This window comes from Cavia porcellus, unplaced genomic scaffold, assembly GCF_034190915.1.
Source record: "Cavia porcellus strain 051 isolate PalLab524CR breed Dunkin Hartley unplaced genomic scaffold, mCavPor4.1 scaffold_29, whole genome shotgun sequence".
NCBI classification, from domain to species: Eukaryota; Metazoa; Chordata; class Mammalia; order Rodentia; family Caviidae; genus Cavia; species Cavia porcellus.
In genome coordinates this window covers 26,793,123-26,906,220 of record NW_026947512.1, presented here as the reverse complement: position 1 = coordinate 26,906,220, position 113,098 = coordinate 26,793,123, and the positions used below count along the sequence as shown (strand labels likewise).

Below are 113,098 nucleotides of genomic sequence, written 5' to 3'. Positions count from 1 at the left end.
TCTTATACCTTATGTTGTACAAACTTGTATATCAAGTACCAATAAGTATGTTAAATAAAAAATTGTTATAAAGTATGACAAAAAAAAAAAAAACTATTCAATCAATCCAAAAAAGGTGAGGAAAGAAAAAAAAACCAGATGAATATAAAATAAAGACAAGACCAGATTTAAACTCAACCACATTGGTAATCACAACACCTATAAAAAGTTTAAATACCTCCATTAAAAGGGGACTAGGTTAAAAAAATAAAGGCCCAATAATATACTTTCTTCGAGAAGCCCGTATCATACTTATGGTTTGTGTCTAGTTTTCCCCCAAAAGCCTCATGCAGTTCACAGGGTGTTTTCAGAGCTGGCCAAATCCAGTATGTGTGTGACTGATTTATAGTGAAATGCTAGGATTAAGGGTTCTGGGATTAAAGGTGGGTGATTTCTGAATCAGTTCATTGCCTGGATTGGCATAGCCCTAACCCTGGGCGACTGGATACAATATAAAGGACAGAAGAGGTTTGTCTTACTCTCTCCTGTTGTTTTAGCTGTCTTCGGTCACCATGAATGGTTGCCTCTCTACCATGTGCCACGCTGCCTTGGAGCTAGCTGATTATTGAATGAAACCTCTACAAATTGTGAGCTTATAAACCTTTTCCCCTTTAATGTTGAGGGTTGGGTGTTTCAGTTCAGCAGTCAGAGAAAGGTAACTTAAGACACACATCAAAACACAGATAGGGATAAAAGTAAAATAGCATGTTAGAGTGGGCCAGATATGGCTTCCTAAAGAAACTGCACATTCTAATCTTCAGAATCTTTGACTGTTTACCTTATTTGGAAAATGAGGTTTTGAAAATGTAATTAAATCAAAGATCTTGACATGAATCATGCTGGATTACCAGGATGTTCCCCTTAATTCAATGAAAAATATTCTAAGAGTGTGTCAGAAGATTCAATAAAGCAATGAAGAAGGGAATGTGATCAAAAACTGGACTAATATGGCCAGGAGCCAAGGAATACCCAGATCACTTGCAGCTTAAAAAGGTCAGGAACCAACTCTCTTTAAGGCCTTAGGGAGTGTAACACTGCCAATATCTTCATGTCAGACCAGTGAGCTGCAAAACTGTGAAAGAATAACTTTCTGTTACTGTCAGCCAGTGAGTTGTGAAAATTTGCTATAGAAGCTCCAAAATATTAATATACATGCTAGTCCTAATCAAAAGAAAAATGGAACAACCCAAAAATGTGAATGCACTTAATGCCAATAATCTACACGCTTGAAAATGGTTAAAATGTGAGGTACATTTTATCACAATTAAAATATCAGCAAGATGCTATGTTAACATCTTGTAGCATTTCAGTACAAATGAAGAAGGTCACCTGATAATTATAGTGGTAAATCAATCAAGACAACACAGTGACCTTGAAGATCTACAGAACTAAAAGGAAATGTCCATATTTTAATCTCCAGAACCTTTGAAAGTTACCTTGTTGAAAAAGTGAGGTTTTGCAGATGTAATTAAAGATCTTGAAATGAGATCATGCTGGATTACCAGAACATTTACCTTAATTCAAAGAACAATGTTCTAAGAGTGAGGCAAAAATTGAAGAGACAAGAAGGAGGTAATGTGATCAAAGAGACTGAATTGGGAAAAAAGAACCCAATACATATATGGTCAATAGATATTCTGAGAAATGTACACATGAAATTCAATGGAGAAAGAATAGTCTTTTTAAATAAATGCTTCTGGAACCCAGGCAATCTATATGCAAAACAAAAAACAAAAAACAGAAAAATAGTACTTTGATCCATACTTTATTCTGTATACAAAAATTAACTTAAATGGATCAACAAACTGTACAGCAAACTAAAATGACACAACTTTAATAGAGAAATAGAAAATATTTATAGTCTTTAGTTCTCACCTAAATACTTCTTGGGCAACTACTAGTTTATACTCATGTTTGAATTATACTTTTACTTTCAGTTATACTTTGAGATTATACTTTTATAGTGGTCAGTTAAATCCTTTGAATTCATTAAAGTAAACAGATGCTTATTTATACTAAAATTCCACTGACTAAAGACTAAGAAGCAATGAGTCAACAACAACAACAACAACAAAAATAGTGTTTGGAAAACAGCAGTACTAAGAACTCTTAAAAAAAAAAATCTCCAGACGCTTTCTATATACTCTTTAACATTAAACAATGAAGAATTTAATATACAGTTTAGTTATGGTATGTATATTTCTATTTTTAATACAAAGCCAAACTTCAAAAGCCATACACAGAAAGCAACATATTCATGATTAGCTTTAGGGTTCCTTCATACTAATACATGTACTAATAGGGAATGCCAACTGTATCCATCAGCATTTGAATAGCTTGCAGGGGATTGATGATTTCTCCTATAGTATCTCTTCTCAAAACCCAGTCTGGTTTAAGTCTGTTAAAAAACAAACAAACAAAATAATTGGCATTATTGAAACTCTTTCCTTAGAAGGGAACTCAATGTTCCAAAAACAATGTGGCTACTCTTGAACACACTTCCCTTACAAACCTCTCAGAGGTGGGAAACTTCCTATTAGTACCTACTTGAAGTTGCATAACCATGCAACTTCTTTAAGCTTCTTTAAGCTGATGCTACCTACTTCTAGCACCACCTTTTTGGTCACTGATGAAACTCTCGAAGTCTTACTCTGTGAAATTGGCTCTTGGTCCTCTCTCAACTCTTGTCATCATTTTTGGTAACCTTAAAAAGCCAAAAGCCTGGTCATTTTTGCCATGTTCATATGTTCTTCCGCAACCTATCCTTTCTCACATGGTTGTATACTAGACTTTGTCCTCTTCAGAAAGTGTATCACCACTTAAGTCTCAACTAACACTTCCATCTTCCAACCGCCAATTCTGATTCATCTGTGTCATCTGCTTTGATACAGTCACTAACCAAACTCCTCCAGCCCACTCAGATCCCTAATTTATTTGACTTCAACACATATCCATCATTCATCACAGTGTTGTTCTCATTTCTCCCCCTAAATGGCTTAGGTCAGGCAGTATATTTCATTTGCAAATGCCATCAACTGTTTCTCTCTCTTATTTAACTCATCTGGAAAATTATACTTGGGCTGTAAAATTAATAAAAATAGCTATTTTCTTCATTAATGTACAGATAAATAATTTTAAAGAAATTACAGACCTAAAAATTGACATCTGAAACTGCCTGGTATACTCCATGCCTCTGCAAGATGACTATTGTAATCTTTTCCTTTTTAAACACCTCTCTCTTACCTTCTAAGTTGCATCTCTGCTGAGTTTATAGTTCATTTGTATTTTCCTTGAATTTATGACACAGATTTCTCATGTTTGTGCAAGATGAAACTTACAATTCACGTAAGACACAATGAAGCTGGAGGAGCCAGGAATTATTGTACTGGAGAAGATCCAGAGGCAGTATGGCCCTGTTAATTATAGTACTTTGATTTTGAACTTCTGGTCTCCACAACTAAGACAGTAACTTTCTGTTATTTAAAGTTACCAAGTCTGGTGGAAATATGTCATCACAGTTCACATCAATTAATATAAAAAACTACAATCATTATGGGAGGCCTAGAGGTTATTTTGGCCAAAACAGGCTCTTAACACCTAAACGTCTAGTTTGTTCTTAGTGAGGAAAAAACAAATACTACAACAAAATTATAACAAGCATTTGTTCTTAACTGTTTAATGCAAGAAATCTGTTGAATAATTAAAATACCCAAAAACACTAATTAAAATACTAAATAACCAAAGCAACAATAGTATTATTTTCTGAGGTTGCTTCCTTTAGATTTTACTTAATAGTCTTTAAGATGTTGTTTCTCCATTGTCAAAAACAGTATCTTATGGTTAGTACTTATTAAATGAATCAACGGTGACACAAAATTATAGAGTGCATTTAATTGCTTACCTTGAAACCATTCTGGTCCTTACAGGTGTTTCTGCAACACAGGGAATGCCTGTAAAAGGGTTCTTCTTTCCTTTACAGAATATTCTCTCAGTATTGACTTTATGTTTACGTGCTGTAAGTTTATATAGACTATCAATGCGGTCAACAACTTTGGACTTACTTCGTACATCCTAAAAACAAAACAAATATTTAATAAGAAATAGTAAGAATTAAATTTCTGTCTTTCTTCAAGTAGCAAAATCAATCACTTTAAACTTCCTTCACAGTAAGTTTTTGAGTTTTTAACGATTACTACACAGTAAGTTTTTGAGTTTTTACCAATGCAGAGGAATTTAATGGGTAGATTCGTCTAAATTATGAACTAATTTGCAAGGCAATTACAAAGACAAGTATTCAAAAGTGGTGCACAACTCCATAATGAATACAGAAATGAAATATTATATACTCAAGTATACCTATCTAGTACCCAGAGTCTAAGTCTTACGAATTTTACCTCTTCAAAATTTCCAAAGTTACCCACTTACCTCTCATTGACATCACTTTAACAAAACAGAATCTCTTGCCTGGTCCACTACATATCTCGCTTGCTTGCTTCTTAATAGTTTCCCTATATCCAAACGTGCTCTCCCAAATTCATTCTCCAATCCACGGCCAGAAAAATGTTAAAACTTAAATTGGAAAATATCATTCTCTTCCTCAAAATTCTTTACAGGTTTCCCACTGTTACCAAATATGGTTGACTGTGACATCTAGAGAAAATAACTGAGCAATCTTGCCACATGCCAGAGAACCACACAGCTAGTTTCTTACTTTATTAGGATAATTTGTTATTCTCTCTAGAAATGGGAAATGGTTACTGTAAATAAATGGCTATAAATAAATTCAGTTTTGAGAATTCAGTTTCTTTAGTGTCAGAAAGAAACAAATGTACACACATTTTACATATATATGCCTGTGTATACATCGTATATACATGTTTAATTGATTTTATCAACACTAGGAGGAGATTTAAATACAAACAAAATCTTATTTTAGTGTGATAATTAATGCAAAAGTCATAGAACTACAAACCTCAAGCAAAGGAAACCAATAAATACTCACAGAGGCTCGATTTGTTGTCTTCAACAAAACAGCCAACAAACAGCAAGTCTTTGTGAAAATGCTGCCCCCCTTGCCTGTAACTCTGTCCCCAGGCTTTTCTCTGTACATCTGTAACAGCTCCAGCAGCGCGTCTACACAGTTGTCTACTTCATAAATCGCAGAAGTAGTTTTCTCGTACTTGAAAAGAACAGAACAAAATTAAGTTAAAATAAACACATCCATTTAGAAACAACCCAACCAGGAATAAAGTTTATAGCCAAATGTTTGGAGCACTTGCAACAAGTACAAAGGCTTCGGGAAATTCCTCTCATTTCTGAATCTATTTTAGATGCATATTCACATCATAATCGTTTACATTCCTACCTGCCTCTAACATTCCACATAAAAGGAATTAAATCTAAAATCTCCACAAAAGAACATCTTGAAGTAAATAAAAGCAAACTTTTAGAGATCATTTTAATAAAAATCTTTCAGGAAAAAACTACAATAGATAACCATAGGGTATGATAATGATCTAATTAGTTATCCTATAATTCTTGAGAATAAGATGAACTTGCTTTAAAATAAAACATTTGATATAAATATATATTTTTTTGGGGGGGGTCTTTTTCCTTTTTATTGGTACTGGGGATTGAACTCACGACTGCCCACTTGCAAGGCAGGCACTTATGCTGTTGAGCTAAATCCCCAGCCTGGGATATATTTTTAACACCTCATTCATCTAACTATACCATTAGATTATATAGAATCATATCACATGGTAACAAATACTTAAATAGTTAAAAATAATAGAATACCTATCATTTTTATCGTATGTCTTTGCAGCAAGCATTTTTCGTATATTAAGTAAGTCATTTTCGCAAAAACATTTTGAGATGGGACTGTAAATTTACTAATTTTCTAGCTTATGAAAGTAACCTGTAACAATCTGCAGAGCTGGAATTGAAATCCAGCTAGTTTGGCATCAGACTTTGTTCTTAACCACTATCCCATACAAAAATATTAGATAAAATATCAAAGTTGTGCCAGGGGTTTAGCTCAGTGGCATAAGCGCCAACCTGGCAAGCGTGAGGTTCTGAGTTCAATCCCAGGTACCAAAAAAAAAAAAAAAAAAAAAAAAAAATCAAAGTTGTGGTTTAGGAGGTGAATAAGGAAGAAAAATCCTTCATCTTAATACTTTTGATTGCATGCAACTTCTATAATTAATATTATTCCTTCTATAATAGAGGAGTAATACAAACTACTTTAGATGATTATTAGGATTAAATAATGCATAAAAAACACTGTATATAGTAAGCACTTATTAAATGGCAGTTATTGCTAAAACATAAATGCGGAAGAAATAAAACCTTACACAAATTAGCACTACAACATTAAAATATTTCAAAAGTATAAATAAAAAATTACCTTAGCTACATTAAGCAAGACTTGTACAGCATATCTGATGACTTCCATACAAGGAACACTACGATTACAACTCCGGATCAAAACAAATATTTTAGAAATTGCTCCACTCTCTGCCATATTCTCACAGCAAAGTGGAGACAATCGAGTGACTACCTCTGAAGGAGAAAAAAAATAGTAATTAAATTCACAGCAACTGAGTGAAGCTTTAGCTCATACTGTATTATTGCAATATTCTTTAAATATTCAAGGCTAAATGCATTCCCAGTCTTAAACAAATACTATAGGAACAAACTAACCCAAGTGCTTTAAGGCCTCCAGAATGGCAGAAAGGTGCTTATATGTCAAAAGATCGTGAAGTGCAAGTGCAGTTCTTTTGTACAGCTTGTTTTCTTCTTGAATCTCCTTATTAACAAGCTGAAGACTTAGTCGGATAGCTTTAATTTTCGTACAATCATTTTTCTTTCTCCAAAAGTAACCTCTCCATAATGCCTTAATAAATAAACAGAGAAATTTAAGATTATATCCACTAATATTCTGAACTTACATTTAAATCTCTACCATATAAATATTTTTAGTATGATATGATCAGATGTTTCAAGTAATGCTTTAAGTTTCAATCTTAAACTAAAATCGCAGAATTTTCACCTACCTGAATTTTAGTGATTCTGTTATTAAATTTTTCTTGTCTTTTGTGAAGAAGAAAACGGCGCACTGCTTTCTGTATTACTGAAGCAGCCCTATTTTGCTGGTTCAGACGTTCTTGCATTTCATGCTTAGTTTTTACAATGTTACGACATTTCTCAATGAACTTCTTTTGTTGTAATTTTGCTCGAAACCACCTCTGTTTAAAATAGGATTTAGTTTTCATTTTTACTTCAGATTTTGTAAAAAAAAAAAAAATACATTTACATATAAAAATGAAAGAAATAAAATAGGACATCAAAATATTTTTTAACCCTCCCCAGTGGTGGTACCTGTTTCCTGCTTCATTTATTTCTTGCTCTTGGAAGGTATAAATCCTTCAGTCCATATAGGATGTGCGCATGTGTGATGTGTGCTTAAATTCTATATACCATGCCCTTTATTTTCTAATTTATATACATTCTGTTAAATTGTGTATCACTGTGGAGTTTGTTTTTTTCCTTCAATAGTTTTGATTTTTTAATATTTTATATTAATGTATATAAATAAGATTCTTCTCTAGAATAAAACTCCTATAAATCATCACATACTTTGCTCAGAAGAAACTAGGAAAAATATATTAAAAACACTTTAAAAACATAAAATATACAGATAGTCTGAATAACTAGTATGAAAAAAATTTAGAATTGCTAGCAATCAAATAAATAAAATAAAAATGGGATCTCATTTCTCATTTTGCAGTATGCCAAAAATCAGAATCCTTTATGATGAGAAACAGGTACCTTCAGACTTAACAGGAGTTTCAATGAGTACAATTACATCAGAGAATAATCACACATTTATTTGTGTGACTTAAGTATCAACCTATTTCTGACCCTCAAATCACCCGAGTAGCTTTGAAAGTCTAAATATATGACCTTAATAAAGTATCCAGAAAGTGTTTACTGTATGCCAAAAGAATTTTAGCAGGAAATTTATATCTTAATGTTTACTGCAGAGAAACTAACCTGAATACAGATGACCGAATTAATCTGCTTCTTAGCATTCTTCATAGCCACGTAAAGTTTATACGTTCTTTGAATTCTAAGAGCAGACAGGTGGTAATAGGCTGCTGCAGTAAAGTGAACAATTCGAATTTTGGCTCTCTTTTCTAAAATCTAAAGGAGAAAAAATACAATATTATTAATACAATATTAATCATCAAGTATCTGATTCTTAAGACAATCAATATTTATTTTTATATAACTCCAATATCAAGTTCTATAAACTAATAAAAAACTTAATTATTGCCATTTTAATTCAATGTGATCATAATCTTGTATTATACAATATTTCTAATAGCACAAACTATAGTTTAGGATAGAAGCAAAATTATATTTTGGGCACAATACTAAAATACAGCATTTAATGTAACTAGACTACTCAATACCTGCTAGTTAAATCTTTGTAATGCACATATAATAAGAGAAAAATATTAACATTAAACTCAAAAAAGTTACAGTTTTCCAAGCTGAATTGTTAATGATGATAACATTACTTCAGACAAAATTGTATGAATTAATTTCTTCAGTATTTGATAGTGAAACACAACTCCAGTATAAAACTGTTCTAGATACACATTAGAAAGTGACCTCCTTTCTTTCGCCTCCTAATTTATATAGAACATTACTCTTCTTTCCTTTCAAATTTATATTAACTTGTCTATTCCAGTATTTGGCATATTGGAACCCCAAATGTGATGAGTTTCCCAAACAAAATTCTGAGAAGCTAAAGATGTGGAAGTATCACAAGAAAGCAATTACAACACCACAAAAATGTTGGTTGAAGGAAACAAAAGGCTACATGAATGAAAACGAACCTCCTCCACATCCAGAGTCTGCACCATATTCCTTTCACTCTTTCGATAAGAATTACTACACAGGGAAGTTTATTTTATATCCTAGGCAGTGACCACTTGTAGAAAATAGTGTAGGGTCACATACCAAAAACCTGTGTCGACCAGTGTTCTCCTTAAATAGCTCTGCAGCTGCTGAATGAATTAAAATTAATGATTGTATTTGATCTGAAATTATTCTCCAAAATCCAAAATTTCTTAACATTATTTAATATCAAAACACTTTCATTTCATAGGACTGAGATATTCTATTTAAAAATATATACTATTTTTTTCTTAATAGCCAGCCACATACCAGTATTTGTTCAGTAACTGCAGACTTTTAAAATTTAAAATACTTTATCCATTTCCTACTCACCCTGGATTTTGCATGTCTCTCTGTGATTAAAAAAATATTATCTCTGCCAAAGAGACACCTGAGCCCCTAAAACATTCCTAGATCAAACACACAGCTTGATGTTTCTAAAAGAAAAATTTTGTAAGAAACATTAATAGACATGAATATTATTTTCAACCTGTTACAGCAACATTAGGGAACCTATGGCATGTATGCTGCAGCCAGGTGTTATCACTGAAAGCTCTAAATGGTTAGCTGTCACTATATTAGTGCTTCTTGAATTTCTCAATGTAAAATGAAATAGTATAACTACAATGCGCAGGTTGACAATGTAATTAGGCTAAGGATCACAAGTTTGAGCCTACTCTGGGAAATGTAATGACTTAGTAAGATCCTGTCTCAAAATATAAACAAACAAACAAATAAATATTTTAAAGAAGGGCAGAAGGTTTAGCTCAGTGTGAAGGTCATATGTTTAATACCCACTACTGCAACAAAAGAATAAAAGGGACATAGGTCTGTCTCTCCCCGCCCCCAATACAAGCCAGGTCAGTAAAGGCCTGGTGTTTCTGTCCCTCTTGACTTCTTGATGCTTTCTACTGTGAGAAGCAAAAAGACTTACACTGTTATACGTTGTTTAGGCTACATTTATTAATAAACCCCTACTGACTAGCAGAGTGATCTAAGGCAAATCACTTACTTCTTTAAACAATTTTCTCACTTTAAAAAATGAGTCTGAAAATAGTATCTACTCTATGAGGTTAACTAAATTAAATTAGTATGTATATAAGAGCTTATCTGATCCCTAGAACACATTGTATCACCAGCAAGAGTAGTAATAATTGTGATTATGCACCAGTACAGCCACAGTGAATATTATATGAACATTAGAATATTGTATATATTTTAATTTTGATTTATGTAATAAAATATCATTAGGCATTATGGCTATTCTAAAATTTGGATATTAAAATTTTAAATAGGTCATCAATTGTGGCTTCAAAGAGTATGTTATGAAGTATTTGACTTATACTGGATAAAATATGCTACTTTATAATTTTCTCCATATAGATTGCTAATTTTCACTGATGTCACTTCAAATTGGGGTTTAATATTTCATAAACACATAAAACTTCATAAATACACACAGATATAACACAAAAATCTTACCAAATAGTATTTTTATAGATAAATGCAGTTTTAATTCACTGTTATTCGTGTAACATAAATGTAACAATAAGTTTTAAAAACATTTCCTTTGTGTTCTACTTCTTAAAGTAGATCTATATAAGTGAACTGGTTTTTATTTAAACCTACTTTCATCATTAAAAAGTGCTCATGAGCTATTCTTGCTGAAAGTATAGCTCTCCATTTTCTCTGAATGAAAACTGCTGATGCTCTCATCTTCAAAAACCTAAAAAATAATATTGGGAAGCAAATTTAAATTACTTTAACCTATTCAATAAATTCTTATTCCCCCTCCCTTAAGTACTGAAGAGAATGTAAACATAGGGAAGCAATGACAGATTAAAATAAAGTGAAAAAAATGTAACATACTTAAATTCTAGCACATAGACACACACTGACACAAAGGGAAAAATTTTGCAATGGCAATATTTCATTAAGAATTTGGATCTTCTAAAATTCTAATATGATGAAGGGTAACCAGATCAAAACTGTGATTATTCAAAACTAGACAAAAACCTAAATGAATGAGATGGCAAAATTAACAGAAAAAAATAAAGTCTCAGTGAATCTCCACACAGAAGTGGTCGAGAAGGCTTGGGAGATCACAAGTAGCATTAAGGGAAAATGGTCAGCTATCTTTGATCTGTTCTTGAAATTCTTGAAAAAGAAAGATATTTGTTAGTCTTATTGCCACATTTCTCTGAAAACAAGGCTGAGTATCAATGAGAAAAATTCATCATTGTGCACAAGAAAATAAGACACTGGCTCTTAGCACTAATGTATCCATCGGTTAAACGCTGGTTCTTCCTATGGCCTTATCTAGGAGCTCTTTAACTGGTGAACTTTGTAACAATGACTTTAAAGCAATCATTGATGCAATAATTCATCAATTCTAGTCGTAACAAAAAATTCCTACAATGTGAAGTTTTGTTTTATTTTTTAAGTGTGGAAATAGCTTGTATAAATGTATATAAAAAAGATGAACAGGAACAGGAAAACATAATTTGAATAGGGAGGATGGTAATTTGGGTATTTATCATTAAAGAATATACAGAAAAATAAAAAATAAAAAACAAAGGAAGAAACAATTGCTAGCAGGTAAATTAACAAAGAAAATTGACCAGCAAACTAAGAAAACCAAGACTTTAACTGGATTATTTTATTCACTCTCCACCCAATGCCCTTAGTTTCATCATTATCAATCTGAATTAGTTACTGTTACTAAATTACATTATCAAGGATTTGCTCTATGTTTAAAAAAAAGCAAGATAGTCCAAGAGATGTAGTTTTTTTCATTATTTGAGAAAACATCAACAAAGTATATAAATCAAGCACAGCAAATAGTGAAAAATAAACAAGCTGGGTTTTTTATAAAAGGACCTGGCTACTATGCACGCATAAGCGCTTACGTTCTCACACTCTACCATACAGCCACATTACCGTGTTCTCTCCAGTTTGGTATAGAAGTAGCCTTGAATAATTTTAACAGCTTTTAATACAGCTAGATATTGTTTGCGTGCTCTCCAACATCTATACCAGGCTTGAATCTTGCAGGCAGCTTTCACTTTACATAAATATTTCTTAGCTTTGTATTTTCTCCACGCACCCTATTAAACACAATAATATACATATGATTGCCTATTCTTTGCAAATTTGAAATAATTAAAGATGGTTAACACGAGATTAAGGAAGACAAAAATCAATTGCAAAAATAAAATCGTGTCCTGAGTATCATACTCAGGCACATATCCCTCTGAGAACAGTGGTATTAGTACAATGAACTCCTATTAAGTGCTTCATTGCTTACACACACTGTGATTGGCAGCTAGGCCAGTGTACTGCAAGAATAACCAATATTTTCATGTTGTAAGGTATGTATAATATGTGAAAAACCAGACTTGCATTTACTGTTATCACCTTAATTCATTTGGAAGAACAGAAAGAAATGAATACATCTGTTTTCTTCACAAAAACCTTTCTATTTCTTGTATGATTTAGGTTTTGTGTCCAGCCTAGAGGAACAACTTGAGGACTGTCAAATTTTCTAATTTTGGCAAACCTGGATCTGAATAAAAGTTTAGGTGACAGCTGCAAATTATTAAACTAAGCAATGAAAGCTACTAACTTTACAATAACCTAAGTAAACCCCAGAGAAATTAAGTGACTTGGTATCATACAAGTAACTGAAAGAGCTAATTTATTTAATATTTATAAATATCTTGTGATTATCAAGATCTCTAGTGTTATTCCAAATTACTTTGGGATGAAAAGTTGTTTTCCTGTAAGTAAACCTGAATACCAGTCCATATATAAATGTATTCAGTCATGTACAGTATATTTTAAAAATTCTCTAACTTTATTGCATATAATCACCTAGGGACCATTCAAAAATTCTACTGTCTGAATTATCTCCATACCAGTTAAATCCGAATGTCTACAAGCAGCAGCTGATTATTTCTAAGCTTAACGGCAACCAAGCAAAATACCAACATATCACACCCTACAGTCAAAGTGCAGATTACTATAGGCAGAACTTAATGGCTAATTTTAAAGATTCCAGGTGATTATTATGTGACCTAAAATTACTAATATAGACTAAAAACTACATGCATAGAATGTAAGTTAATAATTCAATTCCAAAAGAGAGAAAACAATACTTTTGATAAATTATTATTTTGGCTTTTCTGACATTTCTATTGAATATAATCCTAATACATTTAATTAACACCTTTTAATTATGAATTTTCTTGGTAATATTTAAAACTTGAGCATTCCTTTCTTGCTCAATCCTTGATTTCTTGACACCATAATCTAGTTTTCCTCTTTCCTTGTTAAGCCCATGTGTTAGCATCTCCTTTCAATGTCTTTGAATGTACATTCTCCAACTCAAACCCCAGGCCCTGCCTTTTCTCATCCCATACATTTTCCTGAGATGGTCCCTTTACAGTGATGCCTAGGCTGCTGAACACTTGCAAGCTCAAACTTTCCACTACTCAGATAGCAATCTTTGAGAAAATCTGCTCAGGGAGAAAGTTAAACCAAAAATTCGACTTGAAAAAACCTACATGGGTCAGGAATGTGTCATGCACACCTAACCTTGGACAAAAATGGATGAAGTTTTAGTCTAACCACTGCTCAAACAGTATACTGTGCTTGTGTTAGTGCTAAAACATTTACGGTCATGTGCTTCTTTTGTGCTTTATTACCATAAAACATTACAATGATAACTCCAAAGAAAATTAGTGATACCAGCAATAAAACTAAAAGGAAAACTGGGAAGTATGATAGATTTAAAGAAAAAAAATCATTGCAAAATTAAATTCCTATAAAAAATGAATTTATAAATGTATTTTTTTCTTCTAAAAACCAATTATTTGGCTTTCCATTATTTTTATGGGAAAAACGTTCACTTGTCAAACTTTTCAGTGTTCAAACAAATTTGGAACAGAATTCACCAACAAATATGTCGCTGCAGTTCAACAATGTAAGTGATCAGTGTATCCCAATAATGTACAAATCAAATTCTACAAACTACTATTCTTTTGAACTCTAGATAAACCCAGTTGACTGCCTTAGTAGACATCTCACCTAGGTATTTGCAAGGCACTGCAGACTTCATGTACTCCAAACTGAACTCATCAAGAATTTCAAAACCTGGTCTTGCCTTTGTGCCCTATGTCAGTGAATTCACCATCTGCTTGCTTCTTGTTCATGCCCTGCATGATGTTCATTCTATTGTAATCAAACTAATAATTACAGGGCTGAGGCTATAGCTCAGTGGCACAGCGCCTGCCTGGCAAGCACAAGATCTCCAGCTCAATTCCCCGTACCCAACAAACAAACAAAAACTAGCAATTAGAGACCTCATTTTACTAACCTATACTGAACACTTTCACCCCACCTTCTGCCCATCACCTCCCAATGAGTTTCCACGCTTCTACTCTTGCTCCCTCCCTTTCCAGTCCGTCTTTCACATTTCATTCAGAACGAAAATGTGACTCTGATGTGACTGACCATCTCCTGATTAAGCTTCTCTTTAATTTTTTTTGTCTTTTTTTTTTTCATTTTTATCGGTACCGGGGATACCGATAACCGCCTGCTTGCAAGGCAGGTGCTTATGCCGCTGAGCTAAATCCCCAGCCCCCTCTCTTTAATTTCTTAGTCTAAAAGAGAAACATTAAACTTTTACATTTTACAAACTAGTTACAATCTTACTCTAATGATCAATAATCTTAAATCACTTGTTACTATTCTCTAGTTTATTTTTCCTACTTTATAGATTTAAATTAAATTTATAAATACCTGAATTTTTATGGTGCTACTTTTAACTTTTTGAAACTTCCGTTTCTGTATAAACCCTTTCATTACAGCTTGAATAATAATAGCACTACTTTTGATTTGTAAATAAAGTTGTCTTTGATGTTTTGCAGACAGTAAAGCTCGGTAGTGATTTTGTAAAACCACTGCTGCCTTCCTGTATTGTAAAAACCGTTTTCTGGTTTGCCATGTCCTGAAGAAATGCTGTAAAGTGACAGCAGCTCTTCTCTGCCGAATAAATCTTCTTCGAAACACAGCCATCTGAAGGAAAGACTGAATTTGCAGGGCAGCACATTTCTGTGTGTTCAGTTTTCTCATGGTCATCTTATGAAAAGCTTTCTGACCTATCAGTGCAGCCTGACTCTCAGAACAGAACTCTCCGTCCTGTGAACAAGCAAACAGAGAAGTGTCACACCGCTGTTGACTCATAATATGCCCATAATGAACAACTTCATTCTGAGTTTAGTTTTGTAACGAGCAAATCAGATTAACAATGGTTGCCAACTTTACCTCAGCTATGTTTTGAATTTTGTTTAGAAACTAACTTTCATGCCTAAAGACAATTTAAATAGTTCAAATAAATTTCTGAGCTGAAAACATTTTTTAACTCTGACATTTGATGAATAATAATTTTGTAAAATAAGTAAGCTTTCTTTGCTTGATAAACAATTTGCCTTCTTGCATTTGACAAAATGACTGAACTAGTGTGGTATCCACATGCATCTATTGGATATTACTTCTTACCTGAAAGCCTCTGTGAGAAGTCTGTATACGAATATCTGCTTGGGTACTGGTGGCAGTTAACATTCTATATCTTCTTTGAACAGAAATTACAGTAGCTCTAAGGTGGAGGTAGTGTTTCCTTGTTTTAAAGCCTTTAAAATGCTTCTGAATAATAATGGCAGCCTCATTCTGTTTCTGAACTTGTTTCCTTGAGTTTATTTCCTGAAAAGTTGCCTGAACACAAATTTCTTCTTCCTTACAGGCTTTGTGTTGAAGTGTTTCTTGTTTCTTTTTATTTGCTCTGTATTTTTCTTGTATTACTTTCATAGCCCACTGAAGCTTTCTGTAGAAACAATACCGCCTATACCTTCTATATGCTCTTTGTATTATGACAGCAGCTCTGCGTTTTTCTCTTAAAATCTGTCTTGCTTTCATCCCTTTATAGGCAGCTTGAATGACCACAGCAGAATGCCATTGCCTGATCAAATTTTCTCTTTGCAGTTTTGTTGCTCTATATTTTCGATAATGTCGCTGAATTTGAATTGCAGCATGTTTCCAAGTCCTAAATGTAACATAGTTTCTGTGCATTCTGAATACTGCCTGGATCAAAGTAGCAGCCCTTCGCATTTCTTGTATCCTCTTTCTTACCATCCATCCTCTATAGGATGCCTGGATTTTAATAACTGCCTTCCGTAACTGAAGATACTGTTGTAAGTGATGTTTTGCACGATATTTTCTTTGAATCCAAATAACTGTTTTCTTAAGAGAGAGGAATTTTTTTCTCACCAATAGAGCTCTAAATTGTTTCTGAATAAGGATAGCAGCTAAATGCTTAGCTTTTAAATGTCTCCTAGCTTTCATTCCCCTAAAAGCAGACTGGATGCATATCACAGAATGCCTCAACTTGGTATACCTTTGAAGCTGTACATTTCTTTCCTTCACTGCTCTGTATCTTTGCTGTATTGTTTTTGTCACTTTCTTTAGTTTATTGAAATACGTTTGCTGCCTGTATCTTCTATAGTATGACTGAATGAGTGTTGCTGAGATTTGCATCTTTCTTAGAGCCTGTCTAACTCTTGCTCCTCTAAAACTTGCCTGAAGTGTACTAACAGCCTTCAAAATTGTCAGGTACTTTTCACGTTGAATTTTACCTTGATAATATGCTCTGTATCTTCTTTGAATTACAATAGCTGCTCTTCTCATTGCATGGTATCTTACTCTTGACTTATGCATTTTAAACATGGCTTTAATACTAGTGGCTGCCATGTGTAAGTGTTGAATATGTCTTCTTACTCTAATACCTCTATAAACAGCTTGGATTTTAATTGCTGCCTTCTTTAAATTAAGATATTGCTTATGTTGATGATTTGCATTTTTAATACTTCGATACCACCTCTGAATTACAATGGCTGAAGCCCTATAGGTTGCATATTTCTTTTGGGTTTTGTAAGCTCTATATTTAGACTGTATGGTGACTGCTGCTTTGTTGTGGTCCTTCATTCCTTTTCTTACTTTCATACCACGGTAGGCTGACTGTAAAGTTACTATAGCAGCTTTCTTTTTCAAATATAAATGACGTTCTTTTCTTCCAATGCTGTAAGCTCTATAATACATTTCAATGAGACGTATCGCATTCTTCATGATTTTCCATTTCTTTCGTTGCACATGCATTCTGTAGTATGACTGTATGATAACAGCACAGCTGTGCTGCTTTTGAATCTGTCTCCTCAGGGTTTTTCCTTTCCATGTGGACTGGAGCATCACTACTGCATTACGGAGTTTAATGTACTCCATACGTTGCTTTCTGCCTGCATTTAGTGCCCTTAGGTGTTGCTGAATGATGACTGTTGCTGTTTTTAACAATCTAAATTGTTTCTGGGCCTTGGTCATTCTAAAAACAGACTGAATTTTGATTGCAGCTTGATGCTCCTTTTGGACCTGCTTCCGGACTTTCCAGCCACGATAGGCAGACTGGAGGGAAAGCACAGCAGCCCTTGTCTTTAGAAAATCTCTTCTCATATCATAAACAAGCATGCATGCCCTGTACCATCTCTGAATCTTCACAGTAGACTGAAGCACAGATTGGTATTTTACCCTTTTACTGTAGCCTCTAAAAGCAGTCTGAATTGTAAGAGCAGCTATGGATTGTTGTTTGATTATTTGGCGTACTTTATAACCTCTGTAACCTGCTTGCAAGCAGGTAGCTGCTCTTTTGATTTGCAAGAAGTTGTTCCTTAGATTCACTTGTGCTTTGTATGCACGATAGTAACTCTGAATGACAACAATTGCTTTGTAGGTTTTCAGGTAGTGCTGCCGCAACTTTCTCATTCTGAAATAAGACTGCAGTGAAATAGCAGCTTTTCTTTGCAAGCTCATCTGCTTTCGGACCAGGTAGCCTCTACAAAAAGCCTGTAATGTGATGCAAGATTCACGCATCTGCATATATTCTTCTCTTTTCTGTGCAGTCATTTTTTGAGAACGATACCATTGCTGGATAAAGAGTGCTGCTTTTCTTACGTGTAAATATTGTCTACGTGCTTGTTTCATCTTGAAAATTGATTGAAATTTTATTGCAGAACTTTTTAGGCTCAGAAATTTCTTCCTGGAAATATAAGCACGATAGTATGATTGAATCTTTATAACAGATGTGAGGATATGAAGGAACATTTTCCTGGCCCGCATCCCTCTGTATGCAGACTGCAGAACAATGACAGCAGACCGTGTTTTCTTATAGGATGCTTGAACTTTCTTGGCTAAAATGTAAGCTCGGAAACGAGTCTGAATTACAATGGCCGCTTTTCTCATCTTCTTGTATTTCTGTAATTGTTGATGTTTTCTTATGTACGCTTGTAATTTTATAACACTGTTCTTAAGGTTTAAAAACCGAAATTTGTCCTGTCTCATTCTCCAGTATGACTGCAAAACACAAGCAGCCCTCATCTGTTTTTGTAAATTATGAGCTTTCATTCTCCTGAAAGCAGCCTGTAGTCGAATGGCTGCAGCTCTTTTCTGCAAATAGCTGGTCCGCTCAGTCCTTCCTTTCAGATAGGCCCTGTAGTACTTCTGGATTGTCAAGATAGACTTTATTTTTCTTTTGTATAATTTTTGGACTTGAAAGCACCGAAATCTTCTCTGAATGATAACAACACACGATCTAATATAAATGTATTTCTGCAGTTCCTTGTGCATTCTATACCATGATTGTATGACAATAGCAGACTTTTCTTTAGCTTGTTTTCTGAAGTGCCATTCTCTAAAAGCTCTCTGTAATACAACCACAGCTTTTATTTGCAGTTGCATTTTACGTCGCTTCCATCTTCTGAACCTAGCCTGGATTATAAGTACTGATGATTTTAGCATTTTATATCTTTCTTGATCCTGTTTTCTTCTTAAAGAAGCCCGCCAATGCCTCTGAATTGTAACTGTGGCCCAAAGACACCTTTTGTAAGCTGTAAGAGCAATTATCATTCTTATCCTTGACTGCAAGATGACTGAATAATATTTCAATTTCAGAAATCTTTTTCTAGCAGAATATCTTCTCCAATATCCCTGAAGAAAGGAAAAAAAAAAAAAATGATAAAGTAAAATAGACTCAGTTTTTTATACTTACCACTTTGGAAAATACCAACTTTTCTAACATTCTTTTTAAAAAATTTAAATTTTAATAGCTATTATATTTTTGCTAGACCCATAGCCTATTCAGAAACCTATTGCAACCCTTATTTACACTGCCTTTATATCACACTTGTAAGAAATATAAATAAATTTTGTACTATTAAAAGCAAAAGAAGCAAAAGAAAAATGCAGTAGCAATACTGGTTACCTACCGATTCTAAGTAATTTCCTATGAGTTTCTGAATCTTACCTGGTCTCTTATTTCACAGTTTTATAAACAGTTTATATAAGGCACCCTTTACCATCACATTATAGGCCTGATAAAATGAGCACATTTAAACCTCTGTATCCATGGGTTCTTCATTCATGGATTCAAACAACTGAAGATCAAAAATACTCCAAAATTCAAGACGAAAAGAAAAATGTGTACTAACCATCACAGGCTATTTCTTGTCATTTTTTCCCAAACAACAAAGTGCAACAACTATTTATGAAGTACATATTTACATTTTATAAGGCATTATAGATAATCGGGAAGATGTGGATGTGCGTAGGTGACATGCAAATACTACACTATTTATATAAAGAACTTAAGGATGCATAGGTTTGTTATGTTTGGGGGTACCAGAACTAATCTCAGATGGACAACAAGGGATACCTGTATAGGAGTTTAAGACACATGAGTTAAATCACTTCCACAGTTATCATTTTCATTAAGAATAAAATTACTTTGTCAGATTTAATATACATGGTTAAATGCAGAATAATGGAAATATTTGATAAGCAAAAATCTTTTATCTCTCAAAAAATGACTTATAATGTAACTGCTTAATTAATCTAAAGGTATGAAAACTCAACAAATGAGGTTGTCAAGTCTTAAGTTAATCCTAAATGATTCCAGGCTACTAGGGATCAAGCTCTAGATAATCTTGTAATAGCCTTGTCTGAAACACTCCAAACACAGCTAAGATTGGGGTAAGGGGTTGTTTCTTCCTTTTACATCTACAGTTTTTTCTTACATAAGTAAAGCAGCTGAGGACTGGTTAAAGCTAGCTCTCCTACAGCACTGCCATGGTGCATGCAGCTACCCTTGGCCCAGGCACACCTATCCAAGGGTGAGGAGGGATGGAGAGAACAGGTGCAGCCTGCCAATTCCTGTAAGTTTCACTACTTTCCATCTCTAGTATGCGAGGTTCCGCTCTTAGTCTTCAGCCTAAGAATGACGTGAGCATCATATTATATTTCTTACCATGAAGAAATGTGTAATAATATGTATCTAAATGCAATCAAGATTATTTGTGCAACAGGACTTGTAAAAATGTAAGCTCTTCATAAATATAAGGTATTATTAAGCTGCCATTATAGAAATAAGAAAGTAGACGAAAATAGTAGCCAGAGCTATAAAATCATTTTTTTCTAACTCCAAGTATTTGTTTATATAAAACCCTCAAACTAACAACTTTTAGAGTCAAAGAAGACTTTTTTTATACTTTCTTCTAAATTACTACTACTAACCTGCTACTGAAACATTAATTTTTGTTTAAATGGAAGATAAGTTCATTTTTTTCTAACAACTTTCCTTACTACAATAACAATTTTATCACCACTATGATATATTTATTTAAAATAAATAGCTTTTACATTGGAGTATAAGTGTATAGTTTTCTCATCTAAATGTTACAAATCTGCATTCCATATTCACTTATAGAAAGGCATGCTTATGTTATATGAGGTTTTCCATAGTTACACTGCATACAACAAAAATTGAAAAGAGGACTTAGATTTTAATCACAATATTATGGTATATTAGCAAATATAGTAAAAATTTTTGGACTATAACATCATTCGTATTAGCAGCAAAAAAATGAAATACTGTCTAGTTGAAAAATATATAGAATATCTGTAGGAATAAAAATTCAAAATGCTCATGAAAGAGCAGAGTTTAGAAGATCTAAATAAGTAGATACACCATGTTAATGTATATGAACTCTCAATATTATTAAGATGTCAATTCTTCCTATTTGATTTAATACAATCTGCCCTAATCCCATCTCATTATTTTAATATCAGCAAATTGATTCTCTTATTTAGAAGTGAAAGACCTAAAATAGTCAAAGTGATATTGATCAACAAAGTTAGAGGACTAAAATTATCCACTGCTAAGATTTATTATGAAAATATTGTAATCAGGCTAGGGATATAGCTTAGCAGCACAAGTGCCTGCTTGGCCAGCGCAAAGTTGTGAGTTCAATCCCCGGTACCCCCATGCAAAAAAAACCCAAATAAAAACAAAAAAACCCTACTGTAATCAACACAATGTAGAACTGGCAAAAGAACAACAAATAAATCAGTGGAATAAAGAGCCTAGATATGGATACCTGACAGAGGAACAAAGACAATTACTGAGAAAGTGCACCACTTTAACATACTGTGGTAAAACAAATCACCATATGCAAAAATAGTAAATCTAGAATCCATTTCTTTCCATTAACAGAAACTAAATGAATTGAGTAATAGATGTAAAATACAAAACTGTAAAAACTGCTGGAGGAGGCTGGGCATGGTAGCACATGCCTGGAAGCACAGTATTCTAGCAGGCTAAAGTAGAAGGATTGTTAGTTTGAGCTCAGTGGGGGCCAGGGATACAGCTCAATGGCATAAGCACCTCCCTGCCAAGCACAAGGTCCCGTGAGTTTGATTCCCAGTACAAATAAATAAATTAAATTAAATTAGGGTAAGTCTAGGAATGTAGCTTCTGAAAGGTAACAGTACAAACTCTAAATGCTTTTGGGTTTGGCAATGACTTCTTAGACACAATGCCAACAGAGTAGTATCTGTGAAAGAAAAATTAATCAGCTAGACATTATTAAAATTAAAAAGGCCTGCTCTGTAAAAGACACAGAAAAGCCTATATTACAAACATTAAAAGAATAAAAATAACCATAGACTGGAAAAAGTATTTTATAAAATGCATATCTAATAAAACAATTCTTAAATCTCAATACTAAAAACTCAAAGAATTTAAAAATGATCAAAAGATAAAAGTAGAGCAGACACCTTACATGGGATGAATAAGCATATGAAAAGATGTTTCATAACTTGCTCTCAGGAACTGCAAACTGAGAGGGCAACATGACCCACTGCACAGGCACTGGAACGTCTCCATCCCAAATCACTACAACATCAAGTGCTAGGAAGCAACTGAAGCTCTCCTGCATTGCAGGTAGGAATGTGAAATAGTCCAGCAATTTTCAAAGACAGTTTGGCAATTTCTAAAAGCAAAAAATAGTCTTACAACTCAACAATAACATTCCCAGATACAAAGTACCTAAAAGTTCACACAAAAATCTATACGGAAATGCTTACTCATGCTTTATATTAATAATATCCAGAAATTAAAAGCAATTGAGATGTCTTTTAATAGATGAATGAATAAAAACTGTAGCACATCAATACAATGAAATATTATTTAGTAATTTAAAAAATGAGTTATTGGGCTGGGAATTTAGCTCAGCAGCCCAAGTGCTTGCCTGGCAAGGACAAAGTTGTGAGTTCAATTCCTGGTGTCAAAAAAATAAAATGAGTTACTAAACCAGGAAAAGACACTACTTTACAAACATATTGCCAAATGAAAACAGCCAGTCTAAAAAGTTTATATACTGTCTGATCCTAACTATATAAAACATTTAGAAAAATCTACATTATAAAGTGAAAAAAGCAGTAGTTTCCAAAGGGCAGGGGAAGAGGTGAAAGAGAAAAGAATGAATAGGAAGAACAAAGGAGTTATAGGAGGTAAAACTATCCAGGAGGTTAACATAATGGTAGACACATTACATGTATTCACTTAACCCACTGAACAAGACTATACAAAAACATAAATCCTCATGTAAACTACACATTTTAGAATATTGACCTGTAATTTAGTTTAAAAATGTATTACTAAAATGAAAAAAAAAAAAAAAAAAAAACACCAAACCGGAGCCCCAGAAACCTGCGAGCCAAAGAAAAGAGGAAGACAACAGTACAAAACTTCTATGAAATATTGATATAAATCTTTCCAAATGTAATAAAGATCACACATTCAAAGAATTCAGTGAACCTTAAGGAAGATAAGTTCAAAGAAATCCATAGTGATATATAATGTAATCAAGCTGCTGAATATTAATAATAAAGAATCCTTAAAAAGTAAACATATTTTACCTATGAAAATAATCTGAATAACAAAGTTTCAAAGACCAGAGAGAACAGATAAAACATTTTTAATCTGCTAAAAAAAACCCCTGCAAACTACCAAAAAATTATCTTTCATGAATAAACATGAAAAAGTCATTTTTGAGGAAAAGAAAACTAAACGAATTTGTAATATCAGAAATAAAAGCAAATCAGCAGAAATGCAAAATACCTGTATAAATATACTAGAATATCATGTATTTGATTTTTAATGTCCATAAAAGTCATAAATAGCACAACTTCAATAAAAACATGATAGTAGAGGCTACGTAAAGGGACCAAGATAGTGGTAGGTTATTCACAATACACCTAGAGTTCTAAAATACTGATTCTAAGGGGGATAAAAAGCTGTACATACTATAACTCCTATAGCAACCACTAAAAATCATAAAGAATGAAAAAGAAAATGAACTGAAAATACTAAAATATGTTCAAATCACTGAAACAACAGAAAAGAAGAAAAAGAAAGATGAAGCACAGGTAAGACTCAGAAAACACACACACAAAACGTATCAACACCTGAGTTATGAATGGTCTAAGGCAATAATTAAAAGACATTTTCAGGGTTGGGGATGTAGTAGACTATCCGTTGACCATGTATGAAGCCCCGGGTTCAATACTAGTAGTACTGAGGGAAAAAATGCAAATAAAAAACTGTATGCTATCTACTAAAAACAGTTACAATAATATGAGCAGATAAAAAGTAAAAGGAGGATGGAGGAGCACAAGGATGACAGAGTGGGAACAGGAGAAAAAGAGCCTCTCTGAGAGTCACCATCCAGACGCTAGAATCCAGCAAAGTTAGGAGGACAAGAAGGACGGAAGTGGGTCCCCTGGACCCAGGAAGGATCTGAAGCATCCATTGAAGCCCACAAAAAGAGAAACTTGAGCAAAGAAGGAGGAGGTGGCTGGGGAGGCCTTCCCCCCGAGATGAGACTCACTGCACGGGAGGAGTGGCTCAAACCTGCCGACACGCGGCTGGCAACCCAAGAGGCCTCCACAGGGAGATGCAGCAATGGAGGGGAGCAGCAGGTATGAAGGACTGCACCGGCTGGTGCTGAGTGCTGAGTGCTGAGAGATAGTGCTCCCACACAAGAGGCTAACGACTCACAGCTTCTGCCAGCTCCATCTAGCGGCTCCAGCTGGGTTCAGACCCACAGAAGGTGCATGGACAGGTGCAAACCAAATGAGTCTGGTCTCAGCCAGAAAGTACAGGCTCGCTGAAATTATCTACTCCCCGCCTAAAAGGTACTGCTGGCTTCCTGGGATAGATGCACACAGATCGGGACTCTGTCTCCACAGGTTGAGTACCAGACAAACCTAGAAGAGGTCTTTCTCTTTTTCTTTTTCTCTAGTTTGCTTTTGTTGTGGTGGCGGGGGCTTTGTGTCTGTTTTTTATTGTTTGTTTTCAATTTTTTCTCTTTCACTGTTTCAGCTTCTTTTTCTGTTGAGTGCAAATGTGTTTAGCCTCTTTGAGGTTGTGGTTCTGTTCTGTCCTTTCCTCCACTCTTTTGCACCAGCTTCCCAAAGTTAGCATGACCCCCCTTTGTCCTCTAGCCTTACTTGTACTCTCTTTCTCTTCTTAAGCTTCTCTATTTTCTTCTTAAACCATTTTAAATTTTAACCCCTGAGGGAAAAATTGACATATTAAGGACTTGCATACTGCATATAATTTCCTGATGTGTTTTAGATTTTGTTATTTAACCACAAATCTAGCTCATACAGTTAAAAGTGACAAATTAATGCTTAGCTCACTTGGTCATTTTCTAGGTTGTGTTAGATGTTACTAGTATCATTGTAGCCAGAAGTGATACAAATACTCTAAATAGCTGTTCTTCCTAGTATTCTGTTACTGAGATTGACTAAGGTCACAGAAAATATTAAGGCATAGTGCCAAAGAACTAAGGACTGGGTCAAATAAGTACCAACTTCTCATCTCCAACGAATTGAAGAGGTAGGATCTTGCAACAGACTCAAAACCCAAAAACCAACTACAACTGGAAGATAGAGAAACAGTCATTATATAAAGATCCTAAATACTAGCAATAAAGCAACTTGCCATAGATAATTTACAAGCATTACCCCAGGAATTAAGCTGAAAAAAAAAAAAAAAAAAAAAAAGAAAGAAAGAAAGAAAGAAAGAAAGAAAAAGAAAATGAGAAGATACTTAAACAAAATACAACACCAGACATCCAGTTCACCCGCAAACCCGGGGTGGGAATGAGGTGGAATAATCTGAACGCCTCTCACCTAGCCTCTCTGAAGTAGCAACAACAACACAGTTGAATGAAGCTCTAGAAAAATCAAAACAGAAATAATCTCTCAAATAACTGCAGATATGGAATCCACAATAAAGATCATGCTTAGTGATGCTAGAGCAGATATAGACAAAAAATAGATAAGCTTAAGAAAATTACGGAAGTGATGAATGTTCAGCATAGAAAAGAAATGGAACCCATAATACATATTCAAGCAGATACCCAGGAGGACAAAAATCCCATTGAAAGTAATTGCAGCTGAATAAGCCAATGTGAGGACAGGATCTCAGATATAAAAGACAGGCTTGCAGTTAGCTATCATGAAAAGAAAGATGTCTCAAAAATAGCACAGTACCATGAGAAATCAACTCAGCAGTTACAAGATGAAGAAAAGAAAACTAACAAGATTAATTGGAGTCAATGAAAAAGCAGGAGATAGCACAAATAATATTAAAAAAACTGTTCATAGATGTCAAGACAGAAAACTTCCCTGATAGACAAAAAGAATTTCACATGCAAATAAGTGAGGCATATAGAATCCCAATTAGCCACAACCAAAAAATACCTGCAGCCAGTCAAGATTCCAGAAATTCAACACAAGACCAGAATCTTAAAAGGTGTTAGGGAAAAAGAAACAAATCACCTACAAAGGAAAGCCCATCAGAATCACAGCTGACTCTTTCAGCACAAACCTTCAAGTCAAGGAGAGTTTGGAGTTAAATATTTCAAGTTCTAAAGGAAAAGAACCTTCACAACCCAAATTGATGCACCTATAAAACTATATTTCAAAACTGATGGAGAAATAAGAAACTTTCATGACAAAGAGTTTTCAGGAAATCTATAACCACCAAACCAGCACTCCAAATTGTTTTGAAGGAAGTTCTAAAAAGAGGTAACAAGGACTACAACTCCATGAACTCAACAGAAGGAATCTACCACACAAGGTAAACAAACAGAGGTAGGGGAAAAAAAGGGGGGGGGGCAATAACAGGAAAATAACATGACAAGGATAAGTTGATATATATCAGAAATAACCATCAATGTTAATGGTCTCATTTCACCAACCAAAAGACACAAACTGGAGAATGGATCAAGAAACAAAATCCAATAATATGATGCACACAAGAAAAACACTTAATTCAAAAAGAAACCATAAAGTCAAAGGCTGAAAAAAGTACTCCATGCATCAGAAACCCAGAAAAAAGCAGGGGTAGCTATACTATTTGCAGACAAAGTGGATTTCAAGCTGAGACTGATTAAGAGAGAAAAAGAAGGTCACTACATCCTTGTAAAGGGAAAAATCCAAGAAGAATCTGTAACAATCATGAATAAATATGCAACAAATACCAGTGCACCCAACTATATAAAACAAATACTAATGGGCATGAATAATCAAACAAGCACTAATACAAATTGTTTCGGATGATCTCAATACCACACTGTCACAAAAAGACATTAATCAATTAGATGAAAAAATCAACAATGAAATATTAAAACTGAACAAAATTTTGAACAAATGGACTTGGTATATGCCTACAAAGTATTGTACTCCACAACATCAGAATATACATTCTTCTCAGCTGCACATAGAAAATTCTCCAAAATAAACTACATACTAGCTCAAAGGCAAAGGAATTGAAATTATCCCATGCATATTATCAGATAATAGTGCAATGAAATTGGAAATCAATGGCAAAACAAACCACAAGAACTTCATAAACACATGGAATTAAATAGCACCTTTCTGAACAACCAACTGGTCACAAAGGAAATAAAAGAAGGAATTAGACAGTTATTACAATTGAATGATAATGACAATACAACATAGCAGAACTTATGAAAGTAGTCTTTTTTTTTTTTTTTTTTAATTTAAGAGGAAAAAGAGAAAAACACAAAACAAACCAAAGCGGCGTAAGGGTACACGCAATACAGAACTACAAAACAAAACAAAACAAAACGAAACAAAAAACCATAACAGTAAGAAATTACCTGCTAGTAGATTACACACTATTTTCTTGAAAATAGTTCCTCAAATCACAGTATCAAAGAACACAAGGTGGACATTCAAACAGGGAGACTGCAAACAGCTGTGTTCAATGTTCCAAAAACATTGATAAAGTCAGCTATTTAACACCCCCAAACACACTTGCTGTTATATCCGTTAGAGCTCTTTTTCTTTTTTTTTTTTTTTCCCTCTCTTTTTTACAACAAAATTTACACATCTTGGATTTTAAAGTAGTCTTGAGAGGTCAATTTATAGTAAATAGGCATATCAGGAAAACAGAGCAAGTGCAAATAAACAACTTAATGGTGAAAGTTCATCGAAGGAGGAAATTATAAAGAGCAGAAATTAATACATTGAAGACAAAAAATACAAAGAACCAATGAATTTAGTTCTGTGAAAGATTAAAAATTGACAAACTTTGCTAACAGACTTAATTAATCTTATCAAAAAAGGAAAGACTCAAATCCATGCAATTAAGAATAAAAAGGGGTAAAATCATAATAGACCTTATAGAAATCCAGAAGATCATCTATATCTACTTTGAAAACTTGCATTCTATTAAGATGGAAAAATGCAAAAGAAATGGCCAGATTCTTAGATACATAAGAATTACCAAATCTGAGTCAAGAAGATATAAAAATCTTAAATAAACCAAAATCAATCAGGGAAATTGATATTGTAATTAAAAACTTACCAGCAAAGTCCAGACCCTGACAGATTCTCTGCTGAATTCTACATGAAATTTAGAGAAGACTTAAGACCACTACTTCTCAAACTTCTTAATAAAACTGAAAGGGAAGCAATACCCCCAAATTCATTGCTGGAAGCAAGCATTATCCTGTACCAAAACTGGAGAAGGGCTCAGCTAAGAAAGAGAATTATAGGCCAATCTCCCTAAGGAACATAGATGAAAAAATCCATAATAACATCCAGAATGCAGCAAATCATCAGACCATGACCAAGTAGGATTCATTCCAGAGATACACAGATGGTTCAACATATGTAAATCAATAAATGTAATACACCATATTAACAGAGCCAAGGACAAAAATCACATGATCATCTCAATAGACGCAGAAAAAGCTTTTGACAAATTTCAGCATTTATTCATGATAGAAACTCTACAGAAAATTGGAATAGATGGTCTTTACTTCAATCTGATAAAAGCCATCTATAACAAACCATCAACCAACATGATACTAAGTAAAACTGAAAGTTTTCTCTCTAAAATCAGGAATCATACAAGGATGTCTACTGTCTTCACTCTTACTCAACATAGCCCTGGAAACTTTAGCCAGAGCAATTAGAATGACAAAACAAATGAAGACAGGAAAAGAAGTCAAATTAGCATTATTTACAGGAGATACTATACATAGAAGACCTCCAAAAACTCCATTTAAATACTGCAAAATTTAATAAGCAAATTTAGTAGCATATCTGGATACAGAGTCAACACTCACAAATCGATAGCCTCTCTGTTCACAAATAACAAACTCATTGAGAGAAAACAGGGAAACAACATTTTTCACAATAGCATCCAAAAAAATGAAATAACTAAGAATCAAACTAAAGAAGGACGTAAAAGATCTCTACATTGAAAACTACAGTACTCTGAAGAAGGGGATTGAAGAGGATATCAGAAAAGGGAAAGATAACCCTTGATCTTGAATAGGAAGAACCAAAAAACCGGATCCAAAGATCAGCAGAACAGATTAAAAGATGCAGAAACAACTCCAGACATAATAAATCACCTTATCTTTAACAAAGGTGTCAAACACCCTTTAATAAGGGGTGCTAGAAAAACTGGCTGTGTACATGTTGAAGATTAACATTGGACCCATATATTTCACCATATACTAAACTAAATTCAAAATGGATTAAAGATCTGTTACAACAGAAACATTAAATCTGCTGGAAGATATAATATGTAAAAATATGGTGTAGGCAAAGACTTTATGCTTACTCAAGCACATTAACCAATCTCATAAATGTAATAATGACCAATGAAAGAATCTAGACAAATTTATCCAAAATTCCAAGAACAGGCAACAAAACTATACTATTTAAAGACGATGAATAGAAAAAAACACATAGTTAGCATAAATTAGCTAAGGGTGTTGTACCAGGAGAGTTAACTGATTGGGAAATGTCTTCAAAGAAGCTATCGTATACTGTTTCTTGGCCCAGGTGGTTTCAAAAAACATTTGGTTTTATATTCTGTGTGAAATTTTCTGTCTATCTGCAACATTTCATGATTTTAAAAATTTCAAAAAAAAAAAGACAATTTATTAAATCAGAATCTCCCATTTATCAATTTTGGTGGCCCAAACCAAAAACTTTCAAATTTGTAAAACAGATAAAATTTATGGTGTGAAGTTTCAATGTGATTTACCAGGGGTTAACTTAAATACGACACATCTCTGAGCTGGCAATGTAGCCTGTGGTAGAACACCTGTTGAATGCCTCAAATTTGATTTCCTGTACCACAAAAAATTAAAAAAATGAATAGCACACATCTCTAATGTTATTAAAATAGAATATTAATTTACAAAGATGTTAGGAACATGACTACTATATAAAGTAGATATAATGCATATTCTTTACTTCAAAGAAAAATAATGTAGGCATTCTACTGGCTAATTATAAGCACTATTTCTGTTACACACCATCAAAATGCACTAGAGAAGAAATGTACATTTGTCCTGAAAGAAAAGTTTCTGTTTCTCAGTGAATATAAAAAGGAGAGCTTGGTTAGGTCAGAGATATGGACCTACAAAGCAGAATGCTATAGTATGCCAGCCTGTCCTACGGAGATGAAGATTACAAGTCTCTAATATAAAACAAAGATCGCAAGAGGTATGGAATTAGAATATTTCTCTTTCAGAGCAAAGAAGGCATATGAGTCATGTTTCAGTCTTATGCTGAATACAGCATGGTTTTACAAGTAGCAAGATGTTAAGTATTTGTTAAATTAAGCACCAATAAACCCTTCGGATCAGCACATTCCACATCCTGAATTCAATAAACTACCCATGAAGATATGTAAAGAATAATGACTGTGTCTTGCCTGAACTGAACTTTAACAAACTTTCTGCTTATCATAATTCCACAAGCAAAACAATGTTACAACTGTTGACATTCACACTGCCTTAGGTATTATAAATAATACAGATGAAATGTGAGTTACACAGGAAGCTACAATAGGTTATATGCAAATGTACTACTTTACATAGGGATTGAACATCACACATCTGGGCATCCAAGAGGCAGATTTAGAAACTTGTCAGTTACCTAGGAGCAACTGTATTAAAGAATCCTAAAACATACCTATTAAAAAACTTATATTATGCCTTCTACCTTTAAAAATGTAGTTTTTAAACGTTTCAAGTTTAAAAATTAGTCCAGGATACTATACCTGAATAACTGATGCTGATTTATTTTGAATTTTTTCCAGTTTTTCCCTTCTTAACATTAACAATCTTCTCTGTGCTAAGACTCTTCGCCAACATTTCTGAATGATCAGTGCTGCATTAACCTTCTTCTTTAGTCTTCGTTTAGCCAGAAAACTGATTACAGATGATTGAATAATTCTTGCAGCTTTGTCTCTCTCCTTTAAACACAACAAAAAAGCACCTGTGAATTAAATACTTAATTATTAAGACTTTAAATTATTCTTTGTAAGATATTTATTAAGAATTAATCAAACTGATCGTGCAAATAAATCACCCCATCTTCCTCCCATATTTTGTGTTCACAGTTGGAAATCACTCCTTCTGGGCATGTTGAAAGGGCCGACAGGTGGGCTTGTAGATTTATTGGCATGGTAAAACAAAGATTCCTAATAGTCTACAAGAAAGGCCACAGATGTGTTTTACTTACCATAAATCACCAGGAAACAAGATAAAAAGGAATTTAAGTATAATAAGGTATATTTTTCAGATTTGGGTACAGTAAATTTATGCTTGACTTTTAGAAAAGGGATGGAATGTATAAAAATGATTTGCAGTATAAGATAGCATCATTTTATTAAAATGGAACAAAGCAATTCACAAAAGGGCAAAAATGAAATGCCACTTCCTTTATTATAATATACAGGATGGCTATTGAGACTCAAGAGAAGAAAGTACGGTCTGGGTTTTGCGAAGTGGTTCTGGACTCGACCAACCGCACCAGCCTTAAGAACACTAGAGATCAGTTTCCTTCATGTCTCTATTTCCATTCCTTCTAAAAATGAACCACCAACAATAATACATTTTATATCCAGCACCATTTCAAACAATTCATAAATTACACATCTGAACCTTGTAAGAGCTAATGAACAGATACTATGTTATGAACCCAAGAAAACTGAGGCAAAGAAGTCAAATGGCTTATAAGTCTACTGGCAATGCAGCCAGGATTTGAACCCGGTCATCTGATTTCAGAAACCATGCCCTTAATCACTTTGTTAATATTCTGTAATGCTAAATGTGTCACTTGATCTGAACTGGAAACTAGAATATGAGTTATTTCCTCTTGTGGGAAAGGACAACTTATAGAATATCTGACAACCTTGTATGCTGCTGTCTGGGACGATCTCCTATCAAGATTCTAATTATTAATAAATAACAATCAGCGGATGTTATCTGTGTGTAGTACCTACATAGTACAAGAACACCTATGAAAAAGATCAAACTGTTATTCTGAAACATGAAAAATGTAATCAATACACTGAAACAAATGCTAAAGAATGTTAAGGGACATAGAGTGGATCACTCCACTGAGCAGAAAAAGACTAGACAATTTTAAAACTAGACTTGCAGAATTAAGTATAGTAAATTGATTAAATCATCTAACATCATTGTTAGTATCCCTAAAAAAACCTATGGTCTTTAGGGCTACAGAGATTCAAGTTAAAATTATACCCTTATTAACAAAAGTAAATGAATGAATGAATGAATAAATAAATAAAATAACATTTTAAAACTGATATTTCAGAACTATATAGTATTTGGGTCGAGCCACTTGATTTTAAGTGGATAGTATACATATTAATTACAATAATGAAGTAAAAAATAAAACCTGAATAACAGCTGTATTATGATAATGTTTATAGCTTACTAGGACAGCATCTTTGGGCGCTTGTGGCTTATGCCTCAAATACAAAATGATATAACTGGATGTTAGTGTAATTGTGTAAGAAAGAGAACACGACTATGAGGAGATAGGAGAGAAGCAGTGGGCAGATTGGAGAGAAGGTTAATCATAGATACACAAGTTTCTTTTCATTTACCCTTTCAAAAAAACTGGAACTTTCTACTCTCCATATTAAAAGAATCAAAAAGGCTACCAGCCAAAGCCAAGAAACCTATACAGTAAACAGCTGACTAACACAAAGCTACCTGAGGCAGAAAATGAAGCAGAATATATACATTTTGATGAACATTGGATTCTATAATTTGAAAATTCACTAACACATAAAAAGGATCAATCAAATAACTTAAGGACTGATCAGAAGGACAGTTTTCCCTGAAAACTTTTGAAGATCAATTCTCATAGATGCTTCCAACAGTACATTATTCTTCAATTTGTGGGAAATGCTTCAGTTTGTGCAGAACTTGAGAAACAGGTAATACAAGACAGCAGAGAAGATGTTTTTTGAGTATAAGACTTTCTATTTCTCAAAAGTTGTGACGAGGACATGGAGTAGGCAAGAGCAAATCACTACAATTGGTGTTATTTCCAAGTCAAATATAGCATGAGAAAATACATGTTTGATCCTAAAATTTAGCTGTTTTAGACAACTATTAGGAATTTGACCATAAATGCACTGTAATTCAAAATTGAGCAATATTAGATAGAGTATATTTCTGAAATATATATGATAAAGTTTTATTAAACGATAGTTTTATTTGATTTTTTTCCAAATAAATAAATACATTATTAGTGAAGGGGATAAGGAGATGAAAGGATCAAAATAATTTGCTCATCTTGATCAAGAAAACCATTTACTATATTCTCAAAACTGGAATTTTTCACCAGGCATGGAGGCACATCCTGTAATCCTAGTACCCTAGGAGGGTGAGGTAGCAGAATTAGACAACTTAGCAAGATTCTGTCTCAAAATAAAAAATAAAAATAGGGATGCAGATGCACTCAGTTTGAAGGACCTGGTTTCAGTCCTTGTTATCACCACCTCCCCAAAATTATTTTTCTCAAAACCCGGAGTGGGGGATATTTTACACTATGCTATGCTATGCACATGTTATTTTATGCTATGTTATGCAAAGTTGGGTTCACGGAGACAATAAGTAACATTTTTATTTCTGCACACAGTACCTAAATATTATAAAAAATAAAACCATGGAAACCAAAGTACCATTTTTAAAACTAATAAAGAATAAGCTGGAAGATGGTTTCATGACAAACAAAATGCTCTTAATTATTGCAAATTCAAACAATTGATGCCCAGGTCCACATGGCGCAAGTGGAGGATAGGCCTCACAGAGCACAACAGAAAAAATTACTTCCAAATTCCTGCTCTCTGGATCCAGATACTCCTATGGAAAGAAAGGAAGGGCTGAGTCAAGCATCTCTAGTTTATTTTTCGCAAGTTACAAAGCAGGTAAGTTACTCCTTTTCCTCTGGAGCAGACAAGTGAAAGGGTAGAGCACAGGTTGTAAGATACATCAAGGAGGAAGCCGTAGCAAGTGAAGGGAAATATCCCTTCCCACCCCAAAATATATACAAACAATTTTAAATGTATCTCAATCAATTCATATATTTGTAAAAATGTAAAATACACATAAGGATTAATCAACCAATATCTTAAGAAATACAACTCGAGTTATAATGTTTTTGCTTTCCAGGATTACCTGAAGGTGTTTTAGATCTCTTTTTATTTTATACTTTCTCCATGTTGTCTGTATAAGTCGAGCAGCTCGTATTTCTTTACGAAGATCCAAAAGCCGTGCACAAAGAAATGACAAATACATAATAACCACCTAAAAGCAAACACGAAAGATGAAAACAGAGCAACAGAGAACATACAACTTGCTATCAGTCTGAGCTTTATTTAGAGTTATTACTTAAGGAACTTCTTTTACTTACCTTTTCATCTGGAATTGTATTTGACATATCTGAGTGATGAATCATAGCAGGTATCCCTCCAAGGTCTCTAACTGCAGACCTAACTAAATGAAAATTTTTCTTTTCATTTTCCAGAAGTTCTTTGTATAGTTCAGTATTATTTTCTATCATGCAAGTGAAAAAAAAAAAAAAGAGAGAGAGAGAGAAATTAGACTGCTATAATCCAAAAGCAGACATGAATGAGAATTAGAAAAGTTAATCAAGAAAAAAAGACTAACCATGATCAGGTGCTTTATGAGACATATCAAAATAACTATCATCAGATTCAGAGGAAGAATTTAATACCACTGAGCCGGTCTGTGTGCATTCCACAGTCTGAGTAGTGCGCTGACATATAGCATCAAAAGGCACGTAGCAAGGATGGTAGTGATGGATCAGGTAACACAACACACGGCCATCTGAGAAAGATACTGTAAAATTCTCCACCTGATTAGAAATACCAGAAAAATAATTCGTTGTATTTAAATACTAATAATGGTTTCGTAGTTCATTATTTCCTTTTAATAACTAAAAAGAATATTAATTGCTAATACCTAGTATGGTACCATATTCATTGCCAAATTATCAATCATCAAATATTATTCTTTTCAAAAGTGGATTCTGATAACATCATTCTGGGTTAGATAGTGTTTCTCAAGACTTTATATCTTTCTCAGAACCTCAGAATGTGACATTAGTTGGAAACAGGCATTACAAATAATAGTTACTTAGTAGGAGGTTACGCTGGTATAGAAAGGATTCTTAATCCAATCAAAGTGATGCTCTTATAAGACAGACACACAGACAGAAACAGAGAGAACACCACCTGATTGCAGAAGAAAAGACTGGAATAATGTGTTAATAAAGATTACTGACAACCATCAAAACTTAAGAGTATGGAGTGTCTCACCTAGAGTTTTAGTAAAGAGTATGGACAACACTAACTCCTTGATTTCAGATTTCTAACCTCTAGAACTGAGAAAATAAGTTGCTATTTTAAAGCCACTCAATTTATAATATTTTGTTATGGCATTCTTAAGAAGCTACAGTTAGAGTCAGTTCTCATATATCTACTGAATACTGAAGGAGGGACTACTGAACCACTGTTTATAGGGGAAAAACAGGGTTAAGTTCCTATGAGCTTCTGTCACTACATTTTTATCAGTCAATCAACATATAACTCCAATTTATGTTTACTTCTGACTCAATAATGTTAAAAGTCACAGCCAATAGCAGTGTATTCAATGCCTGCATAAATCTTACTTATTCATTGTGACTTTAGATTTCAGTTTTCTCTTAAGAATACCATACATTGAGCCAGAGATATAGCTCTGCCCCAACACCTGACTGGCCAGCACAAAGTCCTGATTTTGATTTCTAGTGTCAAAAAAAAAAAAAAAAAAAAAAAAAAAAAAAAAAAAAAAACAAAAGAAAGAAAGAAAGAAAGTAAAACAGACAGACAGAAAGAACATTATACATTGCTTCAGCACTGTATCTGAGGGACACTTTAAACTAGGATATCAACAACAAAAAATCACAAAAATGTAGAAAACACAGCACTAAATAGACCATGCAAAGGACATGTGCTCATAGTCTAAAAGCTAACCTGACAGGGTACAGTATCATCTTGTTGAATCTACCATGGAAAAAAGAGCCTTGGTATTGGCACATCAGCAAACGACCATCCATAAAGTCCCCAGGGTTGACTTTGGCATTAGAAATAAATTTTAACTGGATCTTACTTAGCTCTCTAGCACTTACATAAGACCCAGGTTATCCACAGATTTGACTACCTGTCTGCTAATAACTTTGAGGTTTAATATATTTAATTACATGTACTGTATATCATTCTTCATGTTTTATATATCATGACAAGCTATTTATTCATTTCTGTCTGGGCAATTTATTTTCCTATATTTGCACTTTAAAGTTTATCTCACACAGTAATACAGTAACAACCTAACAAGTTACTAGAGAAAAATGCAACTTAGATTTTACTTTCTGTTTGTATAGTCGTAGCCAAGTTCTTGGTTGTACCTTCTGCAGGATGGTTTCACTTCGCATTTATCTTTATTCTAAGATTTTGATTATCTTGTATCCTAGATATATTCAAACATTTTTATAAAAATGTTTTATCTGTAACTTTTTTCTTACTGATAAAATTACCACATGTGGTATAATTGGTGACAGATTATATAAAATATAACATGACAAAATGCTCATTTGAGAAAAAGTTTGTTCATATACATAAACTATTTCAAAACTGGAAGAAAAGTTCTTATACATAAGTTTGACTTTAAATAAAATTTATTTGTGCAAAGATAACTGGATTAAAACAAAAGCAAAAGAACTTACCTTTTTCTCATAGAAAGCACAAACAGAATTTACCCAATCCATCAATAACTTCACACTCTCACTGTAGTGATGTAAGGTACTACTATGCCCTTGGTCTTTCTTCTTATTTTTAACAGCATCAGAATGGCACGATGATGCAGACATTGTTTTCTTTATACTCTGTGTGTCTTTTAGAAAGTTAATTTCTTCCTTTAATTGATCTAAGTTAAGGGAAATCTCTACCTGCAACATACAAATAAATATTTTAACTTTTTCATATTTTTTTTAATCCACAGTAATCAAAGTAACTCTTCTACTTAGAGAAACTGTATAAATTTGGAATAAAATGTAACCTAGTCATGGATTTTAAAAATCTAAGAAGTATCCAAACTGTATATTTTAGCACCAAAGAACTTTTTTAAAAAAGGCAAATATAGCCAGGCATAGGGGTATGATGGTGAATATCTCTAACCCCTTGCTTAGGGAGGCTGAGGCAGGAGGATTGCTGACAGTTCAAGGCCAAGCCTGGACTAAGAAGTAAGTTTTAGGCCAGCCTGAACTACATAGTGAAACTCTGTCTCAAAAAGATAGAAAAAAAAAAAGCTGGCCATGGTGGTGCATGCCTGTAATCCCTACACTCAGGAGGCTGAGGCAGGAGGATCATTGCAAGTTCAAGACCAAACTACAAGGCCAGCCCAAATTACATAGTGAGAACCTGACAGGAAAAAAAAAAAAAGGAAATATAAACTATACAGAAATGGTAGAATGTTGTGGTTAAGAACATGGGATATAGGTCACACAAGCTCGCATTCAAATCTCAGGTCTAATTCTTATTAATAATGTACTTTAGAGTTAGTTTCTGTCTCTGTGAGACAGACTGAACTTCATGCAATGAAGAAAAAACTGGAATACATAAAGCAATTATCAACCCCTGGGACAGACTAAACTTCACAGATGGTTATCAGTGTTAGTATTAATAAATCAATATTCAAAATTCAGTGTGTAAAAAGTACACTGTCCCAAATGTACAATACCTGAAAAGCAAATGCTATTTTCCAAAGCAACCCAAGAGTTTTTTCTCTGTGCCTGTCCACAATGTCCTTAGATAGGATTGTATTTCCTAAAAGTGAAACAGCAGTCTATTAGTATAATGTATATACTTATCAATATTCGGTGAATTAAAATTTATCTTTCCTGTTTTTACCATGCTCATCACTTAATTGAATTCCTCGTGATTTAAGAATTTGAAGAACAATATCAACATTGTGCATCTTTTGAAGACGACTTATTGCAGGCATCCTGAGTTTCTTTGAGAGATTCCAGTTCTGTGTGAGAAGTTCCATGGTTCGCCTAAGAGTAAAATAGTTATCAGATAAAATTGCTATATAAAACATGCATTTTTTGCCAAAAAAAATCCTTTCATTTAAATAGTTATTATCTATACAAATCCCTTAAGTTTAAGCATGTGAAGGTCAAAGAGAACCCCCAAAATTCAGAATTGCACGGTTGCATAGTTAGCAAGTGCTTTCTCATTTAAGTCTGAAGGATGAAACCTAAGGAGACAAATTAGAGGAATGGGGCGGGAGTGCGCAGGATTGAAATGGATTAAGATATGCTAAATGCATGTACCAATTTCCCAAAATAAACCCAATCATGAGTAGTAAAATGCACTTGCACAATATAATTTTAAATATTAAAAATTATATTTGAGTACCTACTTAAAAAATACATGTATTCCAGAGTTTAAATTCAGATCTGTAATATCATCTAGATTAATATGTTTTACCCACTACAAAATAGTAAATGTTCCTACAGGAGAAGCAAGCCCCAAATGGTTACTGCATGTAACTGAAAGCTAGTAGAATTAGATAGGTATGATGGCTTGGACTTACAAAAGGAACAAAACTACATGTGAAATATTTTCAGCAAATAGTATTAACTACAAAAACTGTTCATGAGAGACACAGATATTGTAATTCTCAAGACTATTAGCTGGCAAGAAAATTCAGGAAAGAAAAGAATGCCCATGGAAACTTAGGGAGGAGAGATATATATGTTGATTTAGAAAAACTCAGTCTAGAAATATCTTCCTCAAAAATGTCAGAGAATGCTTCCATTCTGGCCAAGCGGCCCTCTGACCTCTGAGTGAACAACCTGAGACTGTGAACTGGTTTTAGGCAGGCCTGAAGATCAGCAAGGTTTTGATCAAACCAACACATATCTTCCCAAAACTTGTGTTTCTTTTTCTTGGCCATTTAACTATCTCTTAGCACAAGGTAACCCTTCAAGTACTTGAAGACATTCACGTGTAAGAGCGTGGTGTTCTACTTTTCTAAATATTGAGTTCTTTCAACTGGTCTTCATGAGAAATGGACATACGGCATTTAGTTTATACACTAGATATATCTAGTTAAAACAAAGAAATTAAGAAGTGTATTCAAAATCTTCCCTAATCAGTTAAGTTCCTAGCTAATGTGACTTTCAGAATGAAGAGAATCTGCAGTGTTCTTGCTATAACATAAGCAATTCAAAATCTGACAAAAAGATACCAGGTCAGATAGAGATCTGGAAGCTTTACTGTAGCAGAAATAATTTATAGCCGTTAACTCATATTTCAGAGTTTAACTGGCTGTTTTGAGGTTTAACAAATATACAGAGAAAAATATACCTTAGCTATAAAAAAGTACTTTCCTTTGACCCTAAAGATGTCTCCTTGGTAAGAACATAACATACCTTGGAGAGTTCCCTAGAAACAAGATTGTTTTTACTGCAGAAATCCTAACAAGGCCAACTACAGCTACATGGTAAAAACCATTCTTTCCAAAGCATAAACAGGTATTCATCATGAAACCCAAGTCAATTTTGAGGATTCCAATTTGTTACTAGGGAAATACTGTATCTGAAGTATACAGTATTCGTGGAGATACCACGAATTTATGACTCAATTCTAGTACATAAAAAACTTGGCCAGTTATTCTACCTCTTCATCTTATTGTTTTCATTTGTGAGACTAAATAGTCTCAAATGATAACTCATGAAACCACAATCAATGTAAGTGTTTTATATTTTAATTAGTTTCAAGCTCTTCCTAAATCGTGTTCTAAGATGTTAGATTCTAATCATGCTGGCAGAAAAGAAAAATTAGATAGCAAACAAAATTTTTGCATCTTAAACTGATAACATCATTTTTCTGAAAGAGCATTTTCAGTTTTGTTTAACCCTAAATTTATTCCATTATGTGAAAAAGTAAGAAAAATCAAAGTACAGAAAATAATCTATATCATTTCCACAAAACTTTCCACAAGTTACGGAAGTTATGGAAACTTTCCATAAAAGTTTCCACAAAACTTTTATGTATCTCACTAAGCAAAACAATTATATTTCTTATACTTACACAAGACGCACTCCACACTGCAAGTCTACAGCAAGATTTGTAACAGCAAAATCAAATTCATCAAATGGTGTCTGAACATGACTAACAGGTAATCCCAACAAGCTCAGGTGACGGGAAAGGTCACCTTCACCACTTAGAAAATCTCGTGAAAAAGCCAGAAGAATTTCTTTACTAGCCTATAAAGAAACAGGTTGCAGGTATTATATTTTATCAAAATCTGACCTACAATTAAAACTTCTCCAAATTGCAGATATGCAATTAACAGTTTTGTAAAAAGATTCCCAGTTTCACAGGTAATAATGTAAATTTCATACATTTCCAAGACTTTCTTTAAAAACTGCTCACAGGGGCTGGGGATTTAGCTCAGCGGCATAAGCGCCTGCCTTGCAAGCAGGCAGTCGTGAGTTCGATCCCTGGTACCGATAAAAAAACAAAAAACAAAAAAGACAAAAAAAAAAAAAAAAAAAAAAAAAAAAACTGCTCACAATATACTACCAAAACTGGCATCTAAATTAAGGGAAAAAAATTCTCTCCATCTAATTCCTTAGAACCATAGTTAAGTTCAATCTTAAGGGTGAAATGTAAGGGTGAGATGGATGATATGGTAATGAAGACTCAGCCAGTGAAATCAAGTATTTTACTAATAGGACTCACTAGATACACATTATTCCCTATTCAGAATATTCTTTGGAAAACTAATATTCTTTCTACAGAGAAAATATGCCATAAAAACCTTAAAAGTCTCAAGTGAAAGAGGAATTACAAAACATAAAATGAGAACTGTACCTTGAATTCAGCATCTTTACAGAAAAGACAAGGGTCATGATCAATAAGTTTGGACATCTTGGCATGATCAAGGAAACAAACCAACAACAATAACTTTTTCAGTGTAAACCTGGACAAGGCTTCTTCATGACCTTAAATAAAGTACAACAAAGTAACAAATTATCTACCAAAGGCAATTTGAACCTTCGGGTAATAATATGCTAGTAAAAATAGTAACATTCACAAATAAAACACAGTGCCTTTTCTGGTGACTTACATGTGAGAAGCATTAAATCCTCATAATAACTCTAGTGGACAGGTAGCATTCAATATGTCCAGTTCCTGAACCAGGAAACAGGCACAGCAACATCAACAGATTCAACAGATGTCACTCAACAAACATTTAATAAACACCAACTACCTGCAAGCACCATCCTAGGTGCTAGATACACAGTAGCAAACTATAACAAATGTAAATTCACAGGTCTTACAACCTACTGGAAGACTGAGTGAACAGAGACCACAAAGAAGTAAAAGTAATTATAAGCAGTGATGGAAGAAAATGGGAATGAAAGAAGGCAAAGGTAAACAGAGGCCTATTTAGATTAGTTTGTTTGAGAAACTAATATCACATACAAACAGGAAGAAGAACAAGAGGCCATTTATGTGTAGTGTGCAGAAAATGCATTGCAGGCAGAAATACCATCTCTGTATAGATGTGGAACACTGGGGTGCCGATATTCAGCTGCTATATCAGGATTCCAAAGTAAGCGATTCAGAATAAATACAGCCAACCCGGTGACATCACTATTGTCTTCCAAAGATATGAGCTCTCCGTAAACTGTCTGAAAAGAAAAACCACAGCTAAATTGATGCTATGTCAAACAAGCAAAGAGATGAGACACAAGAAAGGCAGACAACAATCTTCTAAGGCACTAACTCCATTCTTTTCCAAGATAGCACCGGAACGACATGACTATTTGGTAAATAAACTGTAAAAAAAATGCAGTATACATCTTTTTGTTGTACATGGTACATTTCACAATGAAAAAAAAACCTCGACTAAGATAAACTTCTAATCAGAAGACAAGCAATAATTATATTTGTTTTCCTTTATTCAAAGCCCTATCAAACATGTGTATGGTTTTCAAATTTACTTATTATTGTACCACTACGTAGATGCTAAAAAGAACAAGAGAAATCTATTCAAAATTTTATAATAGTTAAGAAGTAGAAAACCATTTGTAAACAATGGTGGTAAACCTATGGCACGCGTGCTGCAGTGGGCTGTTTGTATAACTGAAAGCTCTAGAAGACTATCATTGATCTAAGATCTATACATAATAATTTAGACATATTCATAATCAATGATAAACATCAAATTAGTTTACTATGACTTTTAAGGCAATTAGAAAATATTAAAAACATCAAATTATATTCTATAACCGTACATTGTCATAAGATAGAAATGAAAGCAGGAAGAAGTATTAATTCTCATCAAAACATAAGAAATTTATCTTTCTTTACATATGTTTCATCGCTGAACCTTCCTTAAAATTCTCAAAAGTCATCTCTATTTATAGACTCCTAAAGTATGCTTCTGAAACAAGAAATAACGCTTTACTGTTCACAACTACTGCCCCTCCACACCCTATAAAAAGATTTACAGCCCTACCACAACCATTGACTGTGTCTCTTGCAGACGGATAATACATCCCTGCCAAGTTTGGGCTTAACTAGATAATCTGTTCTGTACAGTGGAATCAGGTGCACCTATAACAAAAGGTACATCTAAGCAAAAGTCATAAATTGCTTTGCATGTTTCTACCTTTCCTACAAAATGTCCCAAATACCAGGGGCCTCTACTTCATTAGAGGTTCCATAATTATTCAACATGTAAAGCAGAGCCAACTGATATGTAATTTGTTGACTAATAAAAGGTAAAAAAGCTGAAATAAATTTTAGCAATGACACAACCCACAGTAACCTTATTTATTCTCTCTGATACTAAAGCTAATGATACAAAGAAGCTAGATTTTCAAAAAATTCCTTTCAGCCCCAAAGATTCTTCTATTAAACATTTGAAATAAAATACATTATGAAAGTAATCTAGAAAAATAATTATTAAAATCTTACTAGTAAAAGATCAAAAGGAAGCACAGAAGATGCCATTTTATAAAAGCATACTTTTAATAGCCAAGTACTATTACTAATTCAGCTAGTTTTAAATTTTGAGATATTACTGGGGCAACTAATAAATAATTCAAATCCAGATGACATTTTTATTACTAGTATCCCATCAAAATGGCTAGAAAGGTATGCTTTGCCATCAGTCTGGTGTAGGTTAAAAGCCTGACCAATCAACGACTGTCCTTTGGGAAGTCATTCACATCTAAGCTTTACTAATGAAGTGAAAACAATACATACCTCACTGATTTTCAAAGTGATTTACATTAAAAACTTTTAAAATGGCTTAATCTTTTTATTTATAAATGTTCAAAATTGAGCTTACTAGAGTTGTCATATCCAGCACAAAATTATGAGTATTTAAATAACTATATATGAACATGCAACAATATGGTAGTAACATGTAATGGTATGGCCTAATTACCTAATAAGCATTGATTAAATGATCTTGCATTTTATACTGAAAGATGAATCAAGTTAATCAAATGACTGTAGCTTTTATAAATGAAATTATTATTAAAGAGTCTATTCTATTAAAAGCATATCATTAAAAAAAAAAAAAACAACACCATAAATTGTTTTCAAAAATTGAAGCAGGTTTACCTCTAGGCCAATTCGAAGCCACAAAGGATTATATGATAGCAACCAATTCAACACTTTCTGGCGTTCTCCTGAAATGCAAGTCAGAAGAAAGTTAAAATCAGAGGTATAATTTAACAGACATAATAAATAAAACCTCATAGAAAGCTGGGCAGTGTAGCACATTTCTGTAATCCCAGCACACAGGTAGCTAAGGTAATAGAAAACTCATTTAATGCCAGACTGGGCTACATAGCAAGTTCAAGACCAGCTCTCAAAAAACAAAACAAACAAAAATATACCACAAAAACCAAACAACTTAATAGAGATAATATCAGTGAAAAAAATCACTTATAAGAAATAAGTTAATTTAAATGGCAAATATTTCTATCCTTAAATAGGCACAATCATCCTTATGGGGAATTTAGGCAGCAAAGCTAAAGTAGTTTGAAATATACACTCTTGATATAAGTACAAAGGAAGCAAAATCAGCATCTGGAAGGGATAACTGCACTTTCATGTATATTGCAATGTTATTCACAATACCCAAGCTATGGGGTTAATCTCGAGTGTCCTTCAACAGGGGAATGGATAAAGAAAATGTGCTGAGTATGCATGTGTGTGCGCGCGTGCAAACACACACACACAGGTAAATGTGTGAGGTGGCAGATATGTTAACTAGCCTCACTGTGGTCATCATTTCATAAGACAAACATATCACCATGGTGCACACGTCAAATATACACAATTTTTATTTGTCAATTATACTTCAATAAAGCAGGCTGAATGGGAAAGAAGCAAAAATTAGAGTTGACTAGGGAAGCTGAGACTGAAGAGGCCAGAATGGACAATTTAGACCCTGCCTTAAAATAAAAAAATTTAAAAGATAGGGCTGTAGCTCAGTGCTTTCTAGATTCAATACCCAGTAGTGGGCAAAGAAGGCAAGGAGAGAGAGAGGGAACCTCTAAAGTGTGTTTAGGGAATTAATCTCAATATTTCTGTAGTATCTTACCAACATCTTTCCAAAGGTGTCTATCTTTTCGTACAATTAACCGCTTAGCTTCAATTTCAATTTCAAGCTTTTTAATAGCTTTGACCATTTTTTCAGAAGTAAACAGATGGCATGCCGTGCGACGTAATCTATTCAACCTGCACCGAGCAGTATAAGCTCTGAGAGACATTTCATCTTTTGTAGGTGCTCTAGGAACACTTATTTTATGTTGATTCTCCACTCCCAAAAGCAAGGTAGCAGCATTTACTGCATACAAAAAAAAAGAGGAGAAATGTTTCTGATTAAATAATATCTCTGTATATTCCTAAATTCAGCAGTAAAACAAGAACAACAAAAAAACATTTTTTTTTTTTGCAGCGGGAAATAGAGGCAGAAGGGAGAGGCAAGATACGGAATGGAACTGAGATGGTTACCCACAGACACCACCTCCCCACAAGGAACAGAGTATTGTTTTATTGATACAAACGTGTATCAATAAAAAGTAAAACTTCAGAAGAAAAGAAGGTCCAACAGAATCCATTCCCACTCCCCCCAAATTCTTCCATCTCACTTTTAAGTCTCATAATAAGTGTCACCACTCACCATGTCTAGTCACTTATCAGCTCTGCCTGCAGCATGTACCCCAAGTCTAGCTACTTCCCACTGCATGCACTGTCACACCTCAAATATGAGCAACTCTGAGACTGAGAAAATGGATTCTTGCCGGGTGTGTTGGTGCACGCCTGTAATCTCAGCACTTGGGAGGGTAGGCAAGAGGACCACCACAAATTCAAAATTATCCTAGGCTACATGAGTTCAGTTTGGACTAGAAAGCAAGACTCTTGTCTCAAAAAAAAAACAGAAAACAAAATCAGAAAATTATTTCTAACTGGTTTCTGTCTCCAATCTCCTAATAAGTTTATCTAAGGAATTTGATCTTTTTTAAATAAAAATTTAATTTTGAAACGTAATTGGAACATTTATTAAACACATTTTCTTAAGAGAAAAAAACTTATTTCCTTTTGGAAATAAGGCCCTTTTGGGCTTTATTTCCTTTTGGAAGACCAAAAAAAGGATCTTTCCTTTCATTAAAAAAACCTACACTTCTCTGAGAAATGTAAACCACTGTCTTAATATTGCAACAATGGTTGGGTGTGGTGGCATGAGCCTGTAATCCCAGCACTTGGGTGGCTGAGGCAGGAGGATCACTGCAGAACTGGAGGGCAGCCTGAGCTACATGCTTTAAGTGAGGTCAAGGCCAGCCTGAACTACACAGGGAGGTGCAGTTAAAGAAACAAATAAAAACACACATGGATATTGCAACAATGGAGAAATCAGCATTTTGACAATAGCTTAACTGACAGTTTGACAATTCAAATGTTCATATTTACTCATTTAGACCTGAAACTGATGCCTACAATTTAAGAGCAGCACAAAGTCTCTTTTTCTTGCAAACAAAATCAAATGTGTGAAAGGTACCATGTTTCTACCTTGTCCCATACTCAACTCTTCTCACTCAGAATAAACTACGAAAAGTTTTAAAATTCCTTATATGAAATGATTTCAGATTCCTCATAATCCTGCAACTCCCTACATATCTCAAAATGGTTTAGCCATAAAAGCCGACTCCATTGGCTAAGACATAATGGAAAGCAGAAAGTAAATAGTGAATTTACAAAAAGTGAAATGCACATTTTAATATAGAAAATCTATGTAAGGAAAACTACACGCCATCAGCTGCAATATAATAGAGTAAGTATAATGAAACAATGACAAATGTCAAAAGTTTGATGTTTTATAAGAATGTTATTAAATTTAAACATTAATTTAATGCTTACCTTCAGAAACATTTGTGTTCACTGTGAAGTCATCAGGAGTTAGTATAAAATTTAGCCACCAAGTGAAACCCTGTTCCTGCTTCTCTTTCCAGCGTTCATCATAAAACATGTTTTTTGCAGCAAATGGCATTGGGTGTCTTGGAATATCTAAGAATTCAATGAGATGATTTTGTAAGACAATTTCCATTAAAGTATTATATAATGTATACGTAAAGCTTTTTTCTAACCCTAAAAACAAAAAATCATTAAAACAGTAAACAATATTTGCTTTTCACTACTCGGCTAAAAAGCAAACATTCTGGGTACTAGACATGATCAAAGCAACAGGAGAAAAGTAAATAGTATTTCCTGGAATGTTCCAAGTCACTGAGAGTCAATTTCAGTAAAGTCTGATAGAATATCTTAATTTAATTTGAATACAAATTTTAACAATTCTTCATCATCTTTATTTACATACAAAAATGAATTCATTTCCATTAGAAATCAAATTAATGTTTCAATCCACATCACTTTCTCAGATAGTTTAAATATAATGAATACATGCCTGTTTTTAATGGTTTGATGAAGGTCAAATTAGACTGTGCCACAGCAACAATGGATTTTGTCCTTTTGGTTGTTTTATAAGTAGGAGTTTTGAATCCTAATAAATCTAAAATAAATTAGAAGAGAATACCATTATAAATAAATGAAATTTCTAAAATAGGTAATTGATTTAAATATTAAAGTTTGGGTTCTCCACAATCATATTCATTTAACAACTGAAATTACTATGCTTGGAACTCAATGACCAATAAAACACCTGGAAGTTATAGTCCATACATAGTAATTAATTTTTGTCTTCAGAAGCTATAGTTCAGACCAGATTCAACCGCGACTTAATGTGTGCATATACTCTAGACCCTAAGGTACAGGAAAAATGCAGAATTAAAAAGATATGATACCCAGGCCTGGGTAGTTGTGTCTAGTATGGAAGAAACTTAAAAGGAGAGGAAAGTCCTTTTGGATGGGAAGACTGTACAACTGAACTAACTCAGTAAATGACATTAGGGATTGAAGGCATGACCTGTATATATACGTGAGAAATGATATAAGAAAAGGTAGGGAAGCGTTTAAGCATATTAATAACAATGGTAGCTAATATTTTAATAATTATGCTGGGTGCTATCAAATATTAAGTCTTTTACTCATACAATTATCAAAAAAAATCTATCAGAAGAGTGTTCTATCTACAGTTTATACAATTAGGATACTAGGGCTTAGAGCAAGTAAGCCACTTGTGACAAGGGGACACAGCTAGCAAGTACAGTGATTTAATCATAGGCAATACAGTTCCTCAGCCTATACTATTAATCACCTGAAGCACCTACTATGCCAGTGAAGAATTTTAATTCAGTTTTTTAATTCATTTACATTTTAGAAAATAGTATGGACAGTAAAATGTCAAGACTGAAGACCTAAATTAGATATGATGAAATAAATTAAAAGTCAGTAGATCAAATTAGAAAATTATTTTGGTTTTTTTGTCTTTTTCTTTTTTATCAGTACCAGGGATCGAACTCACAACTGCACACTTGCAAGGCAGGCGCTTATGACACAGAGCTAAATGCCCAGCCTTAGAAAATTATTTTAATAATGGAGGCAAAAAGTATGAAGACCAACTAACTAGAAAAGTGAAAGAATGAGAATAGGTTGATCCTGAGGTATATATATACACATACATATATATATGATATGTATATTCCACAACAGCATATACTACTACTAAATATGAACAATAAGCTATTTAGTGCAAACATCAGCAAACTACAGTGATATCCAGCACACTGTCTTTGCATCGTCTATGAGCAAAGTTTTTACATTTTTAAATTGTAGGAAAATATCAAAAGAATAAAAATTCTTGGACTGGTGGCTGCATGCCTATAATCCTAGCAATCTGGAGGACTAAGACAAGAGAACCACAATTTCTCAGTCAACCTGCAAAACTTGGTAAAGCCCTGTCTCAAAACATAAAACAGCTGGGATGTAGCTTAGCTTGTGTACCATGTGTGAGGTCCTAGATTCAATCCCCATACTACAAAAGGAAAAGAAAAATAATAATATCTGATGACAAAAATTATATGAAATTCAAATTTCATGATTCATAAACAGAAGTCTGTAGAACCCAGCCATTCGTTGATTCACGCATCATCAGTATCAGAGCAGCTGTGATAGAGATATGGCCTACACAGCATAAAATGGAATCTTAAATCTATTCCTATTATGAAAATAAGGAACATGATCAAAATCCATTTATAAATGCAACACAGTATTTATAAGGTTATAATCTTTTTATTTGAACATTTAAAACATAAACGTCATGGGAGCTAGACTCCAGAAGCTATTCCTTCTGCCTGCAATCATTTTATTCATAGGAAACCTTCCTTAGCACCTTCTCAGGCCACCTGAACATCGACACAAGGCCTCTCTTCTGTGCTTGCATGATGCACTGGGTTTAGGTTAATCAGCACAGAGAGCAACCTAAGGCTAGGAATTATATCTATTTTCCCTGAGTCCACAAAGTCTAGAACAATGCATACCCAGTAAGAAGCATTTGTAATAACAATAATAAATGTTTCCTTGTTTGTGTTCTAATTTGTCAGAAGAGAGTCTAGCACTACCTGGCTTTTACATAGGCTCATAAATCAGGTATCTAATGTGTACAATTCTCTCTAAATCAGGGGTTCACCAAGTAGCTGCCTCAAATAAATAGGTTTGCGTTAAAATTTCAATGGTTACTCATTACCTTATTCACTAATTCATTCATTCTAAATATCATTTTATTACATACCTTGTAGGAGACCAAAATACATACGTTCCTTATAATCAAAGAATTTGTTATCTGATCAAAATAGATGTACATGAAACAATAAAGAAATATCAGGCAGATACACATTCATATGAGCTATATTTATATTTCCTAAAGGAATGTATTTAGTGGGAAATTCATTAAGAAAAAAAAGTAGTAAAAGCTCATGATAGTACTTGAAATAAGCAAAGGACCTGAATTAATGCAAGGACAACAGACATGAATGTTTCTAAGATCCATAGTAGGGCATGAAGACTAGCATGGCTAGAACAATAAAAAGACATATGGCTAGATAAATATAGATCACATAATGGACCATGTTCAATGATAAAATAACAAGTTTGTAAATAGTCTAACACCACAGAGCCACTGAGCGGGGGAGTAATAACACCATACACTGGAAACCACCAGTTCCTCTGTGTGCACTGGCACATCAGAGCTTTGACACAGTGGATACCATCACTGGAATCTTTGGTCATGTCCCCAAATAAAAAGCTCTCACTTAGTTTTTTTCTTACTTAAATCCTCACAGTGTTGCAAGATATGTTAGAAAGAAAATTTCCTTTGTGGTTATGTAAATCTGTGTTTAAATTATAGCTGGAAGTACTTAACATTATATGTGACTTTGGGCACACTATTGTTTTTAACTGGAGAAGATAGTTGTTAGTGCTTGTATCTAGATGTCCCTCCAGAGCTTCATTTGCTCATAGCTGGAGCTTTTTGGAAGTGGCTAGAGTTAGGGTGTGTGAATAGGATTCAAAGTGTGGTAATTGGTTCAGTCCAAAAGTGTGTTCTGGGTGTGGGCATGAGAAGCCCCATCTTGGGCATGGGTGGAGCCAACCAAGAATCTGTAACCTGGATAGAATGTGAAGGGAGAGATGGAATACTTGCTGCCTTGTGCCTGCCAAACCATGAACTGTTTCTCCTTTGTCACGCAGCCCTGCCATGGAGCCAGCAGACTATGGACTGAAATTTCTACAAAGTGTGACTTAAAATAAACTTTCTCCTTTAACTTGTCTCAGCAACAAGAAGATAAATACGACAAGTCATTCTAGAGACAGTAAACACGAAGTTGCAAAGGACAGAGAATGCTGGAGCTCTCAAGGATCACAAGGAAGCTGAGTGAACAGAGGCAGAGAAAGAGAGAGAGAAAATTATGAGGTTGGATGCTATGCGGATGGTGAAATAGCTTTACATAGGCTTATAAACCACTGTAAGAATTGTGACTTTCAATGTCATAAGAACCCATCAGATGGTACAGAATGAAGAGTCCAAGACTCCAGAATTCTAAAAGTAACTATACAGAAAACAGACTATAGAGAAGGCAAGAATGAAAACGAGGTGACCTCTTTGCACACCTTGCAATAACACAGAGGCTCAGATGGTGCCCTGGAAAGTGGTGAGAATTGGTAAGACTCTGAAAACACAGTAAAATCTTGGATTGTAACTTCTGTGAGTGTTCTGCAAAATGAGCAAATATTTCTAATAAATGTGCTGTGTCTTCCACTTGAATAGTATGGGATACTAAACATGATCACAACTGAGCCAATGGTTCTTCTCCCTCTTATCTCTTTCTCTCTCTGACTGTGGATTGTGGGTGACCCCCTCTCATCAGCAACAGTTTATGGAGGAGATGTCATTGGCAGAGGAGAAGGAGAAAAAGGGAGAAAGACGGGTAAAATGTAGGAAACTGCAAAAAACCACCACTGGAATAAGGCCATTCCAGTGTGAGTGATGAATCTGTTTCACAACAATGCAATGTTGCACTTCTGTGGAATTCTCAAAAGGAGACAAAAGTGAGTATAATTTGAAAGGTTCCTTATTAACACTGCACTGCCAAAAAAAAAAGATTCCACTGAGCCAATAGACAGCACATGGTAATGCAGAGCTTTTAAAGATAAGTGCAGGTTGATTTATTTGTCTTTATGCCTTTTCTTTATTATTCTGTATTATGTTACAGTGTTATAATCATTTTTATGTGGGTATTTTTGGGATGTGAAACAATTCATCTGAGATTTCACTATTTGCAATGGGGAAATTTGCTTTGATATACAAGATTGGATTATAAGCATAGTTCTAGAATGACTCATGGTTACAAACCAAGATTTTACTACATTGTACAGAAAAAAATATTTGTTGGCACACTAGGTTCGGAATCAGGTATGTTTAAATGCATAGGGAAAAAACAATTAAGACAATTCCAAGGCTCTTGGTCTGCATAGTATCAAAGTATGACTTGCATGCTGATATTTGAGATGAAAATAGGATATTTTGGGATAAAGTTAGAAATATATGCCTTTGTAAGAATTAAGATCATTAGAAAGTCAAATAGGAGTATATGTTGGATAGAGGTCAATTCTGAAGAAATAAATTTGGAAGCAAGGTCTGTACATAGATAGTATTCTAAAGTAGAACACAGAATAAGGTCATTAAGAGAGTGAGTAAAAATACAAAAAATGTAAGTCAGTAACTAATTCTTCATGTAGTCCATGGTTTAGGGATAATAAGATACTTCCCCAAAGAAAACAGAAAAAACAACAGTGAAGAGAGAAGAGAACCAAGCAGGAATCTGGGGATGGCAAGATAGGTACAGCTTTAATACTAGGGAAGAAAAAAATGTTTTTGCAAAGTAACGCAGGATTCTAGGAACCTAGCTTTGTTCTTCACTAGTAACTGAGCAGAGGTCGACAGTGAAGAATGTCACCAGGAGCAGAGGCAATTCTTTGGATGACAGTGTGGGTACCAGGCATCTCAGAGGGCCTTCCAAGCAGGGCACAGCCTAAGATAAAGTGAAGTACTTCCTTTGGATGGAAAATTTAATAATGCACCAAAACTATCAGTAATTGAGATAAATAGTTGAAAATAGCATTTTTTAGATATCAAAATTAAACAAAATATGAAAAGCCTCAATACAGTATCACAACCATTTCTAAATTTAGCCCATTACATTTGCCCTAAAATAAGCAAGATGATAAATGACAAGTACAAATTACTAAGAGCTTATTAGGAGATTTACCAAGCCAAAAGAAACAAGATTTTCTAAACTCAAATAAACATCCCCTTTATATAGCATGTTTCACTGCTCTCACTAGAGAGGTTATACTTTTACTAAAGACGTTATAAATAAGACTCACCAGTTTTCTTCTTTGAGCTTAATTTCTCCCTGCTTTTAAAGTGTTTTGAGATGGGTGTTGTCATCTTTTTTGTTTTAAGAGTTGATGAGTTAGATTCTGAGGGAGAAAAATGAATTCTTTTGACTTTATGTACTTCTGTATGTTCTCTAACAACCTTCACATTCGCATCTTCCATGTTTCTGTCACTTTTTCTTTTACGAGCAAATAAAGATGTTGAAGAAGTTGTTTCACTTTTGTAACTCTGAGGTGTAGTTAATTCTGGATCTATAACTGGAAGATACTTATGAAAAGCTTCTTTTTCTTTTTGGTTATCGATTACTTTTTCACATTCCTCTACTGTACTGTTGAGACATCTTTTTGCTTTTGGTTTATTAACGACAGCCTGGCTTTCTCCAGTACAGACTTGTTTCCTTTTAGTAACAGTGGCAGAAAGTATTGGGCGTCTCTTAGGCTGTTTAACTGCAGAAAATTTAGGATGACTTTGTTTTGTAAAACTGTGGTAATGTGACTTCATTGCCTCAGGGTTTAGTTCTTCCAGAATAAATTGGGAGGTTTTTGAACCCTGACATTCAGGATCACATGGAAAAACTTCACTTTTTATCCAGTCTTGTGGAAACGGAGGAATCTGAGAGTTTTCATTTGATAATGGTGAATCTTTACATGTTTGCTGTGCTGTATATATATGTGGCATGTTATCTTTTACAAATTGACTTGGGGATAAAAAGGGTTTAACTGACTCTGACTCTAGATCATGATTTAATCCATAATTACCATTTACAAAAGAATCTGGACTTAAAATTGTTTGATAAATTTTATGTACAGTTTTGGATTCCAAATGAACAGTCTTCAAATTATCTTTAGTAATTGTATCTGATAACAGACAGGTCATTAACCCTACATCATTATTAGCTGCATGGGAGTTAGTTACAAAAGAATCTGGATTTATAAAATTTCCTTGGGTTCCTATAATGTTTAAAGGTGAAGAACAGTTTGGGGTAAGGATGAGATTGGTATTCACTTCGCTTTGGCCACTAGTATTTATAGAATGCTCTGTTATGATTTTCTCATCAAGATTAAAATCTTTTGAAACAATGGCACTTTCTACTTGTATTTGTTCTCTATTTCCAGATGCATGAAGAGATGAATAGGTAGTAGAACGACGTACAGAAAATGGCAAGCAAGTTTCAACATGGCATTCTTTGAAGACGGGGCTAATAGGTGATATGGGTATTTTACTTTCTTCAAGGGTTAAAGAACTGTTTTCTGTTGGAGCACTGCCTTCATTCATAGCCACATTTTCACAGGCTTGCAGTGGGCTCCTAACTCTGTCAACTTTTTGGGAAACACTAAATGTTTTATTAATATTTTGAGTATTTGAAATCTTCTTGTTACGAGTTGATGAGGCTGAAACTGTCTTCTTATTAATGGTATCCCAGAGACTCTTCTATAAGAATAAGCAAAATACATCAATGAATTTAAAGCTACTAAGTATTACTGTTAAATAAGAAATATTATATATGCTATTTCAAGCATGTCATCAAGATAAGTTTCACATATTTTTAAAGATTTTCTTAGAGAAAATCATAGAATAATAAAACAATTACCTTTTTCTTTTTCTGCTCTTCTGCATTTCCTAATAATATAGCTTGATGTTTCAGAACATTATTTACAAGAAATACCACAATCTCTCTTACTCGGCCTTCTTTCAGTGGTGTCCAGTTAACGGAAATGACAACTTTTTCTGTAGGCTATCATCAAAAGAATACATTTTAAATGATTATCAAAGTAGTAATTATATAATAACCAAAATACATTATATAGAATTTAGAATATAATAAAGGACCGATAACTCTACATCACTTAATGGCATTTAATAACTCAAGTATGCTTTATTTACCCTATTTGCTCTCTTCATTGTAAAGAAAAAAAATGCATCAGCAATAACTGGGCTCATAATAAAATTATAATAAAACATATTTGTATGAAAGCCATGAAACAGTCTCTCAATCATTTTGTTTCATTTTTTAAAACTTTAATTGTATATGCTTCCTTATTATGTATAGTAGTTCTATTCCAGATATAATGGCCCCACATTATAAAGATTTTATGCAAAAAAAAAAAAAAAAGATGATGAGCTGAATCTCACTTCTGGACAGATCTTACAGTCCACATCATAATACTGTTCTTTGCTAAATAACTATGTTCCAAGCAGATGTATCTCACACAATTCATTTCATGATCACATTCCTAGGAAGCAGGCACTACAATTATGTACATTTTTCTGATGAAGTCACCAATATCCAAAAGCATAGCCCAAGTCATGAAGCTAGTGTGTAATCAGAACCTAGGCAGTCTGATTCCTGAGTTCAGAGTCTGGCAGGTAAAATCTGCCCAATGCAAAACCTTGAAATGACAAAACAAACTGTGTTGTTTCTCCAGGAAAAGGACAAGTTTTTCTTCCAAATGAGAAATTATATAACATCATAAGCAGTTAGTTTTCAACAAGAACAATGAAATTTTTACTCTACAAAACCGAATTTATATTAAAAACAATAACAATGATGAACTTGACTTGTACATTACAACAAAAAGGAACAAGAAAAATACTATGTGAATAGAAATCTGTCTTTCATACAAAGCAAAACAGGCAATTAGCAATTCATAAATGGGAGCAGAAGGGACAGTTCCTGAGTGTAAATGAACCACTCAGGACACATAGCTCAAGGAGCTTCAGTCTCTTAAGAGCTCATGAGGTTCCATTTTTTCAGTCAATGGTTTGCATACTTTGCACACTTTTGGAACTTCTAGTGGATATCAACATAAAAGTAGTCAAAATAAGAACAAAATTACCTGCTTTTTGGTGACGATGATAGAAATGGGAACACTATTTTGGCTGTAAAAACCATAGGGAAGTTCTTAAAATGGTATCCAAAAAATTAAATTTGATACATTATTAAAACTACACGGACATCAAAGGGGAAAAAAAGAGGAAAACACAAAAAAACACCACAGATACACAATGGAAACTTGACAAAGTTTGTAAAAGGGTTCTTTTCCTGTAGACATTTAGCCAAAACAAAGTTCATTATTTCACCAGAAAAAGGAGTTAGTTTTAGAACATAAAAGTGTAGGGGGCAGTAATTTTTAAAAAGTTTTAATCAATGTTCTGACAATCTTTAAAAAGACTGTCAAAGTGTCATGTATTAGTAGAAGACAGTACAACTATTCTGCAACACTTTAAGTCTACTTTAAAAGTCTATCTGTTAATATAAAAGTTTAAAGTGTCATTTATTGATTTTGAACAGCAAAATCAGTTTGCACTACCTAAAGTCTATGAAAACGCCTGCCAAATGAAAAGTTGCTCTGAACGCCTGAAGTCTTCCAGTGCATGCTCGGAGGCGCGGGGTGAGCGCCCACCCTGGCATCTCATGCACCGGGAGAAGGCAGCGCGCGCGAGCCCGAGACCCGGCTGCGGTACCGACAGAAACGAAGCCGCCACGCTTTTCTAAGGACCTTGTTCAGGGGTGTCTTTAGCCAGCCTCGCCCCGCCGGCGGAGGGGGCGGCCCGCCCTTCCCGGACCCACCTGCACCACGCAGTGGCGCGGCCACACGCTGAAGCCCAGCTCGGCCGCCGGCAGGTGGGCAACCTCCACCTCGGCCACCTCCTCGTTAGGGTTTTGCAAGACCAGAGGCAGCGTCCGCGAGGTTCCCGGGCGAACATCTCCGAAGCAGAGAAAAGGAGACCTGCAGAAGTGGCTGAGAGATAGCACTGCCGGGGACTCGGGAGCCTCCGCGGGCTTCTTCCTCCCGGCCCGCGGCATCCGCTCGGCCGGGCTCAGCTCCCAGCAGCTCCGCCCGGCCGGCCGGGTCGCCATGGCAGTTTCGGCCCGGCCAGCCTCGTCCGCCGGCTCCAAGCCGGCTGCTTTCCAGAGCCTGGACTCCGACTTCACGCTGGCCGCTTCCCTAGAGGCCGCACGGGTGGTCGTAGGAGCGCCAGAAACCAAAATCAGAAACACTCGCGGGCTCTGCACTGGAGCAAAATTCGTACAGCCTTTCAGCCTTAGTTTAAACTTCCCGTATCCACCAATGGGCACCTTGGGGAACCGCCCCCGTTCTGAAAAGACCAATCAGTGAGCAGAAGCTCCTGGCCAATGAGAAGGCAGCGCCTTGTTTAAACGATTGAACAGCGACGTTTTCAAGATCGTCCGGCGGCTGCTTGCTCTCTTGAAGAGAGAAATCGCTGTGCGGTCCCGCGCTTGGTGATTCTCCAAGCTCCGTGACTCAGAATTGAAATTGCCTTTAAATTCTGTAAACAGGTTGGGATTAAGGGAAGACAGTAACCGCATTTCAACAATAAATGATGCCCAGGTAAAACTTAAGCAGGCTTAAAAAAAACTTACTTCTCTCTTCTGATCTGATAGACCCTGCCCAGAATTATATTACTCAGTTTAACTCTCGCATTTTCCTGGGACGAATATGAAGATGCTTATTTAATGACAAAAGCGCTGTACATTTATATGCTGTCTTTTACCTCAGGAAATAAAACTTAAATAAAACTTGTGATTCCCACAGATTCATAAAAGCTTTTTTAAAATAGATAATATCCTTAACATAGAACTTCTTGAGTTTTAAGGTTGTCTAATAATGATTATAGCTTACAAATTACTATACATCCGGGATCGTTTTAAACCTTTTACATATTTAACTCAACATGGGGCCATTGCTTGTACTTTACAGGTAAGAAATATAAGGCATATAGCTAACTAGGAAATGGCAAAGACAGGACATGTATCTAAATACTTTATCCCTGATCTTGATCTTTTCCACTGCAACATACTATCTCTAAAGACATCAGAAATTTTAAAAATATATATACACTCACAATTTTAAATATATATATACACCCACACATTTGACTACACAAAATGTATACAGAGAAAAGTCTGACTGAAAGAAAAAGATGAGAAAGATAAGTCAAAAATGACATCCAATATGACCTGTTTTTTGCTCCTTCAGGACTGATGCCAAATAACACTACTATATAGTTTTATGTTTGTATGATTACAATTTTGAAATACACTGGGCAGGAATTTAGCTCAGTGGTATAAGCACCTGCCTGGCATGGGTTCAATCCCTGGTACCAAAAAAAAAAAAAAACAACCCAATACACTTAATTTATATTTTTCTTCTTACTGTGAATGTTACTTACAAATTATGATTGCAGATAAACTTAGGTTAAGATATTCTTAATGTGTTAAAAGAACAATTTTTTCATGCTTGCTCTTATTCTTCATAGTTTTTTTTTTTCCTAAAGTAATAGTGTTAGCTTATGATTTTGAAAAATCAGAATAAACAGTACTGGATAATTTTTACTTCAGAAAGAAGTCACTTAGTGTCTAAATTACTTTCCTATGGCTGAGACACACTACCCAGCACCCACAAATCTTAGAAAGACTAACTTTGTTCACAATCTGTAGACGTTTCAGTTCATAGACTCCAAGGCAGGATGGCATGGCAGAGGGGCATGGTAAAGAAAGTTTGCTTCTTGCTCTTGAACAGCAAACAGGAAGCAAAGAGAGATCCTCAGCAACACAGACTTCCACTCACCAAAGCTGGTCTTGTTATAACCACTGCTGAATGCCCAGTATCACAGATTAACTCTGAATCTCCAGTACTGCACTGTCCCTCTGCATCACCCTGCAACCAGTGGCAGAATGGTTATATTGAACTGCTACTATAATGAAAAATGCAGTTTTGGGATAGGTGCTGATTTGCCTTCCCCCACACACAATGCTCCTGCTAAAACTACCTTCCATGAACTCACAGAATGCCCTGGTATTCCACACACTGTTGCTTTTGACCAGGGAACACATTTGACAGACAAAGAAGTAAGGCACGGGGCTCATGCTCATGGAATTTACTGGTTTTACATGTTCCTCTTCATCCAGAAGCAGTTGGACTGACAGAAAGATGGGATAGCTTTTTGAAGACTCAGTTATAGCATTAGCTAGATGGCAGTACCTTGCAGGCCCAGGGCAAGTTTCTCCAGAAGGCTGTATATGCATTGAATCATCATCCACTACATGGTACTCTGTTTCCCATAGCCAGAATTTATGAGTCTGGGAATCAAGGGGTGGAAGTGGAAATGTTGCCCCTAGTGACCCATTACTCAAATTTTTTGTCCCATGATCTTATGCTTTTGTTCTTCATGATTTTATACTTTGCCAGCTTGGTTGTCTTAGCTTCAGAGGGATTAAGACTTGTACCAGGAGGTACAGGAATGATTTCATTGAACTAGAAGCTAAGACTTCACCCTGCTCATTTTGGTCTCCTGATGCCTCTGACTGAGGAAACAAGCTAAAAAGAGAGGTATGGTGCTGGCAGGGTTTTTTGGTCCAGGCTATGAAGGATAAATAAAATTTACTCTACATAGAGAAAAGAAAAAATATATTTGAAGTGCAGCAGATCACTTAAGGTGCCTCCTAGTATTATCATGCCATGCTATTAAGGTCAGTGGGAAATTATACTAATCTGATCCAATCAGGATGACAAACGGCCCAGAACCTTCAGGGTAACCCTGCCAGATGAAGAACAGTAACCTGCTAAGGTGTTTCCTGAAGGCTGATGGGGTACAAAATGGATAGTAGAAAAATATAGGTATAAGTATCGGCTATGACCACATGACAAGTTACTTAAGAAAATATATTAAGAAGCAAAAGGGAAAAGCTCTTTCTTTCCCTTTTGATTTCATCCAGTGTATAAACCTAATGTTTTATTCTACCCACATCCACTGTATTTCTTTCTCAGTTTGTTGCTTATAAATTGATCAAAAAGACACACCCAGAACTGTGATCCACTAATCCAGTAGTCATTTCTGAATCCATTCAAGTTGACACCACAATCAACTATTGCACTAAGGAAGAAGAGAAAAGGGGCCATTGTTTCTGTCTCCTCACTGCTCTCCCATGAGTGAGAGTTTTCTGGATTTCTCAATATTAAAAAAACACTCAAAGCTCTAGATCTTCCCAATCTAATTGGAACATTCCCCTCACCACTTTAAATCTGAATACTGGAATATCATGTTGTTATTACTTCTAAGCTATTGCATTACGGTTCTTTACACCTGCTCACATCCTTGAAAATAATCCTTGTAATTTTAGTAAAAATTTCCTTGCATTATACTAAATTAAAATGGCTTCCCAGGGCCCAGCAAAGGGATCAAGTTTCCAGAGCCCTAACACACCTTTTGTTATGAGTGGACTCATTTTCCACTCTACCTTCATTGGCCGAGCAGCTGCCGAGAACAAAGGCCGCATCTCCCCATACCTGGCAAACAAGTGCAGTATTGCCTCCAGAATCGATTGCTTCTCTGAGGTGCCCATCAGTGTATTTGGGGAGAGGCTTCGGGAACAAGTTGAAGAGCGCCTGTCCTTCTATGAGACTGGAGAGATTCCACGGAAGAATCTAGATGTCATAAAGGAGGCAATGGTTCAGGCAGAGGAAGCTGCTGCTGAAATCACCAGGAAGCTGGCGAAACAGGAACAGAAGCGCTTGAAGAAGGAAAAGAAGCGCCTGGCTTGCACTGGCCGCTTTGGCATCTTCAGAAAACAGCAGTAACACTCCAGAGGAACACGAGGAGACTCAGGAAAAACCCAAAAAGAAAAAAAAAAGCAAAAATTCCAAGAGGTTCCTTAGGAGAACGGAATGGATGATCCATCTGTCTCTGTCTCCAAACCCAAGAAAAAGAAATATTTTTTCAAGGAAGAGTTGATTAATAGTGATGTGGAAGAGACAGCTGGTGGCAGCACCAGTCCACCCAAGAAGTCTTTACCCAAGAGGAAACTGCTAGAGAACCAGGAGAGGCAGCCAGGAGTGTCCCCAAGAAAAAGAGAAAATTTTCTTCGAAGGAAGAGCCAGTCAGCAGTGGGCCTAAGGAGGCCGCTGCCAGTAAGAGCAGTGCCAAGAAAAAGAAGAAAAAGCTTCAGAGAACATCCAGGAGGATTAGAATGGACATTCCCTGGGGGGTGGGAGTGGGGTGTGCCCCCACAGTGACACTTCCCTTTCTATCCCCTAAGTCCCAGGCAATAAAAACAAATCCACAAAAATGGATTAAAAAAAATAAAATGGAACAACTGTTAATGTTGTGATCTTGATGAGTACAACAGTAGTCTTAGGGAGTTGTCTTTTCATATAGAATTCTAAAATTAGATAATATTGGAAGATCACAGGCATAAACGCTTGCTAAGCCAATACAGATCATGCTGATCAGAGTCACATGGTGGCAACATAATTGCTCAAATTATTGCATGAGATGAAGTATATATGAAGAAAATTTAAAGATCAAGTGTCTGTGCCACCTAGTTGCTATGCCAACACTTTATAAATGAAGATATGTATTATAGGATTACTTGGTTTTGCCCAGTCACCCTAGACAATATATACTGGGGAAAATAAAATGAAAATCTATGATATATAAAGCAACACTTTCTGAGAACAAGAATGCATCCATGAATTTCTGAAGAATTCCCACAGTTTTTGGCAGGGATTACTTTTATTTATACATTTTATATATACATAATAATCACATTTATTAAAGGAGTTATACCTCTGCATATTTCCTCATTCTTCTATTTTCTCCAACCCCCTTTCCTCTCCTTTTTTCCCCTTCTAATTTACAAAAGATTTGTTTCTGTGTGCTTCCATTTTTTCTTTTCTTTTCCTTTCTTTCCCTCTCCTTCATGCATTATTCCCTATCCTATTTAAATATTTTCTTCCTACTTCCCAGAATCTGTTAAACATTTTGGTCCTTTTTTACTCCCATCAGAGAAAAATTAGATATTTGAGCAGATGTGTCCTATTTATTTCACATAAGTGTATGGACTCTTTTTTTAAATTTTCCCTTCCTTCCTTTCCCTTTCCCCACTTCCTGGTTCCTCTTTCTTTTAAAATTTTTTTTCCTATTTCACAATACCTTTGACACACTTTGGTCCTTATTTAAACATTTGGCATGTCATACCAAAGAAAGGATCCAATATTGACACATATGTGTCTGATTTACTTCATTTAAGAGTATGGCTCCAAGGTGCATCCATTTAGAAATGTCACAAGTTAATCCTTCCTTATGGCTGAGTACTATTCTAATGTATAAAGAAACCACATCTTTTTTATCCATTCCTTGGTGGACAGGCACTTGCATCATTTCCAAGACTGAGCTATTACAAACTATACTGCTAGAAATGTATCGCTATAGTACGATGTTTTTAATTCTTCTTGGAAGACACTCAGAATGGAAACGGATGAGTCAAATGGGACTTCTAATACTAATCTGATTTTTTAAGAACTCTCCATACTGATTTTCCCACTGGTTGTATCAATCTACATGTAAAAATCTACAACCAACAGTGGAGAAGTGTCCCTTTTCCCCCATGGTCCCTCTAGCATTTGTTATTGGTTGATTTCCTGATAACAGTCATTCTCTCTGGGTGAGACAGAATCACAGTATTGTCTTAATTTGCATCTCTTGAATGACCATTGAACATTTTTTTTCATATATTTATTTGCTGTTTGTTTCTTCCAGTGACTGTTCAGCTCTAATACCTGTTTTGGGGTTGGGTTTTATAATGTGAGGAGTCTGATATTTTTCAATTCTTTATATATTCTAGATACTAGCCCTTTGTATCAGGAACCACTGGCTAAAAATTTTTCCCACTCTACGAGTTGCCTTTTCCCCTTGTTGGTAATTGATTTTGCTGTGCAAAAGCTATTTAGTAGGATGAGAGCCCAGTTGTTGATACTTTGTGAGAGTTCCTGTGTGATTGGGGTTTTGTCCATGAAATCTTTACTGACACCTGTTTCTTCCAGAGTTTCCGTTTTAATAATTAGATCTTTGATTGATTTTTATTTTACTTTAGTGCATGGTGAGAGTCATGGGACTAGTTTCAGTCTTTGGCATTGGAAAGCCAATTTTTCCAGCACCATTTATTAAAGAGGATTTCTTCCAGTGATTGTGGTTGGCCCCTCTGTCAAAGATAAGGTGACAGTGTGAGAGTGTTTGGAATTGTTTCTATACCTTCTAATCTGTTTTATCAATGTTCAGGTCTGTTTATTTGTTTTTATTTCTTTGTTAGTACTGCGCTGTTTTTATCACAGTAGTTTTGTAGTATAATTTTAAGTTGGAGATTGTGATGCCCCCTGCCTTGTCTTTGTTGCCTAGAATTGCTTTTACTATTTTAGGTCTCTTCTGGTTCCAAATGAATTTTAGGAATATTTTCTATTTTTCTGTGAGGTATGCTAGTAAATATGTATAACAATTTTGGGAGCGTGGCCTTTTTTGCTATGTTGGTTTTTCCTACCCATGAGTAAGGGATATTTTTCTACTTTCTGATGTCCTCTTTCATCTCTTTTTCAGAGTATTATAATTTTCAATGCATAGATCTTTTATTTCCTTTGTTAGATTGATTCCTAAGTATTTCATTTTTTAATGCTACTGTGAAAGATGTGGTCTTCCTTATTTCTCCCTCAGTGCTTTTGATGTTCATGCACAGAAAGTCTATTTATTTTTGAAAGTTGATTTAGTATCAGCTATGCTACTGAATAGGATTATTAACTCTATAAGTTTTTTGGTGGAGTTTAGGGAGTCTTCTATGTAGATTATCATGTCATTTGCAAATAGTGATAATTTGACTTCTTTCTTTCCTATCCTTATTCCTCTTATTTTTTTCTCTCATCTAATTGCTCTAGCTAATATTTCCAGAACTATATTGGTGATAATGGACATCTTTGTCTTGTTTCTGATGGTAGAGTGCTTTCAGTTTTAGACCATTTAGTATGATGTTTGCTGTTGGTTTGTCATAGGTGGCTTTTAATCAAATTCAGATAATGAACTTTTATTCCAATTTTCTGTAGAGTTTTTTTTTTTTTAATCATGAATTGGTGTTTGCCTTTGCCAAATGTTTTTGCTATGTCTACTGAGACAACCATGTAGTTTTTGTCTTTGGCTTTATTGATACTGTATGCTACATTTATTGATTTGCTCAGATTGAACCATTCCTGCATCCCTAGGATGAATCATTCATGGTCATAGTGTATAATATTCTTGATGATTGGCTGAATTCTGCTTGCCAATGTCTTATTGAGGATTTTTCATCTATGTTCATTAGGGAGATTGGCCTGTCATTTTTGTTGTTATGTTTGGGGGGTGCTTTTTTTCGGGGGGGGTTGGGTCTTTCTCTGGTTTTGGTATCAGGGTAATACTTGCTTCTAGGAATGCTTTTGGGAGTATTGCTTCCCATTCAATTTCATTAAAGAGTTGCAGCATTAGTGGCATTAGATATTTTCTAGATTTCTTATAGAATTCAATAATGAATCCATCAGGACCTGGGTATTTCCTTATTTCTGTTTTTAATTATATTTTTAATTTCATTGACTGATATTGGGTTATTTAGCATTTTTATATCTATTGATTCAGTTTTGTCAATTCGTATGTATTTGGGACTCTGTCCATTTTAGTTTTTCTCATATTTCTGGAGTACAGGTTCTTGAAGTAGCAATCAATGACCTGGATATCCACAGGATCCATTGTGACTTTGCCCTTTCCTAAGTGTGTAAATTTGAGTCTTTTCTTTCTCTTTTTGATAAGGTTGGCTAAGGGTTTATCAATTTTGGTTAGTTTTTCAAAGAACCAACTCTTTGATTCATCAATTTTTGTATTGTTTTTTAAATGTCAATTTCATTAATTTATGCTCTCTTCTTTATAATTGCCTACTACATACAAGCTTTGGTTTTGATTTGTTCTTCTTGTTCTAAATTGAGTTTCAACATTAAATTTTTTATTTGAGCTGGTTCTATTTCCCTGATGTGAGAATTCACCACTATAAATTTCCTTGTAGGACTGCTTACATTGTTTCTCACAAGTTCTACTTGTATATTAGCATTATCACTTAATTGTTGATAATATTTAATTTCTTTTTAAATTTCATCAATGACACATTGGTTGTTTGGAAGGGTTTTATTTAATTTTCATGTGTTTATATAGCTTTTGTGGTTTCTTTTGCCATTGGCTTCCAGTTTCATTGCACTATGGTCAGATAATATGTATGAGATCATTTCAATTCCTCTGCATTTACTTAAGCATGTTCAGTGGGCTAGTATATGGTCTATTTTGGAGAAAATTCCATGGGCAGCTGAAAAGAAGGGGTATTTTTGTTTGTGTCAGGTGCAACACTCTGTAGATATTTATTAAGTCCATTTGTTCACAGGTTAAGTTTAGTTCTGATATTTATTTGTTGATATTTTTGTATGGTTGATCTGTTCATTTATGTCACTGGAGTATTAAGAACTCTCATTACAATTGTTAGTGTTTATTTGATTTTTCATGTCTATTAATATTTGTTTTGTGTAGTCAGGTGTATCTGTTATATATATATATACATATATATAATGTATTTTCAAACCCACTTTATTTCAAAGAGAAAAATAAAAAAAATAAAATGAAATTTTAAAACACATCAATACATCAATTAGGGGGCACAATGGTAGATACAATGTGCATTTTTGTCCCCAGATCATTCATCTAGAGCACATCTGTATTCAATTGTCTGAGCACAAATTTTTCTCTTCAGTGAACTCAGATAAATCAGTAATTATCTTAACTCTCTCTCTCTCTCTCTATATATATATATATAGAGAGAGAGAGAGAGAGTTGTTTCAGCTTCTCACACTAGCGAGACAGTATGATGTTTCAGCTTCTCACACTAGCGAGACAGTATGATGTTTACATATATGTCTTATTTCATTTATGAGTATGGTATCAAGTTGCATCCATTTACCTGTAAGTGTCGCCAGTTATCCTCCTTTATGGCTGATAAGTACTCCACTGCATAAAAATATCACGTCTTTTTTATCCATTCATCAGTCAATGGGCATTTAGGTTGTTTCCAAGATCTAGCTATTACAAATTGTGCACTATAAAAATGGGTTCACACATATAGCTGTGGTATGATGTTTTTCATTCTTTTGGGAAGATACTCAGAAGGGAAATATCTGGGTCAAATAGGACCTCTAGTCCTAGATTTTTGAGGAATCTTAACATTGGTTTCCACAGTGGTTGCACCAGTCTACACTCCAACAGTGGAAAAGGGTTCTTTTTTCTCCACAGCCCTTATTGCTTGATTAGCTTGAATAGTCATTCTTTTCGGGGTGAGGTGAAATTTCATTGTTGTTTTAATTTGCATCTCTTGAATGACCAGTGATATCGAACATTTTTTCACGTATTTCTTTGCTGTTTATATTTCCTCATCTGAGAAGAGTGTATTCATCTCAGATGTGCATTTTTGGATTGGGTCTTTAAATCTAGGGGAACTGATTTTTTTAAAGTTCTTTATATGTTCTTGATTGTAATCCTTTGTCTGAGGTGCAGCTGGCAAAGATTTTCTCCCACATTGTGGGTTGTTTCCACAATCTGTTGGTGGTTTCTCCTGCTGTGTAAAAGCTTTTCAATAGGATGAGATCCCAGTTGTTGATTCTTTGTGATAGTTACTGCGCAATCAGGGTTTGGTTCATAAAGTTTTTGCCTACACCAATGTCTTCAAGAGTTTTACCTACTCTAACTTCCAGCAGATTTAATGTTTCTATTTTTAATATTAAGATCTTTGATCCATTCCAATTTTAGCTTAGTGCATGGTGAAACATATGGGCCCAGTTTTAATCTTTAGTATGCGTAGTGCCAGTTTTTCCAGCACCACTTATTAAAGAGACTATTTTTCTTCCTGTGAATGTGTTTAGTACCTTTGTCAAAGACAAAATACTTAGTATATTTGGAGCTGTTTCTGCATCTTCTAATCTGTTCCATTAATCTATGGATCTGGGTTTTTTTTTTTTTTTGCCAATACTGTATTGCTTTTATCATAGTACCTTTATATTATAATTTCAAGTTAGAGATTGTAATGCCCCATCTTGTCTTTGTTGTCCAGAATTGATTCATATATATTTATGATTATTATCTCTTGGAGTTTTCCATAATCAAGCATGTAGCGACCTTCTTTGTCTCTTTTGGTCTCTCTTGGCTTGAAGTTCACACTGTCTGCAAGTTCAATGGCTATCGCTGCTGTTTTCTCTGTTCTTGTTTTTAGTCTGTGAATTTCTTTTTGAGTTAAATGTATTTCTTATATGAAGCATATTGTTGGATCTTGTTTCTTAAGCCACTCTTCCAGTGTTTCTTTTGATTGGTGAATTGAGACAGAAGACCTTTACTTTCTGTAGTCTTGGGAAAACAAGATAAAAGATTAAGCCTAAATGTCTAATAGTAAGCCTGAGAGTTAGATAGTAACTGTACCAATGCCATTTAAATGCTCAGCTCTTCTTTCTTTTGAAGATAAGAGTTGGGAGCAAAGAGTGCGAACCTAAGAGTAAATGTGGTGACCACTATAGATTGGATCTGGACTCTCCTAAAGTTTGTATGGTAAAGTCTGTGTCCCCAGTGATGAGCTCTTGGGAAGTTGTGGAACATTAAGAATGAGATGTCTTCAGGTCATAAGGGGCCTTGAAGGGGTCTATGGGACACAAGCCCTTTCCTTTTCCTGTCATTTTCTCCCGGTCCATGAGGTGAGTTGTTTTGCATCACCACTCCCCCTCATCATGATATGCAATCACAGACCCAAAGTAACAGGGTTAACCAATTGTGGACAGACACCTCTAAAACTGAGCCAAAACAAACTTTTTATCTTGGTAAATTGACTATTTCAGGTATATTACAGTGACAGAAAGCCAAGAGTGGCATTTGTACAAAACTGAGAAGGCTAAGAACTCTAATATTCCATATTTCTACAAACTTCTTTTGTAGGCAGGAAGCCCCTTTCACTACACCCCATTAGAGGAATTCTCCAGCTGTCAAAAACAGCATCTAGAGAAAAGAGCACAAGTCACGTCCATTTCTCCTTAGTATCCACTGACTTCATAATCCTTCCATTAGTTCAGCTCTATAAACTAAGTTTGGGATAGAGGGGCAAGGGCAAGACGTAATGTTGACCAGATAACCTGTAATATATGCCAAGATTTGTGAGACTCTGACAGTCTAAAGTGGATTGCATGTTAGATTGAGAGTACAAGAATGCCAGTTTTATCATCATGAGTGCCCCGTACCCACTTAATAACATTAGGTCAATGATTTTAATGGGAATGTATTTTAGTAGTCTGCTAGGTTCACTAATTGGATACTGAACTCAGTGACTTATAGTCAGGTAAAAATGCAGGAATATATCCAACATTCTGTAAAAAGCCTAAAAGATTATAAAGATTGGAATGTTGGAGAACATTTATACTTTCTACCTACTTGGTCAAGCCACTTTTAAAAATGCATAATTCCACTCCTAATCTACTATTTACAAACATGTTAAATGCATTATGAGGAGGAAACCGACATATTTGAAAAGATGTGATTATTCTCTATATTCAGGGAATAACAGAGGAGGCTCTAATGAAAATAGGCTCTGGTCTCCAAGTGAATGATGGGGCCCATAAATGGGCAAAACCTGTTAGAACTTAGACAAGGTAAAGCCCTTACCACAATATTCTAAGCTCTAAATAATAGAGGCAGAGATTTGTGGCTATGTGGTCAGGGTACTCAGGACAGCCAAGAATAGGCTTTTCTAGGCTTTCTGCTTGCTACTTATGTTATGTATCCTGCACATGTGCTGTAGATATGTAACCAAGTAATCTGTGTTATACAATTTCTTGGCAAGTTTCCAGCCTTGTTTGACAGTGTATATAAGGTTATAAAATTTCTCAGCATTACTCCTTATACCATGAAGATAAAGACACAACAGATAACCTCATGGCTTTATGTTTTTTCTTTAGGCTCCTAGAATTGTGAGTGAAACTTCCTGGCTTTGAACAGTGGTACATGTAGCAATAACATGGTTAAAGATCCCTAAAATGATGATAGGCTGTGTGTTATAGTGCTGCTTCATGTATGTAGGCAGAAAAATACCCACCTGAAAGGCTGCACCCTAACTCCAGTCAGTGATTCACAGTCTCTTGCCCAGTTCCTAGACTTAAACCAGCTTACAGTATAATGCCTTGTGATCAAGGAAGAATCATTGTTATAACAAAGCACCCTGTAATAGTAATACAAGTATCTAAAATAAATCTTTATCTAAATTTTCTGTAACGTTAATCGTAGTCATTTCCAAATGAAAATGTGGATTGTGGAGAAAGGAACAACCAGATACACCCAAGGTTGTTATATCTGCCTTTCTACTACACTTTAGAAGCCTGAAATGTCACTCTGGAACACAGGTCATAATGGTAGCTACCAGAGGTGAGGGGATAAAGACATCTAAGGCTCAATCTTTTCCCCGGAGTATCCAATGGATACACTAACCTGAAAAATATAAAATGAGTATACTTAAATGACCACATTTTCACTCTAGTTCCCAGAGTCAAGGTGAAGGTCCCTCCCCTCTAATCAAAAGGTTATTCTGAATGTTGCTTGACTGGGAAAGTGTGCATAGACCCACTTACCCTGCTAATTCATTAAGTATAGGCCAGATGGACCTTGGAGAAATGACATTATACTAATGAGGTGGTTATATCAAATACTGAAGCAGTTTCTGATGTTATTTCCACAGAAATCAAAACACACTTTTGCGAGCTGATTAGCAGCTACTGACTGGGCAAATGCTTTCCTTGATTTTCTCCATTCATCCAGTACATGCTGAGGCCTAGACAAATCTACCTATATTGTCGCCTGTGGTAATATTTTCTAGAGAAATACGTGTCTTTGCCTCACATATACTAGGCAAGTACTTTACTACCAAAGCCTAGCCCTTGATTCTTTTTTGCAGTTCTTAAAACACATTGATCCTTTATGTGGATAACATTTGCTCATTAAATTTGGTGAGCAGGAAGCAGCGGTCAAAAACAGTGAAAGGCTGAGATATTTTTCCCACTTGCAGGCTACTTTCATAAATGTTGTCAGGAGACATTATAGTCTAAGTGAGGAACAATGACTTTATTAGTCACAGAAAAAGCAGGAGCTGGTCAATCAGAATGTTCATTGACATGGATTTCCCAGTTCCCAAGTTTCACACAGGCAATCCAAAGGGTCCATGATGAATGCCATATATTCAAGGTGGATCACATTATAGGAAAGGAACGCTGAGCTGGAGATTTGAATGTTTTTATAATACTATGCCTCAGCAGGAAGAGAACACATAATGCTTGGTAATAGCTCTCTGAAAAAAAAATCCTGAAAAATAGTCAAGGGTAAAGAGTCAAGGGCTTTGTCTTCTTGGCAAAACAGGCAAGAATGTGGAGGCCTGCCTACTCAGGGCCCATGGTGATCTGTGTCATCCAAAAGCAGTAATTGCTCTAGACAAATAATAAAACAAACATAAGCCAGATGGCAGGCAATAAACTGTGACAACAATCTGCAATATCAATAACAGTTTTAGAGCAGCAGTGATCTTGAAAATTTCCTCTAAAGAAAGAAGCAGCTGCTGTATTTTGTATCATTGGGATGAGCTCTTTAGATTTTGGAGGCAATTATTTCTGTACATCTCACCAATCCATCTGATAAGTCCTAGAGCTGATTTTTTGGTTGGGGCCCAGATTAAGCAAGGCCCCTGCAGCAGGTCCACATCACATACATAGCTCTGCTACTAAGTGTTCCATATGGCATAAAGTGGCTTATGTTTCCAATACAATCAGGGAATATCTCTGAAAAGTCTCCACAAAAGTAAAACAGTATGAAAATCTAGGTTTGGGAATAAGGTTCTGTTTTTCTCTGTGGTACAGTCTGCCATTAAAAAGCAGATCCTAGCATTTCTACTAGGTTATGGCAGATTCTAAATGTTTAATCATAGCACAAGTAACTATGTGATCCAAACTGCCAAATGCCAACTATATTACCCAATCTGGGATCTAAGCCTGGTCTGAGGGTCAAATGTGGTCCATTAACTTTTGTAAAGTTTTATTATTTTCAATTCACTATGCCAATTCACTTACATACTGTTTGTAACTGGTTACAATGGTAGAATATTTGTGACAGAAATCATATTGTCTATAGAATCTAAAATATTCTAGCTCTTTACAAAGAAGTTTGCTGACCTGGGATCTAAAGAACCATAAAACTGGATTTAACAATCAACACTCCACTATCAAACAGAACTGGCATATAGAAGCCCAAGGTTATATAGATCCTAAATATATAAACAAAAGAAGAGACTTAGGTTCTTATATACTTCCATGTTCTCCCACTTTGCTCTTCCTCTCAAATTGTAACAAGAGGAAGCTGAAGAAACTAAAAGTCTTGGTTTTGGATAGATCTGTGTGATTGATCAGATGTAAATGAAACTGCATTACAGCATACCCTTAGAGATGGGTAGAAAGCTTAGTGAAGATGTTAGATGGCATATATGGTAATCCAGCTCATAAGGAAGATATTACCAAGGTAAAGTTCCATGCTGATTCACAGGCAATAGATAATAGGCTGGCCAACTGATCTTTGGAGGAATCAAAATGGAAATTAGTGACAGGATGGTCTGAGGAAGAGAGGTATACAAAATGGCTTGTCAAAAATAGGTACCAGTTCAAATGTCATATCATGTAAATGTCTATCAGAGAACATCCATGGAAGCAGCTCAGCCATCAACTACAGAAGACAACCAGTCCTGTAGAATACATTTACTTGTTCACTTAGCTCATGTGGATTAACAATGGCAGCAAAGGTAGAGGCTCAAACGTAGTCCACCCTTACCATGGCTGATCTAACACATAGCTGAATGCCCAGCTTGCTACTGAAGCCATGCTAAACTCCCAACATAAATCCATGCATTCTCCAGTGGAATCTGCTAACTTACGGTATCTTGTTACTGCAAAACTTTTTCTGTCTGTCTAGCATAAAAATACTAAGTATATATTGTGCCTAACCCCATTTTCCGTTTTTATCAGAAGATCTATAATCAATGAAATAGGTGATGTTTTTCAAAATATGTCAAATATTCTTTGCTGTTCTCTCTTCAAGAGTGTAAGATTCATTTGCTTCCCTTGCATATGGAATGAAATTAATGGTTCACATAATATGGCAGCAGTGATGCAATGTTACTTCCAATTGGGTTTTAAAAACACTGATCTTAAATCCTTAGCTGCTTTTACTGCATTTCAGATTCTTTCTGAGGGGTGAGGGGAAAAGGAGGTGGGAATGAATACCTGAAAGACATGTTTCCTTAAAAATAAGACCTGACTGGAAAATAATCAGCCTTTCATACTAGAGATCAAAAATGTCAGTCCCAGTCTATACTTCCCTTACCTGCCATTACAGCTACCCACTGAGCCAGAGAATAGTCAGGTAAAATCTTCTGCATTCATTTCAGTGGCCATAACACTGAAAAACTGATTTCTAATTTTCTACGCTGAGGCTGCAACCCTAATAGCTGGACCTCAGTCTCATGAAGGCTCTTGAGCCAAAACCACCAGCTGTAAGACTTCTAAATGCCTGACCTTCAGATTTGTGAGATAACAACTACCTGTTGTTTTAAACCATGTTTGGTGTAATTAGTCAGAAGGCAATAGGTAAGTATCACATACAACACTGCCTACTGATCAGAAGAGTCATTTTATAGAAACAGACTCAGGGCCATAGAATATAAACACTCAGGAGCAGCTGCCTGGATATAAGTGAAAACAGCCTGCTATAGGGCCAGATGGCCCCAACTGCTTGCAAGTTTAAGTACTGTCTTCCTGCACACTACTGATCCTTTAAGCCAGTTTCTTTTCTCATGGCCAGAATGTGCGCTTCTAGGGGTGAGATGTAAGACTCTACTCTCAGTATTACACTGAATAACTCATTTCATTTACAGGATTTTCTATACTTACACTTTTCTTCAAAAACAGCATATGACTTTTCAGAAAAATTGTATCACAAATATCTGAATTTATATTAGACAGTAAAAAATCATTAATTTAAAAATTTTATAAAATATTTTAAATATGTAATTTATGAAAAAAGTTTTTAAAATGTGCCCCAAGATAAATGGTCTTTCCTTGTGTTTGCATTCGATTTTAAAGAGGTATGCAGAGTACTCCATTCCCATGCTGTGAAATGCAATTCAATAAAACCTAGATGTTTTTATTAGGAACAAAGAACTTTCTATTTATTTTAAATATCAAAATAACACAAGAAACTAATTCAATATACAAGACACTTCCTATTCTTCACAGATAAATGAATTTTTCTATAAAGACATTTATACTTAAACATGAGACAAACAAAAATGTATTAAAACTCACAAGGTACTTTGACACACAGTTGACAATAATGAATTTCGATATTTTAGATTTTCTTTGTAATTGCTTTTAAAGTGTTCTTAATCAAAAACAAAAATCATGATCTGAGACTAAAAGCAAGTACAAAAGCATTTCTACTTTAATGTACACCATAAACCCCTTTAATCGTAACTTTTACTACACAGCATGGAGCAGCTATATATCCAGCTTTGTATCTTTTGGCAGCCACACTCTTCCACTGTAATTATTTTAGAGGGATAAGAGTCTGATTGTTAGAAGGAATAAAAATATAATTACACCACAGTACACTGTCCAACTTTAATGCAAGCAGGAATATCAAGTAAAGAGGCTGATAATGATGAGATGTGTACATGCTCTTCAGAAATGTTTTAGAATCTCTAACAGTAATGCAAGCGCTGCAATTACTTTTTAAAAAATCTAATTTAAAAAAGAGGTTATGTTCATTATTGTATAAACCCTTAGTTTCTCTGTACTTAAGTGGCTGCAGAGAATTAATTTAAATTGTGGGATTCTTTCAAGAGTCATAGAGTTAAGATCAATACACAGCAAGTTGAAAACATGAAGAGTAAGCAAATCTAAGGACTCTACCAGAACTGTCTTTTTCTTATCTTTTATACAATCTAATTCTGTTGTTTCTATTTTATTAATGCTACAGCACAAAGCATGCTAATATTGTAAGGACAAAGTAGCTTAAGTAAAAATATTTTAGAGGAAACAAAGGAGGATCCCCAAAATAACACTAAAGACTATACTGAGAGAAATGTGTAAGAAAAAAAGAGTAGAATGCATAGAATTGTTGAGTTCCCAGAAACTGTTTAGAAAATTATTCTCAAACTCTCCATTATTTACTCTAACTGTGAGTAACGTATACCACACTACTACTTAAAGTTTTGGAAATGATACTTGATCTTATTAAAGAATACAGTTTCAGTCACTTTAAATTTGGCACTAAGTCTTAGACTATCTAAACTATGACTCTTAAAGGTTCTCAATTTTTCATAATTGATCAACTCAAGATATAAATCAGCTGCAACACTGTTGCTCCAAATGAGAAGCACAACTCAAATGAGCACCTCTTTTTCAATTGTAAGCAAACTGAAGAAAGTAGTGACCCCATGCAGAGCTGTATAATTACAGTAAATGGTTATTAAAGACAGAGACAGAAGGAGAGAGAGAGAGCCATACTATTTAATTTATTTGTCAGATCCTTCTAATAAACATCTAGAGACAGGCCCAATAGTGGCCTCATAGTAACTACAAAGGCCACAATAAAATTTTTTTAAAAAATGATATATAAATGATAAAACCTATTTTTTTCTAGTACTTAGTGCCAATTTTAATATGGAAACGAAGACCAACCTAAAAAAAAAAGTTATTGCCTAACCAGCAGGCAACACAAACATAAGACCCATAACAAACCAACCAACCAAACAAAACCCAAACCCAAACCAAGAACAAAACAAAATCATTTATTAACAAGTACAATCTAACTTCAAGTCTAACCAACTACAACACTTTGAAAAGGCACAAAGAAAGATGGCATTAAAGGACACTGTCAAAGAGCTAGAGCTCTAAATCTGACTTTTCATCAATAACATTGGAGTGATATGGTGGGAAGAAAATTCAACATGATAAACACCAATTTCATTGCTTTTTTGCCACTGCAGAATAAAGGCAATAAATGATATTTAATTACATATTAACCCTAACACTTTATAATTACTCATCAAAGATGTTTTGACACTTTTTAAAGTTGACAGAAAATTATTAAGGTACTAATTTCATGACCTACTATCGCTTTACTAAAGCACCAGTTTAAAACTTTTTTGTTTTTGCTACTCCTCTTTTCTCCACAATACATGTCAAGATTACTTAACAGTATGCAAAGATTACATTATAGTTGTTGGTTTTACCTTGCTGGCATGAGGAAGAAATTCTAACCTTAAATGGGATTTTAGGCTGTAAAAAATAGGTTAGGTTTCTTATAAAAATAACCTCAACTTGACCTAAAAAAATCCTAAGGCAAAAATTATTTTGATAATGTAGTGTGAAAAATAAGCTTATTGTTTAACATTTAATAGTGTTCACTAAAAACCATAACATTCAATTAAATCGAGGAAAACAGCATTCTTACTATAAATGGTTTGTCAGTCTATTCCCAGAGTATTTTCTTTTGCTCTTATTTTATACATACAAACAAACACAAACATTTAATACTTAATCTTAGTATTCAAACTAATGATTTTTAAAAAATCCATTATCCTAGGACTTCAACTGTGCTTCTTTGGACAAATATTTATTCAAACAACAAAGAATTTAAATTCTTTTAATGATTTATACCTACTAAAAATCTTTGGTGCATTTAAGTCAAAACTGATTAGGTTAATAAATTTCTGCACTTGATAAATTATTCAATTTACAGATTAAGTGCTAATTTCTATCTGCTAAAAATTAATTTAAAACAATAAATTATGCTCATAAAATAAAAAATTCTAATGAGGCTAAACTTAACTGTGAGATTAAAAATTTTAAGTACAGTTACACAAAATAAATGGGTTTTAAAGTTGCAGAAAGATCAACTAAAAACCATAGGCCTCATTTTACAGTTTTTGTGCCAACTTCAAAAGCTTATATACATTCAGTTTGCCCAAATCCATGAGGTTTTCCCAATCTAAAAAAATGCCATATACTTTTAGAAATTATGCAGCAGATTAATTTTATTCTTCTTGTTTTGCCTACCCATTTTTTCCTAAGAAGCATACTACCTACCTTCAACACTGGGTTAGGAGTTAAGAGAATGCAGTGCCTGGCACATGGTAAGCATTCAGCAATGCTATCTTTCTTCTTTACTTCCTAGTAGCTTCTTTCCTTCCCTACTAGCTCTGTGCTTTGACTACATGAGCTTAAATAGGTCCTTTAACCTTAATATCAGATGCTTTTCTCTAAAGCAGGAATATGTCATGTATTTCTATTTTAGAGGTGGTTATAAGGTCAAATGAAATAACATGTGAAGGCATTTTAGAAAACAGTAAACCACTATTCAAGTTTAAGTTACTCAAAATAACTAACTACAATTATACAAATGTATTCACTTTACATAAGAGATGTGTTCCAGAAAAGTGTTATGTAAACCAATTAAATCATATATTTAAAAGCATTAAAATATCATAAAAAACTACCTTCAAAATGCACAGTATTCTTTTCAATGTGAAAATGCAATATTCCCTTTTTTGCCACCAAATATACAATATACCTTATAATACACGCACATACATATATAACATTTGCCTTTTTGTATGTCCAAATTTTTCCGTATTAGCTTATACATAAGAATAAGTTGAGAATATTTTTAGGTATGACTTATTTCACTACAGTATGATTTTTAATTAAAATCTTGTCAGTCTTTATGATAAAAATCATAAAGATGTATTATTTGCAATCAATTTTAGGGACTAAGAAACTAATAGTACCTCATATAATCAAGCTCATTCATGTAAGTACCCCAGATATTACATTTCCACACAATGTAAGAATGCTTTAAAAAAGAACTACTAGCAATTATGCCTACTGCTCCTAAGATAATTACAACCAAACCCTGGTAAATAAGGCAAAACACAGGTTGGTCTTATTATTTATATTAACTACTTTGGTTAACTGCCTCAATTCTCAACATTTTTTCTTTTATCATCATTAATATGGCAAATGTTCCTATAAAGTACCTTCATTTCTTAAGTGCTTTAACAGTTTCCTCTATTACTAACTGGTTAAATTTTACTCACTGAACGTTCATTATTTTATTTGTGATTTTTTTCACAAGGGCCAGGCCAGACTTTATAGTTTACACACAAAAAAGTGCTTAAAGCAATTGGAAGTGTAAACAAAACAAATAGAGAACTTTTAAAACTGGTATTGTCTAATCCTTTATATACAAATAGCATGTTAATAGTAAATCAATCCTGCCTAGACTATTCTTTAAGCACCCTAATAAGAAACATAATTTAGTTTAAGTTCAGACTGATTTGAAAATATGGAAAGTGCACATCTTTAAAATCTTATAATTCTAACCTTTCCTTAATTGAATTTAATCAGTGAGGTTTTGCTGCAACTGCTATTTCCTTTCAACAAGTCCTTGACTTTGTCTCGTACAAAAATAAGAATCAAGGATAATTATAGATATTAGGCTTATATGAAAGCAAAAATAAAGATCTGGATTGGATGTAAATCTGTACACAAGTAGTAGAAGTTCCATTCAATTAAACAATATTAGGTTAAACTAGGTGCAAATTTCACAATCAGTTTGGCACTTTCTAACAATTATACATAAAATATGTAGGTTCTGTTTACCAGTTTCAATTAGACAAATTAAATACAATCCAAAGTAGCATGTTAAAATAAATGGCATTATTTATAACTGCCTCTTAATGAGATGAAGATACAAGCTGTGATATATTGTTAATGTTTCTGAAATAAATGCTAAGTACAAAAAGTGAACTTACCTTGAAGACATCTAGTTAAAGGTGAGATATTTTTCTTTCAACACATTTTCAACTTGTATAATTAAATGTCTAAACCTACGTTTGCCACTTTTTGTTCATAATGATTGACATATAAGCAAACTTAAATTATCTGGATTATCATTTCAATCCGAAATTTTTTTTAACATGCTAATCTTGCCTCTTAGCTTTCTAGCTCTGAGTTTGTCTGAAACCCAAAGAAGAGATGTCAAGACAACACAGAAATACCCCAAATTTTCTTATACCTTCAAATTTCTGATTTCGATTTTAAAAATATGGATGAAATAAAAATACATCTTAGATTAGGATACAGAATAGTTGGAATTACCAGTATATTCTCACATTCCTTCTTAATGGCTACATAATCCTTAAACTTATTTGTAAGATGGTAAAGAGAAAAGGGAGACTAAAGAATAAACATTTCCACTTATGATTACAAAAAAACCCCAATGTCAGCAGCTAATAATTCTGAAAAGTTTAAGAATCATTAAAAATTAGCACTAATTTTAAAAGTCACAAAAACATTTCAATATTAAGCCAAAGTATGTCTAAATATTCATATGCTCAGTTAACCGTTTTCTTGATTTGAAATTGTTCTGAGGACTTGAGAAACTAGAGAAAATTAAAAAAAAAATAGCAGCCTTCTTAATTTAGAAGCTACCAGCTTTTGGCTACCATTAGCACATAACCATCAAAAAGTTTATGGAATGTTTCCTCATGGATGATGTTCATTAGCAGAAATATTTTGAACCGCAGTAGTGTTATCAAGGCCCAGTAATGTTCCAAGGTAAGACTGATCTCTAGGATCTAGCATTTGTTCAGGTCGGACTGGATGAACTATATTTGCAGGTTGAGGAGTAAGGGTATATTTTTCCAGAAAAGCTAAGTCAGCTGCACGTGGATAATCAGTGGATTGTGGCTGTGTGGATAAGATCTCATGAGAGGATGGTGGAAGTGTTGTAGTATGTTGAACTAGATCACTCGGAGTGTCGGGCATCTGAACTGGAACCAGTGTTACTGGAACACATACTTCAGCAGACACATTCTGTAATATAGTCTTGGCTTCTGATTGATAAAGTTTGGGCTGTTCCATATATTGTTTTGTTTCTGTCTGAAAGATTTTATCATCCGATGAGTATTCCACTGGCAAAGATACAAGTTTCTCCTCAGAAGTACTGAGAGGATCATCAGGAGACTTAATTCCATGAACATGGTCAATATGGTATTTTAGCTTGTCTTTCCGCTTAAATGTTGCATTACAGTGCTGACAGTTGAAAGGTCGGGCATCAGAATGAATAACTAGGTGTTTTGTTAAAGTTTTCTTAATTCTAAAAGACTGATTGCAAATTTGACACTTGTATGGTTTTTCACCTGTATGAACAAAAATGAAATTAAAATTTAAACTGAATCCATTGATGATTTAATAGCAATTTTTCCTTATGCATACCTATAAAAACTAAGAGTAATAATAATATTGTATGCTATTCCAAAATATAGTCCAGCAGACTGATAGAATGAGTTAAATAAATATCAAAAAGATAGCTAGAAATTTGGCTATACCATTTATTAGCCACACAGTGAGCAAGGCACTCAATTTCTAGGTCTAATTTCTTTACTTGTAATATGAAAATAATTACAGTATTTAAATGATAAAGTAATGTAATAGTGATTAGCACTGTACTTCACACTTAAGTGCTTGATAAACTTTAGCTATTGTTATGATTACGTTTTTTACTGCTTCTGTAGCACACAAAAATGTGTTACTCTGAGACATCTGAGTTCTTCCTAAGGAGAGAAAAACAAAAACAAAAAACCAAAAAAACCCAGCAACTCTGTGTAACCTGGCTTCTTGGATGGGAACAATCCATTTAGAAAGACCTCACATTCAGCCTGAGGTCAAAATAAGGAAAGTTGACTGCTAAAAACAACAAAGAAGCTGTATCACTTTTTATTTATTTATTTATTTGGTACTGGGGATTGAACTCATGACCTTGCACTTGCCAGGCAGGTGCTTATGCCACTGAGCTAAATCCCCAGACTCCTGGATCAGTTTTTAATTACTCCTGAATACAAAGTCTCACATTATAGTTCTATTTTACTTTCATATAAACATTAAATAATCTTAGGTTAGCCAATATGATAGGTAGAATAATGGCCCCTCAAAGATATGCATATTCTAATCCATAGAAGCTGTGAGCACATTACTTTACATGGTAAAAGTTATCTTTTTTTTTTTTTTTCCAATTGTACCAGGGATTGAACTCACGACCGCCTGCTTGCAAGGCAGGTGCTTATGCCGCTGAGCTAAATCCCAGCCCCCTTACTAGTTTTCTTTCTTTTTTTTTTTAAGGTAAAAATTATCATACAGATACAATTAAGGTTAAAATCTTGAAATGTGGAGACTGCATTATCTATCTTTGTGAGACAAGAATCTCAAAGAGTAGTTGATAAATGAAGAATGGGTCAGGGAGATTGAGAACTCCCTCCCCTAAATTGGGATGTTTGAAAATGGATGGTGGCCACTACAAGCTATGAAAGGTTCTCAGCTTACTAGTGACAGGAAAGCTAGAACCTTTAAGAACTGGATTTTGCCAATAATTTCAGCGAGTGGCAGAGTCTTCCTTAGAGACCACAAGAAAGAAATACAGCCCTACCAACACCTAGACATAAGCCCAATGAACTATAATACCATAAATCTGTATTGATCAAGCTGCTAAGTTCATGGTTGTTACAGCAGCAAATAAGTGCAAATATTGCAACAGACACAGTCATATCTAGATTACATGTTGTTACACAGATTCGCTGATAGCATTATTGCCTTCATCTCTCCATTTAAAACATAATTAATTCCTCAAAATTAAGGGAAAACTACATCTTAAGTTGAAACACCAATTTCAAAAAACTGTTAAATATCATTGTGCAATATTTGGTAGCCCGCTGAAAGTTTCAAACTCTATTAAAATACAGACTGGGATGCTGGGTCCCTAGTGCTATGAGTTTTTATTGTTTCTGTACTAACTGCATTACTAAGTTGCTAGAGCAGAAAAAAAAACGAAGTCACTTTATATAAAGAGCAACATTTCTTAAAGTACTTGTAACTTTACATAACACACAGTGAACTCAACATTTGAAATTACATTTGAATGCCTCAAATAAAGAAAATTGAAAACCTCACAATGTTTTCAAAAACAGCTTAAACTTTCATAGTGAAAGAACTATAAAGTTCTTTCCTATTAATCTCTGACTTTAATACTTGCATACAATACAAGGAGCTAATTTTTCCTGAAAATAAATAACGTCACTATCACAGGGGTAACAGCATCAAAAGCGTCCTTTACTTTTAAAGACCAAAAAAAAAAGTGTTACTTTTAAGTGCTTTCCTTTGGCTTAATTCCAGCCATGATAAACCTTTCAAAAGCTTTTACAGATGCAAGGTTTCTTTTTCTTTTTAAAATTTAGAGTCAATCAGTGTGTGATGAATACTTTTTAAAAACTTAGTCCCAGATAGATGTATTATTTTCAGAACTTTCTATTACTGAAAAAAGATATTTTCAGTAGAAAAAACAATTTAGGTTTTTAAAGACAAAATTCCATAAGGAAAATGTTGACATTATTATATGTATAAAACAAGTTTACAGTAAAGACACACAAATAGGAAAAGGCAATATGGTACTATGAATTTGAAGAAAGGAAAATACAGAAAAAAATAACTTTTATAGTAAGACTTTCTACAGTAAAATTATCTATTTAACAATAATTAACCCAAGTTTGGGGTATCCCAAGATTATAAGTCATAGATAAAAGGCAACCAAGGAAAGGTCCTTTCCAGGGCAAGCAAACAGGGATCTATTAAGAGCAGAAAGATTGTCTGAGGAATGTAGCTTAGTGCTAGAGTGCTTTCCTAGCACAGGCAAGGCCCTGGGTTCAATTTACCAACTGGGTGGAAATGATGAAAGTAAAGATACTCAGAGATGTAAAGAGATGTAAGCTATTTCTCAGTTAAGCCTGTATGAATTAAAAACGTTACCCACAGGATTAGCTATCTTTAGATACTAAATTATGGTGCTTAAGAATGTAACTTGAAGGGCTTTTATTGCAGACTTCATAAAGTGATTTATATCACAGCATGCATCTTGCTGGAGAAGGAGAAAATAAAAGGGTAAAAACAAAACAAACAAACAAACAAAAACTGCTGCTGTTAACAGGCACAAAAAAAGCACAACCTAGTCAGTCAGAACTGCAGCGGGTAAAGTTCTGTAGATACAGCAGTATGGCAGCTCTTCCCTCTCGACCGCTCTTTCAGACTCAGTGTTTGGGGAACTGGGGCAAGTCTCAGCCTGAGGCTTGAGGAAACAACGATGGAACAAAAATAAACACATAATCAAAACCTAAGACAAGTCTTTAGAACATGAAATAAAAAACAACTGGAAAACAGAAAGGGGGAAAATGAATACTAAAAACCTATGCAAAAACATTTTCCCAAGTTATAAAAAGTGATATTCAAAAATATAGCAACTTTTTGGCAATACTAAGATTGAACCCAAAGTTTGCCTACTTAGCTACTTCCCCAGCATGCTTTTTTGAGACAGGGTCTTGCTAAATCACTAGCATGCCAAAGCTGGCCTGAATTTGTGATATTCCTGTCTCTGCCTCCCAGGTAGCTGGGATTTTAGGTGTGAGCCACTGCACCTGCCAGGAGTACAAATCTTAATGGTGAACATACATGGACATGTGTTACTCTTGAATAATTACACAGAAATATAAAAAAAATGCCCAAGAAATTTTACCTGAATGTGTCCGAAAATGCATTTCTAGACTTGATTTTCCCTTAAAAATCTTCTTACAAACATCACATTGATGAAATGTTGCTTTATATCTAAGAAAACAAAAAAGTTTAAGGCTTTCAGTATAACTTTAGTAACAATGAAGACATTTCACATCTTTACTTATAACTGTACATTTAACTACCATATTAATAAAGTACAGAAACTTGAGGAAACATAAATATTTAAATACTGTTATTACCTGTAGCTCTTCCTCTTCCAGTTATATTTATCAACCAAATCTATAAAAAGATATCCTGCTTTGAATCATTGAACTTTTATTCTTATTGGGCATTATTTATACAAAAGAAAATTATAGGAACAAAAACACATCAATGGTGGGCTGAAGATAACAGGAAGGGTTCACCATAAAGTATTACTAAAAGAGTTTCTGTAGTGGTAAAACTCTTCTACATTTTAATGCTTATGATGATAAGTATAAAATTACATGCTAAAAAGAGTGAATAAGTTTTATGTAAATAGATACTAAGGATGATTTAAAAAGTTGCAATAATTTCAAAACCTGCATTCACAAAAAGCTGACACTGCTCTGCAGAAAAAAAATTTATGATAAAAGCCCTAATGAAGTTAGGTATGGAAAGATCGCACTTTAACACAATAATAGCTATCTATACGATAAACCATAGCCACTATAAGGGAGAAAATGGAGAGATTTCCTGTATAATCAGCAATGAGAATAGGTTATCCTCTGTCACCACTTGTATTTAAATTAGTGCTTGAAATTTTACCTATGGCAATCGGGCAAGGAAAAGGAATAGAAGATCCAAAGAGGAAGAAGTCAAGCTATTCTGATTTGTAGGTTATGTGATCCCATGCTTAAAAGATCCTAAAGACTCAAACAAAAGACTCTTAGATATGATCAACATATTCATCAAAATAGCAGAATATAAAATTAAAATTAATAACTTTCATATACACCAATAATGAACTCACTAAGAAAAATACTCTGAAAAACAATTGCATTCAAAATAGTAAAAAAAAAAAAAAAAAAGGATACCTAATAAGCAAATATCAATAGAACCAAGGATGTGAAACACCTCTAAAATGAAAACTACAGAACACCAGTGAAAGAAATTGAAGAAGACAATAAAGGACGAAAAGGCCTTTCATGCTCAAGGACTGGCAGAATTAATATTGCTAAAATGACCACATTAAGAAAGCAATCTACGGATTCAATGCAAAGATCTAGGTTTAAGATCTAAAACTCTGAAACAGAATAAAACATGGGGGGAAACACTTGAAGTTACAGGCATACACAAAAACTTCTTGGATAAAATTCTAGAAGCCCTGAAAATAACTGTAAAAATCAATAAATGAGATTGCATAAAATTAAAAAGTGTGTGCACAGCAGAGGAAGCAATTAACAGACTGAAGAGACAATCTACAGAATGGAAGAAAATCTTTGCTAGTTATTCTTCCAACCAAGGGTCAATAACATCAATATCTAAAGAACTCAAAAATTTTAACTCTAAAAGAACCATTATCTTGGGCTGGGGAGTTAGCTCAGTGGCGTAAGCACCTGCCTGGAAAGCACAAGGTCCTAAGTTCGATTCCAAGTACCACAAAAAAAAAAAAAAAAAAAAAAGAACCATTATCTAATAAAAAATGGACAAATTGCTCAACACTTCTCAAAAAAAAAGAAATACATAACAAATAATTACATGAAAAATGTTCATATCTTTAATTATCAGAGAATTACAAATCAAAATTATACTGAGATTCCATCCCACCCCAATCAGAATGGCTATCCAAGTTACTGACCAAGTGTGGAAAAAATTTGCTTGAGAATGTAAATTACAACAGTCACTATGGAAATCAGCAGCAAGTTTCTTCTAAAAAACTAAAAATGAAACTGCCACATGGCCTAAATACACCATGCCTTAGGTGAAGGATTTAAAGTCAGCATACCCGTGTTTACTACAGCAAGATCCACGATGGCCATGATACGAAGTTGGCTCAGGTGCCCTTCAATGGATGGATGAAGGAAGAGTAACATATTCACACACACACAAACACTCAATGGAGCATTATTCAGTCATAAAGATAAAATAATGTCTTTGGAATTTAGAAAAACAATAAGGTGACATGAAAATAGGAGGCAGACTACTAGACAAGTGGAAGGGGACTGATGGAGGGGAGAAGATATGAAAGAGAGGGCCATAAGGAGATGGATATGAACAAAATGTTATATGAATGTATGAAAATCCCACAATAAAACTTGGTATTTTGTAAATTTAATATGCATTAATAAAAACTTACAGGAAGAAAACTGACATTGCTCTCATCAGTCTACTTAATAAATACTTTACATTTGAACTTATGAATAAATTTAACATAAATAAAAAGGTAATACAAATCCTCTACTTTTATTATAAGTAGAATAAAGTTACAAACTGCTCAAAACTTAACTTGGTAAGTATATTAATTACTTTTCTTTCATTGCTCAGACAAAATACCTGATGCCCAAAATGAAGGAAGGAAAGGTTTACTTTTTACAATTCTTAGAGGTTTCAGTCCATACTCAGCTGGCTCCAAGGGAGGATAGTATGGCTGAGGGGCGGCTGTTCATGGCCACTGCAAACAGCAAATGTGAACAGAGCAAAAGAGAAAAGACAAAATTTGGTACTAGGAGTGGGGCCATCTCTGTGACTGAACCTATTCATATGGTTCAAGAGCCTTTGAAAATGACTTGTGGGAAGAATTTTAAAAGGTTTGGAGATGTTGCCTGAAAGAATGGTGCTAACACAGCTTAGGCTGTTCTGTGGGGGAGACTTTTGTCAGAGCTAAGCCTGACAATAAAGACCAGGCTCAAGAGGTTTCTGCAGGGAAGGAGGACTACATTGGTTGTTGGACTCCACATGATGTACATTATGGCTTATCAGTCAATTTGTCTGCATTTTGCTCATGTCCAGAGACTTTGCCTGAGACTGAATCTAAGGATAATTAATTGATTAATCTGGCAGAAGAAATTTCAAGGCAGTCAAATGTTAAGGTGATGGCATGGCTATTGTCGGGGGCTTTTAGCCAGATTTATGTTGCAAATCAAGAGGAAAGAGCCCAGCAGGATGATTCAAAATGATGTGAACTTGACCAGAATGCTGTGGACTGTAAAGATAGAGCTGAGGCCCCAATTGCTGAGAAAGAACAAAGAAATAAAAAACATAGCCTGGGCGCACCCCAGGAAGCAGTGGGTATCTATCCTCAGAACTGCAAAAGTGAAACACTTTGTTCAAAGAAGAAAGCCACAGAGCGCCATGTTCCAGACAGAGACAGAAGCCACAGGAGGCTCCAAAATGATGGCAGCCACACCAGATTTTAGAATGGTGGAGACACAGAGAAGCTGTTGTTCCTCATAATCAGGTTGAGAGTGATCAGCAATCCTGGCACTCAACCCCTGCAGCCAAGAAAGAGAAAAGCCTGGCTGCTGCTCCAGTTGGCAGTGGACCTTGGCAGCATCCACATGACGCTGATTTTAAGTGAATGGAGAATGTACTAGTTCTGAGGTTAAGGCAGCTCCTATCCCAATTTCAGAAGGCCTGGAGGCCAAGCAATGTGCCCTTGAGAGGGCAATATGTGACACTGTGTGAAGTTTGGAAAAACCAGGAACATGGATCACCCAAGGAAAACTGCAAAGATAGAGCAGAGTGGATTTAAGAGAAAAGCTATGGGAACTGAAATCCTTGGAAGTGCCATGGGAGTAGTCACTCAAGTCTTTAGGAGCTTGTAACCAAATTGCTTCAGCTGCAGAGCATGGAACTCCAGGACTTAATGTTTTCTTTGCTGGATTTTGGAACTGCTTTGGCTCCAATGTTTTGTACTCCAGGTATGTAACTTTTGGAATGGTAATATTTATCTTGTGCCATTGTAAATTAGAAATGTTTAACTTTGTTTTCATTTGTACAAGAACTTGGAACTAAGAGTTTGCCTTAGATCTCAGAGGAGACTTGGGACTTGGGACTTTTCAGCTGAAACTGTTGGAAGTTTGGCAACTCTTGGAGATGGACTAAATGTTTTTTGTACAAAGGATATACATGAGTCTTTGGAGGACCAAGGATGTAATGTTATGGTTTGTGTTCACATGGCCCCCCAAGCCTCATGCAATCATGGATGCAGCTGGATCTAGCATTTATGATTGGTTTGTTGTCTAGGGCTGGTATTGATGATGTGAGCGTTGCACCTGCCCAGGGGTGAAACCAACTTACAATGTAAAGGTGAGAAGAACGCATGTCTTTCTTTTGCTCAGTTCACTCTTGCTATTTGCAGTGGCCATAAATGGCTACCCTGACATGCTGTCCTGCCTTAAAGCTAGCTGTGTAGGAAATGGAACTCCCAAAACTGTAAGAAATAAACCTTCCCTTGCTTCACTTTGAGCATCAGCTATTTTGTCTCAACAATGAGAGCAAGAAAAGTAACCAAGATAGTAAGTAACACAGAGCAGGGTTTAACAAGCATTTTTGAGTGAAAAAAATCCCAAATTCAAAATTTAATTGTAAGGCCTATGACATATATTGAACAATTAGCACTTAAACATAAGTAAAAGTCTACCCCCTCCTGGTCTTTAAGTAAAAACAAGAGGGAAAAATATGTTTTTAGGTCTTCAAAGAGAAGCTACAGAAACTAGAGAAAAAAATTAACCATTCACAAATTAAACAAAATGGACAACAAAGGTTGTAAATTTTCTCCAACCAAGATTCAGCCGACATACTAATTCTTAGACATTTTGCTTTTCCACTTACTTTTGCCATACTTTTTCTCCAAGGTGCACACTTTTGTAATGAACAGTAAGATGATCCCTCCGACCAAAACATTTCCCACATTCTTCACACTGATGAGCCTTTTCACCTAAAAATAAATTCCCAAATATTTTGATTATAGTAGGTATCTTAGTTTTCTTTTCTTTTTTTTTCACCAGAAACAAATGACTAAATAGGAACATCATATAGTGGCAAATATACCAGCAAAATAAAGCCACTTTTTGTATTCTAGGCTATTTCCTTTATATTCTTCACTCAAGTATCTTTCATTAAAAAAATAGGCTAATCTAATCTAATTTCACGGATGTGAATCTTTTCCACGTTGGCAGAAGGAATCAGCAGCCTCCTGTCATGGATATCAAGTCTTACCTTTCAAGGTAACAAGTAAGAGAAATGAAATTACTTCAAAATTCAGGACATATTTGAGGGCCATATATCTAGATATAAAACACCTCAAATAGACATTTACTAAATTGAAATGAGGCTGTTTTACTATTTAAAAGAAAAGGACCTAAACATTTTCAGATCTTTGTACCTTGCTTTTAGGAGATTTTCACTTGTGGGGATTTCTCACATTTGCAATGAGCCAAAACACAGAAAATTTTAAATGATTCTCTAGTTTTACACTTAGCTACAATGGCTTAGTCTTTAAAAATCACTCTCAATGCCAGTGCAATTAACATACATGACTAGAATTAAGAATTTAGAACTCTCTTCCTAGAAATGAAAATGCATTTATGGAAATGAAAATAGTCACTAGACCTTTAGCACCTCTTAAAAGTGACAATATGCATACTATATATTTAAATTATATTTATAATAATAATAATAATCACCTGTTCTACTGTGCTCATAGAGATGGCTCTTTCCCATTATTGTGCTCACATAGTTGGCTCTCTTAGCACTTCCTGAACATCAATCTGAGAGGAAAATATGAAAGAAATCCCCAGAATATAAAAATTATATAAATAGTATAAAGATCTGAAATTGATCTGGATTATTAAGATTGTATTTTCCAATGACAGAGTTTCAAAGTTCACTATAACATAAACTTTAATACCCAGTTACAGCTGGTATCTCTTTAAATACCAAAGTTTTACCAACTTCTCAAATATAAGCAAAATCAGAAATATTAAGATGGTCTCTCCCTTCAAGGGAAGAACAAGTAATTATACACATATTAATATAACATGAAAATTGCTGATTTGGGGAATTTGTTTACAATTAAACTTTAAAATGTGTATCAGAGTCACAAACAGTGATCAAATGATTAAAATTGCACTGAAAATGTCATAAAATTATTTTCTTTTCAGATTTGTTTTCCAAAAAGATTGAGAACCAACATTACAAGGAAGAGATCAAAATATTTCAAATTATTAAAACTACAGCCAATAACATAAATATGATGCAACATTATATTCTTTTCAGGTATTTTTAAAAGGATTCTGAAACTAGCATACAAATTATAGCTTACCTGAATGTATTTTTTTGTGCTTAGTAAGGTGGTCATGACGAATAAATGTTTTCCCACATTCATCACATTCATATCTTTTATCATCATGATGTACTCGTAAGTGAAGTCTGTAAGAAAAAAATTGACAACCACTAAAACTCAGCAACCAGAAGGAAACTGATTACTAATGAAAACTGGACTGTCCACTTAACCACATGTACCTCCTATGTATGACTTACAGAGTTCTTGCCAGTGTTTTATCAATTGATCCCAAGGTTCCTATTCACCTCTTCAAAAAATGCATGTCAACATTTGCACATACTCAGTAGTATTTCTGGATGATATGTCTCAACTTGTTAAAATCTCAGCATACCTACTTCATTGAATCTACCAAAAACATGGGTGATAATTTATCTGACTAGCCACCTTCCAGAGATACAAAAACAGGTACATTTCAGGAATTAAAATCAGACAAATGAGGTTAAGTGCACAATGACTACGCGATAACAACAGCAAATTACAGAGCAGATAACTGAAAATTAATCTTATTATGGACAACTGATACCACTTACAAACGATACTTGAATGTATAATTATTCTAGAGGATCTCAATCTTGTGAAAATTATACTTTACCACTTCACACTGATTGAACAAAATGGAGCCCATTTTATAATGACTCTAAAATAGATTATAAAAGGTTTAGATTATTAAGATTCATTTAACTTGATTCATTTTTATCCCTGTAACCTATCTACATATATATCCTAGTGAAAAGAATAGCTTTCCCATTCCAAACTGAATGTTGATTCTACCGTAAAATGGAGATGGAAGAAAAATTAGTCAATAGACTAGACTAAATCTAAAGGAGAAACATTCTGTTTAAACTTAAAGGTAAGTAACAATTGAAGTGTAAATCTTAAAGCATTAACACTAAGATTGTAAGCTTGGTGGGGTGGTGCTATTTTAAGAGTCTGAGGCAGGAGATTCACAAGTTGGATGGTGGCCAAGGCAACTTAATGAGAACTTGTCTCAAAATGTAGTTTTATTATAGAGGAATATTATTATTGTGAAGATGTAATTTTCTCTTACTCAATGTAAGGGAAAAGGCTTTTCTTACCTGTATGAACTTCCATGCCGAAAACTCTGCCCACAAATACTACAAAGATGAGGCTTTTCTCCACTGTGGATTCTCAAATGTTCTTTTAAAGTAGTTCTGTGTTAAAAGTACATATATTTAAAATTCTTTTAACCTCAATGCATATATTTCCCAGAGATTTAATTATTTAGCATCATCAAACTTTGAGAACATAAATAAAAAAATACTGAATTATTACTGACTTAGGTAAGAAGGATGTTGATTTGGTAAGCAGTGTTTAAAATATTTTTGGAATCCAGTCAAAATGTGTGCTCAATATTTACTTCAAAAATGTCTTAAGGCTTAACATAATGTTATGTATACCTCTGTGGAAGTGAAAAAGCAACCTATGGAAAGAAGCAATTGATATTCCTAAGTCTTTTAGCCAACTGACTCTGATGGGTTACTGTGTAGCTACCACTACTCCAAATACAGCATTATCAACCTTCACAGTTTCTCATACACTGAAGTGTTGAATGAAGATGAAGCTTTTTACGGGGAAGAAAGTGAAAGATAAAATATGATTGACCTTTGCAGGTTTTAGCTATAACTATAGCAGTTTTAGCTATAACTATCAATAGGTTTTTATTTCATTCCCTGACCTAAGGAATTTAAAAAAATGAAAGCAGGGCTTTGCCAGCAGGTGGTGCTCTTCTACAAGGCACCCCAACACTTGACAAGTGCCAGTTTCAACTATAAATATCTTCACGGAAAATACTAAAAGTATTCCTAAACCCCCTATAAGGTAGTTACGGAAACAGAAAATGTGGTTATTTTTATTTGGGTTTTTGGCTTGTTTGCCTGTTGTTTTTACAGAAAGCTCTATATAGGGAAAAAGAAGTCTATGATTAATATAGTAAGCTATATAAGTTTCCCACTAATTTTTCTATTCCTCCATCACAACCATCTGTTAAAGAAAACAGCACTTTTAATTTTTTTATTTATGAAACTTTCATGTACTGTATAACTTATATATACTGTGAAGAGTAGTATTAAAGAAATATATAGGTTAGGAATTAGAAAATTACTGGTATCTGAAATGCTTCCACCAACTTCTCCTAAATCTTACTCTTCTTTCCTCAGAAATAATCACATATTCTAAGAAGTCCTTGTTTCATATACCTATACGGGTGTGTGTCTTGCTAAACAATGTATTGTATGCTTCTGAATAGCCGAGTAGCAGGCACAAATCTTGTAATACTGCTGCTATTAAAGGGCACAGAAAACAGTATGAACAGGATCTCTGGATCAAAGTCTAGCTGGGGTTTGAGAGTTACTAAGAGACCTTTCTGGCATGTCAGTATATGGTAAAGTCATTAATAAAACACACGTTTACCATAGTAAGAACATCTGACAGAGCTCGTATACATCCAGTACTGAAATAAATCTACAGAAACATGGCCAAAATAAGTAGACTGCTCTTACATTCTTCTTTTTAGTTAACAGCCACCTACCTCTAATTCTCATGGGACAGAGGTAACGTTTTTGTGACATGAAATGAGTATCAGCAGCTAAGTGAAACATTTAACTTAATGCATTTTTAATTGGATTCTACAGAGCTAAAATGGTATGTCAACCACCTAAATCTGCAAATCGTGATTCCATGTCATCTTCTGTAACATATATAATTTCTTCTTTTGCCCTCATATTTTAAACTAATGCATACTTCAGGTATGTGTCTTGAATTACTGTACCCTTTTATAAGCCATATTTATAATTGTTTTTATATAAAAGGCACTAAATTTTTGTACTTATGTAGATAATTTGTCACCTTTCTCGTACTGATTTCCCACAAATAAAGCAAGTCCATTTTCTCTTCCCACCATGAGTGCATTCTATATGGCGTTTCAAATTTCCAGTGTCGTTGAACTGCCTACCACATATATCACATGGAAAAGGACCTAAAAGAAAAAAGAAAAAAATATAATAGTGTATTTAAAATTAAAGTTCAACACTAAGGTACACCTAATAGATCTGCTATAAATTTATGTTACCACTATCAGGGTATGCATCACAACATACTGCATTTACTGATTTGCAGTTTTCTCTGAAAAAATATTTTTTCAGAGTATTTCTAAAAGACAGGTAACTATCATTTCTATGTCCCTAGAACTATGTATAGGGTTGGCAGGTAACAGACATATTACAAATGCTGAATAAACTGATGTGTTATAAATTGAAATGGCCAATTCCTACTTCGAAATCAAACTGAAATGAAACAGAATACACTATCTTCTTTCTGTGAAGAAGGGGTGAAACCTTGAAAGAATGAAAATAGTAACAGAATTTATCAGTTATAAATATACACACAGTGGTATGATTAAGGTTTTAGAAGATTTTTTTTACGAGATTTTAAATTTTAAAAAAGGTTTTAAATTTTAAAAAATTATTACACTCAAAGACATATTGCCATCAATCACCCTTTTGTCACTTTCTGAAGCAGTTTTGGAAGTCTTCCTTGGTGTCTACAGTAGCACTGTCACAGCTGCCTCAGTGTCTTGAATTATTCAAAACATTTAACTTTCTCATGGTCAGATTCAATGAATAAGATGGATAAAGACACACAAGAAAGCCTCCCTGTCTGATGGGTGTCACTCAACAGCAGCATTCACTAGAGACATGATTACATCTCATAAAGATTCTCCTGAAAGAGGGTTTTCAAGAACTGCTTCAAAACTTGGCAAGAATGAGAGATAAATGTGTTCAAGGGATGGAGAATATTGCGAGGGAGATTAATAACAATGTGCTTTTATTACCATAATCAATTTTTAAAAATCTAAACATTCACTGTATATTTCTATCACACTACGTATTGCTATTCTCCATACAAATTTTTAGTGATACGGAGTGGAAATACTGTGGCACATTTTTGTACCATCTTATAAAATTAAACCAAATTTCTCACAGTAATTGTTTTACTTTTCTCATTGCTGACAAAAAGTATCCAACACCCAAAACTAAAGAGGGAAAAGTTTATTCTTATAGAGGTTTCGGTCCATAATTGGCTGGCTCCATGGCAGAGAACAAAAAGTTCATGGTGGCAGAAGACAGCAAAAGCAAGTAAGGAAGGGAGAGAGACGAGTCTTTTGCTGTCCCTTATACTGTATACAAGCTACCTGCCCTAGAGTAGGTACAATACTACACCCTTAATCCTAGCATTTGACCTTGAATAAATCACAAACTCTAGATTCAGCTACCTTGAAAAAGACCACCCACCATGACTGCATGAAGCTTTGAGGGGGACACTCACACACAAACCATAACATTTCATCCCTCGGTCCTGAAAGACTCATATACATCCTTTGTGCAAAAGGCATTTAGTCCATCTCTAAGAGATGCTAAAGTCCTAACAGTTTCAGCATCCTGAAAAGTCCAAGGCACAAGTAGCTGAGATTTAAGGCAAACTTGTAGCTGTGAGCCCCTATAAAAATGAAAAAGAAAGCTAAATATTTCCAGATTCAATGGCACAAGATAAACATTCCCATTCCAAAAGTTACAAAAAGTGGTATACAAAAAAAACGTGATGAAAGAAAGTCCAAAATCTAGCAAGGCAAACATTAAGTCCTGTAGTTCCATGTGCAGCACTGAGGCAATCTGTGGCAAGATGCAACTCCAAAATGTGACTGCAACCCTATGGCACTGACAGTTGTTGTAGCTCTCATGGTTTCTCTCTTGGGCTCATTCAACTCCCTCCTTGCAGTCTTCCTCAGACAATCCATGTTCTTGGCTTCTCCAAACTTCTGGGGTCATCAATGCCCCTTTGGCTTCATACTTACAGCTTCACCACACTGCCCTATCAGGGATACACTGCCTTATCAAGGACACACTGCCTGGCCACCTAGGCTTTCTGAAATCTGGTGGAAGTCTTCCTGACTCCACAACTCTTTGATTCTGCATACACCTAAAACCAATGCCATGCGGATGATGCCAAGGTCTGTAGCCATATAGAGCAGTAGTCAGCTTCCCCTCTTTCTTGGCTGTAGGGATCAAGTATCTGGATCACAGAGCACTCTGAATCCAATTCTGAAGAACAAATTCTCTGTACTGCTGCCATTCTGGAACATGGTACATTGGGGCTTTCTTCTCAAAGCAAAGTCTTTCACTTTTGCAATTTTGAGGCCACAAGGGGTGGAGTATTGCTGCTTCTTGTCATGCCCTCAGACCAATTTTTCTATTCTCCTGTTCCTTTTCAGCAATCCATATCTCCTGTCTTCTATCTGTGCAGTCCACAGCTTTACTGGAACTTTCTTTCTGGCCAAATTCACAATGTTTTGAATCATCCTACTGGGCTCTTTGCTTGATTCACAACATAAATTTGGCTGAAAGCCCCCAACAGCAGCCATGACATTGCTTCAACATTTGACTTGAAAGTTCTTCCACAAGATTAATTAGCCCATCACTCTTCAGTCTCAGACAAAGTCTCTGGACATGAGCAAAATGCAGACAAAATTTTCTGCCAAGCCAAAACACAAATCACCTGAAACCAGTTAAGTTCTTTTTTTCCAAATAGAAACTTTCAGAACCTGGTCTTTACTGACAGGATTGGTATCAGCCTTCTGGTCTTCTGAGCTCTAATCAGAATCTCCCGTACAGTACACCGTAGAGCATTTCAGCTCTACTTGTTCAGCTAGCATCTCTGAACCTTTCCTAACTCTTCCTCTTTTTTCAACAAGCCAAGACTTAAGGCTCTTGTGCCACATGGCCAGATGTCACAGCAACTTCTCTGGTAACAAATTCTATCTTAGCTACCTTTCTCTCATGGCTGACATAAAATACCAGAAGTCAAAGTTAAAGGGAAAAAGGTTTAGTTAGTTCACAGTTTGTACAGGTTTTAGTCCATAACTGGTTGGCTTCAGGGTAGGGTGGCACATAGCAGAGGGCCAATCATTATGGTGGTAGAAGACAGCAAAGACAACAAGAAAAAGAAGATGGGGGGAGGAATGGAGGGAAGAAGGGGAGAAGGAGAGAGGAAAAAGGAGAGGGAGAGGATGAGGGAGAGGGAGACAGAGACAGAGAGGGCAGGCGAGTGCATGAGCTCTTTTTGTCCTTATATTGCATGCAGGTTACCTGCCCTAAGGTGAGTATAATATTCACACCCTTAATCCCATCACTGGACCATGAATCACGGAAAAGTCTTCCTACCATAATTGCATAAAGCTTTAAGGAGACATTCAGAAGCAAACCATAACAGTAATACTGATCCTAGCTGGATTCTGAAATTCACTATGATTTTACCAAATAGACAAGTGAAAAGAGTAGTTTTACTAAATGGCAAACTAAAGGAATATGTGAAAAGAAATATAGTAGATACAGCTCAAGGAAGGTATACATTTGGAAGATGTCTCAGAATTTGAATGGGCGAACTAAAGAAGAAATTGTAATGAATTAACCATAATAGCACAATTTGGACACTGTCATTCACAAACATATTAACAAGCAAAATTGCTTAGTAGACCCAGAGGCCTCGGGAGAATTTCAATATGTTTTGTACATTACAGATGAGAGATGACCTCAAAAATTTACATTGTATTAAGAATTTATAACATTCTTAATTCCTAAAATAACATTTTCCATGGGTTCTGAATCTTTTACTAACTTATTAAGTATTAGTTCATATCTTGTACTCTACTAAGTACAATGTGTTATTAAAAATCTCTCCACCCTGCCTCCACCTGCATAGCACAAAAAGATCCCAGGAACTGACAAAAGGAGAGTATTTGCATAGGTAAAAATAAAAGGATTAAATAAATAAAAGATCCAAAATGAACATATTATGAGAACTATGATATAAGCAAAGATCAAATGCCCACTGGTAAAACTTTTTATAAGGTAATAACTATATGTATAGTTAACAGACTCAAGTGGGGCAAAGGAAGAAATGGAACTTTTACGTTAAGTTACTTATCAGAGTTCTTCAAAGAAAACAACTACTATGTATTAATGTTTTTTTTTCCTACATTGTAAACTCAGCTTTGCATGCAGCCAAACTTTTTTGAACTTTTTATGTATAAAACTAAGCTAGAAACTGATACTAAATTAGATCTTGAAGCCAACTTTCCAGGTAGCTAGAATAATAAGATTTGACTTTTAAAACCCAAACAGTAACTCTTATATTTATAAACAGACTTACATATTAAAATTTTTTTCCCTCACCTGTTCAGTTATATTATATAGGTATCTCTCCCTCTGACTTAACAAAATATATAATCCTAATAGAAATGGTTCTTCTCAATCTGTAGTATCTAATCATCTGCTTCAGCATTATCTGGGAACTTGCTAGAAAAGCAAATTTTGGGGCTATTCTTTAGAACAATACATTCAGACACACAAGGGATGCAGTTCCGCAAACCGAACTTCAAAGTTAACTTAAACAAGTTCTCCAGATGATCTTGATATATACCAATATTGTGAAACACTCTATAGAGTATCTAGAGCATATAGTGATTCAAGGGAATAGAATAGAGGTGAGGTGTAAAAGAAGCTTACTATATGCCATTAAATATTCTTGTTTATCATTAAGAAATAAACCAGATACAGTACTGAATACACACACATACAAAATATTCAAAGAAATGGTCTATTGGGTTAATTTTTATTCTATTTGGGTTATTTTTTAAAATAGTAAAACTACAAAAATTGTTTTATTTAAAAATAAATATTTCTCAAAGGTCTTGAAAATAATAACACTAGAAACAGTAACAACATTCAGAGAAAGGAAGTATAAATAATGCCTGGCTCTACATGTGGTACTTTATAACTGTCACAACATTTACAAAGCAGGCATTTACAGTAATTGTTTCAAAAATGAGGAACCCTGAGTTCTGAGAGGCTGTTCCAGATCACACAACAGGTGGCTTAGTATAATGCTGAAAACCAGCCTTGCTATGAAGTCTCATACTTCACTAATACTTTTATACTTTCTCCTAATGATGTTGACTCTTACCTAAAATTATATAAATTAACTAATCATTTATAAAACATTTGCATGAACAAGACAATATCATGTAGTGACTTAATTTGCCATGAATAGTAACCCCAGATTCTAACCCAGAGTTGATCATTTAATTGGCATCTATTCAAATAAATACTTACTGCTTTGAATGTTCAATGTCCTTCCCTTGGGCATTTTACTCAGTGAACTTTAAATTACCAGGTTAGCTAACCCTTACTGTTAGTTTTGCAGAACAGCTCTCTTTTATTGATATACTAAAACATGACTGAAAAATAATCTTTTAATAAGTCATAAAAATACCTAATTTAACCTCTTCTCAGGAGAGTCCTTTTCAACAACTCTTAAGAGCTCACCAATTCAGTATATCACTGTCGGATACTATTACGCTTTTACTGATGAAAAATACCTATTGTAATAAGTTACTTTAAGTTATAGGTTCACATATGTTAAAAAGGTTGATATTAAAATTAAATTTGTATCTTGGAATTTTCTCCCAACATTCTCAAAACGTTAATTCATTTACTAAATGATATGGCTAATAAAGGAAGAAACAGATAATGAAAGTGAAGTCTCTCGTGTCAGTTCTATAATTTACTGTATTTTGTTAGGATATTTTATAGAAATACCATAGTTTTCATTTGAAAATAAAAAAAGCTTACTAATCATCAAATAAAAACTATCCTCCTGGAACTAAAGGGCATAGAAATTTCTTACAAGAAAAATGCAATCATAAACATGTCTCAACTGCAGTTGGTAACCATACAAACTGTTCTGAGATTATCACATCTCAGAATTATTGAATTGGAATACTGTGAGTGTAAACATAGTAAAGACAATCTGAACTAAAAAGAAATAATCTTCGGGCATGTAATAGCCTTATATACTAGAATTTCAAAAATTAAATATGTCTTGTTACATCAAAGAGCCTTGAAAATATCTGAAAACAGATGTACTCCATCTCCCTTCCCTAGACAAAATATTTAATTTTATTTCAACAATTTTCCAGATGACATGTCTTTAATGTTCCTATATCACCAAAATTATTCACCTCTAAAATATATATGTATTTGTTAATATCCACAAAACTAGTTATACTATTATTACCATAATCCTGAACAATACACATTAACATAGTTTAAAACTACATTGGTTTGGTCAGTCACATCAAATTACTGTTTCACACTGTGTCTTTGCCTAAACAATCTCTGCTGCCAAACCCATCCAACAATAAGGAGTTTGAAGTATGGACCATTCTATATTTTTTAAGACTCAGTGATTAAAAGTCAGATTAGCCTCATAAGCTACAATGTTGTATTTATTCTTAATTAATTTTAACTTCATTTATTTTGATCTAATATCTAGCTTACAGATTTTTATATTTTTACAAAAATATAAAATACCCCTTGGCACATTAAATACCCCTTTTGGCTTTATGCCATCTAAAAAGCTATCTACCTAAATTATTTTTACTTACTCTTAAGTTATTTTACTTGTTATTAATAAAAACATTGAACAGTGAAACTGCTTCTGTGTAGGAATGACAATTCATTATTGGGATCATAAATTTGTCTAACTATTCCACCATATAGACCATGCAGTTCTACCATGGTCACAAGCATTAGGGAAAGAATTTATTGAATATAATATTTTATTCCACATATACTAATTTTACTCCATTCTTTAACAATGAATTTTAGTAGGCAAAACGCCTTATCTCAAGCACTTAGAAGTCTATCCAACAGACAAATGTGAATTGTCTGCACTGTTTATGCCAGCACATTTGCCATCCAAAATAAAACACAATACTGTATATAGTAATGTCCTAGAAATGCAGCATATACAGTACTTTTCCAAATTTGCGTGATTTCCTTTGCCTATTTCAACACACAAAGTTCAAGACTGCTTCAGCAGTTCTCCATAATAAAACAGTTTAGTAAAAATCTAACAAAATATGAACATGATCTATATAAGGAAAACTACAAAATACTAATGAAAGAAACTAAGGCAGAACTAAACAAATGGGAAAACTTTTGTGTTCATAGATTCAAAGACTCAATACTGTTAAGATGCCAGTTTTTTTCAACTTGATCTAGAGATTAATGCAATCTCAATGTAAATCCTGGAAAATTATTTTCTGGGTATTGACAAAATAAGTTAGTGTTCACATAGAGATGCTAAAAAAAAAAAAAAAATCCAGGACAGGCAACAAAATATTAAGGGAGAAAAAGCAAAGTTCAAGAAGTAACAAATCTGACTTCAAGATTACAAAGTGACAATAATCCAGACAGTGTACTGGGAGATGAAATGACAAAAAAGATCAATGAAACAGAAAAGAGAACCCAGAAGACAACCTAGACTCACAAAAATATGGCCAACTGATCAACAGAGGAGTGAAGACTGATCAACAGAGCTAATAGTGTTTTCAAAAAAAGGTACTAAACAAATGGATATGCACAGGAAAAATCTACGCACATTTTTGCAACTTTTGTAAAGGAACTCAAAGTAAATGATAGACCTAAATGCAAAACTAAAAATCTCTTCAAGGTCATATAGGCAAAAATTCTATTAACTTTGGGTTTTAGGATTACTCTTTAGATATGAAAAAAGTCACAATTCATGGATGAAAGGGCTGATCAGCTAGAGTTCACTAAAATAAGAATTTTTTTCTGTGACACTGTCAAGATAATGAAAAGACAAATTTGATTGGGAGAAAATACTTTAAAAGAAATTTGATACGGACCTTATCCAAAAAATACAAACAGCTCTCAAAAACAGCAATAAAAACAACCAACTGAACAAAGGGTCAACAATATGGCAGATATCACACTTCGGAAGATACACAAATGACAAATAAATATATGAAAAGATGCTCTACTTCATACAGCACCAGGAAGATGCAAATTCAGACAATGTGGTGCCACTAAACATTGATTATAAGGTCAAAATTCAGAAAATCAACAATACTAAATATTTAGCAAAGATGTGAAGTAACACTTATTGTCGGTTAGATGCAATATGGTACAGGAACTTTAGAAAACAGTATGGTGGTTTCTCACCAACTAAATATTCTGCTACTATCTACTAGTGCCTTCACACTCCTAGGCTAAAAATTTGTGTTCACATTAAAAACTTGCACACATGGGTTATAACAATTTTATTCACAGTCACCACTTGGACTACTATGATAGATGTTAACAGGAATGCTGTGTGAGATGGCAGGAGGCATAACGAGAAATACCTGTAACCCCTTAACTTAGCTGTGAACCTGGGATTACTTTACAAAATAAGAACTTTTAAGAGAAAGTGTAGAATAAGAATAGATGGTGCCTTCAGCATGACATAACAATCTAACGGTCATGACTGCTTTAATGAAGAGTATCTTGCTTACCCAGATGGAACTTTTCCTGATGCTTTAACCGTGCAAACCGTGATTTGAAATGTTCTTCACAATAGGTACATTTAAAAGGTTTATCCTGAGAATGCAGAATCATATGTTCCTCCAAGTGTGGTCTTCGAGTAAAAGATTTCTTACAAATCTAAATAAAAAACGTATATAAAATATGAGAACCAGAATTAAAAATTAAAACAAGCGTTCATATTGAGGGAAAAAACCCCATAAAATTCAAATGAATGCCAAAATAATCTCTCCCAAAAGTATAACCAAATTCTAACTATAGGAAGAGAAGGAGCTCTGGCAGAATTACAGTCAGGAATCATTGTAAATTGGTACTAAAGATAACTGAATTTCATCTCGTTGTATGTTTACTAAGCCTACAGAATAATCTAGCTTAATCCAAATAGGGATCTCTTAATCTGTAAAATACATGTTTAAACCATTTATATGTCAAAAATATAAGACTTTATCATTGCTCCCATATGTTTCATTAGACATAATTCTTAATTCATCATTTGGTGAATTATCAATTCATTTTATAACTGAGGATGATGAAACTCAGTAAGGGGAAAATATTATATAGATTCAAATAATATAACATGAACTTTAAGTTGTAGAAGCTACAGTCAGAGAAAGCTTGAGAATATCACTCTCTTCTTCTCTATGTAAATTGAAACCTTCAAGGAGATAAGAAAAAATGTGTATTAAATATTAAACAATTCATGTAGGAATTCAAAGAATACTTTAAGGATGTGATAGAATAAATGCTCATAATTTTTGGCTCTCACTAAAAAAGAAGTCTAGTTTCCTTCATCTTAAATCTGCCTGGCTACAGTGACTTGTTTAATAAGAAGACCAGGGTAGAAGAATTTGGTACTTCTGAGGCTATGTCACAAAAGGTCTTATAATTCTTGTTATCCTAGGCTTTCTGGAAGACTCAGTCCTGAAACACAACTACTATGCTAGAATTAACTCTAGAAAAGAACAAAGAGGCTCCTGGATACTGGTCCATCCTTGTTGACTCCCAGGCATCAGGTAACGCCACACTGCCAGTCACACGGGTTAGTCACACTGGAAGTGGCCCCAAACCAAGCTAGATCACCCACTAGCTAGGCACAATTAAATGACTAAACTGACACTGTGGGGAACAGAAAAACTACCTAGCAAAACCCTACCACAAATTTGGATTCCTGACCCATAAAAAGGCAAGGCAAAACAAAAGACTTTAACAGCATTATGTATTGAGGTAGATTATTATGCAGCAACAGATAACCAAAAATGAGGAGAAAGGGGTTTCCAACACTTCATGCTCTGCAATAATACACAGATCATACACGTAACAGTAAGCACACAATATAGTGATTTTTGTAAAAAATCATGATTTCTAATTCTCAGGCCAGTTATCTAGAAATTAACCCAAATCAGGTTAATTTGTAAAACAAACAAAACAAAACATTACAGTGATTTTGGTAATGTTGTATAAAAAACTCTTAAAATTAAGATCTGTTATTATATTACCATAAAACCTAATTACCTTCCTTTCCTAAAAAGCAACATCACATTTACTTTGATTTTCTAAAACAAATTAAAAATTCTTACATCACATTTCCAACTTTCACTCTTAGTCTTCTTAATGGAAATAAATTCTTGTGTATTTTCAGGATGAAATCTATCAAAGGAAAAGAGTAAAACAAGGAAAAGATTAAATCAATATTTCACACAATCTGTGAGTAGTAACTACAAAAATCAAGTACTGATTTCCCTCTTTAAAAGACAGATACATATAAGAACATAGGCATCAACACCATTTTTAGTAAATTTATCAATATTCCTAAATTTATAGATCAATAAAGAAAATTCTAACCATATTTTAAATACATAGAACTCAGAAGGCAGCCATTTATAAATAATACACAATGCTATTCGCCAGATTTTCTTTAGTTCAGATCTCAGTACATTTCATTTTCTTCAGAATTAATTTATATTATTCTTACAAACTTTTTTACCCTTTAAATGTAAATATAAAAAACAAATTTCCTAGCATTTTAAACCAAGTATTTCTACACACATATCTAGAAAATGTAAGTCAGAAGACAGAATAATTGAAATGTTATATATTAGACTCTTGTATTACAGACTATATTCTTGTTTCAGTACCAAACAATTTCATGTCAACAGCAACAATACGAACAAACACTTGCTGCTCTTAATTGTAGTCTACAAAGTGTTAAGCCATGAAAGAACAGTAGATAAGCACTCCATAGATGTTTTTAGTTTATTATATCTATATAATAGTTTAATTTATGTATATAATAAACTAAAAATACATATATAGATGTATTAGAAGACACAATGAAATAGACTATGGAAGCAAGATAATACTTGCCTCTTTACATGCTTGGCTAAAGTCTTCTTGCTTGCATGAAGTTTATTACAGTAAGGGCACTTGTGCTCCTTCTTATGAAATTCTGTTTCACTGCTGTGCTTCTTTCTGTGAACAGTTAGGTTAGACTTTGTTGAGTAGCGCTGATGACAAATATCACACTCAAAGGGCTTCTCACCTGTGTGCACACGGGTGTGGCTTTCGTATTTTCCTATAAAAAGAAAAATTAAGATTAATGATACCTCTCTCTCTCTGTGTCTCCTTCCCTCCCACCTTCGTTTTCTCCCTCTTTCTTTCTCTGCATGGGTTTCTTTGGAAAAAAATAAATGTTTAAATAAAAAAAGATTAATGATATATTCACTACACTATGACTGAAACTTGATAAGTGGAATAAAATGTCATGATTTGGTAAATTTAATATACACTCCAAAATCCACATAAAAAAACTAGAAAATAACTTTACTTAAACTTCTAACTCAGAGAAATCTCAAAGATTGCTTTGAGTTTACTGGTACGTATATTTTAAAACTAGTTTTTAGCAAAATACCTACTAATTATTTCCATAGTTTACCTTTACTATGGACATCCATAAATTGAATTGTTAGATCTCTTATAAATACTACAAAGGAAGGTAATACACATATATAATACTTTCATTTTTCTTCTCATAGGAGGTAATCCGGAAAGGGCACTACAAAGCTAGAGTACTGAACAAGACATATACTTCACTCTAACCTATTCATATAAGGCCTTCCCAACTTAAAGGAAACTAAGAAGTCAATATATATAGTACAAATATACAGTACAATATAGTATAACATAGTGGTGTCATGTGCTGCAATACGCTGTCACTGAATGCTGTAAAAGGTTCAGCATCTCTGGGATAAAAGAAAGCAGGAAAACATGAACAAGTATAATGGATAGTGAAAAATAATGTGAGATTTCCATTCTAATCTGTGTACCTAAGTATTATATATTCAGAACAGGTGTTACAGAATTTCTAATAGTAATAACCAAAAAAATGTAACACAGACTTCTCAAAGAGCAAAGTTACAATGAAAAAAGCAAATGTAAAGATATATTTTGAACAGAGTATGGTTATGCAAATCTGTAAATGCAGCTATCCAAGTGGCTAAAGCATGAGGATTGTAAGTCTGTAGCTTATCTGAACAATTTAGCAAAACTCTATCTCAAAGATAAAAAAATAAGGGCAGAGGATGTAGCTTAGTGGTAGTGAGCTTGCCTAGCATGTGCGAAGTCCAAGGTTCAATTTCTAGCACTGCAAAAATACAAAACAAAGCAAAACAAACTGCTTTACAAAAAAATTATTTTATACTATAATTTAGAACATAAATATCTGCATTTCAGAGATAAAAGAAACACATGGGCCCTGGACTCAAAGAGCTTGGATATGATTCCTGGCTCTTTAAGTAGCAGGCTATGAGACCTTTGACAAGTAATCTCTCTATGCCTCATATCTTCTTGGCCTGCAAAACCAGGATAATCAGTTTTATAACTTTATAGGAAATCAAGAAACTTCCCTTAAGGTAAGGGAAAGGATATCAATTGAAAACAAAAGTTGGACAAAAATCCATTAGGTATTTAGCTAATGGTCTATGTGGAGTTTTCTGAGTCTGTTTCGTTTCGGGTAAACGTGCGGGTAGCCAAAAAACAGCCAAGTTTTGGACACTTTCTAAGCTGTGCAATCGTAACTAAGCTAATAATTCAACCTCTGTGTGCCTGAGTTAGTAACACTTCATTGGATTTTGAGAAGTAAATAATAAATACATGACACTATGGTAAGCACTGGTAAGTAACAGCATTATCATTAGCATATGGATTATTGATCACAGTAGAGACACACAGATATGTACACCTCAACTGTGAATCATGATACAAGTAATATATGAATGTCCATTCTAACAATTGAAAGGTTTTCAAGTTTGTAGAACACTGAAAGGAAGATGTTTTTTCCACTTGCCACTACCAACACTGCCTAGCATTATCAGTTCTCTCTCCACCAGTACAAGAACACATGTTCCCATTTAAATATTCATATACATGTCCTACCCCTCCCTTTACTGTGAGTAAGAGCTTAGATTTGGGAAAAGACAAAGGTCACTATATGAAACTAATAAAAACAAGGTTTTTCTTGATAATGAAAGTATTGTATTTCATTTTTAAAAATCACTTAAAATTCGGTAAATAATACAAATTTAAGGCAAACTATGTAAATAACTCAAGAACATACAGTCTGATTTTTAAATGACCAATGAAGTGGTTTTTGGAATCCATTCATTCTTAACTGTGGATTAACTGTGAATGTTTGGAACAGATTCTCAGGGCTCAAAGATAATTTACCAACTTTCTAATACTTGAATCTCACTATTTATTACCAAATGAACAAGAACAGTAACTTAATAAAAATCTTAAAAGATAAAAGAAATTTTGTGCCAATCTTTTATTTTTACAAAAATGCCTTTGCTTTAAAGATATTACTCAGGGTATTTTCCTTGTATTTAAATCTTATCAGCAAATAAAAACTAAGTTACAGGTTATTCAATACTAAAACCATCAAAATGGTACTTAAGCTAAAAAAGCAAACCCATTATGCCTACTAGGCTTCCATTTTCCTACAAATGAGCAGACTTAAAAAATTTAAAGAAAAAGAAAACAGAAATTTAAATTGAAATGGCTGAGATTAGACAAAACTGTAAGATTTTTTAAAAAAAATTTAAATACATTCTACAAAGACCTATGAAAACACAGATTCATTATGACATTAAGAATCTCAAAAGTGAAAAGAAAGTTTTCTTTTTATTAATTTAAAGTTTATGGCCATAGCCCCTGTAGAACCTACTATCTTCATGGATTTCAGATTTTGAACAAGAATAGAAGAGATAACCCAGAGGGAATGCTCTATTTAAAAGAGCCAGGGAGAAGAGACTAGTGAAAGGACAAAAGTTTATCACCAAATAAATCTCACATTTAAAGCAATTAGTAAGAGTGTACATGTGTGTATGTGTGTGTGTAGGTGGGGTATGCCTCAGTAGAAAAAGTCAATATTTACATCTGTTTCTTCATATTTCCGTGGTGGCAGATATAATAATAAAGTATAAATCAAAAGGTTCATTTCAAACATATAAAAGTTTCAATTAAAAAATAAGTATCCCCTCACTGAATACTGTATTACACTCAAGCATTTTTGATTACTAACAGAAACTACCTACTACTAAGAAATTTCATCCACAATATTTTTGTGAACTGAATATCATTATAAATTGTCTCAAATCATTTTTACATAAACACATTTTACCTTGTGCCTCAGTATTTTCTCAGATGCATTATTTTTTGTACGTAGTTTTTCTAAAAAAGAAACATTACTAAATTTTTTACGTATCATACAATGCTAAATCATAAACTGTACCTTAATCTCATCATATAACATACTATAAAGAATAAATAAAATATTTAGTCTTAAATACAGAATATCACTATTGTAACTCTTCACCAAGAACTAAGTGGAATCTCTGTGAGGATGGATTAGTAACTCATTTTTAATTTAAAAAAAGAGGGAGGGTTGTACAAAATATTTGTTACCTCTAGAACAGATTGTGATTTTAATCCAAGGAAAGATTTTAGTTCTCTGTAGAAAAAATAAAAAAGGAAAATTATCCAAATTTTCTCTCAGCCTATCTGCCATCTTATGTTTGTATTTTTGCCCACTAGATGTTTGGTATAAGGGGTCCGGAGATTCTTATTTAAATCAGAATTCACAGAGAAAAGGACATGTGGTAGCCTAAGAAAAGATATTACTGGATCTGGAGTAATCACTGCAGGAGTGTCACTGCAACTAACTAATAAGTATATCAGAAAGGATAAAAGATTCAAAGTAATGGAAATTGTTACACTACATGTTGAGTAGCTAATGGTCTAGTGGGGCTCGGAGCTTATTTATCTCTCAATTTCACTTTGAGCTACCCAGGTTAAAAGCTGATAAGGAAGTGTAACTGGCTTTATGCAAGTCCAATGTGAAGCAAGAAACCAAATTTTCCACTTAGTTCAAGTAAACAAGCACTTGATGAAATTTTATTACACTATTTAAAATGACCTAGGATATTACCAAGAATAATACAGAGTAAAATCCATAAGCTTCAGTCTTCAAATTTAGTTAGAATTAACAGCCAATGAGATAAAATAACACTCAAAAATTGGATGGCAGCTCTTAAGTTGCTGAAAAAATACAGGACATTTAAGATATAGGTTCTATATATTCTTTTCAGTCTACCCAGCACCATTTCATCATCTAACGTACAGTAGTACCACACTATGCTCTACTCTTGTCTCAAGTTTTATTCCCAGTGCCACCCATCCTCCCGGGCCTGGCAGCAGGACGCTTGTCTGCTCCTTGGCTCTGTGCTCCTTGTTGTCTCCTTGGCTTTCTCATTCCTCTTCTCGATTTCCTTCTCCACTCTGAAGCAAAGTGATCTTTCTATGACTCCTATTTTATGCTCATTTGCTTTTTAACAGTTTCTGAGACAGTATCTAAAGTCCCTGTTTGGCACACGAGCCACTTGAAATCTAACCTCTTCATACTTGCCCATTGTCGTCTCCTGTCACTTTCATCTGATTCCTTGCCCATCTGTGAAACCACCCACATTTTAGCCATCTGCAGAACACAACATACCTCAGTGCCTTTGTACTTTGGTCCGTCTTGTAAATTCCTACTGTCTCAGATTAAATACTGCTTGCTCTATGATACCGACAGTCCTTTACCTACAGTCCTCTGCATTTGTCTTAGTAAGGTCATCATTATTACAACATGTTTGTTTTCTGTACGTGTTCATTAAGCTCTAAAATTTTGGAGGACAAAGAATTTCAAGTCATATTTATTATGAAAGTGTCAAGCAGCTTAGAGACAATACATATTTGACTCCTGAATAATAAGAACAAAACGATTACCCTTCTTAAACACTTCTGGGCAATATCTCAAGTGGTTTCCTATCCCATTTACTCATCATAATCCTCCATGAGCAGCACATTAGCATAGTCTTACTTAGAAAAGAAAAAGCAGACAGGCTAAATCCTGGATTAAAGTCTTGGATGAAAAAAATTCAGGCAGTCTGAAATAACTTAGTTCATGTTTTTAAGTGTTTGATGTATATAAAAGGGAGACAGAGAGAGGTGTACTAATGTAACAGAGATAAGAAAGTACTAGTAAAAAGGCAAGCACCACCAACAGGGTAAGAACAAGAAGAGAAGTATAATGTAATATTAAAATACATTTTGAAATGAAACAAGACATGAGTCTACAATGTGACCTACTGATTCCATAACCAGACTTCATCTGGTGAAAGTCATCACACCTTAATCTTGAACGTCTTCTGCACTTGTGTGGGTAAAACTCTAGTTTCCTGGGACACGAAATGAAGTTCTCTCAAAAGTGTCTTGTGATAAAATCTGAAGGAATGCTAGGTTAAGCAAAAGTCATTTTTGTGCATATGTGTGTGTGTGTATATGTTTTAAGAAACTATGACAGCAACAGATCTACCACTGAGCTACACTCTAGCCCTTAGTTTTCTCAGTGTTACTGGGACCCAGAGTTTATCTCCTTCATAAAGCATCTTACAGCCCTAACTTGATGGGAAAACCTGAAATGTACGCGCTGGACCTGTAATGTATGCTGTGAACTCACTCCTGTTTAATCATCTCCAAGTCAAATGAGATCAAGTAAGGCAGAATACAAGAAGCATGTAGTAAGGTACAAAGTCTAAGACACAGTCCAGATAGAAAGATGAAATGTTTTCAGTTATCTCAATCCCAAAAAAGCTGCTCTCGCCTCTCTATATAACTTCATATCATTTGTTAGTATCTCTAACACAGTAATAATTAGCCTGTTTACCAAGTTATTTGCACATATAAGCTCTTTTAGTTGGCTAACCTACAAGAGAAGTTACAGCAAAATATTATCATTATAATGCTTTAGTGTACACTGTAGCATATTTTGATAATAACTAATTATTAAAAACTTCTAAAACCAATTTCTACCTATAACAAAAGTAACTCAACAATACCACATATTATGAACATGAACTAAACTGTGTAACTAATTTTACATTCTATCACTGTATTGGTTAAAATATATTTCACAGTTCCCTAATTTGAATTTACATGTAAAATGCTTAACTACTGCAATTAAAAGTATACATTAGAATAGCTCGCATCTCAAAGCACTGAAAAAAATCTTCAAGTTATACAACACATTTCTTAGGCTCTTCTAAATGCGGGTTTAAGTTGATTTATTCACTATTAAATAATCAGTACTACTAATTAGGACACTTCCTAAATTATATCTATAGTAAAGTTATATTCAGCAAAATTTTATTCTTCACTACACCTTAGTTTAAAACATCTCAATTCTAAAAAGTGTTGGATACTAGAAGTCACTACTTATAACATGCATATTATAGTGCATAAAGAGGAAATAGCATACAAATTATTAAATGCGATATAACCAAAGGCTTGAAAGCAGTACTTATCTCTGAAATTAAATCAGTATATAAACTAAACCTGTACATAACTATTAATACTATCGAGTCGTTCACACCAAATACATGAACTAATGGGCTGTCAGCTGTTAGGTTACAATGAAGAAAAGTTAACCATAATCTATTCAATTCCCGAGTCACAACAAATGTAAAAGAACTTGATAAACTGTGTAGTAAAAAACTGAATTACACTCTCTCCTTAAGCACCCTTTTTAAGTTACTTTCAAAGTTTAGTTTAAATTATCATCTGTAAGACATTCATGAAAGGTAAATCATTAGCGGCAGAAAGCAAAACTTTCTTTTCTTACCTATTCGGTCAAATGTTTTATCACATTTAGGACACTGCAATATTTTTTTGTTACTGTTTTGAATGACTACTGGAGTTAACCCTTCATGAATATTTCCTACAGAATCACCAGCTTCAGGTTCTTCTTCTGCATCATTATCTTTTTCACTTTGTTCTTCAATGTCAGAATATTCATCCGACATTTCCTCTTCTAGCTCATCTTCTTCGGCATTATATTCACTTCCAGGATCCTCAGAATCATTTCTATCCGATTTTTCCTTATCAAAACTTTCTTGATTCAAATTGTCTGACCCATCACCACTTTCTTGTTCATCATCACTGGTGTCATCGAACTTAACAGGGCACTTCCGATTCCTTTTTGATCTTCTTGCTGAAAAACTTCTCTCCAGCATTTTTAACCCATGTTTTTTCCCTAATAAAAGGGGCCTATGAGTTTTAGCCAAATGATTCTCTAAAGACTTTTTATAACAAAAATGTCTGCTACAGAATTTACACTGATGATTATTTGATAGTCTTCCAGTTAATTCATTTAGTGTTTCTTCTGGTGATGACTTTTCAGTTAGCTCTGACTGAAAAGTGGCCACATTTTCATTATTTAGTAGCTTTACTGCATCTATAATGTCCAAAAATTTTGCAGCCTCTAAAACGAGAGGTATCTCATATTTGTACACAAAAAATTCTGATGTGTAAAGAAATTCAAGCAAATGCTGAAAAACTGAATGTGTTACGTGATCCAGGGTGACAACATCAGTGCTTGGATTTTTACTTAAACATGCATGAAAATAGCTACTGCCAACAGCAACGACTACTTTATGTGCACTAAATTCTTTTCCTTCTACTACGATAAGTAAGTCACAGAATGATGGTTGCTTCTGCCTATCATCATTTAAATACTTTAGCAAATTCTTATTATATTGCAAAGAACTCAAAAGTTTCCTCTGATCTGGAGAGGGAGGAAGTTCCTGGTAACAGTGGAGAGCTTCAGCAGTTGGTCTTTCTGAAGAAAGAGTACAGGTCACTTGGTCACACTCCACTGCAACATTTCCTCCTGAAGAATCTTTACGGTAGCCTAGATGGATCTTCTCGTCAAGATTTGAAGTAACCTTTCTCCTTTTCTTCATTGCAATACAGCAATTTCAGAACAAGAAACTTCATAAGGATTTCTGAGATTTATAAAGGAAAACTAGATTGTCTTGGACAACAGCTTCTGGAGGGGCGTGTCCGAGGGTTTCATGGTCTGCAAAAAGTGGAAGAGTCATGTAAATTAACTCTCAAAGCAATTGTAAATCAGTCAAGTAATCTGGCAACTCATCTATTCTAAATTATAACTATATTATGACAAAGCCACAATATTCATTCGTGGTTAAGATTTTAGGGTGGAGAACTAGAAGGGCCGAGTTAGAAGAGACAGTCAACAAAAGAATAATTTTAATGGAAGACAGAGCACACCTCGAAGGCGTTTTTACGAATTAAGTGGAGTAACTGAGCAGAAACGGGTGGAATTCCTCCAAGATCACTTGACAGTGCAGGTTGAGGGGGGCTGCGGTCGTGGTTTAGGGGTGTAGGATTGTGACAATAAAGCCATAGCGGCCGCAAATCCGAGTCTTTTCGTTAACGTGTTTTCCTGCGGCAGACAAGGCAGTTTCTGAGACAGGGAGAGCGTCCTTGTCCCCAAAACCTCCCGGCTGAAGACGTCAAAAGAGGGGCGCAGATCTCGAGGCACGGGGTCAACCAAAGGGACGAGTAAAGGAAGCAAATGAGCCTTCCCAGGCCCTGGCTGGGCGGAGAGTGCGCTCGCCGAGGAGAAACCCGCTACCCTTCCCACCCAGTTTCCCTGGGCAAACGCCCCACAGATTCATTACCGGGAACCCATGGCTCCCCCGCTGGCTCCCTGCCGCTGAGCTCCACTCTGGGCGCGCTCTCTCCAGCGCCGACCCACTTCCGGGTTCAGCCCCCCACCTCACCCCCCGCCCGCCGCTCCTTCCCCTCCCAGAGTCTAACAACCACGGCACCACGGAACACGTCAACCGAGCGCGCAGCCTCCAAGCGGCCCAGAGAGACCAGCGCGCGCCTCCCACGCCGCCGATGCGCAGGCGCGCGCACTGTTCTTTGCGCATGCGCTCTGTAGAGTCTACGTGCTCCCCCGGGAAACTGAAGTCCGTTTCTCCGGGTTTTCCCAGAAGCTGGGTGTCTTATAATGAGTGCCTGGGAGAATCCTGGCTGCGGGAGGGAAAAGGGAGGGGAAGATTGATGTGCAGTTCGGGAGAAATCGGTAGAGGCTCAGTATCGCGACCGGATTTCATTCTCACTGGTTTATTTAATAATTTGAAATCAACCAAATCCTAACCGCCGGAAGCCGGTCCCGGCGTACACAGTGGCAAATACCTAACCAAACGATGTTGAAGTTGCCTCATTTTTCTGATGAAAACGGCAAGCTGTACATACAGTTGCTGCTAAAATTATTTTTTTAAATCAACTTTCTATCGCACACAGCTTAGAAAAGATACAGATGGTAGAAAAGTATGCCTAAAAAAACAAAAACATCCAAATGACAACTTTTGGAGCTAACTAATGGTGTTGCGCATTTCTAAGAGCCTCAGGTAGACACATATTGCTGATCTGAGGACCACAGTTTAAGCAGAAAAGTCCTAGGTTCTATGATTTGGTGCATAAGGAAAATAACAAATGAAATGAGTGGCCCCTCCTCTCTCACAAAAGGCCACTCTCTCAGTGATATTGGGTGATTTTCTTGTAGATAGGAAGATTTTGAGAGTGTACATAAAATTTGTTCATACACAGTGTGCTGTAGGTATGGTTTAGCTGTGACTAACAAGCAAATCGGCAGATCTCCTTTTATTGAGAGAGGGGAGGGACAACGAGGGGTAGGGGAGGGGAAGGGAGGGGAGGGGAGGGGAGGGGAGGAGAGGAGAAGTGGGGATAGGAGACTTGCTAAATTGCCCAGGCTGCTTTTGAATTTGCCACTTGAGATTATCCTCTAGAAGCATGATGGAGCTCATTCTGTCAGTAACCTCAAGAGCAAAACCTTGTAGTTGCCAAGAAACACTTCGCCTTAAGACTTCAACAAAACCCCCTAAATTTTCAGGCTTGCCTCACAGCATTTGGACTCCCAACTGCAACCTGAAGTCTTACCTGAATTTTTAGCATGTAGGCCTATTGTATGGATTTTGGACTTGCTACCCCTTAGAATCACGTGAGCCGATTCCTCCGCCTCCATTCTGTCTCTCAATCATATAGCACTAAAGTTGAGAACATATCTCTAAGGTGCCTATTTTGGCAAAGAATATAAGGGGAGCAAAACCCCACAAAACTGAGAACGTGAATAGAAGCCTAAGAAATAGAATCTTCAGACATTTCTTTGCAGTGTCTTTCTTTTGATATCAGCCATAGTCATAACATCCTTTAGCAAGCTGTTTCACAAATTTATTTATAAAAGTATAAATTCTTGTCATTTATCAACCGCACATCTTTGTTCCAGGAATGTGAAACTGTAAATATTTTTCAATAGTATCACAGATATAAAGTAGGAATGAATCTAACAAGTTATTTTCAACTTTTATACATGAGTCTCTTCAACATGACTATTTTCTGTCAAGGGCCAGATATATATTTTTTCCTCCATCTCATTTTTTTCTGTATTTTATAAACAATGCTTTAAAA

At 34.6% G+C, this 113,098-nt stretch overlaps 2 protein-coding genes and 1 pseudogene across 2 annotated transcripts; 1 reads left to right on the top strand and 2 right to left on the bottom strand.

Moving 5' to 3' along the window:
• Window positions 1–1,788: 1,788 nt before the first annotated feature.
• On the bottom strand, window positions 1,789–56,975 carry Aspm (assembly factor for spindle microtubules). The gene is made up of 28 exons (XM_013158077.3): window positions 56,416–56,975; window positions 54,436–54,579; window positions 52,832–54,275; window positions 47,397–47,501; window positions 46,853–46,999; window positions 45,036–45,281; window positions 44,048–44,115; window positions 41,961–42,102; window positions 41,279–41,409; window positions 40,493–40,668; window positions 38,303–38,448; window positions 38,133–38,218; window positions 37,120–37,341; window positions 35,004–35,211; window positions 34,747–34,889; window positions 34,512–34,640; window positions 31,073–31,267; window positions 15,571–19,098; window positions 14,812–15,210; window positions 11,950–12,116; window positions 10,639–10,735; window positions 8,098–8,247; window positions 7,098–7,289; window positions 6,745–6,937; window positions 6,449–6,603; window positions 5,042–5,218; window positions 3,941–4,110; window positions 1,789–2,437 (listed from the first exon to the last, which is right to left on the bottom strand). Exons 1-28 carry the CDS (start codon window positions 56,704–56,706, stop codon window positions 2,335–2,337), a joined length of 9,354 nt encoding a protein of 3,117 aa, XP_013013531.1. The 5' UTR covers window positions 56,707–56,975; the 3' UTR covers window positions 1,789–2,334.
• A 3,047-nt stretch (window positions 56,976–60,022) lies between these two features.
• On the top strand, window positions 60,023–60,978 carry LOC100733056 (nucleolar protein 56-like; annotated as a pseudogene).
• Window positions 60,979–74,583: 13,605 nt separating this feature from the next.
• On the bottom strand, window positions 74,584–111,412 carry Zbtb41 (zinc finger and BTB domain containing 41). The gene is made up of 11 exons (XM_003474710.5): window positions 111,283–111,412; window positions 109,422–110,657; window positions 102,569–102,776; window positions 101,782–101,851; window positions 100,177–100,324; window positions 91,608–91,737; window positions 89,819–89,914; window positions 88,722–88,828; window positions 87,230–87,335; window positions 82,437–82,525; window positions 74,584–79,020 (listed from the first exon to the last, which is right to left on the bottom strand). The coding sequence occupies exons 2-11, from the start codon at window positions 110,539–110,541 to the stop codon at window positions 78,365–78,367; spliced, it is 2,730 nt and encodes a 909-aa protein (XP_003474758.2). The 5' UTR covers window positions 110,542–110,657; window positions 111,283–111,412; the 3' UTR covers window positions 74,584–78,364.
• Between the last annotated feature and the right edge of the window lie 1,686 nt (window positions 111,413–113,098).

What these genes read in the sequence shown, in the direction of transcription:
- Aspm (XM_013158077.3), bottom strand. Translation starts at nt 56,706, where the DNA reads ATGGCGACCCGGCCGGCCGGGCGGAGCTGCTGGGAGCTGAGCCCGGCC. An exon ending in ACACCTTTGGAAAGATGTTG is followed by an intron (nt 44,116 to 45,035) that starts GTAAGATACTAC and finishes CTTGCATTTCAG; the next exon opens with GAGAACGCCAGAAAGTGTTG. An exon ending in AGCACTTTTTAATGATGAAA is followed by an intron (nt 8,248 to 10,638) that starts GTAGGTTTAAAT and finishes TTTCTCCTTTAG; the next exon opens with ATTTTAGAAAAGAGAGCCAA.
- Zbtb41 (XM_003474710.5), bottom strand. Translation starts at nt 110,541, where the DNA reads ATGAAGAAAAGGAGAAAGGTTACTTCAAATCTTGACGAGAAGATCCAT. An exon ending in CGGCATGGAAGTTCATACAG is followed by an intron (nt 88,829 to 89,818) that starts GTAAGAAAAGCC and finishes TTTTTCTTACAG; the next exon opens with ACTTCACTTACGAGTACATC. An exon ending in GCACAAAAAAATACATTCAG is followed by an intron (nt 87,336 to 88,721) that starts GTAAGCTATAAT and finishes ATTTATTTTTAG; the next exon opens with GTGAAAAGGCTCATCAGTGT.